The sequence below is a fragment of the Pseudophryne corroboree genome, chromosome 3 (assembly GCF_028390025.1).
Source record: "Pseudophryne corroboree isolate aPseCor3 chromosome 3, aPseCor3.hap2, whole genome shotgun sequence".
Taxonomy (NCBI): Eukaryota; Metazoa; Chordata; class Amphibia; order Anura; family Myobatrachidae; genus Pseudophryne; species Pseudophryne corroboree.
In genome coordinates, this window is record NC_086446.1 from 641,542,942 (window position 1) to 641,687,120 (window position 144,179).

Consider the following 144,179-nt stretch of genomic DNA (forward strand, 5'->3'; position numbering starts at 1 on the left):
AACCAGACTTAGTCACCTCCAGCTTCTGACCCATGTCTCTCCAGCCTCCTCCCCATCACTCCAGCATCCAGTATTTCCTGCTAGTTTCCCCGTCACTCCAGCCTCCTGTCTTCCAGCCACCATCCCCTGTTTCACTTCTTCCCGACTTATCAGACTCTTGCCCCCTGTCACTCCAACCCCATCTCTCTGGCCTCGTGCCCCCTGTGTCTTTTCAGCCTCCTGTCTCTCTAGCATCCTGCCCCTTATCAATCCAGCCTCCTGCCCCATTTACCCAGCATCCTGCCTCTCCAGCCTCCTGCCCCATGTCAATCCAACTGTCAGACCCCTATAAATCTAGCCCTAAGCCTCCTGTCAATCCAGCTTTTTGCCACCCATCAAACCAGCCCCAAGCCTCATTTCACTCCATCCTTCATTGTCACCGCAAGAGCTAACCCCTTCCTGACTCCCTCTGACTTTCCTTCTCTTCACCCTGCTGCATGCTTCTCTTCCTACTCCCCATCTTTCAGTGGTTCGTCCTGGCTTCTTTCCATACATCTGATGTCGTATGCTTGTACGCGTGGCATCATGATGTCTCATGCTCTATGCAGCAGTAACAGGAAGCAGCTGCCTGTGTCCCTGTAGCTGGCTCCTGGTAGGCTGTCAGGTGCCAGCAGGGGCAAACGCAGGATTTGCGATGTTCCCCTCGTGTGTCTATCTCTCACTATATATATATATATATATATATATATAGTCACAAGGTTCTTATAAATAAGAATTCAGGGCGGCACTCCAGTTTTTCGTATGAATAAATTTTTAGTGAAAATTCATAGAAAAGTCGTCAACGTTTCAAGGCCTCCCGGCCTTTTCGTCAGGACGCAATCACAAACAGTGTAAAGTGATAAACATACAGCATTGTGAACAGATGCATTATTACATACCTTATATAAGATGCAGGTAACCCTCAGGTGTCGGCGTCCATCGTCCTTCCGTTCAGCCCGCCTGACGTCCTCCTGGATATGACGTCATCTGTGCGCCCGTCCGGCTGGTTACCAGAATCTCCATAGTAACCAGACGCGGCTCTCAGAGCCTCCCGGGAGTCCGGTGTGCGCCCCCCTGTGGTCACTGCAATAAAGTGAAGATTCTTTTAAGCAGTAGAACATATATAAATACAGGTCATATAAAAGTATTAAAATCCAAACAAAAATCGGTGCTATTATGTGAAAAAATAAATATGTGGGATTACACACGTGTTGACATGTCAATATATACTCCTAAACTAAAAAAACAAACAGGTTTAAAAACAATGCTAGAGATATATTCCGTGTTGTATTTATAATCATCTACATCTTTAATATATGTTTTTCTATATATCTATTATGCAAGCATGAACGTTAACAAAAATCTTAGTATGGTCGTCCCTAAGGCTCTCTTCCTTACACTCTCCCTCACAGGGAGCTCTAGAACCACTTAGTTGGGGGATTTGCAGCCAGATTTATCTCTGCCGTTATGGTTTATAGAAATATACCCCAAGAGATCTTCTCATTAAGGCCCCTCGGAGCTATGGTATCAAGGATGTGTATCCATTTGGATTCACATTGACTTAACCGTCTCTTCCTGTCGCCCCCTCGCACATCGAGGGGTACATGATCGATAATCTTGTACTTCAGAGAGGTCAGTGAGTGGTGCGCATTTTTAAAGTGGCGTGCCACCGGTTGGTCACAATCTTTGTTCTCCAATGCGGCCTTAATGGCCGATCGATGTAGGGCCATTCGTTCCCGGAAAGTCCGCGTTGTCTGTCCCACATAATAAAGCCCACAGGGGCATATTATGATGTACACTACGTATTGGGTTGTACATGTCAATATGTGGTTGATCTTATATTTATGCCCTGTGTGTGGGTGTTTGAAGTATGGCCCCGGTTCTAGATAATTGCATGTCGTGCATGATATGCACTTGTAGCACCCCATTTTTTTCTTCTGGACTAGAAAAGATGTTCTACCGGTGTTTGGAGTATATTCTACTCTGGATTTAACTAATAAATCTCTTAAGTTTTTGCCTCTTTTATAGCAGGGCATCAATTGTTTACCCTTAAAAACAGGTAACTCACTATCACCACTCACTATCGGCCACAATGCTTTCATTGCCCGAGGCATCACTTGACTAGCTAGGGTATACTCCGATATCAATGGAATTTTGTCCACTTTCGTCTTAGGAGTACCAGAATTCAAAAGTGCCTCCCTCGGGGTATCAAGCACCTTTCGTTTGGACTCCTCGAGAAGTGTTTTTGGGTACCCTCTCTGTGCAAACTTATCCTGGACCAAATCTAGAACTGGTTCTAATTCGCTAGCTTCACTTGTGATTCTGGCTGCTCTCAACATCTGTGTTCTGGGGAGGGCTTTTTTCAAAGGCGGTGGATGGCAACTGCTATAATGTAATAGCGTGTTCCGATCTGTATTCTTATGGAACAACTCCGTGGTAACCCTACCATCTACAACCTTTACCTTCACGTCTAAATAATTAATCACTTCACAACTGTATTGAAATGTAAATTTTACAGGGTGATCAAGAGCGTTGATCTGTGAGATCAATGAGATCAATTCGCTCTCTGATCCCGTCCAGATCATGAAGAGATCATCAATGTATCTCGTATACATCATGATCTTTTGGTGGATGTTCTGATCTGAAAAGAAAAAATTCCGCTCCTGTTCAAACATAAATATATTGGCGTACGATGGGGAAACATTTGTCCCCATCGCACATATATATATGTTAAAAAGTCAAAAAGTATAAGCGCATAAACAGTATTCAAAGTTCCCTAATGGGATTACAAGTCCAGTCGGATGATCTACTGTATTCGTCAGTTTACATGCCGGGAGCTTCCAGCTGTCATCCCCAAAACACCTGATTCCGGACGGATAATAATCAGCTGAAATAATGAAATAATAGGGGCACCAATTGTGCATTAAAGGTGTAACACATTTATTCAAACTTCCACATAAATGCAAGCAAGTAAAAGCCCGTGCCATAAAAGGCGGTTAGACCACTGCTTGTATAACAGATATTAGAAGTTACCAAAAGGTAAATAATCCAGCGTCTTCAAATCGGGATCTGGTTCCTTGTGTCAGACCACGCCCACACGACATCATGCGCAACGTACTGATGTTTGGTACTTTGCACATTCGTAGGACTTGTTCTGCAGGTACGCGTACGGGTCCTGCGATGTAGGAAGCAGGATGGCAGCAGACTGTCCACATGGGTGGCGCAAGCCGCCTGATGGTGAGTGATCCGATGACTGTGTCCTAGGATGCAGGCTGGATCACTACTGCAGCAGGAGGCATCTACTTGTAATAAATGCCTCCTGCTGCATTACCATACAAAGCTAGGAAGCAGAAGTGATAGCAACTCCAACCACATCTGAATTAACCCCATTGTTGTTCAGCACCTGGTGCTTAGAAGAAGTGGTTATAATTAGAAGTTGTGGAAGACTGGACTGTGGGGGTCACTCCGAGTTGATCGTAGCTGTGCTAAATTTAGCACAGCTATGATCAGGCACTCAGACATGCGGGGGGACGCCCAGCACAGGGCTAGTGTGCCCCGCATATCAGTGCCGCCCCCCCCCCCCCCCACACAGAAATGCAAAAGCATCGCACAGCGGCAATGTTTTTGCATTTAAGGAGTAACTCCCGGCCAGCGCAGCTCCTGCGGCTGTGGCCGGGAGAATCTCCTCGCTGCCCGGCTCACAGCGGCTGGGTGTGATGTCACGCAGCTGCCGCGGCCCGCCCCCTTAACTGTTCGGCCATGCCTGTGTTGGCCGGACCGCGCCCCCTACACGTCAGCTTAATGCCGCCGTCCAGCCCCCTCCCACCCAGCGACCGCCTCTGCCTGTCAATCAGGCAGAGGCAATCGCTACAATTCAACGGCCTTTGGCCGCCCAGCATGCACCGGCTCATGCACAGATCCAACCCGATCGCTGTGCTGCGATACACCTCAGCGAGCGATCATGTCGGAATGACCCCCTATGTCACGGAAGATGTTTTTAAGTACTAAAAAAGGTTTACCAACTATTTCATAAAATGTTGTTGATTAAGAGTAGCAGAAGCTGCGTGTAACGTCACACAGCAGCTGCGACCTGCCCCAGCAACAGTCCTGACACGCCTTCGTTGTCCAGACTGTGCACCTTAAATGGAGCATCGACGCCCAGAAAACATGGTGTTGACGACCCATTCCCACCCCCCTCCAGGTCTTAAACTGCGTTCTGAAGAGATTTTTGCACATCAGCGACAGGATCTAAATTAGGCCCTATATATCTAACATATGGCCTATATAACGACATGTGGCCACAAGGGACACCTGTCATTACCAAAAGTGAAAAACTCCAAATGCTCTGTTTATCTATTATTATTATTTTATCAATTCTGTTTTTCCTGTACAGCTACACTTAGGACTCCTAGCATTATTTTGTGCAAATTTTGATAACTGTCACTCAGTCTTTAGATAAAAGCACATTATTACATTCCTAGTGGTTACTATTGCCAAAATGTAATTCTGCCTCCTTGGCAGGTACTAATACTAATAGGAGACCAACAGATTTGGAAAGCAGGCTATTTTATGTATACAGATTTACTGTATATAAAAAAAATTCTGGTTTTGGTTAAGGTTGGTCATCGACCATTGATGTTAGATAAACTGATTTTTCAGCTTTGATGGTACAGAGCTGCACAATGTTTTTAAAAAAAAATTATTCCTACTTGATGCTGGGTTATGGAGCATAGCTCCGTCCACTGACGCACCCACAAAGCCCTGTTTCCACTTCTGATTGCTCTTCAGCTCATCGACTTAATACAGCAGAAATGACTATTGGTGGGTGAACCTATTGATGGTTCTACTACAGATAGTTTTATCATGGCCGCAACCAGGTTTTTTTGGGGGGGTTAGCGGGGCATGTGACCCAGATGCTGGATCCAAGGCATCGCCAGGACAGTCACTTCAACCTCCCTAACACCCCCACACACCCCTCCGCTGCTGTTCAAGGAGCTGGACGCATGGCAATGAATAAACTGAAAGTAAACTACATCCCTTGTAAGGGCTGCTGGGAACTGTAGTTTGTGCTCAGTTTCTTCACTTCAATGCGCCCAAATCTTTGCAGTGAAGAAAATGAAAATAAACTACAGAATATGTCCAGTGGTACTGCTGAATAAATCCAGTGATGCTGTTGTATAATTCCAGTGGTACTGCCGTATAAATCCAGTGGTACTGGCATAGAAGTCCAGTGATACTGGCATATAAATCCAGTCCAGTGGTACTGCCGTATAAATCCAGTCCAGTGATACTGCCGTATATGTCCAGTGGTACTGCCGTATAATTCCAGTGGTACTGGCGTAGAAGTCCAGTGATACTGGCATATAAATCCAGTCCAGTGGTACTGCCGTATAAATCCAGTGGTACTACTACCGTATATGTCCAGTGCTACTGTTGTATATGTCCGGTGATACTGCCATATATGTACAGTGGTACTGCCGTATATGTTCAGTGGTACTGCCATACTGTATAATTCCAGTGGTATTGGTTTAAAAATCCAGTCCAGTGATACTGCTGTATATGACCAGGGATACTGCCGTATATGTCCAGTTGTACTGCCATATAATTCCTGTGGTACTGCCATATAAATCCAGCAGTACTGGTGTATAAATCCAGTCCAGTGATACTGCCATACATGTCCAGTGGTACTGCCGTATAATTCCAGTGGTACTGCCATTTAAATCCAGTGTTACTGCCATATACAGTATGTCCAGTGGTCATGCTGTATAAATCCAGTGGTACTAGCATATATATCCAGTCCATTAAAACTGCCATATATGTCCAGTGGTACTGCTGTATAAATCCAGAGATTCTGCAGTATATAACCAGTGATACTGCGAAACACATGTGGCGCCTTATAAATAAAATGTATATACAGTATGTCCAGTGGTCATGCTGTATAAATCCAGTGGTACTAGCATATAAATCCAGTCCATTAAGATTGCCGTATATGTCCAGTGGTACTGCCGTATAAATCCAGAGATACTGCCGTATATAACCAGTGATACTGTCATATGTCCAGTGGGACTGCCGTATAATTCCAGTGATACTGATCTATAATTCTAGTGGTACTGGCGTATAAGTCCAGTTGAACTGGCGTATAAATCCAGTAAAGTGATACTGCCGAATATGTCCAGTAATACTGCCATATAATTCCAGTGATACTGCCGGATATGTCCAGTGGTACTGCCGTATATGTCCAGTGGTACTGGCATATACATCCTGTCCAGTGATACTGCCGTATATGTCCAGTGATACTGCCGTATATATCCAGCAGTACTGCCGTATTAATCCAGTGATACTGCAGTTTATGTCCAGAGATATTGCCGTATATGTCCAGATATACTGCTGTGTACGTCCAATGGTATTGCCGTATAAATCCAGTGGTACTGTCGTATAAATCTAGTCCACTGATATTTCTGTATATGTCCAGTGGCACTGCCATACAAATCCAGTGGTACTGGCGTAAGTATTGAGTCCAGTGATACTGCTGTATATGTCCAGTGGTACTGCCATATAAATACAGCAATACTGCTGTATATGTCCAGTGGTACTGCCATAAAATTCCAGGGATACTGTCGTATATGTCCAGTTGTACGCCGTATATGTCCAATGGTCCTGCCATATAATTCCAGTGGTATTGGCGTATAAATCAAGTAGTACTGGCGTATAAATCCAGTCAAGTGATACTGCCGAATATTTCCAGTGGTACTGCCATATAATTCCAATGATACTTACATCTAATTCCATTGGTACTACCATATAAGTCCAGTGGTACTGGCGTATAAATCCAGTACAGTGATACTGCCGTATATGTCCATTGATACTTCCCCTATATGTCCAGTGGTACTGCTGTATAAATCCAGCAATACTGCCATATATGTCCAGTGTTACTGCTGTATATGTCCACTGTTACTGGTGTATAAATCCAGTCCAGTGAAACTGCCACATATGTCTAGTGGTAGTGCCGTATAAATCCAGTGGTACTACCGTATAAATCCAGTAGTACTGGCGTATAAATCCAGTTCTGTGATACTGCCGTATATGTCCAGTGGTACAGCTGAATAAATCCAGTGATGCTGTCGTATAATTCCAGTGGTACTGCTGTATAAATCCAGTGGTGCTGCCGTACAAATCCAGTCCAGTGATACTGCTGAATATGTCCAGTGGTACTGCCGTATAATTCCTGTGGTACTGGCCTAGAAGTCCAGTGACACTGGCATATAAATCCAGTCCAGTGGTACTGCCGTATAAATCCAGTGGTACTACCGTATATATCCAGTGCTACTGCTGTATATGTCCAGTGATACTGCCATATATGTACAGTGGTACAGCTGTATAAATACAGTGATACTGCCGTGTATGTTCAGTGGTACTGCCATACTGTATAATTCCAGTGGTATTGGTTTATAAATCCAGTCTACCGTATAAATCCAGTTGTACTGACGTATAATCCCAGTGGTACTGGTGTAAAAATCCAGTCCAGTGATACTGCCATACATGTCCAGTAGTACTGCCGTATAATTCCAGTGGTACTGCCATTTAAATCCAGTGATACTGCCATAGACAGTATGTCCAGTGGTCATGCTGTATAAATCCAGTGGTACTAGCATATATATCCAGTCCATTAAAACTGCCATATATGTCCAGTGGTACTGCTGTATAAATCCAGAGATTCTGCAGTATATAACCAGTGATACTGCGAAACACATGTGGCGCCTTATAAATAAAATGTAATAATAATAATAATAATATTGTCATATATGTCCAGTGGTACTGCCGTATTATTCCAGTGATACTGACCTATAATTCTAGTGGTACTGGCATATAAATCCAGTGGTACTGGTGTATAAATCCAGTAAAGTGATACTGCCAAATATGTCCAGTAATACTGCCATATAATTCCAGTGATACTGCCGGATATGTCCAGTGGTACTGCCGTATATGTCCAGTGGTACTGGCATAAAAATCCTGTCCAGTGATACTGCCGTATATGTCCAGTGATACTGCCGTATATATCCAGAGATACTGCCGTATATGTCCAGATATACTGCTGTATATATGTCCAATGGTATTGGCGTATAAATCCAGTCCAGTGATACTTCCATATATGTCCAGTGGTACTGCCGTAAAAACCCAGTGGTGCTGCTGTACAAATCTAGTCCAGTGATACTGCCATATATGTCCCGTGATACTGCTGTATATTTACAGTGATACTGTCGTATAATTCCAGTGATACTGGCGTATAAGTCCAGTGATACTGCCGTATAAATCCAGTCCAGTGGTATTGCCATAAAAGTCCAGTGGTACTGCCATATAATTCCAGTGATACTGAGGTATAATTCCAGTGGTACTGGGATAGAAGTCCAGTGATACCGGTGTATTAATCCAGTCAAGTGGTACAGCCGTATAAATCCAGTGATACTGATGTATATGTCCAGAGATACTGCCATATATGTCCAGTGATACTGCCGTATATGCCCAGCGGTACTGTCGTATAAATCCAGTGATACTGCTGTATATATCTAATGGTACTGCCATGTAATTCCTTTGGTATTGGTGTAGTAATCCAGTCCAATGATACTGCCTTATATGTCCAGTGATACTGCCGTATATGTCAACTGGTACTGCCGTATAATTCCAGAGGTACTGCCATATAATTCCAGTGATTCTGCCATATAATTGCAGCAGTACTGACATATAAATCCAGTTCAGTGATACTGAAGTATATGTCCAGTAGTACTGCCGTATAATTCCAATGGTACTGCTGTATAATATTAGTGATACTGCCGTATAATACCAGTGATACTGCCGTATATGTCCAGTGGTACTGTCATGTAATTCCAGTGACACTGCCATATATGTCCAGTGGTCATGCCGCATAAATCCAGTGGTAAAGGCAAATAAATCCAGCCCAGTGAAACTGCCGTAAATGTCCAATGGTAATGCTATATAAATCCAGTGATACTGCCATATATGTCCAGTGGTACTGCCGTATAATTCCAGTAGTACTGCTGTATAATTCCAGTGATACTACCGTATAATTCCAGCGGTATTAGTGTATACATCAAGTCCAGTGATACTGCTGTATATGTCCAGTGGTACTGCCGTATAATTCGGGTGGTCTTCAGTATGCCGGCGGTTGGCTCCCGGCGACCAGCATACCGGCACCGGGAGCCCGACAGCCGGCATACCGACACTTATTCTCCCTCGTGGGGGTCCACGACCCCCCTGGAGGGAGAATAAAATAGTGTGGCGCGTGTAGCGCGCCACCGTGCCCGTAGCGTGGCGAGCGCAGCGAGCCCACAAGGGGCTTATTTGCGCTCACCACACTGTCGGTAAGCCGGCGGTCAGGCTCCCGGCGCCGGTATGCTGGTCGCCGGGAGCCCAACCGCCGGCATATCGTAGTGAACCCGTATATTCCACTGGTACTGCCGTAAAATTCCAGTGATACTGCCGTATATGTCCAGTGGTACTGCCATGTAATTACAGTGATACTGCCATATATGTCCAGCAGTCATGTCATATAAATCCAGTGGTACTGGCATATAAATCAAGTCCAGTGAAACTGTTGTATATGTCCAGTGGTACTGCCGTATAAATCCAGTAATACTGCCCTATATAACCAGTGGTACTGCCGTAAAAATCCAGTGGTACTGTCATATAAATCCAGTACAGTGATACTGCCGTATATGTCCAGTGGTACTGCCATATAATTCTAGTGATACTGACCTATAATTCCAGTGGTACTGGCATATAAATCTAGTGATACTGGCGTATAAATCCAGTAAAGTGATACTGCCATATACAGGTTGAGTCTCCCTTATCCAAAATGCTTGGGACCAGAGGTATTTTGGATATGGGATTTTTCCGCATTTTGGAATAATTGCATACCATAATGGGATATTATGGTGATGGGACCTAAATCTAAGTACAGAATGCATTTGTGTTACATATACACCTTATACACACAGCCTGAAGGTAATTTTAGCCAACATTTTTTATAACTTTGTGCATAAAACAAAGTGTGTCTACATTCACACAATTCATTTATGTTTCATATACGCCTTATACACACAGCCTGAAGGTCATTTAATACAATATTTTTAATAACTTTGTGTATTAAACAAAGTTTGTGTACATTGAGCCATCAAAAAACAAAGGTTTCACTATCTCACTCTCACTCAAAAAAGTCTATTTCGGAATATTCCGTATTTCTGAATATTTGGATATGGGATACTCAACCTGTATCTCCAGTGGTACTGCCATATAATTCCAGTGATACTACCAGATATATCCAATGGTACTGCCATATATGTCCAGTGATAATACGGTATATGTCCAGCGGTACTGCTGTATAAATCCAGAGATACTGCTGTGTATGTCCAGTGATACTGCTGTATATGTCCAATGGTACGGCTGTATAAAACCAGTGGTACTGATGTATAAATCCAGTCCAGTGATACTGCCATATACGTCCAGTGGTACTGCCATGTAATTACAATGATACTGCCATATATGTCCAGTGGTCATGCAATATAAATCCAGTGGTACTGGCAAATAAATCCAGTCCAGTGAAACTGTCATATATGTCCAGTGGTACTGCCGTATAAATCCAGTAATACTGCCGTATATAACCAGTGGTACTGCCATAAAAATCCAGTGGTACTGTCATATAAATCCAGTCGAGTGATACTGCAGTATATGTCCAGTGGTACTGCCATATAATTCCAGTCATATTGACCTATATTTCCAGTTGTACTGGAGTATAAGTATAGTGATAATGGCATATAAATCCAGTAAAGTGATACTGCCATATGTCCAGTGGTACTCCGGTATATGTCCAGTGCAACTGCTGTATAAATCCAGCGATACAGCGGTATATGTCCAGTGATACTGCTGTATATGTCCAATGGTACTGCCGAATAAATACAGTGGTACTGGTGTATAAATCCAGTCCAGTGAAACTGCCGTATATGTCCAGTGGTACTGCCATATAAATCCAGTAATACTGTCGTATATATATCCAGTGGTACTGTCGTAGAATCCAGTGATAATGGCGTATAAATCCTGTCCAGTGATACTGCCGTGTATATACAGTGGTACTGCCGTATAAATCCAGTGATGCTGAAGTATATTTCCAGTGGTACTTCCGTATAAATCCAGTGGTGCTGCCATACAAATCCAGTCCAGTGATACTGCCGTATTTGTACCATGGTACTGCTGTATAATTCCAGTGATACTGGCGTAAAAGTCCAGTGATACTGCCATATAAATCCAGTGCAGTGGCACTGCCATAAAAGTCCAGTGGTACTGCCGTAAAATTCCAGTGATACTGCCGTATAATTCCAGTGGTACTGGCATAGAAGTCAATTGATACTGGCGCATAAATCCAGTCCAATGGTACTGCCATATAAATCCAATGGTACTGCCGTATATGTCCAGTGATACTGCCGTATATGCCCAGCGGTACTGCCGTATAAATCCTGTGATATTGCCGTACATGTCCAGTGAAAATGCCATATAATTCCAGTGGTATTGGTGTATAAATCCAGTCCAGTGATACTGATGTATATGTCCAGTAGTACTGCCATATAATTCCATTGATACTGACCTATAATCCCAGTGGTACTGGTGTATAAATCCAGTGGTACTGGCGTATAAATCCTGAAAAGTCATACTGCCATACATGTCCAGTGGTACTGCCATATAATTCCAGTGATACTGCTGGATATGTACAGTGGTACTGGCATATAAATCCTGTCCAATGATACTGCTGTATATGTCCAGTGATACTGCCGTTTATGTCTAGCGGTACTGACGTATAAATCCAGTGATACTGCCGTATATGTCCAGTGAAACTGCCTTATATGTCCAGTGATACTGCTGTATATTTCCATTGGTACTGCCCTATAAATCCACTGGTACTGGCGTATAAATCTAGTCCACTGATACTGCAGTATAAATCCAGTGGTACTGGTGTATAAATCTATTTCACTGATACTGCTGTATTTGTCCAGTGGTACTGCCATATAAATCCAGTTATACTGCCTTATATTTCCAGTGGTACTGCCGTATAAATCCAGTGGTGCTCTTGTACAAATCCAGTTCACTGATACTGCCGTATATGTCCCGTGGTACTGCCATATAATTCCAGTGATACTACCATATAATTTCAGTGATACTGGCATATAAATCCAGAGATACTGCCATATAAATTCAGTCCAGCGGTACTGCCATAAAAGTCTAGTGGTACTGCCGTATAATTCCAGTGGTACTGGCATAGAGGTCCAGTGATATTGGCATATAAATTCAGTCCAGTTGCACTGCTTTATAAATCCAGTGGTACTGCCGTCTATGTCCAGTGATGCTGCCATATATGTCCAGTGATACTGCTGTAAATGTCCAGCGGTACTGCCGTATAAATCCAGTGATACTGCCGTAAATGTCCAGTGGTACTGCCATATAAATCCAGTGGTACTGGTGTATAAATCCAGTTCAGTGATACTGCAGTATATGTCTATTGATACTGCCGTATATGTCCATTGGTACTGCAGTATAATTCCAGTGGTACTGCCGTATAATTCCAGTGATACTGGCGTATAATTCCAGCGGTATTGTTGTATAAATTCAGTCCAGTGGTACTGCCATATAATTCCAGTGATACTGCCGTATATGTCCAATGGTAATGGCATGTAATTACAGTGATACTGCCATATATGTCCTGTGGTCATGCCGTATTAATCCAGTGGTACTGGCATATAAATCCAGTCCAATGAAACTGCCATATATGTCCAGTGGTACTGTCATATAAATCCAGTGATACTTCCATATATGTCCATTGTTACTGCCGTATAAATCCAGTAGCAATGTCATATAAATCCAGTCCAGTGATACTGCATTTATGTCCAGTGGTACTACCGTATAATTCCAGTGATCCTGACCTATAATTCCAGTGATACTGCCGTATAATTCCAGCAGTACTGGCGTATAAATCCAGTCCAGTGATACTGCCGTATATATACAGTGGTACTACCGTATAATTCCAGTTTTACTGCCGTATAATTCCAGTGATACTGGCATATAATTCCAGCGGTACTGGTGTAAAATCTATTCCAGTGGTACTGTCATATAATTCTAGTGGTACTGCCATATAATTCCAGTGATACTGCCGTATATGTCCAATGGTAATGGCATGTAATTCCAGTGATACTGACATATATGTCCAGTGGTCATGCTATATAAATCCAGTGGTACTGGAATATAAATCCAGTCCAATGAAACTGCCGTATTTGTCCAGTGGTACTGGCATATAAATCCAGTTTTACTGCTGTATATGTCCAGTGTTACTGCCGTATAAATCCAGTAGTAATGTCATATAAATCCTGTCCAGTGATACTGCCATATTTGTCCAGTGGTACTACCGTATAATTCCAGTGATATTGATTCATAATTCCAGTAATACTGCCGTATAATTCCAGCGGTACTGGCGTATAAATCCAGTCCATTGATACTGCCATATATGTACAGTGGTACTGCCGTATAATTCCAGTGGTACTGCCGTAAAATTCCAGTTAAACTGCTGTTTATGTCCAGTGGTACTGCCATGTAATTCCAGTGATACTGCCATATATGTCCAGTGACCACTGCCGTACAAATCCAGTGGTACTGGCATATAAATCCGGTCCAATGAAACTGTTGTATATGTCCAGTGGTACTGCCATATAATTCCATTGATACTGACCTATATTCCCAGTGGTACTGGTGTATAAGTCCAGTGGTACTGGCGTATAAATCCAGAAAAGTGATACTGCCATACATGTCCAGTGGTACTGCCATATAATTCCAGTGATATTGCTGGATATGTACAATGATACTGGCATATAAATCCTGTCCAATGATACTGCCGTATATGTCCAGTGATACTGCCATTTATGTCCAGCGGTACTGACGTATAAATCCAGTGATACTGCCGTATATGTCCAGTGAAACTGCCTTATATTTCCAGTGATACTGCTGTATATTTCCATTGGTACTGCCATATAAATCCACTGGTACTGGCGTATAAATCTAGTCCACTGATACTGCAGTATAAATCCAGTGGTACTGGTGTATAAATCTATTCCACTGATACTGCTGTATTTGTCCAGTGGTACTGCCGTATAAATCCAGTTATACTGTCATATATGTCCAGTGGTACTGCTGTATAAATCCAGTGGAACTGGTGTATAAATCCAGTTCAGTGATACGTCCGTATATGTCAGTGGTACAGCCGTATAAATCCAGTGATTCTGCCGTATATTTCCAGTGGTACTGCCGTATAAATCCAGTGGTGCTGCCGTACAAATCCAGTTCACTGATACTGCCGTATATGTCCCATGGTACTGCCATATAATTCCAGTGATACTACCATATAATTTCAGTGATACTGGCATATAACTCCAGTGATACTGCCGTATAAATCCAGTCCAGTGGTACTGCCATAAAAGTCTAGTGGTACTGCCGTATAATTCCAATGGTACTGGCATAGAGGTCCAGTGATACTGGCATATAAATTCAGTCCAGTTGTACTGCTTTATAAATCCATTAGTACTGCCATATATGTCCAGTGATGCTGCCATATATGTCCAGTGATACTGCTGTAAATGTCCAGCGGTACTGCCGTATAAATCCAGTGATACTGCCGTAAATGTCCAGTGGTACTGCCATATAAATCCAGTGGTATCGGTGTATAAATCCAGTCCAGTGATACTGCCGTATATGTCTTTTGATACTGCCGTATGTGTCCATTGGTATTGCAGTATAATTCCAGTGGTACTGCCGTATAATTCCAGTGATACTGGCGTATAATTCCAGTGGTACTGTTGTATAAATCCAGTCCAGTGGTACTGCCATATAATTCCACTGATACTGCCGTATATGTCCAATGGTAATGGCATATAATTACAGTGATACTGCCATATATGTCCAGTAGTCATGCCGTATAAATCCAGTAGTACTGGCATATAAATCCAGTCCAATGAAACTGCCATATATGTCCAGTGGTACTGGCATATAAATCCAATGATACTGCCATATATGTCCATTGTTACTGCCGTATAAATTCAGTAGTAATGTCATATAAATCCAGTCCAGTGATACTGCCATTTATGTCCAGTGGTACTACCGTATAATTCCAGTGATACTGACCTATAATTCCAGTGATACTGCCGTATAATTCCAGCAGTACTGGCGTATAAATCCAGTCCAGTGACACTGCCGTATAAGTACAGTGGTACGCCGTATAATTCCAGTGGTACTGCCGTATAATTCCAGTGATACTGGCGTATAATTCCAGCTGTACTGGTGTAAAATCCATTCCAGTGGTACTGTCATATAATTCCAGTGGTACTGCCATATAATTCCAGTGATACTGCTGTATATGTCCAATGGTAATGGCATGTAATTCCAGTGAAACTGCCATATATGTCCAGTGGTCATGCAGTATAAATCCAGTGGTACTGGCATATAAATCCAGTCCAATGAAACTGCCGTATATGTCCAGTGGTACTGCTGTATAAATCCAGTGGAACTGGTGTATAAATCCAGTTCAGTGATACTTCCGTATATGTCAGTGGTACAGCCGTATAAATCCAGTGATTCTGCCGTATATTTCCAGTGGTACTGCCGTATAAATCCAGTGGTGCTGCCGTACAAATCCAGTTCACTGATACTGCCGTATATGTCCCGTGGTACTGCCATATAATTCCCAGTGATACTACCATATAATTTCAGTGATACTGGCATATAACTCCAGTGATACTGCCGTATAAATCCAGTCCAGTGGTACTGCCATAAAAGTCTAGTGGTACTGCCGTATAATTCCAATGGTACTGGCATAGAGGTCCAGTGATACTGGCATATAAATTCAGTCCAGTTGTACTGCTGTATAAATCCATTAGTACTGCCATATATGTCCAGTGATGCTGCCATATATGTCCAGTGATACTGCTGTAAATGTCCAGCGGTACTGCCGTATAAATCCAGTGATACTGCCGTAAATGTCCAGTGGTACTGCCATATAAATCCAGTGGTATCGGTGTATAAATCCAGTCCAGTGATACTGCCGTATATGTCTTTTGATACTGCCGTATGTGTCCATTGGTACTGCAGTATAATTCCAGTGGTACTGCCGTATAATTCCAGTGATACTGGCGTATAATTCCAGTGGTACTGTTGTATAAATCCAGTCCAGTGGTACTGCCATATAATTCCACTGATACTGCCGTATATGTCCAATGGTAATGGCATATAATTACAGTGATACTGCCATATATGTCCAGTAGTCATGCCGTATAAATCCAGTGGTACTGGCATATAAATCCAGTTCAATGAAACTGCCATATATGTCCAGTGGTACTGGCATATAAATCCAATGATACTGCCATATATGTCCATTGTTACTGCCGTATAAATTCAGTAGTAATGTCATATAAATCCAGTCCAGTGATACTGCCATTTATGTCCAGTGGTACTACCGTATAATTCCAGTGATACTGACCTATAATTCCAGTGATACTGCCGTATAATTCCAGCAGTACTGGCGTATAAATCCAGTCCAGTGACACTGCCATATATGTACAGTGGTACTGCCGTATAATTCCAGTGGTACTGCAGTATAATTCCAGTGATACTGGCGTATAATTCCAGCTGTACTGGTGTAAAATCCATTCCAGTGGTACTGTCATATAATTCCAGTGGTACTGCCATATAATTCCAGTGATACTGCTGTATATGTCCAATGGTAATGGCATGTAATTCCAGTGAAACTGCCATATATGTCCAGTGGTCATGCAGTATAAATCCAGTGGTACTGGCATATAAATCCAGTCCAATGAAACTGCCGTATTTGTCCAGTGGTACTGGCATATAAATCCAGTGATACTGCTGTATATGTCCAGTGTTACTGCCGTATAAATCCAGTGGTACTGGCATATAAATCCGGTCCAATGAAACTGTTGTGTATGTCCAGTGGTACTGCCATATAAATCCAGTGATACTGTCGTATATGTCCAGTATTACTGTCATATAAATCCAGTGGTACTGTCATATAAATCCAGTCCAGTGATACTGCCGTATATGTCCAGTTGTACTGCCATATAATTCCAGTGATACTGACCTATAATTCCAGTGGTACTGGCATATAAATCCGTAGTACTGGCGTATAAATCCAGTAAAGTGATACTTTCATATATGTCCAGTGGTACTGCCATATAATTACAGTGATACTGCTTGATAAGTCCAGTGCTACTGCCATGTAATTCCAGTGATACTGCCATATATGTCCAGTGGTCATGCCGTATAAATCCAGTGGTACTGGCATATAAATCCAATCCAGTGAAACTGCGGTATATTTCAATTGGTACTGCCGTATAAATCGTAATGCAGCGATCAAGTGTAAAAACTGCAAAAATGTGCATGCACATGGAACGCAGCGCGCTTGCGCTAATTACTTTCACATAAAACTTTGTAGATTTACACAAGCTTGAGCGATGTTTTTTCATCACTCGAGTGATCGTAGTATGATTGACAGGAAGTGGGTGTTTCTGGGCGTTAACTGGCCGTTTTCAGGGAGTGTGCTAAAAAACGCAGGCGTGCCAGGTAAAAAGGCAGGAGTGGCTGGAGAAATGGGGGAGTGGCTGGCCGAACGTTTGTGAAGTCAAACCAGGAACTGAACGGACTGAGGTGATCGCAGTCTAGGAATAGGTCTGGAGCTGCTCAGAAACTGCAGGGAAATATTTAGTAGCAGTTCTGCTAATCTTTCGTTCGCTAATCTGCTAAGATAACATACACTCCCAGAGGGCAGCGGCCTAGCGTTTGCAATGCTGCTAAAAGCAGCTAGCGAGCCAACAACTCAGAATGAGGGCCACTGCTGTATATGTCCAGTGGTACTGCTATATAAATCTAGTGTTACTGTCATATAAATCCAGTCCAGTGATACTGTCGTATATGACCAGTGGTACTGACATACAATTCCAGTGATACTGACCTATAATTCCAGTGGTACTGGCATAAAAGTCCAGTGTTACTGTTGTATAAATCCAGTAAAGAGATACTGATGTATATGTCCAGAGGTACTGCCATATAATTCCAGTGGTTCTGTATTATATGTCCAGTGGTACTTGCATATAAATCCTGTCCAGTGATTCTGCTGTATTTGTCCAGTGATACTGCCATATATGTCCAGCGGTACTGCCGTATAAATCCAGCGATACTGCCTTATATGTCAAGTGATACTGCTGTATATGTCTAGTGATACTGCCGTATATTCCAGTGATACTGCTGTATATGTCCACTGGTACTGCCGTATAAATCCAGTGGTACTGACATATAAATCTAGTCCACTGATACTGCTGTATATGTCCAGTGTCACTGCCATATAATTTCAGTGATACTGTCACATATGTCCAGTTGTACGCCATATATGTCCAGTGGTACTGCCGCATAAATCCAGTCCAGTGATAATGCCATATATGTCCAGTGGTACTGCCATATAATTCCAGTGATACTACTGTAGAAATCCAGTCCAGTGATACTGCCGTATACGTCCAGTGGTACTGTCATATAAATCCAGTGATACTGCCGTATATGTCCAGTGGTACTGACGTATAAATCCAGTGGTTCTGGCATATAAATCCAGTCCAGTGATACTGCCGTATATGTCCAGTGGTACTGCTGTATAAATCCAGTGATACTGCTTTTATATGTGCAGTGGTACTGCCGTATAAATCAAGTCCAGTGATACTGCCGTATATGTCCAGTGGTACTGCCGTATAAATTCAGTGATGCTGCCGTATATGTCCAGTGGTACTGCCGTATAAAACCAGTGGTACTGAAGTATAAATCCAGTCCAGTGATACTGCTGTATATGTCCCATGGTACTGCCGTATAATTCCAATGATACTCCCGTATAATTCCAGTAGTACTGGCGTATAAGTCCAGTCCAGTGGTTCTGTCTTTTGCCGCATCAGTACAGTGTCGGTGTCTTGTGCTGCCATAAGTCCAGTGGTGGTGTCCTGTGCTGTATATTATTTACTCCAAATAAAAGGCTTATATAAATTACTTATTTTATTATCCAAATAATTTTTACAGGGTTTGCCATATGTGGTGTAGGGGTACGCTCGCCTGTGCTGCATATTATTATAATAGCTCCAAATAAAAGGGTTAAATCCAAATAAATTTTACAGGCTTTGCCATGTATGTTTGTGGTTTAGGGGTACGCTCTCCTGTGCCACCAATATTATGCGTGTATTACATCTGGGCAAATTCCAGCATGTCCCATGTTGTGTGTGCTGCACACTTTTGTTGCTTAGCTTAGTCATCCAGCTACCTCATTGCACCTCTTTTTCTTCTTTACATGATGTGCTGTTTCTGACCTAGTTTTTTTAAGTGCCAGCCTGTCTGCCATTGCAATGCTACTCCTAAATGGGGTAGGTGTTTGTGCCGCACACTTGTGTCGCTTAGCTTAGTCATATAGCTACCTCACTGCACCTCTTTTTCTTCTTTGCATCATGGGCTGTTTGGGGTCTATTTTTTAAATCTGCCATCCTGTCTGATACTGCAGTGCCACTCCTAGATGGGCCAGGTGTTTGTACCATCCACTTTTGTCTCTTCGCAAAGTCATCCAGCCACCTCTGTGCAACTTTTGGCCTAAAAACAATATTGTGAGGTATTAGGTAATCAGAATAGACTGGAAATGAGTGGAAATGAATGTTATTCAGATTGATAATACCATAGGATCAAAATTACCCCCAAATTCTGTGATTTTAGCTGTTTTTGTGTTTTTTTCAAAAATCACCCAGATGCAAAACCAAAACACGAAAGGGTGGTTTTGGCAAAACCAATCCAGATCCAAAAGACGAGCATGAACTAGAACCAAAACCAACACACAAAGAGTGCCCACCACACATCTCCAGTAGCCCTTGCAATAGCTTTAGTTTACTTTCAGTTTATTCATTGCAGTGCACCTGGCTTCTTTCAACCGCAGCCACAGAAGGAGGGGATGTCAATGGGAGCCAGATTAAGAGAGGTCACTGGGGGGCAAATTACCTCAGCCTTTCATTAGTCACAGGGGATCATTCTGACCTGATCACATGCTGCTGTTTTTCGCAGCGATCAGGTCAGTACTGGGCATGCATATGCACTGCAATGCGCAGGCGCGTCGTACGGATACAAAGCGGAACGTTGCTCTGCGATGTATTTAACGAAGAATCCATTCTCATAGCCGATCGCAAGGAGATTGACAGGAAGAAGGTGTTTCTGGGTGTCAACTGACCGTTTTCTGGGAGTGGTTGGAAAAACGCAGGCTTGTCCAAGCTTTTGCAGAGTTGGTGTCTGACGTCAATTCCAGGACCGGACAGGCTGAAGTGATCGCAAGTTCTGACTAAGTTCTGTGCTACTTAGAAACTGCACAAACTATTTTTATACCACTTGGCTGCACATGCGATTGCACCCTTGCACAGCAAATATACACTCCCCAGTGGGCGGCGACTATACGTTTGCACATCTGCAAAAAGTAGCTAGCGAGCTATCAACTCGGACTGACCCCCACAGTGCAGCCAAAGGTGCAGTCAAAAAGTGGGCAGGGCTACAAGGCCCTGCACTGTCAGTGCAAGCCCAGCCAGCCAGCATGGGAGAGAGGAGGGGAGGAGAGTGAAGACCTCACTATCCAGCATCATACTGAACCTGCTAAAATGGTGAGTGTGACTCTGGAAAAAGTCACTGTATGTACTTATGTGTGTGATTACTCTCCCTCACCACTCTCTCCCATCACTCTCTCTCCCCCCGTGGGGCAGTGTACTACCGTGTGCGTGGTAATTAGAATAAGTTTGCACTACTGCATGGTGCAGTTGTAATTTTTTTGTTTTTTTGTCATTAGTATTTTTCTTATTTTATTTTTTGATTTATGTATTTATTTTTGTATTTTTATTTACTTATTATATATTTTTTTTATTTATTTTTTATTTGGGGGAGCAAATTAGTGCCTTAATCCAGGTGCCGAAAATCCTAGTCTCTCTCCACTCCACACATAATCTGACTGCAGGCCACCCTGTTCCTCCCCCTCACACATATACACACTGGACTGCAGACTGCACCCGTCCCCCCATCCCTCCCCTTCCACACACACACACACACACACACACACTGGGACTACAGACTGCCACCCACACCACATATAAAAACAGGGTCTGCAGACTGTTCAAACAGCCCCACCCCCACACATACTGGGACTGCAGATTGTCACACACAAACTTTGATTGTAGCATACATTGCATGCAGATTCCACTCTTCCCCAATACACTTGGGAGTCAGGGTTGGACTGGCCCACAGGGGTATAGGGGAAACCACCAGTGGGCCCTACTGGGTGGGGGCACCCCCTCCTCTAGGGATCAGATTCCAGACTGTACAGTTACTAATCTAGTGCATTATCATGCATGAACTACATTATTTACTGTATATATTTATCTAGGGGACGAAAACTTGCAAAATCATTAGGCAAACCAATGTGGCGGCTGGGCACACCCCCTCTAGAGACTTGCCACACCCCTAAACATGGGCCCCTACCACTGTATGCCCCCCCGGTGGGCCCTAATTGCCCAGTCCGACACTGTTGGAGGTATATTTACTGAGCTCCCGATTTTGGCTGATTTTGTGTTTTTTGTTCAAAGTGTAGACTTGGGAATTTACTAAACTCAAATCTCGGCAGTGATGAGGGCATTCGTATTTTTTTTGAAGGCAGAGAAAAAAAATACGAATGAATACACCATCGGTCAAACACGCCTGTTATTTTATACAACTCGGTAATTTACAAAAAATTCGTATTCACAATCACTGCCAGCAATAGCCAAACACTGCCATCAAAAAGTACAAATCGTAAAAAAAAAAGCAGTTTTCAAATAGACCTGCTTTTTTTCCCCGTATTCTGATAGGCATGCACGGATCAGTGTGATCCATGCATGTTTATCTGTGGGAAGGGGTGTGAAAGAGTTAAAAATCATAAAAAAAAATTGTGTGGGGTCCCCCCTCCTAAGCATAACCAGCCTCGGGCTCTTTGAGACGTTCCTGGTTGTAAAAATACAGGGGAAAAATTGACTGGGGTCCCCCCCATATTTAAACAACCAGCACTGGGCTCTGCGCCTGGACCTGGTGCAAAAAATACGGGGGACAAAAAACTTAGGGGTCCCCATATTTTTAACACCAGCACTGGGCTCCACTAGTCAGAGAGATAATCCACAGCCGGGGGACACTTTTATATAGGTCCCTGTGGCCCTGGCAATAATGCCCCAACTAGTCACCCCTGGCCGGGGTACCCTAGAGGAGTGGAGACCCCTTAAATCAAGCAGTCCCCCCCTCCAGGCACCCAAGGGCCAGGGGTGGAGCCCAAGGCTGTCCCCCCCCCCATACGTGGGTGGTGGATGGGAGGCTGATAGCCTTTTGTGTAAAAAGAAAGAATATTGGCCCTCATTCCGAGTTGTTCGCTCGGTATTTTTCATCGCATCGAAGAGAAAATCGGCTTAGTAAGCATGCGCAATGTTCGCACTGCGACTGCGCCAAGTAACTTTACTATGAAGAAAGTATTTTTACTCACGGCTTTTTCTTCGCTCCGGCGATCGTAATGTGATTGACAGGAAATGGGTGTTACTGGGCGGAAACACGGCGTTTCAGGGGCGTGTGGATGAAAACGCTACCGTTTCCGGAAAAAATGCAGGAGTGGCCGGAGAAACGGTGGGAGTGCCTGGGCGAACGCTGGGTGTGTTTGTGACGTCAACCAGGAACGACAAGCACTGAAATGATCGCACAGGCAGAGTAAGTCTGGAGCTACTCTGAAACTGCTAAGTAGTTAGTAATCGCAATATTGCGAATACATCGGTCGCAATTTTAAGAAGCTAAGATTCACTCCCAGTAGGCGGCGGCTTAGCGTGTGTAACTCTGCTAAATTCGCCTTGCGACCGATCAACTCGGAATGAGGGCCATTGTTTTTTGTAGCAGAACTACAAGTCCCAGCAAGCCTCCCCGCAAGCTAGTACTTAAAGAACCACAAGTACCAGCATGCAGGGAAAAATGGGCCCGCTGGTACCTGTAGTTCTACTACAAAAAAATACCCAAATAAAAACACAACACAGGCACCGTGACAGTACAACTTTAATGTACATACATGCACACTTACATACACACATACTTATCTATGTTGACCCAAAGCACTCGGTCCCCTTGTCCAGTAGAATCCAGGAGTACCTGTTAAAAAATTATACCTACAAAGAATCCGGTGTAGATCGGTCCTCTTCTTAAAAGTTATAATCCAGGGACTTGGTAAAAAAACAAACCGCTCACCCGAACCACCCACAAGAGTGACCCCACTTAACCTCGCGGTCTACCGCAGACTGTAAAGTTCCCACCATTGGATATAATGTAGCTGCGCTAAGCTACATTGTATCCATAGTGCTCCGCCTGACTGACAGTGCAGGTGCACACAGCCAATCAGGAGAGTGCCATGACGTTGCGCTCCCTGATTGGAAGAAGGGACCCTCTTTGAGAGGAGTCACGGGGGTCCCGACATTCGGGTAAAGGGGATCCTTGTGTAAACATGGATCCCCTTTCAGTTCGTGGTTCGGGTGAGCAGTTTGTTTTTTTACCAAATCCCTGGATTATAACTTTTAAGAAGAGGACCGATCTACACCGGATTCTTTGTAAGTATAATTTTTTTTAGCAGGTACCCCTGGATTCTACTGGACAAGGGGACCGAATGCTTCAGGTCAACATAAGTAAGTATGTATGTGTGTAAGTGTGCATGTATATACATTAAAGTTGTACTGTCACGGTGTCTGTGTTGTGTTTTTATTTGGGTATTTTTTTGTAGTAGAACTACAGGTACCAGTGGGCCCATTTCCCACCCGCATGCTGGTACTTGTGGTTCTCCAAGTACCAGCTTGCGGGGAGGCTTGCTGAGACTTGTAGTTCTGCTACAAAAAACAATATTCTTTCTTTTTACTAGTGACTAGTTGGGGATTTAATGCCAGGGCCGCAGGGACCTATATAAAAGTGTCCCCCAGCTGTGGCATTATCTCTCTGACTAGTGGAGCCCGGTGCTGGTGTTAAAAATACAGGGGACCCTACGTCTTTTGTCCCCCGTATTTCTTGCATCAGGACCAGGCGCAGAGCCTGGTGCTGGTTGTTTAAATATGGGGGGGACCCCAGTCATTTTCCCCTCTGTATTTTTACAACCAGGACCGGATCAAAGAGCCCGAGGCTGGTTATGCTTAGGAGGGGAGACCCCATGAAATTTTTTTATGATTTTTAACTCTTTCTTCACTTCTCATAATATACACATTGAAGCCCTGCACGGATCTCACAGATCCGGTTGGGATTCATTGTGTTTTCTCAGGCAGTGTTTTACTAATCACTCCCATAAAACACTGCCTGACATTACGAATGACATCGACATCGGAAAAAACGAAAATACAGATTACGACAGCATAGTAAATGAGACGTATAAAAAACTAAAAGTTGCAAATTTACACTACCGATGTCATTCGTGTTTAATCTCCCACCAAATCACGACAATTACGAATCTTAGTAAATATACCCCCTGGAGTGCAGATCACACACACAAATACACTGCCCTTTGTATTAGTGGGTGGCACTGGCAGTTGTGGACTGTAGCTGAAGTGAAGTGCCTGTAAAGGAGGAACTAAGAGGCAGCAACAAGCTCACGCAGCTGTACAGATCACAGTGAGAGCACTTTCATGTTGACAGAGCAGTGCCTTCTAACATTTTCGGCACCTGGAGCTCACTGCCCACTGGAACTGCCCACCATACATCCCTGGATTGCCCCATGCATCTTCAATGTTCAAATTTGAAAATCTGGCTTGGTGGGAAGAAATTCTCGTTAAATGAGGAAGTCATTGTCACGAAACTGGGTTTTGATGTTCCCAGAGTTTCTTCAGAAAAAGGGATGGAACTGGAGTATAGCATTAGAATACTTGTCTGAAGTCTGAGGTGACTGAAAGTTAGGATGAAACTGGATTAATAATAGATCAAACTCCTTGAGGAAGAATTGAGTAATACTGTATCAGATGGTACTGGAGAAGGCAGAATTGGTACATAGGAACTAAAAACTGTACTAATGTGCTGACCGGACTGAAATTGGAATAATGACACTTATTGCATAGACTGGAGCTGAGCTGATGTAGAACCAGACTGGAACCAGACTGGAGTGCTGACCGGGCAGGACCCGGAATGATGACACTTTGTGCAAGAACTAGTACTGAAATGGCGTAAAACTGGACTGGAACTGGACTGGAGTGCTGACAGGGCTTGAACCGGACTGGGATGCAAGGAGCCGGGCTTGGAACTGGATGGAAATGCAGTGGAGGCAGGTTTGGAATAATGCTGACCTAGCTGGTACTGGGAGTTTCATTTGACTAGCTGGCACCAAGAGTATCGCTGGACCGGCTGAAACCGGAGTATTGCTGTATCAGCTGGGACTGGGAGCCTGGGCCAGCTTGAACAGGTAACTGGACTGGCTGGGACCAGGAGACTGGACCGGCTAGGACAGGGAATATGTCAAACAGCTCCACTTGTAGTTGGTTGTTCTGGAGCTGCTTACAATGCATAACCGAGACCTGGAAGCAGGAAGCGACATTGGGGGTGATTCCGAGTTGTTCGCTCGCTAGCTGCTTTTAGCAGCATTGCACACGCTAAGCCACCGCCCTCTGGGAGTGTATCTTAGCTTAGCACAAGTGCGAACAAAAGGTTAGCAGAATTGCGAATAGAAATTTCTTAGCAGTTTCTGAGTAGCTCCAGACTTACTCAGCTATTGCGACCAGCTCAGTCCTTTTCGTTCCTGGTTTGACGTCCCAAACACACCCAGCGTTTGCCCAACCACTCCCCCGTTTCTCAAGCCACTCCTGCGTTTTGCAACTAGAACGCCTGCGTTTTTCCGCACACTCCCATAAAACGTACAGTTTCCGACCAGAAACACCCACTTCATGTCAATCACACTACGATCAGCACAGCGATGAAAAAGCTTTGTTATGCCGTGAGTAAAATACCTAACTTTTGTGTAAAATAACTAAGCGCATGCGCTCTGCAAACCTTGTGCATGCGCAGTAGGCGACTAATCGCAGTATAGCGAAAATCGGTAACGAGCGATCAACTCGGAATGACCCCCATTGTTCAGTCAATCTGCTAGTACTAGTGAAGATCCTTTTTTGACCTTCCTATACAGTGTTAGGTCAGCTGACTGGACTGAGGTCTGCAGTTGGAGATATACATGCTTGAGATCATGGGATGCAGCAATGACAGAGAATAGCACAGTACTGCACACAGGAGCGTGCATAAACCTCAGGCACACAAATAGTTACTGCTGTAGCTGCTACAGTATGAGATCACTGCTGCAATCTGCAGACTGCACAGGTGCAGAATTAGCCTGGGGAAAGTGCTGCAGTAATAACAGTCTTATACAGAAGGTATGGCAGCTTGAAAATTAGAATGCTCAGCAGATACTGTTGTCAGAGAATGAAACAAAAAGTCAATAAGGAATTCTGGAGCAAGGCTGAGTGAACTCTGGGATACTACAGGAAATCCTGGCCTGTAGGACAGGAGGCTGAGGTATGTCACAGGGCTGGTTACTACAACATAGGAGATATAAGTCAGGTTCATGAGAGTCATTGCCACCGCCAATTAGTATTTTACAGACTTTGAGACACCCTACTTTTCAGATGGTATTAAAAAAATTGGAAACTCGCTGGACCAAGTGTATTGCCCTCCAGTGAGACTTCTACATGTCTAGAAATAAACGTGATTGTTTTCCAACAAAAAATGTGTTTTACTTGCTTTTTAACCACACTTATTACACAACCCTCATATGTCTGTTGTCTTTACTTAGGAATGTGTGTATACTAATAAATATGGGGATAGTTATAGACGGCGCAGGGTGTGCCATTGCTATGGTGCCCAGAGGCTTAGGGAGCATACTTCTGGGACCTGACCCAACTGCACTCAGGTCATAAAACTGTCTACCAGGTTCACGGAATAGTACTGTGTGGCATACTATGATCTGGGGGAACAGCGATACATATGTATTGGAGGCAGTTCAATGTTGCATATTGTTGATTTAGGGCACTAGAATGTAACAATTAATTAACTGTTAGATGATGTCATCTTCAAGTGAAGGCCTTAAAGACACTGCACCTGTGTGCATTGTGAACGGGGTAAATCCTGCGTCCAACCCAGATTGGAACCATGTTCCAAAGTCTGGGTTGGAGCTGGAATTTTGGTGTAAAAGTGGTATTAGTCTCTGAATTTCAAAGGTTGTATAGTATGAATGAAAATGAAAAAAAGTACTAATTGTTTATTATATAAATATGCAGAAGTGAAATCTTATTGTAGCCCTTTATTGCATCAGATCTTTCTTCTTTGTGGTTACTACTTATTTGCCCTGCAAGTAGATTATACAATTCCCTTTTGTTTTCATCATTGCACAAAAAGTTCTTCCAGTTTCTTGGAAATGTTCTTTTAATAAAAACTATTTTCTTATGACGGCACCTCTGAACATTCTGATTTCAAACTGTCAGATCTATAGTCATCCCAGACAGTGTTAAACTGGTCTACATCCTCCCATTGAAGAAACACTTTGTTGACAAATGTATCTTCATAGTCATCAAATGTCTTGGAATCTCCAGGAGGCATCATGCGTACTATAACTGTGCCATCCAATACTGCAGATAATGTTCAAGGGTTTTTCATTGAGATAGTCAGACACATTTATAAAGCAGGGAAGATCAGATTTGTTTGTTTTTCTTATGTGCCCATAGTCTTATTAAGAAGGCAGAATTGCTTGATTCTCATGGTTGAAGAATTTGTCCAGATCAGAATTTCACAGTTGAAAATAGAGATGAGCGGGTTCGGTTCCCTGAGAATAGAACCCTACCGGACTTCACTACCCAAGCACCGATCCAAGCCTGGTTCGGTTTTTCCTGCCTGACTCGGAAACCAGAACGAGGCAAAACGTCATAATCCCACTGTCGGATTATTGCGAGGTTTGTATTCCATACATAGGCGTGCGCAGCACATTTTGTTAGAGGGTGCACCGTTGGAAAGGCATGTCTAGCACCACCAACTGGGCATGTCCAGCACTGCCTATTGACATTCCTTTCTATTACATATGCACCTTACCTATATGGTGGTTTGTCACAACGGGGAACCTCTGAAGAAATGTATTCCCCCTGAGCAGAGAGCATCTTCAGTCAGTTTTCACTATTCATGTAGGATATGACATGGTCCGGAAGATGCCTGTTTGTGTTGGAATATAACCAATGCCATCATCATACAATAGAGGTTCAACCAGACTCGTGTCACCTCCTTCTCTCTGCATCTCTCAGCCACATTGTCATCTCCCACCTGTGTCTCTTAGCCACACCATCATCTCCCCCCTGCATCATCTCTCAGCCACGCCATCATCTCCCATCTATATCTCTCGCAATCCCCTTCACTTTGTCTCTCATCCTCCCCCCTTCACTCTGTCTCTGAGCATCCCACCCTTTTCTCTGTGCCACCCCCCTTCACTCTGCCTCTCAGCATTCCACCCTTCACTCTGTGCAACTTAATAGTAGTGTGGAGCAAGGGGGCAGGATAGGAGGAGTAGTGTGGAGCAAGGGGTCAGGATAGGAGGAGGAGTAGTGCAGAGCAGGGGGGGCAGTATAGGAGGAGGAGGAGCGTAAAGCATGGGGACAAAATTGGAGGAGGAGTAGTGCAGAACAAGGGGGTAAGATAGGAGAAGGAGTAGAGCAGAGCAAGGGGGCAGGATAGGAGGAGTAGTGCGGAGCAGGGGGGCAGGAAAAAAGGAGGAGGAATAGTGCATAGCAGGGGGCAGAATAGGAGGAGGAGTAGTGTGGAGCAGGGGGTAGGATAGGAAGAGTAGTGATGCGGAGAAGGATAGTAGTGGTGCAGAGCATAAGGGGTATAGTTGGAGTAGTGGTGCAGTGTCACAACTGAGGGCTGGTGCTGACCAGAAGCCTCAGTTGTAGGGGCTGCGGTATATATGAACCTGGGAGGCAGTATAGGGTTCTTGGACATGCAGGGAACCTTTACCAAGAAAGTTTAAGATGTTTATTAAACACAGTTCATTTGCACATTGACAGTTCAAGGAAGACAGTGGTGCTCAGCAATATGAAGTTGAAGCATGATATAGCAATACAGTTCCTTAGCTACAGGAATAACAGGATGCTGTTGAGAATGGTATCACACTATACCATCTAAGAAGACCTGGAGATGATAAGTCCAGAACAAACAGCTATCCGCTGTATAGATGATATGCATAGGAAATGACCATCAGATGACACACTGGAAGCTGGAGATGCTAATAGAATGCTGAATGAGGTGAGCACTTGAGAACTGCCAGGAATGCCGGATGGAACCGACACAGGTGGTGAGGGTGCTACTGAACTCACGGATGAGAGTTCACAGGAGGGAATACCAATGTACTGTAACTTGAAGTTAAAACACCAATGTAGCAGGAGATTAGAAGAAGAACACTGGTGATGCTGGCGATAGATGACAAAGCACCTATGGTGACTGGAGATCAATGATGGAACACCGATGGTGACTGGAGATCGATGATGGAACATCAATGATGACTGGAGATCGATGATGGATCACCGATAATGACTGGAGATTGATGATGGAACACCGATGGTGACTGGCATGGTGAAACACCGCTGGAAGCTGGAAGCTGGTACTGGATCACTGCCAATAACTGGATGCAATGCTGGAACAATGCCAGATGGTAGCTGGTGCGAGTCTCTAGTGGAGCTGAACACAGGAGCTGGAAAACCTGGAACAAAGCTGAATCACCACAAACAGGAGAGACTTGTATCACTGGATATGACAACCAAAGCACTGACATCTTTCCAGCCCAGGAACAGGATATTTATACCTGCTGGGAAGCAGGTATTGGCTGGCTGATTAAGCAGAGTCCAGAGCGCAGCGGATAGGATGAATCAACAACATGTGACTGGGAAAACATGGCTGCGCCCATGTTAGTTTTTGGAGGGAAAGTGTGTTTGTGATTCCATGTGAGAACAGTAGTAATGGCAGCGGAGGCCGCGGAGGGCAGGAGTTGCCATCTTTGAATATTCCACATAAGAAACAGTAGCAATGGCAGCGGGGACTGCGGAGGGCAGGAGGCGCCATTCTTGGAATCTAAACTTATGAGGCTGCGTGACAGCGCTGCGGGATCACAGGGAGGAGATGTGAAGTGAAGACATCAGCGTTCCACATGCTGACAACGCAGACATGATCCCGCCTTGGAACGCTGGGCCAGCCTCAGGAGACACTTGAAAGGTAAATACTGGTGTCCAGTTACTTGGATCGTGACAGAACCCCCCCTTCTTTAGGAGTGGCCCCAGGACACTTCTTAGGCTTGAGAGGAAATTTGACGTGGAAATCCCGGACCAATTTAGGAGCATGTACGTCCGATGCATTAGTCCAGGAACATTCCTCAGGGCCATAGCCCTTCCAATCAATCAGGTACTGGAGATGACCATACCGGAAACGTGAATCCAGAATCTTGGAGACCTCGTACTCAACACCACATTGAGTCTGAACTTTAGGTGCAGTGGGAAGTGCAGAATGAAAACGATTCAGGATTACTGGTTTAAGGAGAGAAATATGAAATGTCCTGGGAACCTTCAGGAATAGAGGTAACTTGAGTTTATAGGCAACTGGATTGACGACTTAACTTCCAGATTGACTCAATCTGGAAAGGACCGATATAACGAAGAGCAAACTTCATACTTGAGACTTTCAGTCTTAGATTACTGGTGGACAGCCAGACACGATCACCAGGCTTGAGAGCAGGAATTGCTCTACGCTTTTTATCCGCAAACTTCTTGTACCTTGAGGACGCTTTTAGGAGAGCTGCCCGGACATTCTTCCAGTTTTTGGAAAACTGGTGAAGTGTGATATCATCTGCAGGCACAGATGTTGCAGGAAGCGGTTGAAATTCTGGAACCTTTGGGTGGAACCCATAGTTGGTGAAGAATGGCGTTGAAGAAGATGAAGCATGGCACTGATTGTTGTGACAAAATTCGGCCCATGGAAGAAGTTGAACCCAGTCGTCCTGAGAATAGCATACATAGAGCTGGAGGAATGCCTCCAAGTCCTGATTCACCCTCTCCATTTGACCATTACTTTGGGAGTGGTAAGCAGTAGAGAATTTTAACTTGACTTGGAGTGCCGAACATAAACTTCGCCAGAATTTGGCTACAAAATGGACACCTTGGTTGGAAATTATCTCTTCAGGGAGACCATGTAGTCTGAAGATCTCATGGATGAAACTTGGAAGCTGACGGAAGACCGGTGAGAGGAATAAAGTGAGCCATCTTGGTGAACTGGTCAACTACCACCCAGATGGTATTATACTTCTTACACACAGGAAGATCTGTAATAAAGTCCATTGATAAATGGGTCCATGGATGATGAGGTACAGACAGAGGAACCAGTTGCCCAGCGGCGACTGGCGAGGTACCTTGTGCTGGGCATATTTAGGGCAGGATGCAATAAATTCTGTAATGTCCTTTTTTAGGGTCGGCCACCAGTATGTTCTGGAAATGAATTCTAAGGTCTTCTGAATACCCGTGTGTCCGGCAAAGCAAGAGGAATGTGCCCATTGCAAGAGCTTCCTTCTGAGATACGGTTTTACAAGGCTTTTCCCTGGCGGGGGCATAGAGTCCATCCTCACTGCGGAGAATGCCACTGGATCAATAATAAAATGCTTGTCAGTAGATTCAGACTAATTTTCTTGCTCCCAGGAGCGGGAAAGAGCATCAGCCTTGTGATTCTGTGACCCTGAACAAAACTGAGGTTTAAAGTCAAACCTGGAAAAGAAGAGTGCCCATCTGGCTTGATGAGGATTGAGGCATTGGGCGCCTTTTAGATACAGGAGGCTCTTGTGGTTTGTCAGAATGGTGATAGTATGAGAAGCTCCCTCCAGCAAATATCTCCACTCTTCTAGAGCGAGTTTGATAGCCAAAAGTTCTTGATCGCCAACGGCGTAATTGCGCTCAGCAGGAGAGAACTTTCGTGAGAAGATGCCACAAGGATGTAAGTGGCCGTCGTCCGCTCTTTGAGACAGGACTGCACCCACTCCATCGGAAGAGGCATCCACCTCAAGGGTGAAGGGTGAGCTGGTATCTGGCTGTTTCAAAACTGGAGCAGAGAAACTTTTGTTTCAGAAGATAGAAAGCTTGAGTAGCTTCTTCTGACCACTGGGAAGGATTGGCACCCTTTTTGGTAAGGGAAGTGACAGATGCCACAATAGTAGAAAATTCTCGAATAAACTTCCTGTAGTAATTGGCAAATCCCAGGAATCTCTGAACACCCTTGAGTGTTGTGGGTATCGGCCAATCACGGATAGCTTGGAGTTTCTCAGGATCCATCTCTAGTCCGGAACCGGACACAATGTAACCTAGAAACGCAATGGATTTGTCCTCGAAGACACATTTCTCCAACTTACAATAAAGATGGTTGGCACGGAGATGAGACAGGACTTCCTTAACCCAGAAACGATGTTCCTCTAGATCATTAGCGAAGAAGAGATTATCATCGAGGTAGACGACAACATGTCGGTAGAGGATATCTCAGAGATCTCATTCACAAAGTGTTGAAATACAGCTGGAGCATTATGGAGTCCGAAAGGCATGACGAGGTACTCATAATGTCCGTCATGGGTGTTAAATGCGGTCTTCCACTTGTCACCCTTCCGGATCCGGATGAGGTTGTATGCACCTCTCAGATCTAGCTTAGAAAAGATAGTGGCTCCACTGACTCAGTCAAACAACTCGGTGATAAGTGGCAGAGGGTACCGGTTTTTCACAGTGATGTCATTCAACCCACGGTAGTCGATACAGGGTCGCTGGCCACCATCTTTCTTCTTTATGTAGAAGAAGCCTACACCAGCTGGAGAGGAGGAAGGTCGAATAAACCCTTTGGTGAGGTTCTCTTTGATGTATTATTCCATAGAGTGGGTTTCTGGTAATGACAAGGGATACATGTGTCCCCGAGGCGGAGTCTTCCCTAGGATGAGATCAATAGGACAATCCCACTCCCTATGAGGGGGAATAATATCTGCGGAGGACTTACTAAAAACATCTGTGAAATCTTGGTAAGGAGGAGGCGGAACATCAGAAGACTTGGAAGAAGATGTACACACTGGAAGTACTTTGGAAAGACAGGTCCCTGAGCAGGAGGGACCCCTTGCCAGGATATGTGTAGTTCTCCAATCATCTTGAGGGTTATGGAGATGAAGCCATGGAAGGCCTAGAACCACAGGATGTGTGGCCTTTGGAATCACCAGGAAAGAAATCAATTCGGAGTGAAGAGCTCTTACATTCAGACGGATAGGCAGGGTCTTGGAGACTATGACTGCATTGGAAATCCTGCTGCCATCCACGGCAGTCAAGAATATGGAAGACGAAAGTCTTTTAGTGGGTAGGGACTACCGCTTAATGTATTCCACAGTCATGAAGTTCCCAGCTGCTCCGGAATCTAACAAAGCAATGAGGTTCCAGAAGCGCTGAGCAACTTGAAGCGAAACTGGAAGATTACAATCACATGAAGATGGAGAGGAAGTCATTACTCCTAGCCAGCCCTCTCCTTGGCGGGCTAGGATTTGGAGTTTCCCGGACGCTTTGGGCAAGCATTTATGAAATGAGAAGGAGCAGCACAATACAGTCACAGATGTTCGGATAGACGTCTTCTACACTCTGCAGGCGACAGACGAGAGGGACCCAACTGCATGGGTTCATCCTTAGGCGGAGATGGCTGACGAGGAGGAGGAGCAGTAGAAGTCTTAGGAAAAGTAGACCTTCCTCGCTCAATCGCCCTTTCACGGAGGCAAAGATCGACTTTGGTGCAGAGAAATATGAGCTTGTTCAATTTTGGAGGTAAGTCTCTAGTAGTGAGCTCATCCTTGATTTGTTCAGATAACCCATGCCAGAAGGCTGCATAAAGAGCGTCATCGTTCCAGGAAAGTTCAGACGCTAGGATCTGGAACTGTATCCGATATTGACTGACTGTTCATGTACCCTGGCGTAGCCGGAGGATATCAGAGGAGGCTGAGGTCACATGACCTGGTTCGTCAAAGATGCGCCTAAAGGTTGCCACGAAATCTGCATATGAAGAGAGCAGGGCATCTGACTTCTCCCATAGAGGTGATGCCCAATCGAGGGCGGAGCCACTGAGGAGGGAGATGATGTAAGCAACCTTGGTGCCGTCAGTAGGGGAATTGCCAGGCTGTAACTTGAAATGTATCTCTCACTGATTTAGGAAACCCGACAGGGGGAACCATGAAACTTGGTAGTTGTCGGCAAATGGAGATGAGGAGCCGAAACGGGAATTATGGGCGGGGATACCACCGAAGGTACTGCAGTCGGTACACTGGACGCCCCTAAACCACAGAGGGTCGTTTGTATCCCATCCAGACGAGAGAAGAGGTCCTGGAGACAGCGAATCACATGGCACTGTGCAGCCTCCTGATGTTCAAGGCGGGCTGCGAGTTCTTGTATCGGCCTGGTCGCTTGGACCTGGTATCAGGCCGGATCCATTAGGTCAGTGCTTACTGTCACAACTGAGGGCTGGTGCTGACCAGAGGAAGCCTCAATTGTAGGGGCTGCGGTATATATGAACCTGGGAGGCAGTATAGGGTTCTTGGACATGCAGGGAACCTTTACCATAGATGCCCGAAGGCGTGACCAAGACAACGTAGTAAAAGTTTAAGATGTTTATTAAACACAGTTCACTTGCACATTGACAGTTCAAGGAAGACAGTGGTGCTCAGCAATATGAAGTTGAAGCATGATATAGCAATACAGTTCCTTAGCTACAGGAATAACAGGATGCTGTTGAGAATGGTATCACACTGTACCGTCTTAGGAGACCTGGAGATAAATCCAGAACAAACAACTATCCACTGTATAGATGATATGCATAGGAAATGACCATCAGATGACACACTGGAAGCTGGAGATGCTAATAGAATGCTGAATGAGGTGAGAACTTGAGAACTGCCAGGAATGCCTGATGGAACCGACACAGGTGGTGAGGGTGCTACTGAACTCACGGATGAGAGTTCGCAGGAGGGAGCACCAATAGAGAACTGTAACTTGAAGTTAAAACACCAATGTAGCAGGAGATTAGTTGAAGAACACTGGTGATGCTGGGGATCGATGACAGAGCACCGATGGTGACTGGAGAATGATGATGGAACACCGATGATGACTGGAGATCGATGATGGATCACCAATAATGACTGGAGATCGATGATGGAACACCGATGGTGACTGGCAAGGTGAAACACCGCTGGAAGCTGGAAGCCGGTACTGGATCACTGCAAATAGCTGGATGCAATGCTGGAACTCTTGCAGAGTAAGGCTGCACCACCAGATGGTAGCTGGTGCAGGTCTGTAGTGGAGCTGAACAAAGGAGCTGGAAAACATGGAACAAAGCTGAATCACCACAAACAGGAGAGACTTATATCACTGGATATGACAACCAAAGCACTGACATCTTTCCAGCCCAGGAACAGGATATTTATACCTGCTGGGAAGCAGGCATTGGCTGGCTGATTAAGCAGAGTATAGAGCACAGCGGATAGGATGAATCAACAACATGTGACTGGGAAAACATGGCTGCACCCATGTTAGCTTTTGGAGGGAAAGTGTGTTTGTGATTCCATGTGAGAACAGTAGTAATGGCGGTGGAGGCCACGGAGGACGGGAGACGCCATCTTTGAATATTCCACATAAGAAACAGTAGCAATGGCTGCGGAGGCCGCGGAGGGCAGGAGGCACCATTCTTGGTGTCCAGTTACCCGGATCGTGACATGCAGAGCAGAGTGGCAGGATTGGAGTTGAGGTGCGATGTGGGGGGGAGGGACAGGATGGGAGTAGTGGTGTGGAGCATGGGGGGCAGGATGGGAGTAGTGGTGCGGAGCAGGATGGAAGTAGTGGTGTGGAGCAAGGAGGGTAGGAGTGGAGCAGTGGTGTGAAGCGGGGGGGGCAGTATGGGAGTAGTGGTGTGGAGCGAGTGGTGGTGGGCAGAATGGGAGCAGTGGGGGTAGGATGGGAGTAGTGCTGGGAAGAGAGCAGAATGGTTCTGAAAGGGACTCGCTCACTAAGTTAAACAACAATGTCACCTGCTCCCAGGTCCAGGCCATGTCACTTCCTCTGTGGACAGTACTCCTCGTTGTTCACAGGTCCCGGCCGCCATCACTTCCTCTGTGGACTATGGCACCAGCCTCACATGTGAGCCAGGACAGGCAGCCAGAGAGAGTGTGTCTAGTTGAAAGCTCCATGCCATGTCCTGCTTCTCTGGCTCCTACTCATGACTCACGAGTACCATCAGTAGAGCTTTTCCTCTGCTCCAGCAGCTTCATACATGTAGAGGCTGAGGAAAGAGAGACACTGCACAGCACACGTACACGCTGGTTCTGGAGATGACTGACGTGACTTGCGTTCCAAAGAGGCACGCAATACCAGAACCGGCAAAGAGAAACGTGAGGCAGGTGCAGTGTCAGCGGTCCAGCAAAGGCATGTATGGAAGCCGCCAGCTGGGCATAATGCAGTCCTGACTCGGCGCCACAGTTGGGGGACAGTAGTCGACAGCAGGCATGTGTGAGAGGGGGGTGCCGGATATTTGGGGGTGCCTGTGCACACCAGGCACCCCCTGCTCACGACTGTGATTCCATATAAGGAGTCACGCATCACCGCCATTTTCACTCCGGCATTGGAGAGTGTAGCGAGAGGACGTGTCTTCATCCTCAGTGTCCTGCATCAGTACAGTGGTAGTGTCTTGTGCTGCATCAGTCCAGTCACAGTGGTGGTGTCCTCTGCTGCCGTATGTCCAGTGCTGCTGTATAAATTCAATCCAGTGGTGCTGTGTTATGCTGCACCAGTTCAGTGGTGGTGTATTGTGCTGCATCAGTCCAGTCATAGTAGTGGTGTCCCTCTGTGCTGCTCTATATGTCCAGTGATACTGCCGTATAAATACAGCGATACTGCCGTATATGTCCTGTGGTACTGCCATATAATTCCAGTGATACTGCCGTATATGTCCAGTGGTAATGCCGTATAAATCCAGTGGTACTGGCGTATATATTAAGTCTAGTGATACTGCCGTATATGTCCAGTGGTACTGCCATATAATTCCAGTGATACTGCCGTTGAAATCCAGTCCAGTGATACTGCCGTATACGTCCAGTGGTACTGTCGTATAAATCCAGTGATACTGCCGTATATGTCCAATGGTACTGGCGTATAAATCCAGTGGTACTGGCGTATAAATCCAGTCCAGTGATACTGCCATTTATGTCCAGTGTTACTGCCATATAAATCTAGTGATACTGCTGTATATGTCCAGTGGTACTGCTGTATAAATTTAGTGGTACTGGCATATAAATCCAGTCCAGTGATGCTGCCGTATATGTCCAGTGATACTGCCGTATATGTCCAGCAGTACTGCCGTAAAAATCCAGCAATACTGCTGTATATGTCTAGTTGTACTGTCATATAATTCCAGTGATACTGCCGTATATGTCCAGTGGTACACCGTATATGTCCAGTGGTACTGCAGTATAAATCCAGTAGTACTGGCGTATAAATCGAGTCCAGAGATACTGCCATATATGTCCAGTGATACTGCCGTATAAATCCAGTGGTACTGCCGTATAAATCCAGTCCAGTGATACTGACGTATATGTTCAGCGGTACTGCTGCATAACTCCAGCGATACTGCCGGATATGTCCAGTGGTACTGTCATATAATTCCAGTGATACTGCCGTATATGTCCAGTGGTACTGCCGTATATGTTAAGTGGTACTGCTGTACAAACCCAGTAGTACTGGCATATAAATCCAGTCCAGTGATACTGCCATATAATTCCAGAGATACTGCCATATATGTCCAGTGGTACTGTTGTATAAATCCAGTGGTACTGGTATATAAATCCAGTCCGGTGATACTGCCGTATATTTCCAATGGTACTGCTGTATAAATCCAGTGATACTGGCGTAAAAATTCAGTCCAGTGAAACAGCTGTATATGTCCAGTGATGCTGCCGTATATGTCCAGTGATACTGCCATATAAATTCTGAGGAACTGCTGTATAATTCCAGTAGTACTGCTGTATGATTCCAGTGATACTGCCGTATAATTCCAGTGATACTGCCATATAATTCCAGTGATACTGCCATATATTTCCAGTGGTAATGCCATATAAATCCAGTCCAGTGATACTGCAGTATAAATCCAGTCCAGTGATACTGCAGTATAAATCCAGTCCAGTGGTTCTGCTGTATAATTCCAGTGGTACTGCCGTATAATTCTAGTGATACTACCGTATAATTCTAGTGATACTGCCGTATACTTCAAGTGGTACTGGTGTATAAGTCTAGTGATACTGCCGTATAAATCCAGTCCATTACTACTGCTGTATAATTCCAGTGGTTCTGGCGTATAAATCCAGTGATACGTCCGTATAAATCCAGTCCAGTGGTACTGCTGTATAATTCCAGTGGTACTGCTGTATAATTCCAGTGGTACTGCCGTATAATTCCAGTAGTACTGGCATATAAATCCAGTGATACTGCCATATAAATTCAGTCCAGTGGTACTGCCATATAATTCCAGTGATACTGCCATATAAATCCAGTGGGACTGACATGTGCTGTATATTATTTATTCCATTTAAAGGGGTAAATTAATATTTAATCCAAATAATTTTGCAGGGTTTGCCTTGTGTGGTGTAGGGATACGCTGTCCTGTGCAGCATATTTATTATATAACTCCAGAAAAATAATAAAGAACAAAAATTTGGAGGATAAAATAGGGAAAGATCAAGAACCACTTCCTCCTAGTGCTGAAGCTGATGCCACTAGTAATGACATAGATGATGAAATGCTATCAATTTTGTATGCCAAGGCTGATTCCCAATGTGATAGTAGAGGGCATGTATAATCCAAAAAGCCAAAGTTCAGTAAAAAGACCCCCAACAAATTTAAATGGTATGAGGAGAAACATAATCTTGCCAATATGCCATTTAAGACATGGGGCAAATTTTACTAATATTCGTGTTTGAGTCGGTTTGTGTAGCGTTTAAACTCGTTTTGTATCGGGTGCATTTTCATGCAACTTTTTGAATCCATATACGCAAAGTTACGAAGCAGTCGACTTTATGGTTGTTGTGTTTTCCGATGTTGATGCTAGTCATTTTTTTTGGCACATTTACGGCCGTCATTGTCGTTTGCGTACGTGTTTTTGTTGTATTTGCTGTTTTTTTTTCCTAAGTTAAACGCGGAAGGTTTTTTTTTTGCCGCGGCCGCATTTTCACTTTCAGTTTCGATTTTCATCCCCGTTCGTGATTGGTTGTGTTTCAGATGGTAGGAGTGTCTGTGCGCAACCATATAAATACGCCCCAAACCGTCCGCACCTCGTGGGTTTAGTTAGTGGTGAGGAGGAGGGAGGTTGTGCTGTGGAGGTAAGTGAATTTGTGGTTTGGTGAGGAGTGTTGGTAGCGATTTCTGAGTGTGGTATTGTGTTTGAAAGTCGTCTTGTCATTCTTGTTGTCTTGTATTTTGTGGTTTTGTCTAATTTTTAGTCCAAGTTATTTTTCTTTATAGTCCCTTGTCAGTGTGTGTGTGTGTGTGTGTGTGTGTGTGTGTGTGTGTGTGTGAGTTGTGTAGTGGTAGTGGAGGAGTGTGTTGTTTGTGTTTTTTTTTCTGTGTTAACTGTTTAGACACACAATTATGTGTGACTCAGAGGTGGGTGAGGTGGAGGGTGTGAGTGAGGGGGAGGAGGTCGGTCAGGTGGAGGAGGTGAGTGTTAGTGAGGTTAGTGAGGTGGAGAAGGTGGGTGAGGTTGCTGCAGCAGCCTCAAGTGATAGTGACAGTCAGAGTGCTCCGCAGCCATGCACCACTACTAAGACTGGGCGGAATGTAAAGTTTAGTTTTGCAGAAAATGTGGCATTGGTGCATGAGCTGATGAAGTATCAGAGGCAGCTATTTGGCCCTGAGTCCGCCAAGGTGCCAACACGGAGGAAGACGGTGTTGTGGGCGAAAGTTGTTGCTGCTGTCAATAGTGAGGGGGTGGTCAAGCGGACGGAGGACACGTGCCGCAAACGGTACTATGACATAAAGCGACGTGTCAAGTCCAAAATGGCCAAAGAGGCCAAGTCGGCTCGGAAAACCAGTGTTGGGCAGCCCTATATTGCAAGATATCTGGAGTATGAGGAGCCCATGCGGAGTGTAATCCCTCCAGAAGTTGTCTCTGCAACCCATGTCCGGGATTCAGATAGGCCCAGGAAGAATGGTGAGCATGTGTATTTGCATTTACATTCTATGGTTTGTTTTTGTTTTTAAATGTGTGTCATGTGACGTTGCATATTACTCCCATCTTCAAGTGTGTGTCAGCAAATACATTGTTTTGGTTAATGTTTTATACAATAGCCAATGTAACATCTTACTTTATTGTATGTCATGTGTTTTTCTGACAGATATTTTGTATGTGTAGTTTGGACTTGGTGTGTCTCTGAATTGTCCTGCAATAATGTTTTCCTTTTGGCCGTTTTTTCAATTAAAATTGTGACTATGTTTTATATTTAAGTGATCCATGTGCAATGTTTTAAAAACAGTGTTTGTCATGTTAGAGGCTGGAGTACTGGAAAGTGGTTTGGAATCCACTTACATGTGTAGTGTCATTATTAGATAATGTTAATTATTTCATTAAATTAACAATATTTTTTTCTTTTTTTGTGCTTTATTTTTGTACCGTGACACCACACTGCAGTGTAATTTTTGTGAAAAATTGTTAAAATTTACTATGTTTGTTTGAACAAAGCTATAAGGTAACACATTATGTATTCCAATGTGTTTTTATGGTGGAGTATGTGTGAGCTACAATAAAACTAAAGTGTTTGATTTCACAATTAAGTAACCAGACACATTTGCCACAAACAGGCATATGTATGTATTTAAGCTATGAGTGATGATGTTGCTAGGCAGAATAGTTGTAAGCAACAGTGAATCACATGTGTTCAATGTGTAGTGATTTGTTTACATTTCTCAAACATATGGATAGCTAACGGAGATTTGTTTAACATTTCAGCTTCTAGTCAAGGGAACAGCATCCCTCCGCAACAACACCAACACAGTGACATGGAGGAGACAAACATCTTAGAAATGCAGCAATTAATGCAAGGAATGAGCCCCCCAGCACCTGTGAGTACACCACCACAGCAAAGCACAACACAGCCCAACAACACCAGGAACACAAGGCCCTGATCAGGTGTTTTGGACCATTTGGGCTAGACAGCAGGCCACTAATGAAGATTGCCTGTGTAAGCAGACACAAATGTTTGCAAGCCTACCATCTCACCTCAGAAGAATATCAAGAAATCTGAGTATACAAAATGAACAAACAACCAGAATAGGCAATACCATGGAACTCATGCGTACAGACAATACACAGGTCATGGGCAACTTACAGCGCATAATGGAAGAACAGCACAGACAACAGCAAAGTTATATGAGCATTTTTCAAAACAATCAAAAGATTAATGAAAGTTTATTCCAAATAGTAGACAATCAAAATGCTGCTACATGTGAACTCAATGCCACCCTCACTAAACTGAATGAAACACTCAGATGCATGCACCAACAGCAAACAAGCAGCAGTTCTGGTACGACTACTCCAAATATCACGCCAGTCTCATCACCACCAAGACGCTCCACCAGAGCACGACAACATGACAGTGCTAAAGGCAAAGGGCAGGACAAGCAGCCACCAAAAAAAAACGTGAAAAAAATACAAGTTAGACATTTGGGATTAGTAACTCAAAATAGTTAGTAAGTGTATTTTTGGCGAAAAATATATAACACTTAGCTCCTTGACACTTTTTTCAACATCATTAATTATAAGTGCTACAAACAAAAGCAAAAAATTTGTACACACATTTATTCTTTACCATCTTTTTTTTGGTATTGGAGGAGGGAAATGTTGATGGAGCCACACATACATGTTAGCAGGTAAAGTAAACTGACCACTTGATTTTTTTCTAATTATTACTCTTTCTAGATTCCAATCTTTCTATTTTCCTGCAGACACAATAATTGGAAGCCAGGCAGAATGTCTTTAGCTGGAAGTAAACTGACCACTTGATTTTTTTCTAATCATTACTCTTTCTAGATTCCAATCATTCTCTTTTCCTGCAGACACAATAATTGGCAGCCAGGCAGAATGTCTTTAGCAGGAAGTAAACTGACCACTTGATTTTTTTCTAATCATTACTCTTTCTAGATTCCAATCATTCTCTTTTCCTGCAGACAATCCAAATTACAATGTTATTGATACATATTTTAGCTTTCTTCTCTATACAACATTACAAGAAGACACAATTGAGTTGCGTAAAAAACTTGTAATATGTTGCCTTTGTTTAGTTTTAAAACATTGTCAAAATGAATGTCAGTATTGTTGGGCCATGTTTGTGTGTGTTAAAAATTAGTAAGAATGTTTTTACACATGATGCTGAAACAAACAAATATGTACTTTTACATCAAAAATCAAAGAATGTGTATAATAATGTATATGTGTGGCAAACTGTGTATTTACTTACACATCATCAAGTTTACAGCATCAAACATTAGGAAATAAATTATTCCTGATTACAGTAAGTTTGTGTGTCTTAAATATGATGGTGCATCACACATAGGGACACATGTATTCCTCAAGGCTAACATATTATATGTTGAGGAGTGTTTTTTGGGAACACAGGTTATCAAAATCGGCCCTCAGGAACCCACACAGTGCATGTTTTGCAGGTCTCCTCACAGAATCAAAAGTGACATAATTAGCTCCACCTGTGAACCTTTTAACATATGTCTGTGAGTAATTCATACACCTGTGCTTCTACTGGGTTACGTGAAAAACATGCACTGTGTGTGGTCCTGAGGGCCAAGTTTGGGAACCTGTGCATTAGGACGTTACACACAATGATAAAGTGAAATACTAAATCGATTATGTGGGCTTGTAAGAAATTAGCACTGCAAGTTTACGATCACTTATCCAGACTTGATGCATGCCACTCATAATCTGTTGTTTTGAGAATAAAAATACACACAATACACATGCGACATTTGTTTTTCATAAAGCGAGGGTATGTTTGTATGTGTCAAGGAGACACACACATTCTGAGTAATGGTTTTGGGAAAAAAAGGCAAAACATCTATTTATGATTACACAACAAATGAAATAAGCAAACCAAGCTTACCTTAGAAATAGCGATTGATGATCTCTTGCCTAACCTGCCTCCCTACATCTGTACTCCAAGTATCACCAGATGTCTCTAATTCCTCTGCTTGCTGGCTGCTTTCTTCCTCCTCCTCCTCCTCCTCCTCCTCCTCAACATGTGGCAGATGTTGTTGCAAACACATGTTATGAAGAAAGCAGCAGCAGAACACAATTTGAGTCACCTTGGAGGCACTATACAACAAAAGGCCACCAGATTTATCCAGACACCGAAACCTAGATTTCAGCACACCAAAACATCTTTCTATCACATTCCGCGTGGACTTATGTGCATGATTGTAATTGTGTTCAGCAGGGGTATCAGGTCGGGACAATGGAGTTAGAAGTCAAGAGAAACAGCCATATCCTCCATCACCTAAAAGACAGATATAGTAACGTGATTCATGTTAACATACAGCAACACATAAGTAACACACTGTGGGGCAGATGTATTAACCTGTAGAAGGCATAAGGAAGTGAAAAACCAGTGATATGTGCAAGGTAATAAAGGCAGCAGACAATCTGTTCCTAAATGTTCATTTACATATTGGAGCTGATTGGCTGGTGCCTTTCTCACCTTGCACAGATCACTGGTTTCTCACTTCCTTATGCCTTCTACAGGTTAATACATCTGCACCTGTATTTGGACAAAGTATACGCAGGCCTACACATATCAAATTACATACCCAGCAGCCATCCATCTGGCATTTGTCCGTCCTCAAACTTATCCAAGAGGGATGACTGACTGAGGATGAAGGAGTCATGGCAGCCCCCAGGGTAACCAGCAACAACACTCATTTTGAGATTTGCATCACAAACCACCTGCACAGAGGACTCCTTTCCTCCAGCGGTAATTATTGTGGTAACTATCACCAACAGAACTGTGCCACCAGTTCCAATGTTTATTCTGATCCAATCATCTGACGTCCACACTAATTAAGGAACGGACATACACAAAATAGCTCCCCAGTGATCTGTATATTGATTTTATTATCATTTACCAATTTTATATTGCTTCGGCAATGCTGTGCACTTTTAATCATCCATGTTAATAAATAATTTGGTACCTTTTCTTTTCAGTCCATTCATCTCCATTTGTTCCTAGTGATATATATCGTTGTGTTGAATTCACATCTAATTTTTTGATTCTAGCGCTGCTATTTTGTTTGTTATTTGTTGTTTCTTTAATCGCAGGATTGACTAGTCTTGCTTGTGTGGCAGCTGCTCAAAATTAGCACAGCAGCCCTTCTTGCGCCTGATTTAACCCCGGTTAAACTCCCCCTTTTGCATAACCAGCAACAACACTCATTTTGAGATTTGCATCACAAACCACCTGCACATTTGTGGAGTGTTCAAAATGGCGGTTTGTATATATGTGCCCCTAGGTGGTCTCAGCTGAATGTGTGCGCAATCTATGGCTCCAAGCACATTGGGCATGCCAGCCAGCTCATAGAAATCTACCCTGATGGCATGCCACTGAGACTCCTGGGTAGGGAAGCAGATTAAGGCCTCGATGTGGGGCTGCAAAACACCCAACACCTGTGTGTATATTTAAAAGAACAATAAACATGATATTTTAGTACAGAACTGGCTACTGAGAAATTAAAACAAACACAAAACAGAAGAGGTAGTTAGGTATACATCACCTGTGTTAAGATTCTGGAAAATGAGGGCTGTGAGATTCCTATGACATCCCCAGACACAGCCTGAAAGCTGCCAGTAGCCAGAAAGTGCAATACAGCCAGGAGTTTGTGCAGGCCTGAGACAGAGCGAGAGCGTGCTGTCTCAGGGTCTAGGCCCAGTTTGACAAGGTCATAAAGACGGAAAATGTTGTTACGATTTAGACGGAACATCTGTATGACCTTATCATCGGACAATGCGTTCAAGTTTAAACACCCCCTAAAAAAACGAGGCCTGCGCAGCCTCCGCGGAACCTGTACAACCTGCTTACCATGTTCAGTTTCTTGGCCCTGGTTACTTACAGGCTGATGTCTGAGTCTGAGGAATCCCACAGCACACAAAAGATCACTGGCCCACAGTCCTACTGCCATTTCTGAGGGTAGGTGTATTGAAATGGGCCTAACATCCTTTTATAGGCATCCTAATTCAGGTGTGAGTGATTTTTTATTTGCAACACATGTAAACACGACTGAAAAAAGCAGGTCTATTTTTTTGTCGCTTTTTTTAACGAATTGCAAAAAAATACGACCGCATTTGAGCACTCAGAGACTAACACCCAAATACGAATGAATAGTGAATTCCCGTATTCTATGTAATAACAGCCGCGTTTGACCGATGGTCTATTCATTCGTATTTGTGAACGTTGTCATTCAAACCATTACGAATAGTCCAAACACTGTCGAGATTGGTGCTTAGTGAATTCCCGGATTGGGACTTAGAAAAAAAAAACACAAATCGGACAAACTCGATTTTTTAGTAAATATTGGCCATGGAGTGGCAAGGAACGGCTAGGGCCCTAGCCTATGTTCATGACTACTGGTTCAGCTTCACATGACGATGGAAGCCCTCATCGTCCTGCTAGAAAAATGATAAGAGTTAAACTGGCAAAAGCACAGCAAAGAACTGTGTGTTCTAAGATGGCATCACAAATCCCCAAGGAGAGTCCAAGTGTGTCACCGGTTGCGATGCCTGACCTTCCCAACATTGGATGGAAAGAGGTGGCTTCTTCCACCATTTGCACGCCCTCTGCAAGTGCTGGAAGTAGCACCCACAGTTCAGTTTCTGATATTCAAATTGAAGATGTCACTGTTGAAGTACACCAGGATGAGGATATGGGTGTTGCTGGCACTGAGGAGGAAGTTGACAATGAGGATTCTGATGGTGATGTGGTATGTTTAAATCAGGCACCAGGGGAGACAGTTGTTGTCCTTGGGATGAATAAACCCATTGTCATGCCTGGGCAAAATATCAAAAAAGCCACCTCTTCGGTGTGGAATTATTTCTCCACAAATCCGGACAACAGGTGTCAAGCCGTGTGTTGCCTCTGTCAATCCGTAATAAGTAGGGGTAAGGATGTAAAACACCTAGGAACATTATCCTTTATAAATCACCTACTGCGCATTCATCAGAAGTCAGTGTTAAGTTCTGAAACTTTGGGTAAGAGTGTAAGCAGTCCACTGACACCTAAATCCATTCTTCCTCTTGCACCCAAGCTCCTGCAAGCCACACCACCAACTGCCTCAACGTCAACTTCCTCCTCAGTCTGGAACGTCAGTAGACCTGCAGGACATGTCACTGGCAAGACTGAGGAGTCCTCTCCGAAGTCGTATTTCGCTGGAGGATCCTTGAGTGGTACGCCTACTGCTGCTGCTGTTGTTGTCACTGCTGTTGCTGCTGAGAGTTGATCGTCATCCCAGAGGGGAAGTCAGAAGACCACTTGTACTACTTCAAGTAAGCAATTAACTGTACAACAGTCCTTTGTGAGGAAGATGAGATATGAAAGCAGTCATCCTGTTGCAAAGCGGATAACTGAGGCCTTGACAGCTATGTTGGTGTTAGACTGGCGTCCAGTATCCGCCATTAGTTCAGTGGATGGAGGTAGTGTGTCCTCGGTACCAAATCCCTTCTAGGTTCCACTTCACTAGGCAGGCAATACCGAGAATGTACAGAGACGTCAGAAAAAATGTCCTCAGTGTACTAAAAAATGCAGTTGTACCCACTGTCCACTTAACCACGGACATGTGGATAAGTGGAAAAGGGCAGACTAAGCACTATATGACTGTGACAGCCCACTGGGTAGATGTATTGCCCCCAGCAGCAGCAACAGCAGCGGCACCAGTAGCAGCATTTTGCAAACGCCAGCTCGTTCCTAGGCAGGCTACGCTATGTATCACCGCTTTCTGTAAGAGGCACACCGCTGACAACCTCTTACGGAAACTGAGGGACATCATCGCACAATGGCTTACCCCAGTTATACTCTCCTGGGGATTTGTGATTTCGGACAACACCACCAATATTGTGCATGCATTACATCTGGCAAATTCCAGCACGTACCATGTTTTGCACATACAAATAATTTGGTGGTGCAATATGTTTTGAAAATGACATGGGCATGCAGGAGATGCTGTCGGTGGCCCGAAAAATTGTGGGCCACTTTCGACATTCATCCACCGTGTGCTGAAGACTGGAGTGCAAGCAAACACTCCTGAACCTGCCCTGCCATCACCTGAAGCAAGAGGTGGTAACGAGGTGGAATTCAACACTCTATATGCTTCAGAGGATGGAGGAGCAGCAAAAGGCCATTCAAGCCTATACATCCACATATAATATAGGCAAAGGAGGGGGAATGCACCTGACTCAAGTGTAGTGGAGAATGATTTCCATCTTGTGCAAAGTTCTCCAACCCTTCGAACTTGCCACACATGTAGTCAGTTCAGACACTGCCATCTTGAGTCAGGTCATTCCCCTCATCAGGCTTTTGCAGAAGCAGCTGGAGAAATTGAAGCAGGAGCTAAGACGGAGTGATTCCGCTAAGTATGTGGGACTTGTGGATGGAGCCCTTCATTCGCTTTGCCAGGATTCAAGGGTGGTCAACCTGTTGAAATCAGAGCACTACATTTTGTCCATCGTGCTCGATCCTAGGTTTAAAGCCTGCGTTGCAGCTCTCTTTCAAGCAGATACAAGTCTGCAGAAGTTCAAAGACCTGCTGGTGAGAAAATTGTCAACTGAAGCGGAACGTGACCTGACAACAGCTCCTCCTTCATTTTCTTCTGCAACTGGGGCTGCAAGGAAAAGGATAAGATTTCCTAGCCCACCCGCTGGCGGTGATGCAGGGCAGTCAGGAGCGAGTGCTGACATCTAGAGCCAGTTTGTGAAAGAAGAGATTGATTGCTTCTTTTTTAGTGGGGGCCCAAACAAACCAGTCATTTCAGCCACAGTCGTGTGACCCTGTTGCTGAAATTATTGGTTTGTTAAAGTGTGCATGTCCTGTTTATACAACATAAGGGTGGGTGGGAGGGCCCAAGGACAATTCCATCTTGCACCTCTTTTTCTTCTTTGCATCATGTGCTGTTTGGGGACTAGTTTTTTAAAGTGCCATCCTGTCTGACACTGCCGTACAACTCCAGTGGCACTGCCGTATAAGTCCAGGGGTACTGCCGTATAAGTCCAGTCCAGTGGTCTTGTTTTGTGCTGCATTAATCCAGTGGTGGTGTCTTGTGCTGCCATAAGTCCAGTGGCGGTGTACTGTGCTGTATATTATTTACTCCAAATAAAAGGCTTATATACATTACTTATATTATTATCCAAATAATTTTTACAGGATTTGCCCTGTGTGGCATAGGGGTACGCTCGCCTGTGCTGCATATTCTTATAATAGCTCCAAATAAAAGAGTTATTATTATCCAAATTAATTTTACAGGCTTTGCCATGTGTGTGTGTTTTTTAGGGGTATGCTCTCCTTTGCCACCAACCTTGTGCGTGTATTACATCTGGGCAAATTCCAGCACGTCCCATGTTGTTTGTGCTGCACACTTGTGTCACTTAGCTTAGTCATCAAGCTACCTCATTGCACCTTTTTTCTTCTCTGCATGATGTGCTGTTTGGGGCCTATTTTTTTAAGTGCCATCCTGTCTGCCTTTGCAATGTCACTCCTAGATGCACCAGGTGTTTGTGCCGCACACTTGTGTCGCTTAGCTTAGCCATCCAGCTATCTCATTGCACCTCTTTTTCTTCTTTGCATCATGTGCTGTTTGGGGCCTATTTTTTAAATCTGCCTTCCTGTCTGACACTGCAGTGCCACTCCTAGAAGGGCTAGGTGTTTGTGCCGCCCACTTGTGTCGCTTAACTTAGTCATCCAGCCACCTCGGTGCAACTTTTTGGCCTAAAAACAATATTGCGAGGTGTTAGGTGTTCAGAATAGACTGGAAATGAGTGGAAATTAATGTTATTGAGGTTAATAATACCGTAGGATCAAAATTACCCCCAAATTCTGTGCTTTTAGCTGTTTTTGCGTTTTTTTCAAAAATCATCTAGATCCAAAACCAAAACACGAAAGGGTGGTTTTGGCAAAAAAAATCCAGATCCATAACATGAGAATGGAACCAGAACCAAAACCAAAGCACAACACACGAAAAGTGCCCGCCGCACATCTCTAGTTGACAACCAATGTACAGTTTTGAGAAAATGCTGACATCATTTCTCATGACTTTCTTTGCCAATTGGGCATTGTTTTGTACATAAGTTTTTGTCTTAAACAATTTATCTTGTTTTTGTTTGAGTGGAGTATCATCTATTAAATTTGGTCTTCAAGTCTATTTCAAACGAATGCCGTAAGGAGCTTTTGGTTTCCTTAAATTATAAATCCTTGTTTGAGAAATAATGATATTATCATGTAGGCTATGGAGATTTTGGCTGCTGTCTTGAATATAAATTCCTTAATTCTGCAATTTATTTTTTAAATCCTTCATACGGATGTAGTCACACTCATCGTGGCTACATCGGCGCTATATGGGTACTCTCGGCGCAGCTGTATGTGTAAAAAATTAAGTTTGAGTGCTGCATTCTTGGTGTTGGTTTGAATACATGTTGCATTTTTTATAACCATTCTTTAAATTCCTGTATTACACTTGTTAGTCTGGGCCCAGCAATCATCCATCATCTCAATGTGTCAGAGTTCTCCATCACTCTGATTGCTCCTACATATCCCTCTATTTGTGCATTGCACTTCTCATGTGCCTGGCCCAATGCCATTGCAGAAAACTTTTCCCCACTAATGTTAGCAGCTAACTTGTCTGCTGTAAATTTATGAATAAGCTCAGGATATACCATAAATCTGTTAGATTTTTCATATCTCGCAAATGCACTGGAAGCCACCTGGCATAGTTATGGTGGATGAATGAAAAAAAACAAAAAAACGAGTAAATCTTTTCAGAGGCTTCACATACAGCTCTGACTGATGTTATGGATTCAATAAGCAAGTCTTCCACTTCCATAACAGTACTCCAATATGCAATCTGTGGGATTGTTTAGTACATTTTTGGAATCCTTCTCAACTGAAAGAGGTTTATGATCAGTATCGTCTTTTCTATCATCCTCATTAAAATAATAAGTATATGCTTGTTTTCTCAAGCAGAACAAAGCACACAATTTATTTATTTATTTATTTATTTATTACCAGTTACTCATATAGTGCACACATATCCCGCAGCACTTGACTTAGAGAATATTTGCCAAATCACATCTGTCCCTGCCCCACTAAAGCTTACAATCTATGTTCCATACCACATGTACATGCACACATTCATGCTTAGATTAATTTTGTTCAGATATATTTAAGGATTGTGGGAGGAAACCGGAGTACACGGAGGAAACCCATGCATGTACAGGGAGTATATACAAAGTCCACACAGTTAGGCCTATGGTGGGAATCAAACCCATGACCTCAGTACTATGAGGCAGTAATGCTAACTATTACACCATACGTACTTCACAATGTCATCTGGTGTAAATACTGTATCTGGTCCTCTTTATATGACACATTTGTGAATGTATGACTGAGCTCTACCAGAAACTATTATCTCAGCTTAAGTCACACTTTTGACTGAGCTCTACCAGAAACTGTAAATCCCAGATTCAGTCAGACTTGCCAACCATGAAATACTCCCATGAGGCTATTCACTTTCTACATGTTTGTACATGTTGAAGATATGTTTCTGTCTGTTCCAAACAAACATTAATTATTTGACATATCGCTTTGGACATTGGACTGGCATATCATAGTTGGGCATAGTGTATTGCTAACAATATGTTCTAACTTTCAAAAATAAACCAAAAAAGGAACACAAAATTGAGCAAGTGACTAGACTTTTTAAAATGAAAAGAACTCACCGTTTATTTTTAAAAGATGGTGGTCTTTTTCCAATAAGGTGGCCAAAGTGTTTTAGCTCTACCTCACAATGTATTCATTCATGTGTATTCATGTATCCTTGAAAGTTTCAACTTTTCTTCCAAAAGTGAACAGTTTTGTGCTAACTTTCCAACTACAATGTTAAACAAAACATATCACTTTCAGCAAAAATATGATTGCAACATTAGAAGTTGTACATATAAGATAGAAAGAAAACTAGAAATAACATATAGACATCTACTATAAAAGTTGTATGACTAATTGGTTAAATTGGGCATACGCTATACAATTATTTGGCAGACCATCTATCAATCTAGCTGGATTGAAAATCTGGTAATGTATGGGAGCAAATAACAATCATCCATTTGCTCCCAAATACTGGAAAATGGACAAAAACTGTCATTCAAACTAATTGGTTAAATCATGGATTTAACCAATTTGTCTGAAGGATTGCTTTGGAGGTATGCTAACACCACCTTCCCGGCACTCTGTTGGTTAATAATATTATAACCCAGCTGCAAGTGCTTAGAGACTGGTCTAAGGTCTCCAGCAAATTAAATAGAGTTTTGGAAAACAGCACCGGACTTTGGGTATTTATCTATCAAATAGGCAGTAAAAATATGAGTGGCTGCACATTTACTAGAATAACTTACTAGGAGACTTTTGCTTCAGACAAAAACACAGTTATTTTAATTAAAATATATACATAAAACATACATTACCCTAACAAATCATAACATGAGATATATTCAATCTTCCAAATATATTAAAGTCCTTAAATTGTTCCAATAATCCCACTAAAATAATGGACTGGGAAAGATATATAGACACTTTGTGTTTAATAGCTCGGGGTGGTATTGTTACACTAACAAATTTCAAATAAGTAACATACCACAATGTATCCACAGGCTGTTTTCATGCTAACACTGTTTCCACTTCCTTGATTAAAAGGAGCCAGCGTCCCGGCTATATTTAATACTACTGTCTGAATCAGAAGCGTGACCATTAATATAATTACCCGTATATGGGTGATGTTATGCTTCCCTTTGTAGGACACTTTATCCTCTTCCCGGGGATGAAGTTGTTACCATCCCGGGTAGCGTGACGTTGCTTGTGCTGTCTCACCCACTCTGTTCAGCGGTGAGCATAGCGCTGCTGGTGCTGTCTCTCCTGTTCTAATCAAACGGGAATCAGTGAGGTCCCTCCTCTCTCCTCCTGCTGGTGATGCTGTCACAGCCCAGGGAAGAATTGAACAATGGCCAGAGTGGGCAGTTGATGTCACACTGCTGTGGATGGGTCCTGGGAGCCAAACGAGATTTGGTCACTGAAGCAGTATAGTGTCTGCAGCCCTTGGCATTGATCAGGTGCAGGTGAATAGATTGCCTGTAAACGCGTTTCGTCACACAATGCACCGGGACTTCCTCAATTTGTCTGAAGGATATTTTTTTGTCAAACCAGCCAGATTGCACACATGGTCTAACAGATAATTGTATAGAATATGCCCTGCTTTAGCTGTGTATCAAAGCAGATATATAAATAATCTTCAAACATAATTTAAATATACATGTTGGCGTTGTACACATTTTGCTGACATTAATCAATAAAAAAATAACATTAATAAAGATACTAATTTTTACTAGAAGTAGTAGCTAATATGACCATGATAAAACTCCAAGGCTACCCAGCAAAATACAACAAATGTCAACCTAAGTAACTCATATCACGTTTACAAGTATCTACTGTATAATGCTAACTACTTGACAGTGCATGAAAGCTGCAACAAATAGAAGACTGATATTAAGTAATTCTCTGCAACTGTCTTACTATAAAAGACAAAAAAGCAAAACAAATAACAACACATCTTAAATAACGTGAAATATGATTCTACTGTATGAAAAAACATGTATAAAAAGAGCAAATAGAGAAATGTATTAACTTAAATTGTATCTTTTAAATTCAAGGCTTTATTGAGAACTGATTGGCATAAAGAATTAAATTGGTCAATCCAAAAGCTCTTTTATCTGTATAACCTCTCATGTCTCTCACTCTCATCTTGTCAGTATGATGTATTCATCTCCTGTTAATTTCAAATACCTTGGATCACAATTATAATGTACAGTGTACTGCCAGGATACACTGTGTGTCATTACTTTGCTCAGAATGTTGCCAATGGTCATTAAATCTAATTTCAATGGGGTCTGGTGGTTTAACTTAAAGTAAATTGCAGCTGCATTGCAACAAAGATATCAGAAAATGAGTGCTGCAATTAATGAAGCTTTTGATTCAATTTAGTCTTTCTCATTGATTTTCCCAGCTTGACTAATAAATATCTTTAAAACTTTCTTCATAATAAACTTAGAGACAGGGTTATTTTTCAGCCAGAATGCTTCAAAACGCTGTACCTGAAGGTGTCCTGAAAAATTATGTCACCAGGGATGGCATTCAGGAACATCCTAGCCACAGGCAAAGTTTTTCTTTTTGGGAAAGAAGGAGCGGGCATCAGTAACAATAGCCCCCACAGTCCCCGCATTGGTTTGAGAGTGCCACCGGCTTTGGGGGCTTAGTTTATACAAAAACACTAAAAATGGCTGCTGCCGAGGAGGAGGCAGACACTTGAGGCCATGTAGAACCTCTAGTCTATGTCTCCACATTGACGGTGGCCATTTTTAGTTTTTTTTTCAAACTGCTACTGGCGCGAGGACCCCAGCAGCCCCCGGTGCTCTCAAACCACTGCAGGGGTTGTGGGGACTATCATTATGATTACTCATGCCTACACCCACCCTTATCCCTGGCAACAAGCAGGAGACCACAGGCAATGAGCAGGAAACCCCTGGAAATAAGCATGAAACCCCTGGCAACAAGCATGAGACCCCTGACACAAGCATGAAACCCCTGGCAACAAGAATGAGACCCTTTGCTATAAGCAGGAAACCACTGGCAATGAGCATGAAACCCCTGACACAAGCATGAAACACCATGGCAACAAGCAGGAAACCCCTGGCAATGACCATGAAACCCAGAGCATGAAAACCCTGAGAACGAGCATGAGACCCCTGAGAGTGAGCAGGTAATTAAAAAAAAAAGAAAAGAAAAAAAGAAAAACAATTATTTCCAGCGCCTCCTAGCCACCTAACTATTAAAATTGGTCGTTTATATCAAGATAGCAGCTCTCAACTGGACAGTACTGACCTGTCCACCAACAAAATAGCAAAAAAAGGATAATATATTATCAGAGAGCGCATATAGTTATATATCCAATTTATTATATGCAAAAATAAAAATAAAAATACATACACATATATAAAAGTGATAAAAGACTCCCCCTACTGCAGCAGGTAAAAACCTTATTTGGGTAGACACTTCTATTCCATCCAAATTAATAATTCATAATAAGGAATATTCCTATTAAAGTCCGGATCAAGGTGTCAGTCCCGAAATGAAAGAACAACTGATTGATTTAAACGTGTTGTTACAGCTGTGAGCATTTACACATGTTCTCCGAGATCCCCGTGTATAGAAGCCGGCTTCTATACACGGGGATCTCGGAGAGCATGTGTAAATGCTCACAGCTGTAACAACACGTTTAAATCAATCAGTTGTTCTTTAATTTCGGGACTGACACCTTGATCCGGACTTTAATAGTAATATTCCTTATTATGAATTATTAATTTGGATGGAATAGAAGTGTCTACCCAAATAAGGTTTTTACCTGCTGCAGTAGGGGGAGTCTTTTATCACTTTTATATATGTGTATGTATTTTTGCTAGGTAATTTAAAAGTAATCAGAGGCCTTACAGTGTGTCAGAATTTGAAAGAGGCATTATTTTGTGTGGAACATAAAAGGGTGTCAGAGCTATAACTTTGTCTGGCATAATGTGTAATGGGCATTATAGTGTGTGGAATATTGAGTAAGGGGCTTTACTATAGCGAGGAAAAAAGACAAATAATGTAAGGGGCATGAATTAGGATTTTTTTTCCTGTGGTTGGCAATGTCTGGGCATGCAGGTTGCAAAACTGGGGTATAAGGTAGTCTTTTCCTGCAAGGTCACGCCCCTTGCAGCAATGCCATGCCCCTTACAGGGAGGCCATACACCCTTTATTCTTGCAAAGGATAACTCTTTATGTTTACAAAGGTGCCACCTCCACTTTAGCTCATTCCACATTACCCACAGCTCCACCCACCGCTGCCCACCACAGAGTGTTTTGGAACCTATTTTCTCTTACGTCCTAGAGGATGCTGGGGACTCTGTAAGGACCATGGGGTATAGACGGGGCTCCGCAGGAGATAGGGCACCTAAAAAGAACTTTGACTATGGGTGTGCACTGGCTCCTCCCTCTATGCCCCTCCTCCAGTTAGATCTTGTGCCCAGAGGAGAATGGGTGCACTGCAGAGAGCTCTCCAGAGTTTTCTGTGGAAAAATAATTTTGTTAGGTTTTCTATTTTCAGGGCGTCCTGTTGGCAACAGGCTCCCTGCATCGTGGGACCGAGGAGAGAGAAGCAGAGCTGGCTTGTAAAGTTGGGCACTGCTTCTAGGCTACTGGACACCATTAGCTCCAGAGGGAGTCGGAACACAGGTCTCACCTGGGGTTCGTCCCGGAGCCGCTCCGCCGTCCTCCTCACAGATGCCGAAGATAGAAGCCGGGTGAGTATTGAGGAAAAGACTTCAGGCGGCAGAAGACATCAGATCTTCATGAGGTAAGCGCGCAGCGGTAATCTGCGCGCCATTGCTCCCAGTCACACACACACAAGCAGGCACTGAAGGGTGCAGGGCGCAGGGGGGGGGGGGGGCGCCCTGGGCAGCAATAACCCTCAATTTGGCCATAAATACGATGGATTAGGCTGTGGGACAGTAAATCCACGGACCCCCGCCATTTTATTAGTATATGATGATGGGACCGAAGCCCGCCGTCGGGTGGGCAGGGCTTGATCCTCAGCACTAACCAGCGCCATTTTCTCCACAGAGGCTGCATGAGAAAACGCTGGCTCCCTGTTCTTTCCCCTGCTGAGCTTCACAGGTTGGAAAAAGGATGGAGGGGGGCACTTTGGCGACGCAGTGAGTGGAGATTACAATTATAAACATATAACAGCGCTATCTGGTCATATATTCCAGTGGTTTAAGCGCTGGGTGTGAGCTGGCATACTCTATCTCTCTGTCTCTCCTAAGGGCCTGGTTGGGGTTTTTGTCCCCTTATAGGTAACTCCCTGTGTGTGGGGGGTGTCGGTACGTGTGTGTCGACATGTCTGAGGCGGAAGGCTTCTCCAAGGAGGAGGTGGAGCAAATGAGTGGTGTGTCCCCGTCGGTTGTGCCGACTCCAGATTGGATGGACATGTGGCATACATTGCATGCAAGTGTGGCATCTTTACATAAAAGGCTTGATAAGGCTGGTTTAGGGGGGACATCAGGTGGTCAATCCTCAGATTGGACCGACTCACAGGGCCCGTCGGGGTCTCAAAAGCGTCCCTTAACACAAGACACTACTACCGACACGGATTCTGATTCCAGTGTCGACTATGACGAAGTAAAATTGCTCCCTAGGGTGACTAAAACTATTCAGTGTATGATTGTGGCAATAAGGGATGTGTTGCATATTATGGATGAACCCTCGGTCCCCGATACAAGGGTACACATGTTTAAGGAAAAGAAACAGATTATTAATTTTCCCACATCTCATGAATTAAATGAGTTCTTTGGAAAAGCTTGGGAGACTCCGGATAAGAGACCGCAGATCCCCAAAATAATTTTTATGGCATACCCTTTCCCTTAGCAGGACAGGGAGATTTTGGAATTACCCCCCACTGTGGACAAGGCCCTGACGCGCTTGTCCAAGAAAGTGGCGCTACCGTCTCCTGACACAGCGGCCCTTAAGGACCCTACAGATCGCAGGCAAGAAACTACCTTAAAGGGTATTTATTCTCATACGGGTGCTGTGCTAAGACCGACGATTGCGTTGGCATGGGTGTGTAGCGCAATTGCAGCTTGGACAGATGAGCTGACAGATCAATTTGATACTATGGATAAGGATACTATATTCCTAACTCTAGCCCATATAAAAGACGCAGTCTTATTTATGAGGGATGCTCAAAGGGACATTGGATTGCTAGCTTCTAGGGCCAATGCCATGTCTATCTCAGCGAGAAGATCCTTATGGACTCGCCAATGGACGGGTGATGCGGATTCCAAGAAACATATGGAAGTACTACCCTATAAGGGGGATGTATTGTTTGGGGATGGGCTGACGGACCTGGTTTCCACAGCTACAGCAGGTAAATCAAATTTTTTACCATATATTCCCCAACAGCAAAAGAAAGTAACACCCTATCAGATGCAGTCCTTTCGGTCGCACAAGTCCAAAAGAGGTCGGGGATCCTCTTTCCTCGCCAGAGGTAAGGGCAGAGGCAAGAGAGCACCTGCTTCGGCAGGCACCCAGGAACAAAAGTCCTCCTTGGCTGCTCCAAAACCCACAGCATGACACTGGGGCTCCCCTGTGGGAGTCCGCACCGGTGGGGGCACGTCTTCGACTTTTCAGTCAGGCCTGGGTCAGTTCGGACCTGAATCCCTGGGTGTTGGAAATAGTTTCCCAGGGTTACAAATTGGAATTCGAGGAGGTGCCCCCGCGCCGATTTTTCAAATCGGCCCTACCAGCTTCCACATCGGAAAGGGATGTAGTGTTAGCTGCAATTCTAACGCTGTGTATACAGCAAGTGATAATTAAGGTTCCCCTGCACCAGCAGGGAAGAGGTTACTACTCAACCCTATTTGTGGTCCCGAAACCGGACGGTTCGGTCAGACCGATTTTGAATCTGAAATCCCTAAACCTGTACATAAAAAGATTCAAATTCAAAATGGAATCACTCAGAGCCATAATAGCCAACATGGAGGAGGGGGAGTTTATGGTGTCTCTGGACATAAAGGATGCGTACCTTCATGTCCCCATATATGCCCCCCATCATGAATACCTGAGATTCGCTGTACAGGATTGTCATTACCAATTTCAGACGTTGCCGTTTGGACTCTCCACGGCCCCGAGGATTTTCACCAAGATTATGGCGGAAATGATGGTGGTCCTGCGCAAGCATGGAGTCACAATTATCCCATACTTGGACGATCTCCTGATAAAAGCGAGATCAAGAGAGAAATTGCTGAGCAGTGTGGCGCTCTCTCTGAGAGTGCTCCAGCAACACGGTTGGATTCTAAATCTACTGAAGTCACAGTTGACTCCGACAACTCGTCTACCGTTCCTAGGTATGATACTGGATACGGAACAAATGAAGGTCTTCCTCCCAATAGAGAAAGCCCAAGACATCCAGAACATGGTCAGAGACCTGCTAAAACCGAAATGGGTGTCAGTTCACCAATGCACTCGATTTCTGGGGAAAATGGTGGCGGCCTACAAGGCCATTCCCTTCGGAAGGTTCCATGCAAGGACTTTTCAATGGGACCTTCTGGACAAGTGGTCGGGGTCCCATCTGCATTTACATCGGAAAATAACTCTGTCCCCAGGAACCAGATTGTCCCTCCTGTGGTGGTTGCAGAGTGCTCACCTGCTGGAGGGTCACCGGTTCGGGATTCAGGACTGGATCCTGGTTACCACGGACGCGAGCCTCCGAGGATGGGGAGCAGTCACACAGGGAAAGACTTTTCAGGGTCTTTGGTCAGACCAGGAGTCCTGTCTACACAGCAATGTGTTGGAACTCAGGGCCATTTACAACGGCCTTCGACAAGCGGAGAGTTTTCTACGAAACCTTCCGGTTCTGATTCAATCAGACAATGTCACAGCAGTGGCTCATGTAAACCTCCAAGGCGGGACAAGAAGCAGAGTCGCAATGGCGGAAGCCACAAGGATCCTTCGCTGGGCGGAAAATCATGTAATCGCTCTGTCGGCTGTCTTCATTCCGGGAGTGGACAACTGGGAAGCAGACTTCCTCAGCAGACACGATCTCCATCCAGGAGAGTGGGGACTTCATCAAGAAGTCTTTGCAGAAGTAACACGTCTTTGGGGAACGCCTCAAATAGACATGATGGCGTCACGCCTCAACAAAAAACTTTGGAGATATTGCGCCAGGTCTCGGGACCCTCAGGCAGTAGCAGTAGACGCACTGGTAACACCATGGGTGTTCGACTCGGTCTACGTGTTCCCTCCTCTTCCTCTCATCACGAAAGTGTTGAGGATCATAAGACGAAGAAGAGTACAGACGATACTCGTTGTCCCAGAATGGCCTCGAAGGGCTTGGTACTCGGATCTACAAGAGATGCTCACAGGAGACCCCTGGCCTCTTCCCCTGAGGGAAGAGCTGTTGCAGCAGGGGCCCTGTGTATTTCAAGACTTACCGCGGTTACGTTTGACGGCATGGCGGTTGAATGCCGAATCCTAGCAAAAAAGGGGATTCCGGAAGAGGTCATCCCTACTTTAATAAAGGCTAGGAAGGAGGTGACAATAAAACATTATCGCCGTATCTGGCGAAAGTATGTGTCTTGGTGTGAGACCAAGAATGCACCTACGGACGATTTTCATTTGGGTCGTCTTCTCCACTTCCTACAGACAGGAGTGGATATGGGCCTGAAATTAGGCTCGGTTAAGGTACAGATTTCGGCCCTCTCGATTTTCTTTCAGAAGGAATTGGATTCTCTTCCAGAAGTCCAGACGTTTGTAAAGGGAGTGCTGCACATCCAACCCCCTTTTGTGCCTCCAGTGGCACCATGGGACCTGAACGTGGTGTTGCAGTTCCTAAAATCACACTGGTTTGAACCGCTTAACAAGGTTGAATTGAAATTTCTTACCTGGAAGGTGGTAATGTTGTTGGCCTTAGCATTAGCAAGGCGAGTGTCAGAATTGGCGGGTCTATCACACAAGAGCCCCTACTTGATTTTTCATGTGGATCCAGCTGAATTGAGGACACGTCCGCAATTTTTGCCTAAAGTGGTTTTGTCGTTCCATATGAATTAACCTATTGTGGTGCCTGTGGCTACTGGTGACCTGGAGGATTCCAGATCCCTGGACGTAGTCAGGGCCTTAAAAATGTATGTAGCCAGGACGGCTAAAATTAGGAAAACAGAGGCTCTGTTTGTCCTGTATGCGGCCAATAAGATTGGCACTCCTGCTTCAAAGCAGACTATTGCTCGCTGGATCTGTAATACGATTCAGCAGGCTCACTCTACAGCTGAATTGCCGGTATCAAATTCGGTTAAGGCCCATTCCACTAGGAAGGTGGGCTCTTCTTGGGCGGCTGCCCGAGGCGTCTCGGCTTTACAACTTTGCCGAGCGGCGACGTGGTCGGGGTCAAACACTTTTGCTAAATTCTACAAGTTTGATACCCTGGCTGATGAAGACCTAGCGTTTGCTCAGTCGGTGCTGCAGAGTCATCCGCACTCTCCCGCCCGATTGGATGCTTTGGTATAAACCCCATGGTCCTTACGGAGTCCCCAGCATCCTCTAGGACGTAAGAGAAAATAAGATTTTAAACCTACCGGTAAATCTATTTCTCCTAGTCCGCAGAGGATGCTGGGCGCCCGTCCCTGTGCGGAAACTCTGCAAGACTTGTATATAGTTGTTGCTTACATAAGAGTTATGTTACAGTTGACATTGGTCTTGGACCATTACTGTCGTTTGTTCATACTGTTAACTGGTTATGTATGTTCCAGGTTACATGGTATGATTGGTGTGGGCTGGTATGAATCTTGCCCTTGGATTGCTAAATCCTGCCTTGTATTGTCCATCTCCTCTGGGCACAGTTCTCTAACTGAGGTCTGGAGGAGGGGCATAGAGGGAGGAGCCAGTGCACACCCATAGTCAAAGTTCTTTTTAGGTGCCCTATCTCCTGCGGAGCCCCGTCTATACCCCATGGTCCTTATGGAGTCCCCAGCATCCTCTACGGACTAGGAGAAATAGATTTACCGGTAGGTTTAAAATCTTATTTTTCTACAAAAATAGCACTGGTTACAGATAATACAGTGTGCCTGCCCACCTCTATAGCAGCCAATTATTATTATTATTATTATTATTATTAATAATTATTATAAACTAATTATTAATTCAAGAGATGTTAGTCAGCATGCCACTTGTCTTGGTTGTTTGAAATTGTTGCCAACGTGTATTTATGTTAGTACCTTTTTTAAAAATATATAATGTGGGTTAGAGAGCAAAAGAGCTGTCATTTTGGAATTCTGTTTTATGTTTAATAAAACATTTAGGGCCAGCAGTATATATTGGCTATCACTCATCTGTGGCTTTATGCAAATGGTGCTAGAAACCCCTTTCTTTGTGTACTGTACATCAATAAGACTGAATGTGCAAGTACTGAGATGCCCATTTTAAGTGTCTGTAGATGCAGTAATACCGACTGGTGCATCCTTATACCAAGGGGTTAAAGTGAGCTGGAAAGGGGTGGAACTGCGTTCCATCAGTTCCACTTGGAGACGGAACGCAGTTCTGCCTCCTCCGGCTTACCTCACCCGATGTGTACCGGCGCCGCACAGGGAGATGCTGGGCGCCCGCTGAGATTGTGTTACCAGCAGTGCCCAGCTCTCCTTGCACAGCTGAAGCTGGCGGCAGGAGCTCACTACTGAGCTCCGGCCTCCGGCTCTGTCAGTGCACGCTATGAGAGAGATGTCATGGTCTAAAACTGGGGTCTAAACTACAAGGTGTCTAAACTATTGGGGGCATTACCACTTGGGGCAAACTACAGGGGGCAAGCTACATGGGGCTAACCACTGGTGGCAATCTACTTGGGGAAACTACTGTGAGGAAGCGTCAGGGAGCTAACCACTGGGGGCAAACTACTGGGGGCTAAACTACAAGGGGGCAAACTACAAGGGGGCTAAACTACTGGGGGCATTACTACTGGGGCAAACTACACTGGGCTAAACTACAGGGGCTAACTACTGGGGGCAAACTATGGGGGCGCATTACTACAGGGGGCATAACTACTGGGGGCTCAAGTACTGGGGGCTAAACTATTGGGGGCATTACTACAGGGGGGCTAAACTATGAGGGGGAAACTACAGGGGGGCATTACTACTGGGGGCATAACTACAGGGGCTAAACTACTGGGGCATTACTACTTGGGGCAAACTACATGTGCTAAACGACTGGGGTCATTACTACAGACAACATTACTACTAGGGGCAATACTACACAGGGGCATTACTAATGGGGAACAACTAATGAGGGCATTGTAAAGGGGGCACTTCATAAGGGGCATCACTCCTGGGGACATAAGGGGCACTACTACTGGGGGAATTGCATAAGGGGCACCACTACTGTGGGCTCTATATAAGGGACACTACCACTGTGGCCACTACCAGTACAGTGGACATTGCATAAGGAGCACTATTAATGTGGGCATGGTAAAAGGGGTGCTACTGCTGTGGGCATTGTGTATTAGGGGTGCTACTACTGTGGCCATTATTACTATTGTGTGTCCACGCCCCTTTCTTTTTGAGACCATGCCCCTTTTGGGGCGCGCGCCTGCGGCACGCGCAATACCTTTGTTTCATGGGCGCCGGAGGGAGGAGGGGGTGAGTTCCACCACCTCTCTAGGACCACTTTAAGCACGGCTTATACCCATAATTTTCACGATCAAAACTTGCACCTGCCACATGGGAGGTACACTTTCTCCTTCTGACTATGGCCTCCTAAGTCTTTAGCTGTCCATCTGTTTATGCAGCAACTTTCAGTGACACACCTGTGACATGCTCATAATATACCCGCTGTACGGACCATTTTTGTGTGCACAACTAGCCACCTTCCAGTCTTCGTCCAGGAATTCACATCACTTTTCTACAACATTTTTGATACCATGGCCAAAATGTACTAAAAAATCGAGTTTGTCCGATTTGTGGGTTTTTTTTCTAAGTCCCAACACGGGAATTCACTAAGCACCAATCTCGGCAGTGTTTGGACTATTCATAATGGTTTGAATGACAAAGTTCAGAAATACGAAGGAATAGACCATCGGTCAAACGCGGCTGTTATTTCCTATAACACGGGTATTCACTATTCATTCGTATTTGGGTGTTAGTCTCTGAGTGCTCAAGTGCGGGTGTATTTTTTTGCGAATCGTTAAAAAAAGCAGCAAAAAAATAGACCTGCTTTTTCCAGTCGAGTTTGGATAACTATGCACGGATCAGTGAGATCTGTGCATGGTTATCTATGGGAAAGGGTCTGTTTAATGTTAAAACTGAAAAAAAAAATTGCGTGGGGTCCCCCCTACTAAGCATAACCAGCCTCGGGCTCTTTGAGCCGGTCCTGGTTAAAAAAATATGGGGAAATATGGTGTCCATGTTGACTTATGTCGACATACGCACAAAAAACCAACAAAAACAGCATGTCGGTATTTTGACCTGTCGGCATTTTACATGTCAGTATTTTTACCTTGTCTGTATTTTAAATGTCTGTATTGGTCAAAATCCCGACAAGGTCAAAATCCCGACATGGACAAAATACCAACATTTAAAATACCGACAAGGTCAAATTACCGACATGCTGTTTTTGTTGGTTTTTTGTGTGTATGTCGACATAAGTCAACATGGACACCATATAAAGTGTACCGCGTCCCCTTGCATGGCTCGCTGCGCTTGCCATGCTTCGGGCACGGTGCCTCGCTGCACTCGGCACACTATTATATTCCCCCTCCAGGTCCACTGGGATGGTTAAGTATGAACAAGTCGATTTCAATGAAAAAAATCACGAAAAACTCATGTCGGTATTTTGACCTGTCGGCATTTTACATGTCGGTATTTTGACCTTGTCGGTATTTTAAATGTCGGTATTTTGTCCATGTCGGGATTTTGACCTTGTCGGGATTTTGACCATCGGTCAATTGGTGTCGGGATTTTGAACGTCGGGATTTTGATTGGAGGTATTTCATACCGATCCCCCGTAGTTAAGTGGACATTGGGTACAACTGCATTTCTTAGGACACTGGTGACTCTTTTTCTGACGTCTGTGTACATTTTCGGTACCGCCTGCCTAGAGAAAAGGAACCTAGATGGTATTTGGTACCGGGGACACAGTACCTCAAACAAGTCTCTAGTTGCCACTGAATTAACGGTGGATACCGGAACCACGTTTCTCACCACCCAGGCTGACAAGACCTGAGTTATCTGCTCTGCAGCAGGATGACTGCTGTGATATTTCATCTTCCTCGCAAAGGACTGTTGGACAGTCAATTGCTTACTGGAAGTGGGATGACGATCGACTCCCAGCAGCAACAACAGCAGTGCCAGCAGCAGTAGGCGTTACACTCAAGGATGCATCGGAGGATTCCCAGGCAGGAGAGGACTCATCAGACTTGCCAGTGACATGGCCTGCAGGACTATTGGCTTTCCTGTGTAAGGTGGAAATTGACACTGAGGGAGTTGGTGGTGTGGTTTGCAGGAGCTTGGTTACAAGAGGAAGGGATTTAGTGGTCAGTGGACTGCTTCCGCTGTCATCCAAAGTTTTTGAACTTGTCACTTCTGATGAATGCGGACCAGGTGACGTATAAGGGAGGATGTTCCTAGGTGGTTAACGTCCTTACCCCTACTTATTACAGCTTGACAAAGGCAACACACGGCTTGACACCTGTTGTCCGCATTTGTGTTGAAATAATTCCACACCGAAGAGGTGATTTTTTTTGTATTTTGACCAGGCATGTCAATGGCCATATTCGTCCCACAGACAACAGGTGTCTCCCCGGGTGCCTGACTTAAACAAACCACCTCACCATCAGAATCCTCCTTGTCAATTTTCTCCCCAGCGCCAGCAACACCCATATCCTCATCCTGGTGTACTTCAACAGTGACATCTTCAATTTGACTATCAGGAACTGGACTGCGGGTGCTCCTTACAGCACTTGCAGGGGGCGTGCAAATAGTGGAAGGCGCAAGCTCTTCCCGTCCAGTGTTGGGAAGGTCGGCATCGCAACCGACACAATTGGACTCTCCTTGGGGATTTGTGATTTAGAAGAACGCACAGTTCTTTGCTGTGCTTTTGCCAGCTTAAGTCTTTTCATTTTGCTAGCGAGAGGATGAGTGCTTCCATCCTCATGTGAATCTGAACCACTAGCCATGAACATAGGCCAGGGCCTCAGCCTTTCCTTGCCACTCTGTGTCATAAATGGCATATTGGCAAGTTTACGCTTCTCATCAGACACTTTCAATTTTGATTTTTGGGTCATTTTACTGAACTTTTGTTTTTTGGATTTTACATGCTCTCTACTATGACATGGGGCATCGGCCTTGGCAGATGACGTTGATGGCATTTCATTGTCTCGGCCATGACTAGTGGCAGCAACTTCAGCATGAGGTGGAAGTGGATCTTGATCTTTCCCTATTTTAACCTCCACATTTTTGTTCTCCATTTTTTAATGTGTGGAATTATATGCCAGTATCAATAGCAATGGCCTACTACTATACATACTGCGCACAACTGAAATGCACCACAGGTATGGATGGATAGTATACTTGGCGACACAGAGGTAGGCAGAGCAGTGGCCTTCCGTACCGTACTGCTATAAATACTGGTGGTCACTGTCAGCAAACTGCAAAACTAAAATGCACCACAGGTATAGAATCTAGATGGATAGTATACTTGACGACACAGAGGTAGGTAGAGCAGTGGCCTTCCGTACCGTACTGCTATATATACTGGTGGTCACTGTCAGCAAACTGCAAAACTAAAATGCACCACAGGTATAGAATCTAGATGGATAGTATACTTGATGACACAGAGGTAGGTAGAGCAGTGGCCTTCCGTACCGTACTGCTATATATACTGGTGGTCACTGTCAGCAAACTGCAAAACTAAAATGCACCACAGGTATAGAATCTAGATGGATAGTATACTTGACGACACAGAGGTAGGTAGAGCAGTGGCCTTCCGTACCGTACTGCTATATATACTGGTGGTCACTGTCAGCAAACTGCAAAACTAAAATGCACCACAGGTATAGAATCTAGATGGATAGTATACTTGATGACGCAAAGGTAGGTAGAGCAGTGGCCTTCCGTACCGTACTGCTATATATAATGGTGGTCACTGTCAGCAAACTGCAAAACTAAAATGCTCCACAGGTATAGAATCTAGATGGATATTATACTTGACGACACAGAGGTAGGTAGAGCAGTGGCCTTCCGTACCGTACTGCTATATATACTGGTGGTCACTGTCAGCAAACTGCAAAACTAAAATGCACCACAGGTATAGAATCTAGATGGATAGTATACTTGACGACACAGAGGTAGGTAGAGCAGTGGCCTTCCGTACCATACTGCTATATATACTGGTGGTCACTGTCAGCAAACTGCAAAACTAAAATGCACCACAGGTATAGAATCTAGATGGATAGTATACTTGACGACACAGAGGTAGGTAGAGCAGTGGCCTTCCGTACCATACTGCTATATATACTGGTGGTCACTGTCAGCAAACTGCAAAACTAAAATGCACCACAGGTATAGAATCTAGATGGATAGTATACTTGACGACACAGAGGTAGGTAGAGCAGTGGCCTTCCATACCGTACTGCTATATATACTGGTGGTCACTGTCAGCAAACTGCAAAACTAAAATGCACCACAGGTATAGAATCTAGATGGATAGTATACTTGACGACACAGAGGTAGGTAGAGCAGTGGCCCTACATACCGTACTGCTATATATACTGGTGGTCACTGTCAGCAAACTGCAAAACTAAAATGCACCACAGGTATAGAATCTAGATGGATAGTATACTTGATGACACAGAGGAAGGTAGAGCAGTGGCCTTCCGTACCGTACTGCTATATATACTGGTGGTCACTGTCAGCAAACTGCAAAACTAAAATGCACCACAGGTATAGAATCTAGATGGATAGTATACTTGATGACGCAGAGGTAGGTAGAGCAGTGGCCTTCCGTACCGTACTGCTATATATAATGGTGGTCACTGTCAGCAAACTGCAAAACTAAAATGCACCACAGGTATAGAATCTAGATGGATAGTATACTTGACGACACAGAGGTAGGTAGAGCAGTGGCCTTCCGTACCGTACTGCTATATATATTGGTGGTCACTGTCAGCAAACTGCAAAACTAAAATGCACCACAGGTATAGAATCTAGATGGATAGTATACTTGACGACACAGAGGTAGGTAGAGCAGTGGCCTTCCGTACCATACTGCTATATATACTGGTGGTCACTGTCAGCAAACTGCAAAACTAAAATGCACCACAGGTATAGAATCTAGATGGATAGTATACTTGACGACACAGAGGTAGGTAGAGCAGTGGCCTTCCATACCGTACTGCTATATATACTGGTGGTCACTGTCAGCAAACTGCAAAACTAAAATGCACCACAGGTATAGAATCTAGATGGATAGTATACTTGACAACACAGAGGTAGGTAGAGCAGTGGCCTTCCGTACCGTACTGCTATATATACTGGTGGTCACTGTCAGCAAACTGCAAAACTAAAATGCACCACAGGTATAGAATTTAGATGGATAGTATACTTGATGACACAGAGGTAGGTTGAGCAGTGGCCTTCCGTACCGTACTGCTATATATAATGGTGGTCACTGTCAGCAAACTGCAAAACTAAAATGCACCACAGGTATAGAATCTAGATGGATAGTATACTTGACGACACAGAGGTAGGTAGAGCAGTGGCCTTCCGTACCGTACTGCTATATATACTGGTGGTCACTGTCAGCAAACTGCAAAACTAAAATGCACCACAGGTATAGAATCTAGATGGATAGTATACTTGACGACACAGAGGTAGGTAGAGCAGTTGCCTTCCGTACCGTACTGCTATATATACTGGTGGTCACTGTCAGCAAACTGCAAAACTAAAATGCACCACAGGTATAGAATCTAGATGGATAGTATACTTGACGACACAGAGGTAGGTAGAGCAGTGGCCTTCCGTACCATACTGCTATATATACTGGTGGTCACTGTCAGCAAACTGCAAAACTAAAATGCACCACAGGTATAGAATCTAGATGGATAGTATACTTGACGACACAGAGGTAGGTAGAGCAGTGGCCTTCCGTACCGTACTGCTATATATACTGGTGGTCACTGTCAGCAAACTGCAAAACTAAAATGCACCACAGGTATAGAATCTAGATGGATAGTATACTTGACGACACAGAGGTAGGTAGAGCAGTGGCCTTCCGTACCGTACTGCTATATATACTGGTGGTCACTGTCAGCAAACTGCAAAACTAAAATGCACCACAGGTATAGAATCTAAATGGATAGTATACTTGATGACACAGAGGTAGGTAGAGCTTGGGCCTTCCGTACCGTACTGCTATATATACTGGTGGTCACTGTCAGCAAACTGCGATACTAAAATGCACCACAGGTATAGAATCTAGATGGATAGTATACTTGACAACACAGAGGTAGGTAGAGCAGTGGCCTTCCGTACCGTACTGCTATATATACTGGTGGTCACTGTCAGCAAACTGCAAAACTAAAATGCACCACAGGTATAGAATCTAGATGTATAGTATACTTGACGACAAAGAGGTAGGTAGAGCAGTGGCCTTCCGTACCGTACTGCTATATATACTGGTGGTCACTGTCAGCAAACTGCAAAACTAAAATGCACCACAGGTATAGAATCTAGATGATAGTATACTTGACGACACAGACGTAGGTAGAGCAGTGGCCTTCCGTACCGTACTGCTATATATACTGGTGGTCACTGTCAGCAAACTGCAAAACTTAAATGCACCACAGGTATAGAATCTAGGTGGATAGTATACTTGACGACACAGAGGTAGGTAGAGCAGTGGCCTTCCTTACCGTACTGCTATATATACTGGTGGTCACTGTCAGCAAAACTCTGCACTGTACTCCTCCTATATAATACTGCTGGTCCCCAGTCCCCACAATAAAGCAGTGTGAGCACAGATATATGTAGCACACTGAGCAAAGATGTGGAGCGTTTTTCAGGCAGACAACGTATAATACTGGTGGTCACTGATCAGCAAAACTCTGCACTGTACTCCTCCTATATAATACTGCTGGTCCCCAGTCCCCACAATAAAGCAGTGTGAGCACAGATATATGCAGCACACTGAGTACAGATATGGAGCGTTTTTCAGGCAGACAACGTATAATACTGGTGGTCACTGGTCAGCAAAACTCTGCACTGTACTCCTCCTATATAATACTGCTGGTCCCCAGTCCCCACAATAAAGCAGTGTGAGCACAGATATATGCAGCACACTGAGTACAGATATGCAGTGGCGTAAGTTCGTCCCAGATGCCCGGAGGCAAGATAAATATTGGTGCCCCCCTCCCCAATATATATCTTGCCGACTCCCGTCATTCTTCACAATCATAACACCGTTTGCTTGAAGAAAATTCCAAAGGACATTTCTTGTGGTGAGAGCTGTTCTTTGCAATAATAGGACTTCTGGGTTTATGACCCGGAAGCCTATCTGCGCATGCGTGGGCTGACGTGCGCTGCTTGAGGGTGCAGGGATGGATCCAATTGGATCCCTTTCAGTGGGGAAATGCAATAGAAGCCCATAAACTTCTATAGGGCAGCACTATCTAAAGATGATGTTTCCCACTGCATCCTAGCCCTGGAATCTAGGCTTGGTGCATATGTGGTGCATATGTGGTAAACGGTCAACCCGCATTTTTGGAGGTTTGCCCGCATTTTTAACCTTGAGCTGATGATACAATGGAGGCGCAGCAGACCAGTGCCATCTTAAGGCTGAAAGTGATGTAGGGCCTATTATGTGACCAGTACTACCACAGAACAAGCAATTATGGGAGCTGAGGGGGGATGGGACGGACACTGAAGGACTTGGTAAAGGGGGGCAGATAGAGAAACGGTGGTCAGAACAGCAGGGGGGAGCGGGGGGGGGGGGGGGGCAGACCAGAGTGAAGGATGGGATAAGGCAGAATGGGGGTGATTGGTGACTACTATAAATATATATATATATATATTTTATATAGAGGTTGATTCTGGCAGCACTCCCAACACATGTATTACAGTCCCGATGCCTTCCTAGACCCGTATAGCCACGGATCAACCTGCTGGTATTTGCATTTATTACCGAAGTGCCACCGGCATTGTGGTGTATATATATATATATATATATATATATATAATATCCACACACATATTTTATATATATATATATATATATATATATAAATATATATAAAGACTCAAATTAGTTGGCACTCCGTGATGAGAAAATCAACTGCCCCGGTGCCCTCCTAAAACAAATTATACAGTCACTGTGGTCCCTAGGGAGGGTTAGCACACTCCCAAGTAATGGAAGAATGGAAGACAAACTATTCGAACTTTTCGTGAAAGGATGGCCCTTCATCGATCAGCAATTAAGGCAGCGTTGGAGGGGAAATCGAACGACCAGCCGGTCGCCCGGCATTTCAAGAACGCACAACATCGGCTACAACAGTTACGGTATATGATTGTTGACCACATTCCCCCACATAATCGAGGAGGGGATCGGTCCAGGATGCTATCACAAAGAGAGATTGAATGGATCCACCGTTTATCAGCATTAGCACCTGATGGACTTAATGAACACATTGCTTGGAGTGTGTTCTTATAACATCATCAGTATTTGTTGTCTTACTCTTTGTTCCCTGATAGGGCCACGTGGTCTTTAATATCACGCAGTAGCTCCTTTCTATAGCGGACACCATGTGCACTGGCTATACCTTGTTAGGCCAGAGTCAGTCAATTGTGTTTGTCTATTTATTATCACGGGCATGTATTTTGCTTACTATATCATGCCCTTGTTATTTATTTCTTTGCCTTAGCTGTCTTGTCTGCATGATTGTCTACAACCGCACATACTTTTTATCTTCTTTTAATGTTTTTTAATGTTTTTCACTTCATTTCAGCATAAGTGCTCTGGCCATATCACTGCAGGCACATCACGTATAAGGGGTGTTTAATATTACACATCTGGGTGGAATCACTCACGATATTAGTATTATCATGATTAGTGTGCACATGCTACACGCAACAATTATGATGTTTATTTATGGCCAGCTACACTTCGGCACATGCTATTTGATTATCACTTTTTTGCACTGCTTTTCCGTCAGCTCCAGCGGGTTACCAGGGGCGGCCGGGACGCTCGAGATGATGTAATTTCCTGGCAACCGCAATCAGGAACTTACCGGAAGCCCGGTCCCACGCCTGCTCCTGCTGTCCGATGCTGCGGTCGTAATGGTGGTTGTACACATAGAGGTAAGGTGTGTTGCACTGTGTGGGTTTGTTCTTCTTTTTCACAGCATACAGCCTTGACAAAAGCGCCCTGCGCGGCGCTGAAACGTTGGCAAAGCTATGCCTTTTTGATATGTGATTTCTCACTAAACTCTGTTATTTTTTGCATCAAGTCCCCAGAGTGCCGCCTGGTTCTTCCATTACTTGGGAGTGTGCTAACTACCCCTCCCTAGGGACCACAGTGACTGTATATATATATATATATATATGTGAGTGTGTGTGTATATATATATATATATGCTTGTATGTATATACATATATACAAACATACCTTTTTTATAGGCACTGTACTGTAGTGTTCTGAACAAAGTCAAATTGTTCCTAGTCAGCAGCAGCAGGAGCCAGTCCCAGATCAGTATCAGCTGGATGGCTCACTCATGGTCTGAGCAGACACATTTGGCACAGGGGAGAGCCTCAGCTCCGGGTGCATCTTCTAGTCGCGGTACGAACGCAACACTGGCTCGCACGTGTGTCCAACAATACCCCGCCGGCCCGCCTGCAGCAGCAGCGGCAGCGGCAGTGCCTCTACAAATTCAGACAGCCACTGTGACTGCAGCCGCGCATATCATGTGCCGCGCTTTCCCGGGAGTGAGCTCTGGAGGGTCATCGTTACAGCCCGCGGCTGGCTGGTTTACAGGAAGGAGTCAGTTTGACTCATTGAAGCCGGCACAGAAATGGAGGCGAACTGCCCCCTTCAAGGCAGGAGCCCGGCGGCAGCAGACTCCGCTGCCTCCCGGAGTTCCGCCTCTGCAGATATGGAGCGTTTTTCAGGCAGAGAACGGATAAAACTGGTGGTCACTGATCAGCAAAACTCTGCACTGTACTCCTCCTATATAATACAGCTGCTCCCCAGTCCCCACAATTAAGCAATAAGCACAAATATTTGCATCAACATTAATAAACGGAGAGGACGCCAGCCACGTCCTCTCCCTAACATTTCCAATGCACGAGTGAAAATGGTGGCGACGCGTGGCTGCTTATATAGAATCCGAATCTCGCGAGAATCCAACAGCGGGATGATGACGTTCGGGCGCGCTTGGGTTAACCGAGCCATACGGGAGAATCCAAGTATGCCTCGGACCCGTGTAAAATGGTTGAAGTTCGGGGGTGTTCGGTTTCCGAGGAACCGAACCCGCTCATCACTGCATTCAACTCACCATTAGGCCAATGGTGTTTTTCTTCACATCTTTCTTTATTCTGGTGAACAAAAGAGAATCTCTCTATGCAATTTTAAAATCATCACAGGCTATTTTATTTCATTATTATTAAATACTCATTTTGAGGTTCAAATTCTCACTTTGGTATTTTTTCCCACACTTTATGTGGTCACTACCATAATGTATATAATAATCAGCATCAAATACTTCCTATACAGAAAAATATTTAATGAGTAATCATCAACCACTAGGTAGGTGAAGGTCATTTTCTGATACTTGTAAGCACATTTAAAGATCTATAAGTTACCATTAAGTGACCACAAAATTAAGTGAAAAATATTAATCAAATCATCAATAGAACAGCCATAGAGGACCATATCTTCCCAAAAATCACTGCCACACATGGAGGGGGGAGGGGGTAAGGGGTCTCCCCATGTAGAGGTTGGCATTAACTAGGGCAAATAAGTCTTTATTGGCCATCCAATTTACCTCAAAATAAATGATTGCTGTCAAAAATAAAATAATTATGTTATAAAATGAAAATGAATTGAATCTAGTTTAAATGCCTCAAATCTCTCTGAGATCCTTTCCTCCCTCTGCAAGTCACTTTTAAAAGTCTTGGGGGTGGGGGGGGGGGGTAGTAATCAAATCTTGGAGAGAGATAAAATTGTGAAAGATAAAATACCAACCAAATATCAAAATAAAATGATTGGACTATATGTTTAACCTCTTTTTTTAATTTCTTAATATTCATGAAGTCATTTTTGTGGCAAAGCAACCTAACTGATGTAGTTGTGTAATTGATCACTTTACTTAACAGTGGGAATTGGGCATTTCTCAATCTTTACCTGCTAAATATATATATATTTTGCTTCTTATTTAATTTTCTCATGGCATAATTTGTTTCCTCCTCTTTGTACTATAGTTGTTCCCTTGGTCACCTCTGTGAAATGTTGAAATGGATTGTTGTGAAAAAAATATTTTGCTCTTAAGCTTACTCAGCCTGCCATCACAGATTACCATTGCTACAGATGGTCACGGTCATCACAGATGCGATTGCATCGCAAATGCAAGGAGGCAGTAGTATGCACTTCCTCCTGCATTTGTATTGCTACGGACTGCAAATGCAAAGCTGCTGCGAACAGCTTTGAATTTGCAATACTTAATGAATCAGGCCCATAGACAATTACCTCTCTGGCTATTGACCAGTGGAGTTGCTATTAACTGAGTCCCCAGACTCCTCATCTGTACTTAAAGTTATAGTACACCTTTTCCAACTAAGGCGGTCATTCTGACCAATTCGCAAGCTGAAATTCTCGCAGCCGTGCAAATGGGTCTGAACTGTGCATGCGCGCGGGGACGGCAATGCGCATGCGCATCGGTTGCCGGTGATTGCCATCACCACAAAGCGACAGACCTTACGAAGAAGCCGTTCACAGCGGTGAACTCAAGATGATTGACAGGCAGAAGACGGACCTGGACGGCAACTACCATTTTCGAGGAGTGTCCGGAAAAACGCAGGCGTGCCCAGCCGTTGAAGAGGAGGGTTCGTGACGTCAGCTACAAGCCGGATCATCGCAGCGGGTGAGTAAGTCCTGAGCTGTGCAGAGACTGCCCTGTAGGCGGCAATTACCTGGTCGCAGCAGTGCAAAAAATAGCTTGCGTGCGACCAGGTCGGAATGACCCCCTAAGGGCCTAATTCAGATCTGATGAAAGCAGCAAATTTGTTAGCTAATGGGCAAAACCATGTGCACTGCAGGGGGTGCAGATATAACATGCAGGGAGAGTTAGATTTGGATGGGGTGTGTTCAAACTGAAATCGAAATTGCAGTGTAAAAATAAAGCAGCCAGTAGTTACCCTGCACAGAAACAATATAACCCACCCAAATCTAACTTTCTCTGCACATGTTATATCGGCACCCCCTGCAGTGCATATGGACCCTCATTCCGAGTTGATCGCTCGCTAGCTGCTTTTAGCAGCAGTGCAAACGCTAAGCCGCCGCACTCTGGGAGTGTATCTTAGCTTAGCAGAATAGTGAACGAAAAGTTAGCAGAACAGTGCTGATTTTTTTCAAGCAGTTTCAGAGTAGATGCAGACCTACTCCTTCCTTGCAATCACTTCAGTCTGTTTAGTGCCTGCTTTGACATCACAAACACGCCCTGCGTTCGATCAGCCACTCCCCCATTTCCCCAGGCACGCTTGCGTTTTCACCTGACACGCCTGCGTTTTTTAGCACACTCCCGGAAAACGGACAGTTACCACCCAGAAACACCCACTTCCTGTCAATCACTCACCAATCAACAGAGCGACGGAAAAGAGTCGCTCGACATGTGTTAAACTGCATAGTTTTTTGTGAAAGTACGTCACGCGTGCGCACTGCGACCCATACGCATGCACAGAAATGCAGATTTTTAGCCTGATCGCTGCACTGCGAAAATCGGCAGCGAGCGATCAACTCGGAATGACCCCCATGGTTTTTCCCATCTGCTAAAAAATTTGCTGTGAGTAAGCTTTTCCTGGTATGTCAAACATTTATAAGTTGTGCTAGTATGTTTTTAAAGTGCTTTTTATGATCTTTTGATACTTTTCAGCAGGACTGTGTTCCTGTGAAAAACACGTTAAAAATGCATGTGAATTTTTAATGTGCTTTTGGAAATTCATCTATTAGAATTTTATGAAATCCTTTAGATTCCTGAATTCACCTTACTTTGCTTAATACATGAACTTCTCTGTATATAGTAACAAGTTGGTAGCACTCATCCATGTTAGGCAACGTTCTCACGTTCACATTATTATTAAATAAATTCTGAAACAAGGACAAAGGGGTTTACTTATTAACAGGTGGTTTGTCAAGGCTGCAGATCTTCAGCGGCTTAAGCAGAGTACACACAATACAATATATTTGACGATGATGTAATCACAACAGCCATCATATATTGTGTACTCCAAACGCCACCCAATTTATTGTTTAATGAATTTGGTGGTCGCATTGTTCCATGTGAGGAGCAGCACGTCAGATGGTAGGATTTCACGTACAGTATGATGTTGTGTTGATACATGACAGCGTCTGGTCTGCATCGTCATTCAGGTGTTTACCCAACTTTAGACCTATAGCTGTAAAATGGCAACAATGATAAATGCTGAACCAGGTGCATTGATTCCTGTTGCCATTTTAAAAAGTACAGTACAGGTCACGTCTGCCGATTTGACAAACCACCCGTACTGTAAATAAATATACCTACTTATCTCATTCATGTTGCCTGTTAAATTGCATTGCATTACCATGCACAGTATAAACAAGCTCTGCAAACCCTCTGCAAAGTTCAGGTGCATCTATAGAATGTTCAATATGCTCATTTAGTTATCAGGTTAACAAATACGCACAGCACTACCCACTTGAAGTCTGCACTGGCATTTCCAGAAAAGTTCACAGTCTTACTTTTTACAGTTCTTACCCAGAGGCCCACTCCTTAAATGCATAAACATATCTGTAAAACCCTATACACCAATAAACAGTCTGTTATTTCACTTTTACTTCTGACAAAAGAAATGCAATTCAAATAAACATTTTATACTAATCAAGTGTAATAACAAAGATCAGTAAATAAATATATTTTGTATAGTTATTAAACTATTAAGGGCTTACTTCCAGTATCTCCTAGAGATGAGCTGGTTCGGTTTCTCTGAATCCGAACCCGCACGAACTTCATGTTTTTTTCACGGGTCCGAGCAGACTCGGATCCTCCCGCCTTGCACGGTTAACCCGAGCGCGCCCGAACGTCATCATGACGCTGTCGGATTCTCGCGAGACTCGGATTCTATATAAGGAGCCGCGCGTCGCCGCCATTTTCACACGTGCATTGAGATTGATAGGGAGAGGACGTGGCTGGCGTCCTCTCCATTTAGATTAGGGTTGAGAGAGAGAGAGAGAGAGAGATTGACCTGAGGCTGTGATACTGTAGAAGAGAGTGCAGAGTTTAGTGACTGACGACCACAGTGACCACCAGACAGTGCAGTTGTTTGTTTTATTTAATATATCCGTTCTCTGCCTGAAAAAAACGATACACACAGTGACTCAGTCACATACCATATCTGTGTGCACTGCTCAGCCCAGTGTGCTGCATCAATGTATATATATATCTGACTGTGCTCAGCTCACACAGCTTATAATTGTGGGGGAGACTGGGGAGCACTGCAGTGCCAGTTATAGGTTATAGCAGGAGCCAGGAGTACATAATATTATATTAAAATTAAACAGTGCACACTTTTGCTGCAGGAGTGCCACTGCCAGTGTGACTAGTGACCAGTGACCTGACCACCAGTATATATAATATTAGTAGTATACTATCTCTTTATCAACCAGTCTATATTAGCAGCAGACACAGTACAGTGCGGTAGTTCACGGCTGTGGCTACCTCTGTGTCGGCACTCGGCAGCCCGTCCATAATTGTATATACCACCTAACCGTGGTTTTTTTTTCTTTCTTTATACATACATACTAGTTACGAGTATACTATCTCTTTATCAACCAGTCTATATTAGCAGCAGACACAGTACAGTGCGGTAGTTCACGGCTGTGGCTACCTCTGTGTCGGCACTCGGCAGCCCGTCCATAATTGTATATACCACCTAACCGTGGTTTTTTTTTCTTTCTTTATACATACATACTAGTTACGAGTATACTATCTCTTTATCAACCAGTCTATATTAGCAGCAGACACAGTACAGTGCGGTAGTTCACGGCTGTGGCTACCTCTGTGTCGGCACTCGGCAGCCCGTCCATAATTGTATATACCACCTAACCGTGGTTTTTTTTTCTTTCTTTATACATACATACTAGTTACGAGTATACTATCTCTTTATCAACCAGTCTATATTAGCAGCAGACACAGTACAGTGCGGTAGTTCACGGCTGTGGCTACCTCTGTGTCGGCACTCGGCAGCCCGTCCATAATTGTATATACCACCTAACCGTGGTTTTTCTTTCTTTCTTTATACATACATACTAGTTACGAGTATACTATCTCTTTATCAACCAGTCTATATATTAGCAGCAGACACAGTACAGTGCGGTAGTTCACGGCTGTGGCTACCTCTGTGTCGGCACTCGGCAGCCCGTCCATAATTGTATATACCACCTAACCGTGGTTTTTTTTTCTTTCTTTATACATACATACTAGTTACGAGTATACTATCTCTTTATCAACCAGTCTATATATTAGCAGCAGACACAGTACAGTGCGGTAGTTCACGGCTGTGGCTACCTCTGTGTCGGCACTCGGCAGCCCGTCCATAATTGTATATACCACCTAACCGTGGTTTTTTTTTTTTTCTTTATACATACATACTAGTTATGAGTATACTATCTATTTATCAACCAGTCTATATTAGCAGCAGACATAGTACAGTGCGGTAGTTCACGGCTGTGGCTACCTCTGTGTCGGCACTCGGCAGCCCGTCCATAATTGTATATACCACCTAACCGTGGTTTTTTTTTCTTTCTTTATACATACATACTAGTTACGAGTATACTATCTCTTTATCAACCAGTCTATATATTAGCAGCAGACACAGTACAGTGCGGTAGTTCACGGCTGTGGCTACCTCTGTGTCGGCACTCGGCAGCCCGTCCATAATTGTATATACCACCTAACCGTGGTTTTTTTTTCTTTCTTTATACATACATACTAGTTACGAGTATACTATCTCTTTATCAACCAGTCTATATTAGCAGCAGACACAGTACAGTGCGGTAGATCACGGCTGTGGCTACCTCTGTGTCGGCACTCGGCAGCCCGTCCATAATTGTATATACCACCTAACCGTGGTTTTTTTTTCTTTCTTTATACATACATACTAGTTACGAGTATACTATCTCTTTATCAACCAGTCTATATTAGCAGCAGACACAGTACAGTGCGGTAGTTCACGGCTGTGGCTACCTCTGTGTCGGCACTCGGCAGCTCGTCCATAATTGTATATACCACCTAACCGTGGTTTTTTTTTCTTTCTTTATACATACATACTAGTTACGAGTATACTATCTCTTTATCAACCAGTCTATATATTAGCAGCAGACACAGTACAGTGCGGTAGTTCACGGCTGTGGCTACCTCTGTGTCGGCACTCGGCAGCCCGTCCATAATTGTATATACCACCTAACCGTGGTTTTTTTTTCTTTCTTTATAGTCATACTAGTTACGAGTATACTATCTCTTTATCAACCAGTCTATATTAGCAGCAGACACAGTACAGTGCGGTAGTTCACGGCTGTGGCTACCTCTGTGTCGGCACTCGGCAGCCCGTCCATAATTGTATATACCACCTAACCGTGGTTTTTTTTTCTTTCTTTATACATACATACTAGTTACGAGTATACTATCTCTTTATCAACCAGTTTATATTAGCAGCAGACACAGTACAGTGCGGTAGTTCACGGCTGTGGCTACCTCTGTGTCGGCACTCGGCAGCCCGTCCATAATTGTATATACCACCTAACCGTGGTTTTTTTTTCTTTCTTTATACATACATACTAGTTACGAGTATACTATCTCTTTATCAACCAGTCTATATATTAGCAGCAGACACAGTACAGTGCGGTAGTTCACGGCTGTGGCTACCTCTGTGTCGGCACTCGGCAGCCCGTCCATAATTGTATATACCACCTAACCGTGGTTTTTTTTTCTTTCTTTATACATACATACTAGTTACGAGTATACTATCTCTTTATCAACCAGTCTATATATTAGCAGCAGACACAGTACAGTGCGGTAGTTCACGGCTGTGGCTACCTCTGTGTCGGCACTCGGCAGCCCGTCCATAATTGTATATACCACCTAACCGTGGTTTTTTTTTCTTTCTTTATTCATACATACTAGTTACGAGTATACTATCTCTTTATCAACCAGTCTATATTAGCAGCAGACACAGTACAGTGCGGTAGTTCACGGCTGTGGCTACCTCTGTGTCGGCACTCGGCAGCCCGTCCATAATTGTATATACCACCTAACCGTGGTTTTTTTTTCTTTCTTTATACATACATACTAGTTACGAGTATACTATCTCTTTATCAACCAGTCTATATATTAGCAGCAGACACAGTACAGTGCGGTAGTTCACGGCTGTGGCTACCTCTGTGTCGGCACTCGGCAGCCCGTCCATAATTGTATATACCACCTAACCGTGGTTTTTCTTTCTTTCTTTATACATACATACTAGTTACGAGTATACTATCTCTTTATCAACCAGTCTATATTAGCAGCAGACACAGTACAGTACGGTAGTTCACGGCTGTGGCTACCTCTGTGTCTGCACTCGGCAGGCAGTCCATAATTGTATACTAGTATCCATCTCCATTGTTTACCTGAGGTGCCTTTTAGTTGTGCCTATTAAAATATGGAGAACAAAAATGTTGAGGTTCCAAAATTAGGGAAAGATCAAGATCCACTTCCACCTCGTGCTGAAGCTGCTGCCACTAGTCATGGCCGAGACGATGAAATGCCAGCAACGTCGTCTGCCAAGGCCGATGCCCAATGTCATAGTACAGAGCATGTCAAATCCAAAACACCAAATATCAGAAAAAAAAGGACTCCAAAACCTAAAATAAAATTGTTGGAGGAGAAGCGTAAACTTGCCAATATGCCATTTACGACACGGAGTGGCAAGGAACGGCTGAGGCCCTGGCCTATGTTCATGGCTAGTGGTTCAGCTTCACATGAGGATGGAAGCACTCAGCCTCTCGCTAGAAAAATGAAAAGACTCAAGCTGGCAAAAGCAGCACAGCAAAGAACTGTGCATTCTTCGAAATCCCAAATCCACAAGGAGAGTCCAATTGTGTCGGTTGCGATGCCTGACCTTCCCAACACTGGACGTGAAGAGCATGCGCCTTCCACCATTTGCACGCCCCCTGCAAGTGCTGGAAGGAGCACCCGCAGTCCAGTTCCTGATAGTCAGATTGAAGATGTCAGTGTTGAAGTACACCAGGATGAGGTGGATATGGGTGTTGCTGGCGCTGGGGAGGAAATTGACCAGGAGGATTCTGATGGTGAGGTGGTTTGTTTAAGTCAGGCACCCGGGGAGACACCTGTTGTCCGTGGGAGGAATATGGCCGTTGACATGCCAGGTGAAAATACCAAAAAAATCAGCTCTTCGGTGTGGAGGTATTTCACCAGAAATGCGGACAACAGGTGTCAAGCCATGTGTTCCCTTTGTCAAGCTGTAATAAGTAGGGGTAAGGACGTTAACCACCTCGGAACATCCTCCCTTATACGTCACCTGCAGCGCATTCATAATAAGTCAGTGACAAGTTCAAAAACTTTGGGTGACAGCGGAAGCAGTCCACTGACCAGTAAATCCCTTCCTCTTGTAACCAAGCTCACGCAAACCACCCCACCAACTCCCTCAGTGTCAATTTCCTCCTTCCCCAGGAATGCCAATAGTCCTGCAGGCCATGTCACTGGCAATTCTGACGAGTCCTCTCCTGCCTGGGATTCCTCCGATGCATCCTTGCGTGTAACGCCTACTGCTGCTGGCGCTGCTGTTGTTGCCGCTGGGAGTCGATGGTCATCCCAGAGGGGAAGTCGTAAGCCCACTTGTACTACTTCCAGTAAGCAATTGACTGTTCAACAGTCCTTTGCGAGGAAGATGAAATATCACAGCAGTCATCCTACTGCAAAGCAGATAACTGAGGCCTTGACAACTATGTTGGTGTTAGACGTGCGTCCGGTATCCGCCGTTAGTTCACAGGGAACTAGACAATTTATTGAGGCAGTGTGCCCCCGTTACCAAATACCATCTAGGTTCCACTTCTCTAGGCAGGCGATACCGAGAATGTACACGGACGTCAGAAAAAGACTCACCAGTGTCCTAAAAAATGCAGTTGTACCCAATGTCCACTTAACCACGGACATGTGGACAAGTGGAGCAGGGCAGGGTCAGGACTATATGACTGTGACAGCCCACTGGGTAGATGTATGGACTCCCGCCGCAAGAACAGCAGCGGCGGCACCAGTAGCAGCATCTCGCAAACGCCAACTCTTTCCTAGGCAGGCTACGCTTTGTATCACCGCTTTCCAGAATACGCACACAGCTGAAAACCTCTTACGGCAACTGAGGAAGATCATCGCGGAATGGCTTACCCCAATTGGACTCTCCTGTGGATTTGTGGCATCGGACAACGCCAGCAATATTGTGTGTGCATTAAATATGGGCAAATTCCAGCACGTCCCATGTTTTGCACATACCTTGAATTTGGTGGTGCAGAATTTTTTAAAAAACGACAGGGGCGTGCAAGAGATGCTGTCGGTGGCCAGAAGAATTGCGGGACACTTTCGGCGTACAGGCACCACGTACAGAAGACTGGAGCACCACCAAAAACTACTGAACCTGCCCTGCCATCATCTGAAGCAAGAAGTGGTAACGAGGTGGAATTCAACCCTCTATATGCTTCAGAGGTTGGAGGAGCAGCAAAAGGCCATTCAAGCCTATACAATTGAGCACGATATAGTAGGTGGAATGCACCTGTCTCAAGCGCAGTGGAGAATGATTTCAACGTTGTGCAAGGTTCTGATGCCCTTTGAACTTGCCACACGTGAAGTCAGTTCAGACACTGCCAGCCTGAGTCAGGTCATTCCCCTCATCAGGCTTTTGCAGAAGAAGCTGGAGACATTGAAGGAGGAGCTAACACGGAGCGATTCCGCTAGGCATGTGGGACTTGTGGATGGAGCCCTTAATTCGCTTAACAAGGATTCACGGGTGGTCAATCTGTTGAAATCAGAGCACTACATTTTGGCCACCGTGCTCGATCCTAGATTTAAAGCCTACCTTGGATCTCTCTTTCCGGCAGACACAAGTCTGCTGGGGTTGAAAGACCTGCTGGTGACAAAATTGTCAAGTCAAGCGGAACGCGACCTGTCAACATCTCCTCCTTCACATTCTCCCGCAACTGGGGGTGCGAGGAAAAGGCTCAGAATTCCGAGCCCACCCGCTGGCGGTGATGCAGGGCAGTCTGGAGCGACTGCTGATGCTGACATCTGGTCCGGACTGAAGGACCTGACAACGATTACGGACATGTCGTCTACTGTCACTGCATATGATTCTCTCAACATTGATAGAATGGTGGAGGATTATATGAGTGACCGCATCCAAGTAGGCACGTCACACAGTCCGTACTTATACTGGCAGGAAAAAGAGGCAATTTGGAGGCCCTTGCACAAATTGGCTTTATTCTACCTAAGTTGCCCTCCCACAAGTGTGTACTCCGAAAGAGTGTTTAGTGCCGCCGCTCACCTTGTCAGCAATCGGCGTACGAGGTTACATCCAGAAAATGTGGAGAAGATGATGTTCATTAAAATGAATTATAATCAATTCCTCCGCGGAGACATTGACCAGCAGCAATTGCCTCCACAAAGTACACAGGGAGCTGAGATGGTGGATTCCAGTGGGGACGAATTGATAATCTGTGAGGAGGGGGATGTACACGGTGATATATCGGAGGGTGATGATGAGGTGGACATCTTGCCTCTGTAGAGCCAGTTTGTGCAAGGAGAGATTAATTGCTTCTTTTTTGGGGGGGTCCAAACCAACCCGTCATATCAGTCACAGTCGTGTGGCAGACCCTGTCACTGAAATGATGGGTTGGTTAAAGTGTGCATGTCCTGTTTTGTTTATACAACATAAGGGTGGGTGGGAGGGCCCAAGGACAATTCCATCTTGCACCTCTTTTTTCTTTTTTTTTTCTTTGCATCATGTGCTGATTGGGGAGGGTTTTTTGGAAGGGACATCCTGCGTGACACTGCAGTGCCACTCCTAAATGGGCCCGGTGTTTGTGTCGGCCACTAGGGTCGCTAATCTTACTCACACAGTCAGCTACCTCATTGCGCCTCTTTTTTTCTTTGCGTCATGTGCTGTTTGGGGAGGGTTTTTTGGAAGGGACATCCTGCGTGACACTGCAGTGCCACTCCTAGATGGGCCCGGTGTTTGTGTCGGCCACTAGGGTCGCTAATCTTACTCACACAGCTACCTCATTGCGCCTCTTTTTTTCTTTGCGTCATGTGCTGTTTGGGGAGGGTTTTTTGGAAGGGACATCCTGCGTGACACTGCAGTGCCACTCCTAGATGGGCCCGGTGTTTGTGTCGGCCACTAGGGTCGCTAATCTTACTCACACAGCTACCTCATTGCGCCTCTTTTTTTCTTTGCGTCATGTGCTGTTTGGGGAGGGTTTTTTGGAAGGGCCATCCTGCGTGACACTGCAGTGCCACTCCTAGATGGGCCCGGTGTTTGTGTCGGCCACTAGGGTCGCTAATCTTACTCACACAGCTACCTCATTGCGCCTCTTTTTTTCTTTGCGTCATGTGCTGTTTGGGGAGGGTTTTTTGGAAGGGACATCCTGCGTGACACTGCAGTGCCACTCCTAGATGGGCCCGGTGTTTGTGTCGGCCACTAGGGTCGCTTATCTTACTCACACAGCGACCTCGGTGCAAATTTTAGGACTAAAAATAATATTGTGAGGTGTGAGGTATTCAGAATAGACTGAAAATGAGTGGAAATTATGGTTTTTGAGGTTAATAATACTTTGGGATCAAAATGACCCCCAAATTCTATGATTTAAGCTGTTTTTTAGTGTTTTTTGAAAAAAACACCCGAATCCAAAACACACCCGAATCCGACAAAAAAAATTCGGTGAGGTTTTGCCAAAACGCGTTCGAACCCAAAACACGGCCGCGGAACCGAACCCAAAACCAAAACACAAAACCCGAAAAATTTCAGGCGCTCATCTCTAGTATCTCCTTGAGAGGGCAAAAAAGGTAAACATATTATAGTCAATTGTTCAAGTCCGTAGTTGGTTATAAATGTACATATAATGCTTCAGCATAATTTATGGGCTCATAACATCAGATGTTTTTTCATTAAGCCAATTGGTGGTATAAAGAAACCATTTGTGCCTCTTTGATTTGTATTGTATGGTCTCTCTTCATTACTTTAATGTATTGCTTGCTCCAGGTCGATTTGTGCTCATTTGTGCTGCGACATTCCTTCTTCCAATTGTATTATTTTTCTTTTAGAATGATTGTGGTATGCTGTCCTATAGCACTGATTGATCCTGTCAGAGAGAGCACTGAAGAAGGGGCAAAAATTGATTGTGATCCACAGCGATTTATTATGTCACACTGAGCATTAGGAAAAACAGAATTACAAATCTATTATTATATTGTGAAACTTATTGACTATATACAAGGGTGACATTTTGTCCAATTGATTTTACAAAGGAATGCTTGTTAGGCTTGAAGCATGCTGAGATTTCCACCTTTTTCTGCTCACATGTAAGGTGCCAGAGGCCTAATTACATGGTGTGGAAAACAGGATTTCCCTGTCATAACAAGGAAGGTAAGCTATGTCAGACATAATGATGATATTTTCTTTACTATAAATCAATGCAATGGAACCCTACTTGCTGCTGACATACCCATTAGAGTTAAATGATTTTCAGGCTTAAACATGGCAACATGATGATTCGTATGATAATAAAAATGCTAAGAAATGTAATTCTAAAAAGAAGAAACGGACTTCAGACTCCGTGCGCACTAGATTGAAGTGCAGCTACACAATACACAGGTGTGTGTATCCACCAACCACACAAAAGACAAACAATGGTAGAAAAATGTGCATTAACAGTAGCGCTCTCCAAACACCATATTTAGACCTTGACCACCATAGTGAAACAAGAGCAATACAAATGATTCACCAAGGAAATGTAGGAAGTCTTTGCCCTCCCTTAGCTTGAATCGGGACAGGTGGTTCCACCTGGTCCTCTCTTGGGTCACAGAACAAATGAAGAGTACTCCAATAACCGGGAGGGAATCCGCAATGGAATAAGGGTTTTAATTCTCACTGGACACCCTAAAAGAGATGTACATAGTGTAGCAATCCTTAAAATTGACACAATTTATTCCATAGATTGCACTTACAAGACATAAAGTTAAAAAGGCATTAAAAGATCAACTCCACTGGACATATCACCAAGATGGCATCTCTCCTCCTGGGGAATTCCTGGAACACTAGATGGACACGGTGGGTGGAAATACCGGGCTCTGGATCCACAGCTCTAAATAGCCAGAAAATCCCACAGAACAGATGGAGAAAGTCCAGGAGAACAAAGAGACCAAGCAGCGCTCAACGCGTATCGGACATTCAGTCCTTCATCAGGAGCATACATCCGCTTGCTCGGTCAAAAGTACTTATACCCTCAAAACCCTATACACAGCTGGATTCCATTACCGCTAACCGGCAATCTCCAGTAACTTCATTTCCACTTTGGTCACCAGACCGGAAGCGGAAGTTCTATCTGCGGGTCATATGCGTTCCAGAAGACGATCCTCGTCAGTGTCGCATTCCACTTCACATCCTTTGCATTCCACGGGCATCCGGGCTCTTAATACCCTAATGGGGCAGTCCCTTGTAGTCCATACCCACAAGTCCATAAGTCCCACAGTCCCCAATAAAGACAGAACCATCATAAAAAAGAAGAAATAAATAATTACCATAAAAAACATCCTGATAAATGGATAAAACATAAATAAATAAACATGGTGCAATAGGAAAGAGGGAAAAAAGGAGGACAGAGGAGAAGAATTATTCCAAAAAACATTTCAATTCGAATTCATCTTGGTGATATGTCCAGTGGAGTTGATCTTTTAATGCCTTTTTAACTTTATGTCTTGTAAGTGCAATCTATGGAATAAATTGTGTCAATTTTAAGGATTGCTACACTATGTACATCTCTTTTTAAGTGTTGTTTATGGTGTCCAGTGAGAAGTAAAACCCTTATTCCATTTCGGATTCCCTCCGTGTTATTGGAGTACTTTTCATTTGTTCTGTGACCCAAGAGAGGACCAGGTGAAACCACCTGTCCCGATTCAAGCTAAGGGAGGGCAAAGACTTCCTACATTTCCATGGTGAATCATTTGTATTGCTCTTGTTTCACTATGGTGGTCAAGGTCTAAATATGGTGTTTGGAGAGCGCTACAGTTAATGCACATTTTTCTACCAAGAAATGTAATTCTGTAGAAACCAATACGCACTTAAGGGGCACATACATCACGGAACTTTCGGGACAATAAACGGTTCTCCCAATGCCTTAACTGGGGATTGGCAAAATCACATGCTGGAAATCCTCAAAATTCCAACTACAAAATGATCCCAATTGGTGAGTCAGGTATTTTTAACATGAGGTATTCTGCTGATCTCCCCAAAAATCACCAATCGTTAGTGTCCAATGATCAGAGGTTCGCTGATCATTGGATTGACATCAGAGAAATGGCCTGTAAATGTATGGCCTGCATCAGCCCCATAAAGTACCAAAAAAATAAATTTTGAATTGAGTGGAACTACATCCCCAAAGGGGTTCAGTATGGAATACCGGCAGCCCGGAATCCGGGACGTCAGTATACCGATAGCGGCATCCTTGCCACCAATATGCCGGCAGCAGGGCGGACACAAGAAAGTCCCTTGTGGGCTTACTGCATTCACAATGCTGTGGGCACGGTGGTTCGCTGCGGTTGCTACAGGTTATATTCTCCTTCTAGGGTTGTCGTGGACACCCATAGAGGGAGAACAGACTGTGGCGCTGGTATTCCAGTGCCAGCAATTAACCTCTAGTCAGAATTCTGGCTTCGGAATTGTGAACATCGGGATCCTGACTAGCTGTATTTTAACTGCTTCCCTGCAAAAATATAAAAAGAAAAATATAAATAAAACAAATCCAGAAACCTTAAGGCTTCGATCAGTAATAACTAGAGATGAGTGGGCTCAGTTTTCTTAAAATTGAGCCGACCTGAACTTCCTGGATCGGAGATAATCCAAGCCCTGGCTAAGGTTTTCCCGCTAGCCTCAGATTCCAAATCAAGGCAAAGTAGCAGCATCCTAGCATCGAATCTCATGGGTCTTAGATTCGATATAAGGCCCCGCAGTGGTGATTTAGGCACCATTTTACAGCATACGCTTAAGAGCTGTGTGATGCTGATGGTCTGTGCTGGCTCAACTCCAGTGCTGAGCTGACCTATCTGTCCATCCACTCCACTGCTGAGCTGACTTATCTGTCCACCCCAGTCCCCGTAGTGTAAATATTGGCTGTGCTAGAAAGAGTACAGGCAGTTAGCAAGTTGTTTATTTTTTTTGCATAGTGCAGGAACTTGTAATTCACATCTATTGTTTAAGTGTGTCACACTGGTCCTGCTGAGTAACCCTAAGTTTCAAACTGGTGTTGTATTTTGTTGTTGACTACCTTCTGAGGCTAAGCACTAAATAAGGTGGGTAAATGACTAAAAGACGCTCTAGGTAGACTGCTGCTACCAATACTGGTTTATTGTTCAAAAACATCACCGGTTAAGGACATTCCTATCGGGGATTCTGGACAAGGCTGCATAAGCTTGGACTGCACCAGCAGCTGGTAGACACAGGAATAGCCCAGGTGAAAAATAGTTAATTGCCACTACTTAATATATATAGCCGATAATGCAGTATAAAGTTTTTGGCCAGGAATAAGGACATGCACAGATAATATTACCTCTCACCTATTTATATTGGGTGCAATAATTAACAAACTAACAATCTAACTAGAATTGTGCGAACTTTGCTTGGTCTAAACTAATCAGGATAATGCTTACTATCTCTATGTCTGGATTATAATCAGCTACTAGCACTCTAATTATTGTTGGGACTCTATAATATACTAATTACTAACCCACTGTTTGAACTAATTGGTGGCATCTAGCAGACAATTTTAGAAGGTGGATGTTTTGAATATATACCAGCTGGTAAATATATATGTATCTTTTATGAAGATTGTATTTTTTCTGACCTATTTTTGATCTCAATGTAAATTCAAATGAATTCTACTGTCTTTCTTCTTTTTTTATTATTTATATCTTCTATTTTTGGGTTTTGGGTGTGTGGGATTTGACAGGTGCAGGTGTATCAGTATTTTGGAGAATTAAGAATCAAGTGCTGAATATTTTTTGTTTAGCATTTTTTGTCACTGCCTTCAGTGCAGCCCAGATCTAATATTTTTTGTACAACTGGTGTGTGTTGTAGGTGCTGTACCCCACTGTGTTCACACACACACACGCACACACACACACACACACACACACACACACGTGTGTGTGTGTGTGTGTGTGTGTGTGTGTGTGTGTGTGTGTGAACACATTGGGGTACAGCACCTACAACACACACCAGTTGTACAACAAATATTAGATCTGGGCTGCACTGCAGACAGTGACAAAAAATGCTAAACAAAAATATTCAGCACTTGATTCTTAATTCTCCAAAATACTGATACACCTGCATTCACATAAATATAAGCACTGTGAGTCCACATCGTGAGTTGTCATTTGCATTAAAAGTTCATTTTTTAATAATTTTTTTGTACAACTTGTGTGTGCTGTAGGTTCTCCTACCCCACTACCTTCACATAAATATAATCACTGAGTCAATATGGCTCATGAATAGTTGATAGAAGAGCAGGAAAAACAAGCAAGTACTAGTGCCATGGCTGCTGCCAATCATGATAGTACTGCAACATCTTTTAAAGGTAGTCCGAGTTTAGAAATGGGTACCTGAAAACAAAATCTTTCACACTATTTTAAAAGGGTAGAGATGTCACATTAAAAAGCAACAAACTAGTGCCCCCCCAAATAGAACATTAAGGCTGAAGAACAAATTGTGGTTTAAGAAATCCCTGAGAAGAGTCTAATGGTGTCCAAATTAGCTATTTATACTTCACCTCCTTCCATCACTTCTGTACCATCTGCAAATGTGGGCATGAGAAATTCAGGTAAAGATGGTGTTAATGAAGTCATAACAGAAATTGTGGATGCTACTGTAGAAGTGTAACAGGATGAGAGGTATATTTGTGTACTGTCTAATACTACTGAGGATGAGGATGTTGATAATGTTGTTTGTGTAAGCAGCCACCAGTGGCAACAGTTCTTGCTTGCAATAAAAAGAGAGCCATTTTGATGACTGGGATTAACACCGATAATGCCACCTTTTGCATGTGAGATTTTTTTTATCCAAATCCTTATAACATTTGTGAAGGCATCTACTTAATTTGTGAGGTCAAAGTTAGTAGAGGTAGGGACATTAGACATTAACCAACTAGGCACCTTCGCCATATTACATCATTTGTGGTGAGTTCATTAAATATATTTCACAAAATTAGAATAATTTGTTCTAATTAACACCCTCATCATCAATCTCTCCATTAGTGATCAAAGGTAGCCCTTTCCAAAAATTTTTTGTTGGGGCTCCAACAAACCAAGCACTTCAGCCACAAAAGTGTCAGTCCCTGTTGCCTAAGTGCTTGGTTGGTTAAACTGTACATGCCCTTTTTATTTTTATTTTTTCAAATTACTATTTTGCAGCAACTGAGGAGCGAAAAGGACATAACAGAAGACCAGAATGATCGATTTATTGATAAAAATGTTTTATATGTGTAAGGCTTTTGAGAGCGGTAGCATTTTACAGCAACTGAGGAAAGAAAAGAAGTCTCCAATATCCCCATTGACTTTTCGAATCAAATAATTAAATTAACTTACAAATCAATCCTTCCTTCCTACTGATCTAGTTCGTTATTAAAGAAAACATTCTTGTTTACTTTCTATGAGGATGTATAGTTTTTAAGCTACCATCCTATTACTGCAGTGCCACTCTTTCCAAGATGAGCCATGTTTGCAGTTAAACAGCTGGTCATTTTTATTGTTTACCAAAAAAGGGGGTTTAGAGGACTCCTATCCTATTGGCACCTACAGAAGCTGCTATGGATTGTATTCCCTCCTAAAGTGTCACCACACTTTCAAAATAGAACATACATACAGATTGGTTGAAAGGAGTAAAACCCTGGCACTATAAATTATACAGGTATGTGAACCGTGAATGTGAAAAAACATGAATATGCAAAATTGTTATTAAAATAAATACGATACGTCCCTTCTGATGAAGTTCCGGTGGTGTTTTTTTTACTCTATTTTCATCCAATGTTGTTCTCATATGCCATCAGGATATTGTGAAGAATATAAAAACAAAAAAAAAGTGCCCATGTGTAGAACAGTCTTAAATGTAAAAACAGCAAGTATTCATTTTTCTGATCCTTCCTAATTGAAATGCCAGGAATACGATAAAAGCATACCCCAACTCATACTCCAATATGTGAAGATGTGTATATAAAGGTTTCTTTTTTTTTTTAGTTCTGCCACCCCAAGAATGTTGTCATATAGTCAGGAGGGAGCTGCTGTCATCCCCAGAGCAAGATTTTGGAACGCAACCATTTGTTGGAATCAAGTTAAAGAGGAGAAAGATCACCTATAGGAGAAACAATGGAAAAGAAACCTTGACTCCAATATTGTGAGTGGGGTATGCACCTTTCTGCCCTTTAGAAGATAAAGATACCTTTATGGGCTTTTTCCACTCTACAAATTCAATGAGTTGGGTACGCTGATCTAATTGTGTTTAATACCATAGTATCTAGCACTATATGACAACATTCTTTGGGTGGCGGAACTAAAAAAAGAAACCTTTATGTACACATCTTCATATATTGGAGTGTGAGTTGGGGTATGCTTTTATCGTGTTCCTGGCATTTCGATCAGGAAGGATCAGAAAAGGGAATACTTGCTGTTGTTAAATTTAAGACTGTTCTACACATGTGCACTATTTTTTGGTTTTTATATCCTTCACAATATCCTGATGGCATATGAGAACAACATCGGATGAAAATAGAGTAAAAAGAACACCACTGGAACTTCATCAGAAGGGACGTATCGTAGTTATTGTAATAACAATTTTGCACATTCATGTTTTTTCACATTCACGGTTCACATACCGGTATAATTAATAGTGCCAGGGTTGTACTCCTTTCAACCAATCTTTTATTTTTATTGCTTAGCTTAGTCAGCTCGCTTTGTGTAATTTTTTTGGGATAAACCGGATGAAAACAATATTGTGAGCTGTGAGGTGGTCAAAATTTAGTGGAAATGACTGGATATGAATGCTATTGAGGATAGTAATATTGTAGGAACAAAAAAAAGGCCCAAATTATCTGATTTTAGCTGTTTATATCAATTTAAAAGAAAATAACAATCCAAAACCAAAACCAGTGAGGGCGGTTTTGGCAAAACCAAAACCCAATGATGAAGAACATTTTTATTAATATTCTTTAGCAGAAGACATATTCTTAGACATAAATGCCAATACACAATACTCTCTAGTCATATGTCTTCTCACAACTGAATCAGCAAATTTGAAAAAATAATCCTTAGATACAAATAAAATAGGCTGCAGAACCACTGTGCAGTTGACAACAAAAATGTATGACCTTATCCACCCATGCTTATCTATTGCTATAAGTTCCATCCAGGGCTGTTTCTCAGCTTGAACATTAAAAAAAAAGTGCCCCCCTTCCATAGTCATGGAGCGGGGAAAGGGGGGGTGCTCCCCAGAAAAAGGGACTTGCTGTAATGGGTCTTGCAGGAAAATACAGGGAGTGTTTCATGCTGCTGCTAACCTACTCCCTCCACTGCTGCTGCCGCCACCACTGCCACATTCCCGGCACTGCTATGTCATTTCCTGCCTCCTCCCTCTGGGCTCCATCTACATGTCCCTCTCAAAATGGGAATTCATGCAGTCCAGCCATCCCATCTCCATCCAAGAGGCCAGGAACTCTTCACTCAAAAAGAAAGAACCTGGCCTTGGCACCCTCGCAAAACCAGAAATCCCTACTTTGTGTGATTTTCTTTTTTTGCATCGGGAACTTAATGAGGTCCAAGAAGCATAGATCCAGACAGTCGTAAATTCAATAAATTGGGATAACCTTTATATAAACAAACCTCCATTATTATTGCTGTGTTCAGGATAGTTTAAACATATAAAGTATAGGAACATAAATGAATAGCTGGCATCCAGAATAGAGTCTACAGGATCTTAGTGTATCAGAACACTCTAGCAATAGGAAGGCTGGCTGCTGTAAGCAAAGCAGTCAATATCTGTCAAGGTATTGGAGGGAATGTATAGTAGAGATGAGCGGGTTCGGTTTCTCTGAATCCGAACCCGCACGAACTTCATGTTTTTTTCACGGGTCCGAGCAGACTCGGATCCTCCCGCCTTGCTCGGTTAACCCGAGCGCGCCCGAACGTCATCATGACGCTGTCGGATTCTCGCGAGACTCGGATTCTATATAAGGAGCCGCGCGTCGCCGCCATTTTCACACGTGCATTGAGATTGATAGGGAGAGGACGTGGCTGGCGTCCTCTCCATTTAGATTAGGGTTGAGAGAGAGAGAGAGAGATTGACCTGAGGCTGTGATACTGTAGAAGAGAGTGCAGAGTTTAGTGACTGACGACCACAGTGACCACCAGACAGTGCAGTTGTTTGTTTTATTTAATATATCCGTTCTCTGCCTGAAAAAAACGATACACACAGTGACTCAGTCACATACCATATCTGTGTGCACTGCTCAGCCCAGTGTGCTGCATCAATGTATATATATATATCTGACTGTGCTCAGCTCACACGGCTTATAATTGTGGGGGAGACTGGGGAGCACTGCAGTGCCAGTTATAGGTTATAGCAGGAGCCAGGAGTACATAATATTATATTAAAATTAAACAGTGCACACTTTTGCTGCAGGAGTGCCACTGCCAGTGTGACTAGTGACCAGTGACCTGACCACCAGTATATATAATATTAGTAGTATACTATCTCTTTATCAACCAGTCTATATTAGCAGCAGACACAGTACAGTGCGGTAGTTCACGGCTGTGGCTACCTCTGTGTCGGCACTCGGCAGCCCGTCCATAATTGTATATACCACCTAACCGTGGTTTTTTTTTCTTTCTTTATAGTCATACTAGTTACGAGTATACTATCTCTTTATCAACCAGTCTATATTAGCAGCAGACACAGTACAGTGCGGTAGTTCATGGCTGTGGCTACCTCTGTGTCGGCACTCGGCAGCCCGTCCATAATTGTATATACCACCTAACCGTGGTTTTTTTTTCTTTCTTTATACATACATACTAGTTACGAGTATACTATCTCTTTATCAACCAGTCTATATTAGCAGCAGACACAGTACAGTGCGGTAGTTCACGGCTGTGGCTACCTCTGTGTCGGCACTCGGCAGCCCGTCCATAATTGTATATACCACCTAACCGTGGTTTTTTTTTCTTTCTTTATACATACATACTAGTTACGAGTATACTATCTCTTTATCAACCAGTCTATATATTAGCAGCAGACACAGTACAGTGCGGTAGTTCACGGCTGTGGCTACCTCTGTGTCGGCACTCGGCAGCCCGTCCATAATTGTATATACCACCTAACCGTGGTTTTTTTTTCTTTCTTTATACATACATACTAGTTACGAGTATACTATCTCTTTATCAACCAGTCTATATATTAGCAGCAGACACAGTACAGTGCGGTAGTTAACGGCTGTGGCTACCTCTGTGTCGGCACTCGGCAGCCCGTCCATAATTGTATATACCACCTAACCGTGGTTTTTTTTTCTTTCTTTATACATACATACTAGTTACGAGTATACTATCTCTTTATCAACCAGTCTATATTAGCAGCAGACACAGTACAGTGCGGTAGTTCACGGCTGTGGCTACCTCTGTGTCGGCACTCGGCAGCCCGTCCATAATTGTATATACCACCTAACCGTGGTTTTTTTTTCTTTCTTTATACATACATACTAGTTACGAGTATACTATCTCTTTATCAACCAGTCTATATATTAGCAGCAGACACAGTACAGTGCGGTAGTTCACGGCTGTGGCTACCTCTGTGTCGGCACTCGGCAGCCCGTCCATAATTGTATATACCACCTAACCGTGGTTTTTTTTCTTTCTTTATAGTCATACTAGTTACGAGTATACTATCTCTTTATCAACCAGTCTATATTAGCAGCAGACACAGTACAGTGCGGTAGTTCACGGCTGTGGCTACCTCTGTGTCGGCACTCGGCAGCCCGTCCATAATTGTATATACCACCTAACCGTGGTTTTTTTTTCTTTCTTTATACATACATACTAGTTACGAGTATACTATCTCTTTATCAACCAGTCTATATTAGCAGCAGACACAGTACAGTGCGGTAGTTCACGGCTGTGGCTACCTCTGTGTCGGCACTCGGCAGCCCGTCCATAATTGTATATACCACCTAACCGTGGTTTTTTTTACTTTCTTTATACATACATACTAGTTACGAGTATACTATCTCTTTATCAACCAGTCTATATATTAGCAGCAGACACAGTACAGTGCGGTAGTTCACGGCTGTGGCTACCTCTGTGTCGGCACTCGGCAGCCCGTCCATAATTGTATATACCACCTAACCGTGGTTTTTTTTTCTTTCTTTAAACATACATACTAGTTACGAGTATACTATCTCTTTATCAACCAGTCTATATTAGCAGCAGACACAGTACAGTGCGGTAGTTCACGGCTGTGGCTACCTCTGTGTCGGCACTCGGCAGCCCGTCCATAATTGTATATACCACCTAACCGTGGTTTTTTTTTCTTTCTTTATACATACATACTAGTTACGAGTATACTATCTCTTTATCAACCAGTCTATATATTAGCAGCAGACACAGTACAGTGCGGTAGTTCACGGCTGTGGCTACCTCTGTGTCGGCACTCGGCAGCCCGTCCATAATTGTATATACCACCTAACCGTGGTTTTTTTTTCTTTCTTTATACATACATACTAGTTACGAGTATACTATCTCTTTATCAACCAGTCTATATATTAGCAGCAGACACAGTACAGTGCGGTAGTTCACGGCTGTGGCTACCTCTGTGTCGGCACTCGGCAGCCCGTCCATAATTGTATATACCACCTAACCGTGGTTTTTTTTTCTTTCTTTATACATACATACTAGTTACGAGTATACTATCTCTTTATCAACCAGTCTATATATTAGCAGCAGACACAGTACAGTGCGGTAGTTCACGGCTGTGGCTACCTCTGTGTCGGCACTCGGCAGCCCGTCCATAATTGTATATACCACCTAACCGTGGTTTTTTTTTCTTTCTTTATACATACATACTAGTTACGAGTATACTATCTCTTTATCAACCAGTCTATATATTAGCAGCAGACACAGTACAGTGCGGTAGTTCACGGCTGTGGCTACCTCTGTGTCGGCACTCGGCAGCCCGTCCATAATTGTATATACCACCTAACCGTGGTTTTTTTTTTCTTTCTTTATACATACATACTAGTTACGAGTATACTATCTCTTTATCAACCAGTCTATATTAGCAGCAGACACAGTACAGTGCGGTAGTTCACGGCTGTGGCTACCTCTGTGTCGGCACTCGGCAGCCCGTCCATAATTGTATATACCACCTAACCGTGGTTTTTTTTTCTTTCTTTATACATACATACTAGTTACGAGTATACTATCTCTTTATCAACCAGTCTATATATTAGCAGCAGACACAGTACAGTGCGGTAGTTCACGGCTGTGGCTACCTCTGTGTCGGCACTCGGCAGCCCGTCCATAATTGTATACTAGTATCCAATCCATCCATCTCCATTGTTTACCTGAGGTGCCTTTTAGTTGTGCCTATTAAAATATGGAGAACAAAAATGTTGAGGTTCCAAAATTAGGGAAAGATCAAGATCCACTTCCACCTCGTGCTGAAGCTGCTGCCACTAGTCATGGCCGAGACGATGAAATGCCAGCAACGTCGTCTGCCAAGGCCGATGCCCAATGTCATAGTACAGAGCATGTCAAATCCAAAACACCAAATATCAGTAAAAAAAGGACTCCAAAACCTAAAATAAAATTGTCGGAGGAGAAGCGTAAACTTGCCAATATGCCATTTACCACACGGAGTGGCAAGGAACGGCTGAGGCCCTGGCCTATGTTCATGGCTAGTGGTTCAGCTTCACATGAGGATGGAAGCACTCAGCCTCTCGCTAGAAAAATGAAAAGACTAAAGCTGGCAAAAGCAGTAGCACCGCAAAGAACTGTGCGTTCTTCGAAATCCCAAATCCACAAGGAGAGTCCGACTCCAATTGTGTCGGTTGCAATGCCTGACCTTCCCAACACTGGACGTGAAGAGCATGCGCCTTCCACCATTTGCACGCCCCCTGCAAGTGATGGAAGGAGCACCCGCAGTCCAGTTCCTGATAGTCAGATTGAAGATGTCAGTGTTGAAGTACACCAGGATGAGGAGGATATGGGTGTTGCTGGCGCTGGGGAGGAAATTGACCAGGAGGATTCTGATGGTGAGGTGGTTTGTTTAAGTCAGGCACCCGGGGAGACACCTGTTGTCCGTGGTAGGAATATGGCCGTTGACATGCCTGGTGAAAATACCAAAAAAATCAGCTCTTCGGTGTGGAAGTATTTCACCAGAAATGCGGACAACAGGTGTCAAGCCGTGTGTTCCCTTTGTCAAGCTGTAATAAGTAGGGGTAAGGACGTTAACCACCTCGGAACATCCTCCCTTATACGTCACCTGCAGCGCATTCATAATAAGTCAGTGACAAGTTCAAAAACTTGGGCCGACAGCGGAAGCAGTCCACTGACCAGTAAATCCATTCCTCTTGTAACCAAGCTCACGCAAACCACCCCACCAACTCCCTCAGTGTCAATTTCCTCCTTCCCCAGGAATGCCAATAGTCCTGCAGGCCATGTCACTGGCAATTCTGACGAGTCCTCTCCTGCCTGGGATTCCTCCGATGCATCCTTGCGTGTAACGCCTACTGCTGCTGGCGCTGCTGTTGTTGCTGCTGGGAGTCGATGGTCATCCCAGAGGGGAAGTCGTAAGACCACTTTTACTACTTCCACCAAGCAATTGACTGTCCAACAGTCCTTTGCGAGGAAGATGAAATATCACAGCAGTCATCCTACTGCAAAGCGGATAACTGAGGCCTTGACATCCTGGGTGGTGAGAAACGTGGTTCCGGTATCCATCATTACTGCAGAGCCAACTAGAGACTTGTTGGAGGTACTGTGTCCCCGGTACCAAATACCATCTAGGTTCCATTTCTCTAGGCAGGCGATACCGAAAATGTACACAGACCTCAGAAAAAGAGTCACCAGTGTCCTAAAAAATGCAGCTGTACCCAATGTCCACTTAACCACGGACATGTGGACAAGTGGAGCAGGGCAGGGTCAGGACTATATGACTGTGACAGCCCACTGGGTAGATGTATGGACTCCCGCCGCAAGAACAGCAGCGGCGGCACCAGTAGCAGCATCTCGCAAACGCCAACTCTTTCCTAGGCAGGCTACGCTTTGTATCACCGGTTTCCAGAATACGCACACAGCTGAAAACCTCTTACGGCAACTGAGGAAGATCATCGCGGAATGGCTTACCCCAATTGGACTCTCCTGTGGATTTGTGGCATCGGACAACGCCAGCAATATTGTGTGTGCATTAAATCTGGGCCAATTCCAGCACGTCCCATGTTTTGCACATACCTTGAATTTGGTGGTGCAGAATTTTTTAAAAAACGACAGGGGCGTGCAAGAGATGCTGTCGGTGGCCAGAAGAATTGCGGGACACTTTCGGCGTACAGGCACCACGTACAGAAAACTGGAGCACCACCAAAAACTACTGAACCTGCCCTGCCATCATCTGAAGCAAGAAGTGGTAACGAGGTGGAATTCAACCCTGTATATGCTTCAGAGGTTGGAGGAGCAGCAAAAGGCCATTCAAGCCTATACAATTGAGCACGATATAGGAGGTGGGATGCACCTGTCTCAAGCGCAGTGGAGAATGATTTCAACGTTGTGCAAGGTTCTGATGCCCTTTGAACTTGCCACACGTGAAGTCAGTTCAGACACTGCCAGCCTGAGTCAGGTCATTCCCCTCATCAGGCTTTTGCAGAAGAAGCTGGAGACATTGAAGGAGGAGCTAACACGGAGCGATTCCGCTAGGCATGTGGGACTTGTGGATGGAGCCCTTAATTCGCTTAGCAAGGATTCACGGGTGGTCAATCTGTTGAAATCAGAGCACTACATTTTGGCCACCGTGCTCGATCCTAGATTTAAAGCCTACCTTGGATCTCTCTTTCCGGCAGACACAAGTCTGCTGGGGTTCAAACACCTGCTGGTGAGTAAATTGTCAAGTCAAGCGGAACGCGACCTGTCAACAACATCTCCTCCTTCACATTCTCCCGCAACTGGGGGTGCGAGGAAAAGGCTCAGAATTCCGAGCCCACCCGCTGGCGGTGATGCAGGGCAGTCTGGAGCGACTGCTGATGCTGACATCTGGTCCGGACTGAAGGACCTGACAACGATTACGGACATGTCGTCTACTGTCACTGCATATGATTCTCTCCCCATTGAAAGAATGGTGGAGGATTATATGAGTGACCGCATCCAAGTAGGCACGTCACACAGTCCGTACTTATACTGGCAGGAAAAAGAGGCAATTTGGAGGCCCTTGCACAAACTGGCTTTATTCTACCTAAGTTGCCCTCCCACAAGTGTGTACTCCGAAAGAGTGTTTAGTGCCGCCGCTCACCTTGTCAGCAATCGGCGTACGAGGTTACATCCAGAAAATGTGGAGAAGATGATGTTCATTAAAATGAATTATAATCAATTCCTCCGTGGAGACATTGACCAGCAGCAATTGCCTCCACAAAGTACACAGGGAGCTGAGATGGTGGATTCCAGTGGGGACGAATTGATAATCTGTGAGGAGGGGGATGTACACGGTGATATATCGGAGGATGATGATGAGGTGGACATCTTGCCTCTGTAGAGCCAGTTTGTGCAAGGAGAGATTAATTGCTTCTTTTTTGGTGGGGGTCCAAACCAACCCGTCATATCAGTCACAGTCGTGTGGCAGACCCTGTCACTGAAATGATGGGTTGGTTAAAGTGTGCATGTCCTGTTTATACAACATAAGGGTGGGTGGGAGGGCCCAAGGACAATTCCATCTTGCACCTCTTTTTTCTTTTCTTTTTCTTTGCGTCATGTGCTGTTTGGGGAGGGTTTTTTGGAAGGGACATCCTGCGTGACACTGCAGTGCCACTCCTAGATGGGCCCGGTGTTTGTGTCGGCCACTAGGGTCGCTTATCTTACTCACACAGCTACCTCATTGCGCCTCTTTTTTTCTTTGCGTCATGTGCTGTTTGGGGAGGGTTTTTTGGAAGGGACATCCTGCGTGACACTGCAGTGACACTCCTAGATGGGCCCGGTGTTTGTGTCGGCCACTAGGGTCGCTTATCTTACTCACACAGCTACCTCATTGCGCCTCTTTTTTTCTTTGCGTCATGTGCTGTTTGGGGAGGGTTTTTTGGAAGGGACATCCTGCGTGACACTGCAGTGCCACTCCTAGATGGGCCCGGTGTTTGTGTCGGCCACTAGGGTCGCTAATCTTACTCACACAGCTACCTCATTGCGCCTCTTTTTTTCTTTGCGTCATGTGCTGTTTGGGGAGGGTTTTTTGGAAGGGCCATCCTGCGTGACACTGCAGTGCCACTCCTAGATGGGCCCGGTGTTTGTGTCGGCCACTAGGGTCGCTTATCTTACTCACACAGCGACCTCGGTGCAAATTTTAGGACTAAAAATAATATTGTGAGGTGTGAGGTATTCAGAATAGACTGAAAATGAGTGGAAATTATGGTTTTTGAGGTTAATAATACTTTGGGATCAAAATGACCGCCAAATTCTATGATTTAAGCTGTTTTTTAGGTTTTTTGGAAAAAAACACCCGAATCCAAAACACACCCGAATCCGACAAAAAAAATTCGGTGAGGTTTTGCCAAAACGCGTTCGAACCCAAAACACGGCCGCGGAACCGAACCCAAAACCAAAACACAAAACCCGAAAAATTTTCGGCGCTCATCTCTAATGTATAGTAGATCTTTAAATGGGACATTTGTAAATGTATGTACTAGATTTTAGATAGGTGCAATTTATTGGTATTTTCATTTCAAGTTAAAAAGATCAATGTTACTGTATCTATTTAGAATGTCTAGAATCATTGCAATTAATAAGTGTGCAAAACTGCATTTAGCAAAGCTACTATAAATGAATAAAACATTTTCAAGAATAGTGCACTCTGCTTATTGTATACACGATGACATGAAAGTACCAGATATGTAGGACTTTAAAATAACATATATTCCTTATAAGGATAACACTGCAACAAGCATTAACCCCACTCTCTGAAATGAGTCTCCGTAGGCTTTAAGAGAAGGCTTCTTCCTGCATGTAGCATATTTCCATGCTATCAAGAGCATGGTGAATTGGCAAACAAGCATAGAATTCTTTGAGTAAATTATAAGTCATATTTCCTATAGTGACATTTACACATTTACGTTTCCTACTCCTACTGTCGTCAACATTGGCTAACATGCTAAATTAGATATTTTTTAACTAATCGAAAGTCCCCACCTTCTAAATTTAAGCACATAAAATTTTAGTTACACAGATTTTGCAGTGAATCAAATTTCATAGAGGAGAGTTTATTAAATGTGAACAACTTTCTATCAGATGATCTTGTGATAAATATGTTGATGTTGATTGATGAGGGTCTAGTGATTTTGAGACCATAAAGATCTAGGCGCAAGGGAATAGTGAATGTGCCAAAAAGGCTTTTTCCAAGATATATGAGACAACTCTTAAACTATCAAGTGTCCTATAAAATCCCATAAATCAGTTGTGGAAGTAAAACCATTCCTCAATACCACATTATCTCATACATATTTAAAGCACTGAGTTCCTGGTTCCACTCTTTATCCTGAGTGAGGTATAGATATTAATTGCATATAAAATGGTAACATAATGGACATAAAATACATTTGTGGATGTATTTTATATTTTATTCCATGGAGACTCATGCAATGTTGGATTTATGGACGGTCAATGCACCTTTTACTGGACGTGAAATCTGTAAACAAAAACACAGACAAATAATTAAAGCTTAAGAACTAGTAACAGCATGACATGCAAATCAAATAACAATGCAATATAAAAAGAGGTTGTTGTGAGTTTAAAGTCACTAATGGTTGAAATTTATGTGGTAATACTGCTTAAAGTTATAAAATAACAACTTATAAAGAAAAACACATGACAACAGAAGTTAGACGTAAAATTAGGTCAAATTTTATTTGTATATAAATATATTTATTTTATTTGTTTAGTAGGGTGGAGGAAAACATATAAATGAACAACATAAAACAATACCAGCTAAATTATTGCAGTAGAATTTACCAAGGTTAGATACACCCAGACGGGCAGTGTCAAATGCCCTGTGTTGCCATATGGGTAATTGTCTGCACTTAGTATAATATTAGGCTAATAGATGTTGTCTGAATCAAAATATAATTCATTATAAATAGGCGATGTTACCATAGTGGACAGTATACTGGATATATATATTGTAAGGTATAACTTAAATAGGTTTGAATGTATTAGTCTTATGTTTTGAGAATTTAGTAGCATGTATTTCTGTGTGTTTTACTGCAAGATTATGGGTCATTATGTAAGTGACAGGTTTTCTCTGTGTAAGCCATATAGCCAGAATACACAATACATTGAGCATTACACAAATTCATCCCTTCCATGCCATTATTCATATCTGTATTAATCAAAGGATTAATGTCTGATCTGCGCTATACCAAGTACAATTAAATCAAAGTTTACATGATATGTAGATATATGTATACTGTATACTTGATTCACACACAGCAAATAAATAATTATAACTTGGTGGATAAAGTCAATAGGTCACCTAGCTCAGGTCTCATAATATGCAAACAGTTACTGGTAAGAACAGGGTGCATTGGAATTCACAATCAAAGATCTTCATACCTTTAGAAAGTATATCAACCAGCTGGCCTATTGTCCAGTTATACTGCTGGCCAGAGGCAATGATAATATAGGTTCAAACCTACTATAAACAGGTCACAATCATTTATGCTAACACCCTAGGGCCTAGGCGAAATAGATCGTTTACACATCCATACAAAGGTAGATCTCTGATGGATAAAGAAATACCAAATTTTATGTTCCCAAATTCCCTACATGCTCACCACCGTGGGACGGAGTTAGCAGAGAACGTTTTATTACACTTTGGAATCTGTCAAAACCTATAATTATGTACTTCATTGGAAACTGTGGGGATATACTAGTTTTGAATTGGTAGAATGTAGGATAAAAAGCAGCAGACTTTTTAGTTAGGAGTTAGAGGAAAAAAGGAGGAAGGAGAAGGAGAAGGAAGGAAGTCAGTCAGGAGGAGAAGTCATGGAGAACATGCAGAAGGAATGATTCTTGGGATGGCAATCTTTAACTTGCAAGTATAAATATGATAGTAATTGAAACTGTTTGTGAAACTTATGTCATGTTGTTTTATGTTATGTAACGAAGGAAGCATAGCATAGCTTAATATAATAATTAGTATATATATCACTACTGTGTATATCTTATTCTGTACGATTTGATCTGCCTGTAAATAAAGAATCATATAAAAAGAGCGGTAATATTCAAGCTTGAACTCTCTTTAAGGAATCTTAACTTCATAAATTAATAAGTCATATGTATAAGGACTGCATATATGTATCAGCCAATTAGTTTGTAGGCCTGACATAATATATTTGCAGATATATGTGATAAACACATATTAATTAAAATATATCCATATATTAAATACCATATATGATATATTAAATATTAATATTCATAAATATGATTCCATAAATCAATATTGGCGACCACGAATTGGACTTGTTATTACTGAATCTGATTATCTGATTTATAATATTTATGAGGAGTAGCAAATGCTATAAGCTGGCTACCAAATCTGCAGAATCACGGTGGGGATGTATCTATGAAAATTTATTACCATTGTGTAATGTCAATTTTGTATTCTGTATAACCTAGGATAAATGTGTTAGTGCAATGTACGTTATTTTAACTAACATAATATCTATTAGGAAGCAGCACCAATGGCTGTAAGCCTGCTGGCAAAGTACAAGATCACAGTGGAATAGGTTACAAATGAGAATAAAGAATTTAAAGGCCTAGAATAGAAAATGTGCACAGTGGAAATGAGTATTTCCAAATAAATGTATAAATGTACCAGGTATTAGAGTTTAACCTTAAGACACCGGTCAATCTTAAGGAGAGGATACCTTCAGTACTAAAAACAAAGAATATATAAATTTAGCATTGTAATGTTAAATATGCAAAAAGTTGCAGCAGCATTAGGAAAAATGCGCAGAACTGCGGCTTTAGAAGCCAAACAGAAATGTAAAGAAGGATCAGGTTCACGTCTTCGTAAGGCGTGCCTGACCATTAATGCAAAAATGCATTCATTATTTAAGTCCCTTAAACAGAAAAATAAACAGAAAAAGTTTGGGGCAGAAGCAAAAAGCCTGGCAGATTGTAAGCAAACTGTCATGACCTCTCAGGAGGAGATAAAAGAAAGTACAAGGGAGAACATTGTAGATGTAGGTGAGACCCAGGACAGCATTGTCCATGTGCAGCACACAGAGTCTGCTATGGTCACACAGACCACCAGCAGAACAGCCTCTTTGGTAAATGAAGAAAGTAGCAATGTGCAGGATGTGTCTATCATCAGACAGCACATTAATGTAAAGGAGGTAGCAGCAATAGGAGATGTCCCCTATACTGTTTCTAGTAAGGGGGAAGATCATTGTAACTCAGATTATGAGTATTCTGCTGAATACACTCTCAGAGTTCCCAATGTAAATGAAGAATTTGTTATGCCCTTAGGCAAAGGTGAATTGTCAGCAGATTTAAACACTGATAGCTGCAGTACAGTGCACACAGGGGTGGAGAAGTTCCCCATGGTGAAAACTCCCATGGCAACCAGAGTTGCAAACCTTGAAATGTATTCACCTGGGAACATGTTTAAAGGGAAAATCCATGAAATTAATTCAGGAATGCATGTTTACAAACAAAGTTCCCAAACTTTTGTAACCCCCACACAACACTCAGAGACATCTAGTGATGGTGCAAATGTTTGCAGGCTCTCAGAGAGACCACATGCAGAATGTCATTCTACAAACCACACACCAATTAACAATGACAAAAAGGATCACCAGGATGAAAATGTTTTTATGCACTGGTGCCATAACCATTTTATTAAAGGTGTGGACAAACAGAAGGCCCTGGAACCTACAAAACATATTTGGCAAAGTCTAACAAGTTTCTCTCCCCACAAGAATATTTTTCAGGAAATACAAGATGCTTCAAGACCAAGAAGCCATGCCAAGCAGCAAACGCTATGGTTGGAGACAGTCTGGGACCAGGCTGCATCACAAGGGAGTATGGTCACAAGTGAATACGGTAGTATCATTCCTTTACTTGTTAGATCCAATGTAGCCATTGTTTGCTTTGATGTTCCAACAGCCACAGTTTCCAAATTAAACCTGCATCATATCTGCAGCGACAATTGTGCTGCCATTGACACACAAGGTGACAGGAAAGATTGGCACAGGCCAGAAACAATTGTTTGTTTGTTATTCAATCTTTAAAGACACATTTGTAAATTCTGTACCTGATAACATGCAGCAGATAGGACAGAATGCATAGCACGGTATGTTAAATCACTGTATAAATATCTGTGATATTCATTGTATGTCTTTTTGTTTGATTCATAGTAATCCTGGCAACCTGTATACAGAATGGTGCAAGACTCCAAAAAGACTCCAATTTACAAGGGAAAAGGTCTTCATTAACCCTTTCATCGCTGCTATCCAGCAAAATCTACATAGCATCCCTAAAGACTGATATATGGACAAATCCTCAAGGAGTTTTCCAGTTTCACAAGAAAGGGGAAGGTTTTCATTAACCCTTTCATCACAAGTAATCATTACTTGTCTTTCAAACTACATGTACACCCCCACAACAGTGTACAGCACATCTCATCACTGTGATTATACAGAACTGTCTCATCCCTTCATATACCTTAATCAAATATATATGTAAACATTTGTCTGATATATATATATATATATATATATATTATATCATTGTATTATATACCTTGTAAATATTTTATGTTTTTTTTATATTACACAGTAGATACTACCTATGCTTCCTTCGTAAAAGCTTCAAAAGTAATTAAATATCTAATACTCGATGGAATTAGATTTAGTCAAAGCCATTCCTAAATGATATTTAATATCTGTTTGAAGCAAAATTGTATTAATTTATTGTATTGATAGGATGTTACTATATACACATCAAAAGCATTTTAAATAATTATTAGCCAAAATATAGGTAGGATAGAAAACGCCTTTATATGGGTTAAACTGGTATAGGGTTATTTAAGATTGAGATGTATAAATAGGTTCAAGGTAGAATAAGGAGACTTAAGACTGCATGGTAATTTATTCAGTGAGGAAATACAGAACAGAGTAGGTGTACTACTCACAGCCATTTGTGGTACTATTGCCCGAAGACAATTAAGACCTACTATTAACAAGCAAGGAAAGAAAGAAAGAAAGAAAGAAAGAAAGAAAGAAAGAAAGAAAGAAAGAAAGAAAGAAAGAAAGAAAGAAAGAAAGAGAAAAAAAAAGACTGTTTCATATATGCCTGTTCTATTCAAAATCACAACCTGTTTGTGCAAAAGCAATATGGACACTTGTCACAACTGCGGCATTGGAAAAACATTTAAAGGACGCACAAGGCTAAAGACCATTACTGAGGGTCGTCACAAGTACTGAATGTTCAAGACACAGCACTCGACGTACACAGCCCTCTGCCTCAAACAGCGAAATGGCAAGCAAAGGAGCAGCTGCTATGAAGAATTCTACTTCAACTGCCTCCATAATGCAAACGCAAGGCGTCTCCAATTGCAAGCAAACCACGCAGATGACAGTCTTATCCCAGTAAATTGCTACAGACAAGAACAGCAAAAATGTCCAAACGTACTGATCCAGATACAGAAAAAAGGTCTACAATTGGGCTATGGTATTCCAAATGTCTGTAGAAATTAGTTTTCCTCATGAATACTGAATAAAACCTCAGTCTTGGTCTGCTTTAGTTAAAAGTAAAAGTAGAATAAGGTTAGGTAAGCTAAGAATTTTTAGAGATTTTTAAAATCATAATGGTTATTATTATTACACTTATGGTTTATATTAGGGTTACAACAAAAGTTATGTTTTGAAGAAATATTTTGAAATGTATTTGGAAGCAATTACGCTAGTTTAATGTGTGGCCAATCAAAATAATTTCTCATGGCCACAAGGGGGCGACTGTTGCCATATGGGTAATTGTCTGCACTTAGTATAATATTAGGCTAATAGATGTTGTCTGAATCAAAATATAATTCATTATAAATAGGCGATGTTACCATAGTGGACAGTATACTGGATATATATATTGTAAGGTATAACTTAAATAGGTTTGAATGTATTAGTCTTATGTTTTGAGAATTTAGTAGCATGTATTTCTGTGTGTTTTACTGCAAGATTATGGGTCATTATGTAAGAGACAGGTTTTCTCTGTGTAAGCCATATAGCCAGAATACACAATACATTGAGCATTACACAAATTCATCCCTTCCATGCCATTATTCATATCTGTATTAATCAAAGGATTAATGTCTGATCTGCGCTATACCAAGTACAATTAAATCAAAGTTTACATGATATGTAGATATATGTATACTGTATACTTGATTCACACACAGCAAATAAATAATTATAACTTGGTGGATAAAGTTAATAGGTCACCTAGCTCAGGTCTCATAATATGCAAACAGTTACTGGTATGAACAGGGTGCATTGGAATTCACAATCAAAGATCTTCATACCTTTAGAAAGTATATCAACCAGCTGGCCTATTGTCCAGTTATACTGCTGGCCAGAGGCAATGATAATATAGGATCAAACCCACTATAAACAGGTCACAATCATTTATGCTAACACCCTAGGGCCTAGGCGAAATAGATCGTTTACACATCCATACAAAGGTAGATCTCTGATGGATAAAGAAATACCAAATTTTATGATCCCAAATTCCCTACATGCTCACCACCGCGGGACGGAGTTAGCAGAGAACGTTTTATTACACTTTGGAATCTGTCAAGACCTATAATTATGTACTTCATTGGAAACTGTGGGGATATACTAGTTTTGAATTGGTAGAATATAGGATAAAAAGCAGCAGACTTTTTAGTTAGGAGTTAGAGGAAAAAAGGAGGAAGGAGAAGGAGAAGGAAGGAAGTCAGGAGGAGAAGTCATGGAGAACATGCAGAAGGAATGATTCTTGGGATGGCAATCTTTAACTTGCAAGTATAAATATGATAGTAATTGAAACTGTTTGTGAAACTTATGTCATGTTGTTTTATGTTATGTAACGAAGGAAGCATAGCATAGCTTAATATAATAATTAGTATATATATCACTACTGTGTATATCTTATTCTGTACGATTTGATCTGCCTGTAAATAAAGAATCATATAAAAAGAGCGGTAATATTCAAGCTTGAACTCTCTTTAAGGAATCTTAACTTCATAAATTAATAAGTCATATGTATAAGGACTGCATATATGTATCAGCCAATTAGTTTGTAGGCCTGACATAATATATTTGCAGATATATATGATAAACACATATTAATTAAAATATATCCATATATTAAATACCATATATGATATATTAAATATTAATATTCATAAATATGATTCCATAAATCAATACCTGTCAGGACAAATAGCCTATATAATTAATTAAGGAGCGCATACAAAACTAAGGAATAATTGCAAATCACCTAAACAGCCATTCTTGCGGCCAAGTCTAGTCAACTACACATGTAGCCATACCGCCATACTTAATAGCCACTACACCATCTCCTTAATACCTCTAAAAATGCCTTCAACAAACAAAAAGAGATTGTAAAATACACACCATCCAGCATGAATACATGTACGCAACCTATTTTTTAAAACTACCGTAGAAACAAGAAAGAAGACTGTCCCGGCGCAACTACCAGCTGCCACCATGGAGTCTGTGGATCTCCTTACAGATCAAAAACTATTCACAAAAAAGGTAGTGCTTGACGTTTTCATGATAGAATAAATATATATGTACTGCGGCTCATTAAAACAGTTTACCATTTATTCATAAAATTAACATACAGAATACGCAAAACTAAATGATAGACAAAAAACTGCCACATAGGTAGTCTTTCTAATGGCAGTCTTTAAAACATTTATTACCAGTCAAAATATCTCTCATATGCTCCTGACGAAGGTGTGGGGTGTTCCACATGGAAACGCATTGAGCCAGCATTGTAACCCAGAAATCACTTTGGACATCATCTGAATTTAGCACTTCTGTCTGGATTCGCTTCAAGAATCTTTGAGAAAACTATCCCAATCCCATGTCACAACAGGTTACCTGTACACAGTGAGACAACTCTGCAAACAGATTGTACGGACTGCATACCTCTGACTGCGTAAAATATCTCCAACTTGCTGGGTATTATTCCGGATATCAAACTCTGCTAATACTACAATTTATTTGAATGTGCCTTGATGTCTCAAAGGACTGAGAAACATAACTATTATGTTAGGACTGTGTTTTGCATATTTTGACCGGTCATTAATGTTTTAAAAACTGCCATTAGAAAGACTTCCTATGTAGCCGTTTTAGTCTATCATTGAGTTTTGCGTATTCTGTATGTTAATTTTATGAATAAATGGTAAACTGTTTTAAATGAGCTGCAGTACATATATATTTATTCTATCGTGAGAACCTCAAGCGCTAATTTTTTTTGTGTGACTAATTTCTAAAACTACTCCTTAAGTCTGAATCAATTGATGTTCCTGAAACATTCTAAAATGTAAGGAAAAAAACACAGAATTGACTTTCCACCTACCTTCATAAATGACAGTGCCAGGTTTTTCAGACTCCCACTTGGTTAAGGGTACAATGACTGACCAAATAAATATACAGAAGAGCCCTGAGTGAAACTGTAACTCAAGATCATTTAGGATGGCCAATCATAAATCTAAAGCCCAAGTCATCACAACCAAAGTGTCACTGGCCTAGAATGAGGGTGTTGTGAACTCGGGGATTCTTCCGATGGTTAGGAAGAGGAACCACAACTGAGCCGGAAAAGGGGAGGCCTAATATAGGATTTCCTCATACAGGACGCTGACAGTGGAGTTTGATGAAATATTGAAGAGTTTTATTGCAGGGAAAACAACTTAAAGTCAAATGACAAAGGAATAAATGTGGGAAATGTCCAGACCCCCTGAGGGGTTTTATGAGCAGGGTTAGAGATGCTGGTAACTGAGGAAACTGTGGGTGATGTTTAAAAGTCACTGATAACTTATAAATAATGATAAAGGCACAGATGGATAAAGAACTTGTGAGCGGTGACAGAGACGCTGATGATGTGAAGAACTGAAGTGCAGGGGTTTTAGATGCTGTTATTTTGTAGAACTTGAGAACGGTGACTGAGATGCTGATGATATGAGGAACTGAAGTGCAGGGGTTTTAGACGCTGTTATTTTGTAGAACTTGAGAACGGTGACTGAGACGCTGATGATATGAGGAACTGAGGTGCAGGGGTTTTAGACGCTGTTAATTTGTAGAACTTGAGAACGGTGACTGAGACGCTGATGATATGAGGAACTGAAGTGCAGGGGTTTTAGACGCTGTTATTTTGTAGAACTTGAGAATGGTGACTGAGACGCTGATGATATGAGGAACTGAAGTGCAGGGGTTTTTGACGCTGTTAATTTGTAGAACTTGAGAACGGTGATTTAGGCCCGCAGCCATGCTGATTCCTAAGAGCACTGGTGACTGGACCGCAGAGAGATATACCGGCCGCTGAGTACACTGGAACTGGTGCAGCGAACTGGCAGACTGGAAATGCCGGAGACACTGGAGTACAACTGCAGAGATCCTTGCCGGGAACAAGAGCGCTGGCATCTACGTCAGGGAAAGACGATACTCAGGCACTGAGGCTCCGTCCGCCGTCAGAATTTGAATTCCCCGCCACCGCTGGATTGGTGGAGCAGTCAGATGACGTCATCCGCCCCCCCGTCCACGTGAAGCCGGGTGTCATGGTGGCGCCCATGCCCCGGAGAACCGCCGGGAGCCGCGCCAGCCAGACGCCGGAGCCCGTGGCCCACCGAAGGCAGAGGCCGCAACACCGACCAGCAGACACGCAGGGGTAAGCGCAGCGAACGCCGCCTCTGGTGTGTGACAGTACCCCCTCCTCCAGGAGTGGCCCCTGGACACTTTCCAGGTTTTGTTGGATGTCTGGAATGGAACATCCGCACCAGTTGGGGAGCCGTAACTTCAGTAGCTTTGACCCAGCTCCTTTCCTCGGGGCCAAAGCCTTTCCATTCCTCCAAATACTGTAGATTCTTGTGAAGATAGCGAGAATCAAGAATAGCTTTGATCTCAAAGTCCGTACCCTCTTCAGCCTCTGCAGAGATTGGCCTTGGGAACTTGGAATGAAACCGGTTCAAAACAAGAGGGCGAAGAAGAGAGACATGGAAGGAATTTGGTATCCGGAGATGGGAAGGCAATCCCAATTTGCAGGCAACCGGATTCAAAACTTGTAACAAGGGTTAAGGACCAATGAACCTTAGAGCGAACTTCATAGTGGGCACCTTTAAACGAAGATTACGGGTAGAGAGCCATACCCTGTCACCAACCTTGTATTGAGGAGCTGCCCGTCGCTTCCTATCCGCAAAGAACTTGTAGCGACCGGAAACTCTCTTGAGATTGGCATGGACTCGACTCAAGATTTGACTAAAATGCCGGAGAGTAGAGGCTGCAGCAGGAACTTCTTCTGGAGGACAAATGGGTAATTCTGTAACTTGGGGATGAAATTAATGATTAGGGACGCAGATACTATACTAAAATTTTGTTATGCTGAATTCAATGTTCTTTTAAACTTTTAAACTAAGCGTCACTACTTAAAATGAACTTATCAAATCATGTCTATTGTGAACTGATAAATGAAAGAGCCAACAGGAGCCCAATCACGGGGGGGACAGGGAGAATAAGGGGGGGAGCGGTCAGGATACAAGCGCACAATAGGGGGGGGGGAGCGGGTGACAAGAAGAGGGTGCCAAATCGCGGGAGGGGGGAGCAATTAACATTATTCGGCACGCGGGAGCCCAATAACGGAGAGGGGACCAGGTAACATACGGGAAGCCGGGAGCCCATTCGCGCGGGGGGGGGGGGGGGGCAACATTTTGTGGCACGCAGGAGCCCAATAAAGGAAGGGGGTGCAGGTAACATACGGGAAGCCGGGAGCCCAGTCGCGGGGGGGGGGGGAGAGAAGGGGGGAGCGGGTAACATTATGTGGCACGCAGGAGCCCAATAAAGGAAGGGGGAGCAGGTAACATACGGGAAGCCGGGAGCCCAATCGCGGGGGGGGGGAGGGAGAGAAGGGGGGAGCGGGTAACATAACATTATGCGGCACGCAGGAGCCCAATAAAGGAAGGGGGAGCAGGTAACATACGGGAAGCCGGGAGCCCAATCGCGGGGGGGAAGGGGGGAAGAGAAGGGGGGTGCGGGTAACATTATGCGACACGCAGGAGCCCAATAAAGGAAGGGGGAGCAGGTAACATACGGGAAGCAGTGCCAGATAAAGGTCCACGTGGGCCTGGAGCTGAAATTTATGAAAGGCCTATTATGTGCTACCACAGAGGGTGTGACTAGTGATGTGGGATGTGTGACCAGTGTTGTTTGGGTGTGGTCTGCATGGGGGGGTATAATAGTGTATTGTGAGATTCTATAGAGGGAAACAACTGTTGTTAATGTGACTGTAATCTAACAAATAAAATAAAAATGGCACTTAGTGATGATGTTAATCAGCTAAGGTGTGTCCTGTCTCCGGCATGCATGCATATAGGGAGACAGGACAAACCTAGCCTAGGAGGAGGACCTGGCCAGCTGACGGAAATGTGGTAAATATGGGAGAGGGTGGGGTGTAGGCCAATGCATGGGTGAGGACAGGATAGGAGCAGCAGATAGAGGGGCTGGGGTAGAGCCGATTTGAAGTGGGGGTATGGAAAAGTGAAGGCTGTAACTATGCGCGCGCATCTTGAAAAGGGGGTGCGGCCACTCAAAAGGGGGCATGTCCTTAAGTGTATATACCCCTTATACACATTATGCACCACAATAGCAGGAGCCCTTATACTATCTAGTACTGGTGCTGTGGATGAGGAAGCCCTCGGCCGCGGCAGCGTAGAGGCGACTGTGGGCGTCTGCGGCGCAGAGAAGACTGTCGGCGGTGGCTCAGGTGAGGAGGCTGTGGGTGGCGGCCTTCGGTGCGGCTACTATGACCAGCACTATTTTAAAATCTGCCGTGGACTGGCTGCACGGCCGCTCCTGATTGGCTGCTGGTTCGAGAGCTCCAACTGGCGCGTGAATAGCGCCGAACTGGAAAAGATGATGCAAAAGAAAAATGGGATTCAATTGAATTGCCTGATAGCAGCATAGGGCAGGCATTCCCAACCATGGTCCTCAAGGCACACCAACAGTGCAGGTTTTAGTGATATCCAGGCTGCAGCACAGATGGTTAAATCAAAATAACTGAGCTACTAATTAAGTCATCTGTGCTGAAGCCTGGATATCACTAAAACCTTCACTGTTAGTGTGCGTTGAGGACCATGTTTGGGAATGCCTGGCAATGGCATAGGGCAATAAATCGAAGTAAAGTCCCATTTTTTTCATTTGAATTTGTTTTGTGATCAATTGAATTCCCCCCTACGTATTGAAAATCAAATGTTAAAGTAAATGTGCATTGGTGGTATATTGGGGTCATTCCGACCCGTTCACTCGCTGCGTTTTCACGCAGCAGAGCAAACGGGTCCCTGCTGCACATGACAGGCAGAGGCGATCGATGGGCGGGAGGGGGCGAAACGGCAGCGTTTGGCCTCCGTTTCGTAGGCGTGGTCCGGCCAACACAGGCGTGGCCAGACCGAACGGGGGGCGGACCGCAGCGGCTGCATGATGTCATACGCAGCCGCTGCAGGCCAGGGAGCGAGGAGTAGCTCCCGGCCAGCATGCTAAAGCTGCGCTGGCCGGGAGTTACTCCTGAAGTGCAAAGGCATTGCCGCTGTGCGATGCCTTTGCACTTCTGCAAGGGGGGGGCCAGACTGACATGCGGGGCGGGCTAGCCCTGTGCTGGGCGTCCCCCCACATGTCAGGAAAGTTGATCGTAGCTGTGCAAAATTTTGCACAGCTACGATCAACTCGGAATGACCCCCATAATTGGCTGCAAATAGATGCAGACTAGTGGGATGGAATAGATGCAGTAAGAGACAGCAGACATTAAGTATGTGAGAAAGTGGAGTGACATTACATTAGCAGTGCAACATGGTAAAACCATGTTGCACTGCAGGTGGGGCAGATGTGACATGCACAGAGAGAGTTAGATTTGGGTGGGTTATTTTGTTTTTGTTCATGGTAAATACTGGCTGCTTAATTTTTACACTGCAATTTAGATTTCAGTTTGAACACACCCCACCCAAATCTAACTTTCTCTGCACATGCTACATCTGTCCCACTTGCAGTGCAGCATGGTTTTACTAAGTTGTATGCTTTTTTGGTTTGCTAACAAACCTGAATAAGGCCCTACATTAAGAAGTGAGATATGATGAGAAGTAAAAGTGGTCAGTGCACAGTATATGACTGATTAGGTGCAGGGCTGGTACAAGGTTTCTTAACACCCTAGGCAAATCTTTGGTGTAGCCCCCCCACCACCCCCACCACCCCTTCACACCCTGACATACTCAGCCCATCAGGTGAAAAATTGCAGTGGAGGCTTCTTATTAGTTTCACAGCCACCGCTTGATAAATGTGAGTTAGTGCCACACCAATAGAATTTGATGGCAGATAATAGCCACATGGTCCTTTCAGTCTGCCCGTTAGGGTTAAGGGCCAAAGTATTAGGTTTAGGTTTGAATTAGGGGTTATGGTATTATGGTTAGTTTATTGGATTGGGTTAGGATATTAGGGATAGAGTATTAGGGTTGTTTTAGAGGTTTGGGTTAGGGTATTAGGGTTAGTTTGGGAGATGGCGCTAGGGTATTAGGGTTGGTTTATAAATTTGGGATTATTTCTCAAAAGTGACACAGTCAAGCTGACATTTCGGTCCCTTAAAGGACCTTAATTATGGCACAACCTCCATCTTCAAAGGCAAGTAGAAAATAAACTGTCTCCATACTTTTTGCCTGAAATAGAGAAGCCCACAATAATTATTAATAAAACTTGAGGTTGTTCCCCGCAGCTACCGCAATCTTTTGATTGTAGTAGCCCATTGTAGCGAATGTACTATGGATCACAGAAAGAAGTTCTGGCTGGGTTCCCTGGAACTCTCCGCTGGAAATGGTATCAGTGCATCGCGGTCACGTGTGACCGTGCATGCACAGGACCCCTGGCAGCCCGCAGAGCACATCGCAGAAATGGGATCCTTTCGGAGCCCCTGTCTCTGCAGGTGGCGGGTGATACATTAACCCGATAGGATCGAACATTGCATTGCGATCCTGGGCAGTAAGATCCTGCCCAGATCACATTCACTAAGCAATCCATGATAAATGGGCCACTTGAAACATAGAATTTGATGGCAGGTAAGAACCATTTGGCCCATCTAGTCTGCCCCTTAGGGCCCCTACCCACTTAGGGCTGTCACACGCGCGCCGGATTCTCCCGGATGGCAAAAGCCGGACAAACTTTGTCCGGCTTTTTGCCATCCGGGAGAAACCGGCAGAATCTCTCACACACAACGGCTTTGAGCCGTGTGTGATGCTGTGCGCATGCGCAGCATTAGACACGGCTTGGAAAAAAAATGTTGTGTGTGAAAGCTCCCCTTCACACACACGGTTCACTGGCTGCAAAGACGGCCCGGCAGCCGGACCTTCCAGTGGATAGTTCCGGCTGCAACCCGGCAGCCGGGGCGGGGACGTGCAGTGTGTAAGGACACTACACCTCACACGGGGGGGTCATTCCGAGTTGTTCGCTCGTTATTTTTTTTCCCGCTACGGAGCAATTAGTCACAAACTGCACATGCGCAATGTTCACAGTGCGCCTGCGCCAAGTAAATTTGCACAAAAGTTTGGTATTTTACTCACGGCGTAACGTAGATTTTTCATCGGTCTGCTTATTGTAGTGTGATTGACATGAAGTGGGTGTTTCTGGGCGGAAACTGACCGTTTTCTGGGAGTGTGCGGAAAAACGCAGGCGTGTCAGGGAAAAACGCGGGTGTGCCTGGAGAAACGGGGGAGTGGCTGGACGAACGCTGGGCGTGTGTGTGACGTCAAACCAGGAACGAAACTGACTGAACTGATTGCAGTGTAGGAGTAAGTCTCGAGCTACTCAGAAACTGCTAAGAAATTTCTATTCGCAATTCTGCTAATCTTTCGTTCGCAATTCTGCTATGCTAAGATACACTCCCAGAGGGCGGCGGCCTAGCGTGTGCAATGCTGCTAAAAGCAGCTAGCGAGCAAATAACTCGGAATGAGGGCCACTGTTCATTACAATGCCAGCACCGGGAAAAAGCCATCCGGCTTTTTCCCGCCCGGCAAAAGCCGGCTCGTGTGTTTTAGCCCTCATAGATCTAACTGAACGATATGAACATTCTCGTTCATTAATGAACGAGAACTCGTTCATATCTTTCAGTGTGTAGGCACTAAGATGAACGATGCACGGCCCCGCGCTCGTTCATCGTTGATGCCGGCTCGTTTACACATGCATGCCAATGTGGACAATCTCGTCCATATTAGCATGCAGGGCTATGGGGCCGGGTGACGGGGGAGTGAAGAAACTTTAGTCCCCCTGTCACCCCCTTTCCTGCTGCCGGGTCGTCTGTAATGGCCGTCGGGCACCTCGGCTGCCAATCGCCTAGTGTGTAGGGCCTATAAACTCCTTTAGCATATATGTACCCTGTTTATTAAATAGTGTTTACAAACAATGAAAATAAGAATTTACTTACCGATAATTCTATTTCTCATAGTCCGTAGTGGATGCTGGGGACTCCGAAAGGACCATGGGGAATAGCGGCTCCGCAGGAGACTGGGCACAAAAGTAAAAAGCTTTAGGACTACCTGGTGTGCACTGGCTCCTCCCCTTATGACCCTCCTCCAAGCCTCAGTTAGGATACTGTGCCCGGACGAGCGTACACAATAAGGAAGGATTTTGAATCCCGGGTAAGGCTCATACCAGCCACACCAATCACACCGTACAACTGAACCCAGTTAACAGCATGATAACAGAAGGAGCCTCCGAAAAGATGGCTCACAATAACAATAACCCGATTTTTGTAACAATAACTATGTACAAGTAATGCAGACAATCCGCACTTGGGATGGGCGCCCAGCATCCACTACGGACTATGAGAAATAGAATTATCGGTAAGTAAATTCTTATTTTCTCTAACGTCCTAGTGGATGCTGGGGACTCTGAAAGGACCATGGGGATTATACCAAAGCTCCCAAACGGGCGGGAGAGTGCGGATGACTCTGCAGCACCGAATGAGAGAACTCCAGGTCCTCCTCAGCCAGGGTATCAAATTTGTAGAATTTAGCAAACGTGTTTGCCCCTGACCAAGTCGCTGCTCGGCAAAGTTGTAAAGCCGAGACCCCTCGGGCAGCCGCCCAAGATGAGCCCACTTTCCGTGTGGAATGGGCTTTTACAGATTTTGGCTGTGGCAGGCCTGCCACAGAATGTGCAAGCTGAATTGTACTACAAATCCAACGAGCAATCGTCTGCTCAGAAGCAGGAGCACCCAGCTTGTTGGGTGCATACAGGATAAACAGCGAATCAGATTTTCTGACTCCTGCCGTCCTGGAAACATATATTTTCAGGGCCCTGACTACGTCCAGCAACTTGGAATCCTCCAAGTCCCTAGTAGCCGCAGGCACCACAATAGGCTGGTTTAAGTGAAAAGCTGAAACCACCTTAGGGAGAAATTGAGGACGAGTCCTCAATTCTGCCCTGTCCGTATGAAAAATTAGGTAAGGGCTTTTATAGGATAAAGCCGCCAACTCTGAGACACGCCTGGCTGAAGCCAGGGCTAACCGCATTACCACTTTCCATGTGAGATATTTTAAGTCCACAGTGGTGAGTGGTTCAAACCAATGTGATTTTAGGAATCCCAAAACTACATTGAGATCCCAAGGTGCCACTGGCGGCACAAAAGGAGGCTGTATATGCAGTACTCCCTTGACAAACGTCTGGACTTCAGGAACAGAAGCCAGTTCTTTTTGGAAGAATATTGACAGGGCCGAAATTTGAACCTTAATGGACCCTAATTTGAGGCCCATAGACAGTCCTGTTTGCAGGAAATGCAGGAAACGACCCAGTTGAAATTCCTCTGTAGGGGCCTTCCTGGCCTCGCACCACGCAACATATTTACGCCAAATACGGTGATAATGTTGTACGGTTACATCCTTCCTGGCTTTGATCAGGGTAGGGATGACTTCATCCGGAATGCCTTTTTCCTTCAGGATCCGGCGTTCAACCGCCATGCCGTCAAACGCAGCCGCGGTAAGTCTTGGAACAGACATGGTCCCTGCTGGAGCAGGTCCTTTCTTAGAGGTAGAGGCCACGGGTCTTCCGTGAGCATCTCTTGAATTTCCGGGTACCAAGTCCTTCTTGGCCAATCCGGAGCCACGAGTATAGTCTTTACTCCTCTCCTTCTTATGATTCTCAGTACTTTTGGTATGAGAGGAAGAGGAGGGAACACATACACTGACTGGTACACCCACGGTGTTACCAGAGCGTCCACAGCTATTGCCTGAGGGTCCCTTGACCTGGCGCAATATCTGTCCAGTTTTTTGTTGAGGCGGGACGCCATCATGTCCACCTTTGGTTTTTCCCAACGGTTCACAATCATGTGGAAGACTTCTGGGTGAAGTCCCCACTCCCCCGGGTGAAGATCGTGTCTGCTGAGGAAGTCTGCTTCCCAGTTGTCCACTCCCGGAATGAACACTGCTGACAGTGCTATCACATGATTCTCCGCCCAGCGAAGAATCCTTGCCACTTCCATCATTGCCCTCCTGCTTCTTGTGCCGCCCTGTCTGTTTACGTGGGCGACTGCCGTGATGTTGTCTGACTGGATCAACACCGGCTGACCCTGAAGCAGAGGTCTTGCCTGACTTAGGGCATTGTAAATGGCCCTTAGTTCCAGGATATTTATGTGAAGTGACGTTTCCATGCTTGACCACAAGCCCTGGAAATTTCTTCCCTGTGTGACTGCTCCCCAGCCTCTCAGGCTGGCATCCGTGGTCACCAGGACCCAATCCTGAATGCCGAATCTGCGGCCCTCTAGGAGATGAGCACTCTGTAACCACCACAGGAAAGACACCCTTGTCCTTGGAGACAGGATTATCCGCTGATGCATTTGAAGATGCAATCCGGACCATTTGTCCAGCAGATCCCACTGAAAAGTTCTTGCGTGGAATCTGCCGAATGGAATCGCTTCGTAAGAAGCCACCATCTTTCCCAGGACCCTTGTGCATTGATGTACTGACACTTGGCCTGGTCTTAGGAGGTTCCTGACTAGGTCGGATAACTCCTTGGCCTTCTCCTCCGGGAGAAACACCTTTTTCTGTACTTGTCTAGAATCATCCCTAGGAACAGCAGACGTGTCGTCGGAATCAGCTGCGATTTTGGAATATTTAGAATCCATCCGTGCTGTCGTAGTACTACTTGAGATAGTGCTACTCCGACCTCTAACTGTTCTCTGGACCTTGCCCTTATCAGGAGATCGTCCAAGTAAGGGATAATTAAGACACCTTTTCTTCGAAGAAGAATCATCATTTCGGCCATTACCTTGGTAAAGACCCGGGGTGCCGTGGACAATCCGAACGGCAGTGTCTGAAACTGATAGTGACAGTTCTGTACCACAAACCTGAGGTACCCTTGGTGAGAAGGGCAAATTGGGACATGGAGGTAAGCATCCTTGATGTCCAGAGACACCATATAGTCCCCTTCTTCCAGGTTCGCTATCACTGCTCTGAGTGACTCCATCTTGAACTTGAACCTTTTTATGTAAGTGTTCAAGGATTTCAGATTTAAAATGGGTCTCACCGAGCCGTCCGGCTTCGGTACCACAAACAGCGTGGAATAATACCCCTTTCCCTGTTGTAGGAGGGGTACCTTGATTATCACCTGCTAGGAATACAGCTTGTGAATGGATTCCAATACCGCCTCCCTGTCGGGGGGAGACGTTGGTAAAGCAGACTCAGGAACCGGCGAGGGGGAGACGTCTCGAATTCCAATTTGTACCCCTGAGATACTACCTGCAGGATCCAGGGGTCCACTTGCGAGTGAGCCCACTGCGCGCTGAAATTCTTGAGACGGGCCCCCACCGTGCCTGAGTCCGCTTGTAAGGCCCCAGCGTCATGCTGAGGACTTGGCAGAAGCGGGGGAGGGCTTCTGTTCGTGGGAAGAGGCTGTCTGCTGCAGTCTTTTTCCCCTTCCTCTGCCCCGGGGCAGATATGAGTGGCCTTTTGCCCCCTTATGGGGACGAAAGGACTGAGCCTGAAAAGACGGTATCTTTTTCTGCTGCGAGGTGACTTGGGGTAAAAAGGTGGATTTTCCAGCCGTTGCCGTGGCCACCAGGTCCGATAGACCGACCCCAAATAACTCCTCCCCTTTATACGGCAATACTTCCATATGCCGTTTGGAATCCGCATCCCCTGACCACTGTCGCGTCCATAATCCTCTTCTGGCAGAAATGGACATCGCACTTACTCTTGATGCCAGAGTGCAAATATCCCTCTGTGCATCTCGCATATATAGAAATGCATCCTTTAAATGCTCTATAGTCAATAATATATTGTCCCTGTCCAGGGTATCAATATTTTCAGTCAGGGAATCTGACCAAGCCACCCCAGCACTGCACATCCAGGCTGAGGCGATTGCTGGTCGCAATATAATACCAGTATGTGTGTATATACTTTTAAGGATATTTTCCAGCTTCCTATCAGCTGGTTCCTTGAGGGCGGCCGTATCAGGGGACGGTAACGCCACTTGTTTTGATAAGCGTGTGAGCGCCTTATCTACGCTAGGGGGTGTTTCCCAACGCGCCCTAACCTCTGGCGGGAAAGGGCATAATGCCAATAACTTTTTAGAAATTAGCAGTTTTTTATCGGGGGAAACCCACGCTTCATCACACACCTCATTTAATTCATCTGATTCGGGAAAAACTACGGGTAGTTTTTTTCACACCCCACATAATACCCTTTTTTGTGGTACTTGTAGTATCAGAAATGTTCAAAACCTCCTTCATTGCCGTGATCATGTAACGTGTGGCCCTACTGGAAAATACGTTTGTTTCCTCACCGTCGACACTGGAGTCAGTGTCCGTGTCTGTGTCTGTATCGACCTGAGGTAACGGGCGCTTTAGAGCCCCTGACGGTGTTTGAGACGCCTGTACAGGTATTAACTGATTTGCCGGCTGTCTCATGTCGTCAACAGTCTTTTGTAAAGTGCTGACACTATCACGTAATTCTTTCCATAAGACCATCCAGTCAGGTGTCGACTCCCTAGGGGGTGACATCACTAACACAGGCAATTGCTCCGCCTCCACACCATTTTCCTCCTCATACATGTCGACACAACGTACCGACACACAGCACACACACAGGGAATGCTCTGATAGAGGACAGGACCCCACTAGCCCTTTGGGGAGACAGAGGGAGAGTTTGCCAGCACACACCAGAGCGCTATATATATACAGGGATAACCTTATATAAGTGTTTTTCCCTAATATAGCTGCTGTATATATTTATATGCCAATTTAGTGCCCCCCCTCTCTTGTTTAACCCTGTTTCTGTAGTGCAGGACTGCAGGGGAGAGTCAGGGAGCCTTCCTCCAACGGAGCTGTGAGGAAAAAATGGCGCCAGTGTGCTGAGGAGATAGGCTCCGCCCCTTTTTCGGCGGCCTTTCTCCCGCTTTTTTATGTAAAAATAGGCAGGGGTTAAATACATCCATATAGCCCAGGAGCTATATGTGATGTATTTTTTGCCAAAAAAGGTGTTTTTATTGCGTCTCAGGGCGCCCCCCAGCGCCCTGCACCCTCAGTGACCGGAGTGTGAAGTGTGCTGAGAGCAATGGCGCACAGCTGCGGTGCTGTGCGCTACCTTAGTGAAGACAGGACGTCTTCTGCCGCCGATTTTCCGGACCTCTTCAGTCTTCAGGCTCTGTAAGGGGGACGGCGGCGCGGTTCCGGGACCCATCCATGGCTGGGCCTGTGATCGTCCCTCTGGAGCTAATGTCCAGTAGCCTAAGAAGCCCAATCCACTCTGCACGCAGGTGAGTTCGCTTCTTCTCCCCTTAGTCCCTCGATGCAGTGAGCCTGTTGCCAGCAGGTCTCACTGAAAATAAAAAAACCTATTTAAACTTTTACTCTAAGCAGCTCAGGAGAGCCACCTAGATTGCACCCTTCTCGTTCGGGCACAAAATCTTAACTGAGGCTTGGAGGAGGGTCATAGGGGGAGGAGCCAGTGCACACCAGGTAGTCCTAAAGCTTTTTACTTTTGTGCCCAGTCTCCCGCGGAGCCGCTATTCCCCATGGTCCTTTCGGAGTCCCCAGCATCCACTAGGACGTTAGAGAAATCAGTGTCAAAGATTAAGGACGCAGATACTATACTAAAATTTTGTTATGTTGAATTCAATGTTCTTTTAAACTTTTAAACTAAGCGTCACTACTTAAAATGAACTTATCAAATCATGTCTATTGTGAACTGATAAATGAAAGAGCCAACAGGAGCCCAATCACGGGGGGGACGGGGAGAATAAGGGGAGGAGCGGTCAAGATACAAGCGCACAATAGGCGGGGGAGCGGGTGACAAGAAGAGGGTGCCAAATCGCGGGAGGGGGGAGCAATTAACATTATTCGGCACGCGGGAGCCCAATAATGGAGAGGGGACCAGGTAACATACGGGAAGCCGGGAGCCCATTCGCGCGCGGGGGGGGGGGTAACATTTTGCGGCACGCAGGAACCCAATAAAGGAAGGGGGTGCAGGTAACATACGGGAAGCCGGGAGCCCAGTCGCGCGGGGGGGGAGAGAAGGGGGGAGCGGGTAATATTATGTGGCATGCAGGAGCCCAATAAAGGAAGGGGGAGCAGGTAACATACGGGAAGCCGGGAGCCCAATCGCGGGGGGGGGGGGGGGGGAGGGAGAGAATGGGGGAGCGGGTAACATTATGCGGCACGCAGGAGCCCAATAAAGGAAGGGGGAGCAGGCAACATACGGGAAGCCGGGAGCCCAGTCGCGAGGGGGGGGGGGAGAAGGGGGGAGCGGGTAACATTATGCGGCACGCAGGAGCCCAATAAAGGAAGGGGGAGCAGGTAACATACGGGTAGCCTGGAGCCCAATCGCGGGGGGGGGGGGAGAGAAGGGGGGAGCGGGTAACATTATGCGGCACGCAGGAGCCCAATAAAGGAAGGGGGAGCAGGTAACATACGGGAAGCAGTGCCAGATAAAGGTCCACGTGGGCCTGGAGCTGAAATTTATGAAAGGCCTATTATGTGCTACCGCAGAGGGTGTGACTAGTGATGTGGGATGTGTGATCAGTGTTGTTTGGGTGTGGTCTGCATGGGGGGGTATAATAGTGTATTGTGAGAGTCTATAAAGGGAAACAAGTGTTGTTAATGTGACTGTAATCTAACAAATAAAATAAAAATGGCACTTAGTGATGATGTTAATCAGCTAAGGTGTGTCCTGTCTCCGGCATGCATGCATATAGGGAGACAGGACAAACCTAGCCTAGGAGGAGGACCTGGCCAGCTGACGGAAATGTGGTAAATATGGGAGAGGGTGGGGTGTAGGCCAATGCATGGGTGAGGAAAGGATAGGAGCAGCAGATAGAGGGGCTGGGGTAGAGCCGATTTGAAGTGGGGGTATGGAAAAGTGAAGGCTGTAACTATGCGCGCGCATCTTGAAAAGGGGGTGCGGCCACTCAAAAGGGGGCATGTCCTTAAGTGTATATACCCCTTATACACATTATGCACCACAATAGCAGGAGCCCTTATACTATCTAGTACTGGTGCTGTGGATGAGGAAGCCCTCGGCCGCGGCAGTGTAGAGGCGACTGTGGGCGTCTGCGGCGCAGAGAAGACTGTCGGCGGTGGCTCAGGTGAGGAGGCTGTTGGTGGCGGCCTTCGGTGTGGCTACTATGACCAGCACTATTTTCAAATCTGCCGTGGACTGGCTGCACGGCCGCTCCTGATTGGCTGCTGGTTCGAGAGCTCCAACTGGCGCGTGAATAGCGCCGAACTGGAAAAGATGTGGTTGCTGGGGTCTTGACTGTCAGTGCTCAAAGAGCCACTCTGAGCACTATATATATATATTAGTGATGTGCACCGGAAATTTTTCGCGTTTTGTGTTTTGGTTTTGGGTTCGGTTCCGCGGCCGTGTTTTGGATTCGGACGCGTTTTGGCAAAACCTCACCGGAAATTTTTTGTCTGATTCGGGTGTTTTTTTCAAAAAACCCTAAAAAACAGCATAAATCATAGAATTTGGGGGTCATTTTGATCCCATAGTATTATTAACCTCAATAACCATAATTTCCACTCATTTCCATTCTATTCTAAACACCTCACACCTCACAATATTATTTTTAGTCCTAAAATTTGCACCGAGGTCGCTGGATGGCTAAGCTAAGCGACACAAGTGGCCGACACAAACACCTGGCCCATATAGGAGTGGCACTGCAGTGTCAGGCAGGATGGCCCTTCAAAAAAATACTCCCCAAACAGCACATGATGCAAAGAAAAAAAGAGGCGCACCAAGGTGGCTGTGTGACTAAGCTAAGCGACACAAGTGGCCGACACAAACACCTGGCCCATCTAGGAGTGGCACTGCAGTGTCAAACAAGACAGGATGGCCCTTCCAAAAAATTGTCCCCAAACAGCACATGATGCAAAGAAAAAAAGAGGCGCACCAAGGTGGCTGTGTGACTAAGCTAAGCGACACATGTGGCCGACACAAACACCTGGCCCATCTAGGAGTGGCACTGCAGTGTCAATCAAGACAGGATGGCCCTTCCAAAAAATTGTCCATAAACAGCACATGATGCAAAGAAAAAAAGAGGCGCACCAAGGTGGCTGTGTGACTAAGCTAAACGACACAAGTGGCCGACACAAACACCTGGCCCATCTAGGAGTGGCACTGCAGTGTCAGGCAGGATGGCCCTTCCAAAAAATTGTCCCCAAACAGCACATGATGCAAAGAAAAATGAAAGAAAAAAGAGGTGCAAGATGGAATTGTCCTTGGGCCCTCCCACCCACCCTTATGTTGTATAAACAGGACATGCACACTTTAACGAACCCATCATTTCAGTGACAGGGTCTGCCACACGACTGTGACTAAAATGACTGGTTGGTTTGGGCCCCCACCAAAAAAGAAGCAATCAATCTCTCCTTGCACAAACTGGCTCTACAGAGGCAAGATGTCCACCTCATCATCATCCTCCGATTCCTCACCCCTTTCATTGTGTACATCCCCCTCCTCACAGATTATTAATTCGTCCCCACTGGAATCCACCATCTCAGGTCCCCGTGTACTTTCTGGAGGCAATTGCTGCTGGTGAATGTCTCCACGGAGGAATTGATTATAATTCATTTTAATGAACATCATCTTCTCCACATTTTCTGGAAGTAACCTCGTACGCCGATTGCTGACAGGGTGAGCGGCTGCACTAAACACTCTTTCGGAGTACACACTGGAGGGAGGGCAACTTAGGTAGAATAAAGCCAGTTTCTGCAAGAGCCTCCAAATTGCCTCTTTTTCCTGCCAGTATACGTACGGACTGTCTGATGTGCCTACTTGGATGTGGTCACTCATATAATCCTCCACCATTCTTTAAATGGTGAGAGAATCATATGCAGTGACAGTAGACGACATGTCAGTAATCGTTGCCAGGTCCTTCAGTCCGGACCAGATGTCAGCACTCGCTCCAGACTGCCCTGCATCACCGCCAGCGGGTGGGCTCGGAATTCTTAGCCTTTTCCTCGCACCCCCAGTTGCGGGAGAATGTGAAGGAGGAGATGGTGACGGGTCACGTTCCGCTTGACTTGACAATTTTCTCACCAGCAGGTCTTTGAACCTCTGCAGACTTGTGTCTGCCGGAAAGAGAGATACAACGTAGGTTTTAAATCTAGGATTGAGCACGGTGGCCAAAATGTAGTGCTCTGATTTCAACAGATTGACCACCCGTGAATCCTGGTTAAGCGAATTAAGGGCTCCATCCTCAAGTCCCACATGCCTAGCGGAATCGCTCTGTTTTAGCTCCTCCTTCAAAGTCTCCAGCTTCTTCTGCAAAAGCCTGATGAGGGGAATGACCTGACTCAGGCTGGCAGTGCCTGAACTGACTTCACGTGTGGCAAGTTCAAAGGGTTGCAGAACCTTGCACAACGTTGAAATCATTCTCCACTGCGCTTGAGTCAGGTGCATTCCACCTCCTTTGCCTATATCGTGGCCAGATGTATAGGCTTGAATGGCCTTTTGCTGCTCCTCCATCCTCTGAAGCATATAGAGGGTTGAATTCCACCTCGTTACCACCTCTTGCTTCAGAGGATGGCAGGGCAGGTTCAGGAATGTTTGGTGGTGCTCCAGTCTTCTGTACGCGGTGCCTGAATGCCGAAAGTGGCCCGCAATTCTTCGGGCCACCGACAGCATCTCTTGCATGCCCCTGTCGTTTTTTAAATAATTCTGCACCACCAAATTCAAGGTATGTGCAAAACATGGGACGTGATGGAATTTGCCCAGATGTAATGCACGCACAATATTGCTGGTGTTGTCCGATGTCACAAATCCCTAGGAGAGTCCAATTGGGGTAAGCCATTCTGCGATGATCTTCCTCAGTTGCCGTAAGTGGTTTTCAGCTGTGTGCCTATTCTGGAAAGAGGTGATACAAAGCGTAGCCTGCCTAGGAACGAGTTGGCGTTTGTCTTTTTCTGAGGTCTGTGTACATTTTCGGTATCGCCTGCCTAGAGAAATGGAACCTAGATGGTATTTGGTACCGGGGACACAGTACCTCAATCAAGTCTCTAGTTGGCTCTGAATTAACGATGGATACCGGAACCACGTTTCTCACCGCCCAGGCTGCCAAGGCCTCAGTTATCCGCTTTGCAGCAGGATGACTGCTGTGATATTTCATCTTCCTCGCAAAGGACTGTTGGACAGTCAATTGCTTACTGGAAGTAGTACAAGTGGTCTTCCGACTTCCCCTCTGGGATGACGATCGACTCCCAGCAGCAACAACAGCAGCGCCAGCAGCAGTAGGCGTTACACTCAAGGATGCATCGGAGGAATCCCAAGCAGGAGAGGACTCGTCAGACTTGCCAGTGACATGGCCTGCAGGACTATTGGCTTTCCTGGGTAAGGAGGAAATTGACACTGAGGGAGTTGGTGGTGTGGTTTGCAGGAGCTTGGTTACAAGAGGAAGGGATTTAGTGGTCAGTGGACTGCTTCCGCTGTCACCCAAAGTTTTTTAACTTGTCACTGACTTATGATGAATGCTCTGCAGGTGACGTATAAGGGAGGATGTTCCGAGGTGGTTAACGTCCTTACCCCTACTTATTACAGCTTGACAAAGGCAACACACGGCTTGACACCTGTTGTCCGCATTTGTGTTGAAATATTTCCACACCGAAGAGCTGATTTTTTTTGTATTTTGACCAGGCATGTCAAGGGCCTTATTCCTCCCATGGACAACAGGTGTCTCCCCGGGTACCTGACTTAACCAAACCACCTCACCATCAGAATCCTCCTTGTCAATTTCCTCCCCAGAGCCAGCAACACCCATATCCTCATCCTGGTGTACTTCAACAGTGACATCTTCAATTTGACTATCAGGAACTGGACTGCGGGTGCTCCTTCCAGCACTTGCAGGGGGCGTGCAAATGGTGGAAGGCGCAAGCTCTTCCCATCCAGTGTTGGGAAGGTCAGGCATCGCAACCGACACAATTGGACTCTCCTTGGGGATTTGTGATTTTGAAGAACGCACAGTTCTTTGCTGTGCTTTTGCCAGCTTAAGTCTTTTCTTTTTTCTAGCGAGAGGATGAGTGCTTCCATCCTCATTTGAAGCTGAACCACTAGCCATGAACATAGGCCAGGGCCTCAGCCGTTCCTTGCCACTCCGTGTCGTAAATGGCATATTGGCAAGTTTACACTTCTCCTCAGACGCTTTTAATTTTGATTTTTGGGTCATTTTACTGAACTTTTGTGTTTTGGATTTTACATGCTCTCTACTATGACATTGGGCATCGGCCTTGGCAGACAACGTTGATGGCATTTCATCGTCTCGGCCATGACTAGTGGCAGCAGCTTTAGCACAAGGTGGAAGTGGATCTTGATCTTTCCCTTTAACCTCCACATTTTTGTTCTCCATTTTTCAATGTGTGGAATTATATGCCAGTATCAATAGCAATGGCCTACTACTATATTTACTGCGCAAAACTAAAATGCACCACAGGTATAGAATGTAGATGGATAGTATACTTAATGGATGACGAGTGACGACACAGAGGTAGGTACACAGCAGTGGCCTACCGTACTGCTATATATAGTATACTGGTGGACACTGTCAGCAAACTGCAAAACTGTCTAAAATGCACCACAGGTATATAATGTAGATGGATAGTATACTTAATGGATGACGAGTGACGACACAGAGGTAGGTACACAGCAGTGGCCTACCGTACTGCTATATATAGTATACTGGTGGACACTGTCAGCAAACTGCAAAACTGTCTAAAATGCACCACAGGTATAGAATGTAGATGGATAGTATACCTAATGGATGACGAGTGATGACACAGAGGTACACAGCAGTGGCTTACCGTACTGCTATATATAGTATACTGGTGGACACTGTCAGCAAACTGCAAAACTGTCTAAAATGCACCACAGGTATAGAATGTAGATGGATAGTATACTTAATGGATGACGAGTGACGACACAGAGGTAGGTACACAGCAGTGGCCTACCGTACTGCTATATATAGTATACTGGTGGACACTGTCAGCAAACTGCAAAACTGTCTAAAATGCACCACAGGTTTACAATGTAGATGGATAGTATACTTAATGGATAACGAGTGATGACACAGAGGTAGGTACACAGCAGTGGCCTACCGTACTGCTATATATAGTATACTGGTGGACACTGTCAGCAAACTGCAAAACTGTCTAAAATGCACCACAGGTATAGAATGTAGATGGATAGTATACTTAATGGATGACGAGTGATGACACAGAGGTAGGTACACAGCAGTGGCCTACCGTACTGCTATATATAGTATACTGGTGGATACTGTCAGCAAACTGCAAAACTGTCTAAAATGCACCACAGGTATAGAATGTAGATGGATAGTATACTTAATGGATGACGAGTGATGACACAGAGGTAGGTACACAGCAGTGGCCTACCGTACTGCTATATATAGTATACTGGTGGACACTGTCAGCAAACTGCAAAACTGTCTAAAATGCACCACAGGTATAGAATGTAAATTGATAGTATACTTAATGGATAACGAGTGACGACACAGAAGTAGGTACACAGCAGTGGCCTACCGTACTGCTATATATAGTATACTGGTGGACACTGGCAGCAAACTGCAAAACTGTCTAAAATGCACCACAGGTATAGAATGTAGATGGATAGTATACTTAATGGATGACGAGTGATGACACAGAGGTGGGTACACAGCAGTGGCCTACCGTACTGCTATATATAGTATACTGGTGGACACTGTCAGCAAACAGCAAAACTGTCTAAAATGCACCACAGGTATAGAATGTAGATGGATAGTATACTTAATGGATGACGAGTGACGAGACAGAGGTAGGTACACAGCAGTGGCCTACCGTACTACTATATATAGTATACTGGTGGACACTGTCAGCAAACTGCAAAACTGTCTAAAATGCACCACAGGTATAGAATGTAGATGGATAGTATACTTAATGGATGACGAGTGACGACACAGAGGTAGGTACACAGCAGTGGCCTACCGTACTGCTATATATAGTATACTGGTGGACACTGTCAGCAAACTGCAAAACTGTCTAAAATGCACCACAGGTATAGAATGTAGATGGATAGTATACTTAATGGATGACGAGTGACGACACAGAGGTAGGTACACAGCAGTGGCCTACCTTTCTGCTATATATAGTATACTGGTGGACACTGTCAGCAAACTGCAAAACTGTCTAAAATGCACCACAGGTATACAATGTAGATGGATAGTATACTTAATGGATGACGAGTGACGACACAGAGGTAGGTACACAGCAGTGGCCTACCGTACTGCTATATATAGTATACTGGTGGACACTGTCAGCAAACTGCAAAACTGTCTAAAATGCACCACAGGTTTACAATGTAGATGGATAGTATACTTAATGGATAACGAGTGATGACACAGAGGTAGGTACACAGCAGTGGCCTACCGTACTGCTATATATAGTATACTGGTGGACACTGTCAGCAAACTGCAAAACTGTCTAAAATGCACCACAGATATAGAATGTAGATGGATAGTATACTTAATGGATGACGAGTGAAAACACAGAGGTAGGTACACAGCAGTGGCCTACCGTACTGCTATATATAGTATACTGGTGGACACTGTCAGCAAACTGCAAAACTGTCTAAAATGCACCACAGGTATAGAATGTAGATGGATAGTATACTTAATGGATGACGAGTGATGACACAGAGGTAGGTACACAGCAGTGGCCTACCGTACTGCTATATATAGTATACTGGTGGACACTGTCAGCAAACTGCAAAACTGTCTAAAATGCACCACAGGTATAGAATGTAGATGGATAGTATACTTAATGGATGACGAGTGACGAGACAGAGGTAGGTACACAGCAGTGGCCTACCGTACTGCTATATATAGTATACTGGTGGACACTGTCAGCAAACTGCAAAACTGTCTAAAATGCACCACAGGTATAGAATGTAGATGGATAGTATACTTAATGGATGACGAGTGACGACACAGAGGTAGGTACACAGCAGTGGCCTACCGTACTGCTATATATAGTATACTGATGGACACTGTCAGCAAACTGCAAAACTGTCTAAAATGCACCACAGGTATAGAATGTAGATGGATAGTATACTTAATGGATGACGAGTGACGACACAGAGGTAGGTACAGCAGTGGCCTACCGTACTGCTATATATAGTATACTGGTGGACACTGTCAGCAAACAGCAAAACTGTCTAAAATGCACCACAGGTTTACAATGTAGATGGATAGTATACTTAATGGATGACGAGTGACGACACAGAGGTAGGTACACAGCAGTGGCCTACCGTACTGCTATATATAGTATACTGGAGGACACTGTCAGCAAACTGCAAAACTGTCTAAAATGCACCACAGGTATAGAATGTAGATGGATAGTATACTTAATGGATGACGAGTGACGACACAGAGGTAGGTACACAGCAGTGGCCTACCGTACTGCTATATATAGTATACTGGTGGACACTGTCAGCAAACTGCAAAACTGTCTAAAATGCACCACAGGTATAGAATGTAGATGGATAGTATACTTAATGGATGACGAGTGATGACACAGAGGTAGGTACACAGCAGTGGCCTACCGTACTGCTATATATAGTATACTGGTGGACACTGTCAGCAAACTGCAAAACTGTCTAAAATGCACCACAGGTATACAATGTAGATGGATAGTATACTTAATGGATGACGAGTGACGACACAGAGGTAGGTACACAGCAGTGGCCTACCGTACTGCTATATATAGTATACTGGTGGACACTGTCAGCAAACTGCAAAACTGTCTAAAATGCACCACAGGTATAGAATGTAGATGGATAGTATACTTAATGGATGACGAGTGACGACACAGAGGTAGGTACAGCAGTGGCCTACCGTACTGCTATATATAGTATACTGGTGGACACTGTCAGCAAACTGCAAAACTGTCTAAAATGCACCACAGGTATACAATGTAGATGGATAGTATACTTAATGGATGACGAGTGATGACACAGAGGTAGGTACACAGCAGTGGCCTACCGTACTGCTATATATAGTATACTGGTGGACACTGTCAGCAAACTGCAAAACTGTCTAAAATGCACCACAGGTTTACAATGTAGATGGATAGTATACTTAATGGATAACGAGTGATGACACAGAGGTAGGTACACAGCAGTGGCCTACCGTACTGCTATATATAGTATACTGGTGGACACTGTCAGCAAACTGCAAAACTGTCTAAAATGCACCACAGATATAGAATGTAGATGGATAGTATACTTAATGGATGACGAGTGAAAACACAGAGGTAGGTACACAGCAGTGGCCTACCGTACTGCTATACATAGTATACTGGTGGACACTGTCAGCAAACTGCAAAACTGTCTAAAATGCACCACAGGTATAGAATGTAGATGGATAGTATACTTAATGGATGACGAGTGATGACACAGAGGTAGGTACACAGCAGTGGCCTACCGTACTGCTATATATAGTATACTGGTGGACACTGTCAGCAAACTGCAAAACTGTCTAAAATGCACCACAGGTATAGAATGTAGATGGATAGTATACTTAATGGATGACGAGTGACGAGACAGAGGTAGGTACACAGCAGTGGCCTACCGTACTGCTATATATAGTATACTGGTGGACACTGTCAGCAAACTGCAAAACAGTCTAAAATGCACCACAGGTATAGAATGTAGATGGATAGTATACTTAATGGATGACGAGTGACGACACAGAGGTAGGTACACAGCAGTGGCCTACCGTACTGCTATATATAGTATACTGGTGGACACTGTCAGCAAACTGCAAAACTGTCTAAAATGCACCACAGGTATAGAATGTAGATGGATAGTATACTTAATGGATGACGAGTGACGACACAGAGGTACACAGCAGTGGCCTACCGTACTGCTATATATAGTATACTGGTGGACACTGTCAGCAAACTGCAAAACTGTCTAAAATGCACCACAGGTTTACAATGTAGATGGATAGTATACTTAATGGATAACGAGTGATGACACAGAGGTAGGTACACAGCAGTGGCCTACCGTACTGCTATATATAGTATACTGGTGGACACTGTCAGCAAACTGCAAAACTGTCTAAAATGCACCACAGGTATAGAATGTAGATGGATAGTATACTTAATGGATGACGAGTGAAAACACAGAGGTAGGTACACAGCAGTGGCCTACCGTACTGCTATATATAGTATACTGGTGGACACTGTCAGCAAACTGCAAAACTGTCTAAAATGCACCACAGGTATAGAATGTAGATGGATAGTATACTTAATGGATGACGAGTGATGACACAGAGGTAGGTACACAGCAGTGGCCTACCGTACTGCTATATATAGTATACTGGTGGACACTGTCAGCAAACTGCAAAACTGTCTAAAATGCACCACCGGTATAGAATGTAGATGGATAGTATACTTAATGGATGACGAGTGACGAGACAGAGGTAGGTACACAGCAGTGGCCTACCGTACTGCTATATATAGTATACTGGTGGACACTGTCAGCAAACTGCAAAACTGTCTAAAATGCACCACAGGTATAGAATGTAGATGGATAGTATACTTAATGGATGACGAGTGATGACACAGAGGTAGGTACACAGCAGTGGCCTACCGTACTGCTATATATAGTATACTGGTGGACACTGTCAGCAAACTGCAAAACTGTCTAAAATGCACCACAGGTATAGAATGTAGATGGATAGTATACTTAATGGATGACGAGTGACGACACAGAGGTAGGTACACAGCAGTGGCCTACCGTACTGCTATATATAGTATACTGGTGGACACTGTCAGCAAACTGCAAAACTGTCTAAAATGCACCACAGGTATAGAATGTAGATGGATAGTATACGTAATGGATGACGAGTGACGACACAGAGGTAGGTACAGCAGTGGCCTACCGTACTGCTATATATAGTATACTGGTGGACACTGTCAGCAAACTGCAAAACTGTCTAAAATGCACCACAGGTTTACAATGTAGATGGATAGTATACTTAATGGATGACGAGTGACGACACAGAGGTAGGTACACAGCAGTGGCCTACCGTACTGCTATATATAGTATACTGGTGGACACTGTCAGCAAACTGCAAAACTGTCTAAAATGCACCACAGGTATACAATGTAGATGGATAGTATACTTAATGGATGACGAGTGACGACACAGAGGTAGGTACACAGCAGTGGCCTACCGTACTGCTATATATAGTATACTGGTGGACACTGTCAGCAAACTGCAAAACTGTCTAAAATGCACCACAGGTATAGAATGTAGATGGATAGTATACTTAATGGATGACGAGTGATGACACAGAGGTAGGTACACAGCAGTGGCCTACCGTACTGCTATATATAGTATACTGGTGGACACTGTCAGCAAACTGCAAAACTGTCTAAAATGCACCACAGGTATAGAATGTAGATGGATAGTATACTTAATGGATGACGAGTGACGACACAGAGGTAGGTACACAGCAGTGGCCTACCGTACTGCTATATATAGTATACTGGTGGACACTGTCAGCAAACTGCAAAACTGTCTAAAATGCACCACAGGTTTACAATGTAGATGGATAGTATACTTAATGGATGACGAGTGACGACACAGAGGTAGGTACACAGCAGTGGCCTACCGTACTGCTATATATAGTATACTGGTGGACACTGTCAGCAAACTGCAAAACTGTCTAAAATGCACCACAGGTATACAATGTAGATGGATAGTATACTTAATGGATGACGAGTGACGACACAGAGGTAGGTACACAGCAGTGGCCTACCGTACTGCTATATATAGTATACTGGTGGACACTGTCAGCAAACTGCAAAACTGTCTAAAATGCACCACAGGTATAGAATGTAGATGGATAGTATACTTAATGGATGACGAGTGATGACACAGAGGTAGGTACACAGCAGTGGCCTACCGTACTGCTATATATAGTATACTGGTGGACACTGTCAGCAAACTGCAAAACTGTCTAAAATGCACCACAGGTATAGAATGTAGATGGATAGTATACTTAATGGATGACGAGTGACGACACAGAGGTAGGTACACAGCAGTGGCCTACCGTACTGCTATATATAGTATACTGGTGGACACTGTCAGCAAACTGCAAAACTGTCTAAAATGCACCACAGGTATAGAATGTAGATGGATAGTATACTTAATGGATGACGAGTGACGACACAGAGGTACACAGCAGTGGCCTACCGTACTGCTATATATAGTATACTGGTGGACACTGTCAGCAAACTGCAAAACTGTCTAAAATGCACCACAGGTATAGAATGTAGATGGATAGTATACTTAATGGATGACGAGTGACGACACAGAGGTAGGTACACAGCAGTGGCCTACCGTACTGCTATATATAGTATACTGGTGGACACTGTCAGCAAACTGCAAAACTGTCTAAAATGCACCACAGGTATAGAATGTAGATGGATAGTATACTTAATGGATGACGAGTGACGACACAGAGGTAGGTACACAGCAGTGGCCTACCGTACTGCTATATATAGTATACTGGTGGACACTGTCAGCAAACTGCAAAACTGTCTAAAATGCACCACAGGTATAGAATGTAGATGGATAGTATACTTAATGGATGACGAGTGACGACACAGAGGTACACAGCAGTGGCCTACCGTACTGCTATATATAGTATACTGGTGGACACTGTCAGCAAACTGCAAAACTGTCTAAAATGCACCACAGGTATAGAATGTAGATGGATAGTATACTTAATGGATGACGAGTGATGACACAGAGGTAGGTACACAGCAGTGGCCTTCCGTACTGCTATATATAGTATACTGGTGGACACTGTCAGCAAACTGCAAAACTGTCTAAAATGCACCACAGGTATAGAATGTAGATGGATAGTATACTTAATGGATGACGAGAGACGACACAGAGGTAGGAACAGCAGTGGCCTACCGTACTGCTATATATAGTATACTGATGGACACTGTCAGCAAACTGCAAAACTGTCTAAAATGCACCACAGGTATACAATGTAGATGGATAGTAATCTTAATGGATGACGAGTGATGACACAGAGGTAGGTACACAGCAGTGGCCTACCGTACTGCTATATATAGTATACTGGTGGACACTGTCAGCAAACTGCAAAACTGTCTAGAATGCACCACAGGTATAGAATGTAGATGGATAGTATACTTAATGGATGACGAGTGACGACACAGAGGTAGGTACACAGCAGTGGCCTACCGTACTGCTATATATAGTATACTGGTGGACACTGTCAGCAAACTGCAAAACTGTCTAAAATGCACCACAGGTATAGAATGTAGATGGATAGTATACTTAATGGATGACGAGTGATGACACAGAGGTAGGTACACAGCAGTGGCCTACCGTACTGCTATATATAGTATACTGGTGGACACTGTCAGCAAACTGCAAAACTGTCTAAAATGCACCACAGGTTTACAATGTAGATGGATAGTATACTTAATGGATAACGAGTGATGACACAGAGGTAGGTACACAGCAGTGGCCTACCGTACTGCTATATATAGTATACTGGTGGACACTGTCAGCAAACTGCAAAACTGTCTAAAATGCACCACAGGTATAGAATGTAGATGGATAGTATACTTAATGGATGACGAGTGAAAACACAGAGGTAGGTACACAGCAGTGGCCTACCGTACTGCTATATATAGTATACTGGTGGACACTGTCAGCAAACTGCAAAACTGTCTAAAATGCACCACAGGTATAGAATGTAGATGGATAGTATACTTAATGGATGACGAGTGATGACACAGAGGTAGGTACACAGCAGTGGCCTACCGTACTGCTATATATAGTATACTGGTGGACACTGTCAGCAAACTGCAAAACTGTCTAAAATGCACCACAGGTATAGAATGTAGATGGATAGTATACTTAATGGATGACGAGTGACGAGACAGAGGTAGGTACACAGCAGTGGCCTACCGTACTGCTATATATAGTATACTGGTGGACACTGTCAGCAAACTGCAAAACTGTCTAAAATGCACCACAGGTATAGAATGTAGATGGATAGTATACTTAATGGATGACGAGTGATGACACAGAGGTAGGTACACAGCAGTGGCCTACCGTACTGCTATATATAGTATACTGGTGGACACTGTCAGCAAACTGCAAAACTGTCTAAAATGCACCACAGGTATAGAATGTAGATGGATAGTATACTTAATGGATGACGAGTGATGACACAGAGGTAGGTACACAGCAGTGGCCTACCGTACTGCTATATATAGTATACTGGTGGACACTGTCAGCAAACAGCAAAACTGTCTAAAATGCACAACAGGTATAGAATGTAGATGGATAGTATACTTAATGGATGACGAGTGACGAGACAGAGGTAGGTACACAGCAGTGGCCTACCGTACTGCTATATATAGTATACTGGTGGACACTGTCAGCAAACTGCAAAACTGTCTAAAATGCACCACAGGTATAGAATGTAGATGGATAGTATACTTAATGGATGACGAGTGATGACACAGAGGTAGGTACACAGCAGTGGCCTACCGTACTGCTATATATAGTATACTGGTGGACACTGTCAGCAAACTGCAAAACTGTCTAAAATGCACCACAGGTATAGAATGTAGATGGATAGTATACTTAATGGATGACGAGTGACGAGACAGAGGTAGGTACACAGCAGTGGCCTACCGTACTGCTATATATAGTATACTGGTGGACACTGTCAGCAAACTGCAAAACTGTCTAAAATGCACCACAGGTATAGAATGTAGATGGATAGTATACTTAATGGATGACGAGTGATGACACAGAGGTAGGTACACAGCAGTGGCCTACCGTACTGCTATATATAGTATACTGGTGGACACTGTCAGCAAACTGCAAAACTGTCTAAAATGCACCACAGGTATAGAATGTAGATGGATAGTATACTTAATGGATGACGAGTGACGACACAGAGGTAGGTACACAGCAGTGGCCTACCGTACTGCTATATATAGTATACTGGTGGACACTGTCAGCAAACTGCAAAACTGTCTAAAATGCACCACAGGTATAGAATGTAGATGGATAGTATACGTAATGGATGACGAGTGACGACACAGAGGTAGGTACAGCAGTGGCCTACCGTACTGCTATATATAGTATACTGGTGGACACTGTCAGCAAACTGCAAAACTGTCTAAAATGCACCACAGGTTTACAATGTAGATGGATAGTATACTTAATGGATGACGAGTGACGACACAGAGGTAGGTACACAGCAGTGGCCTACCGTACTGCTATATATAGTATACTGGTGGACACTGTCAGCAAACTGCAAAACTGTCTAAAATGCACCACAGGTATAGAATGTAGATGGATAGTATACGTAATGGATGACGAGTGACGACACAGAGGTAGGTACAGCAGTGGCCTACCGTACTGCTATATATAGTATACTGGTGGACACTGTCAGCAAACTGCAAAACTGTCTAAAATGCACCACAGGTTTACAATGTAGATGGATAGTATACTTAATGGATGACGAGTGACGACACAGAGGTAGGTACACAGCAGTGGCCTACCGTACTGCTATATATAGTATACTGGTGGACACTGTCAGCAAACTGCAAAACTGTCTAAAATGCACCACAGGTATACAATGTAGATGGATAGTATACTTAATGGATGACGAGTGACGACACAGAGGTAGGTACACAGCAGTGGCCTACCGTACTGCTATATATAGTATACTGGTGGACACTGTCAGCAAACTGCAAAACTGTCTAAAATGCACCACAGGTATAGAATGTAGATGGATAGTATACTTAATGGATGACGAGTGATGACACAGAGGTAGGTACACAGCAGTGGCCTACCGTACTGCTATATATAGTATACTGGTGGACACTGTCAGCAAACTGCAAAACTGTCTAAAATGCACCACAGGTATACAATGTAGATGGATAGTATACTTAATGGATGACGAGTGACGACACAGAGGTAGGTACACAGCAGTGGCCTACCGTACTGCTATATATAGTATACTGGTGGACACTGTCAGCAAACTGCAAAACTGTCTAAAATGCACCACAGGTATAGAATGTAGATGGATAGTATACTTAATGGATGACGAGTGACGACACAGAGGTACACAGCAGTGGCCTACCGTACTGCTATATATAGTATACTGGTGGACACTGTCAGCAAACTGCAAAACTGTCTAAAATGCACCACAGGTATAGAATGTAGATGGATAGTATACTTAATGGATGACGAGTGACGACACAGAGGTAGGTACACAGCAGTGGCCTACCGTACTGCTATATATAGTATACTGGTGGACACTGTCAGCAAACTGCAAAACTGTCTAAAATGCACCACAGGTATAGAATGTAGATGGATAGTATACTTAATGGATGACGAGTGACGACACAGAGGTAGGTACACAGCAGTGGCCTACCGTACTGCTATATATAGTATACTGGTGGACACTGTCAGCAAACTGCAAAACTGTCTAAAATGCACCACAGGTATAGAATGTAGATGGATAGTATACTTAATGGATGACGAGTGACGACACAGAGGTACACAGCAGTGGCCTACCGTACTGCTATATATAGTATACTGGTGGACACTGTCAGCAAACTGCAAAACTGTCTAAAATGCACCACAGGTATAGAATGTAGATGGATAGTATACTTAATGGATGACGAGTGACGACACAGAGGTAGGTACACAGCAGTGGCCTACCGTACTGCTATATATAGTATACTGGTGGACACTGTCAGCAAACTGCAAAACTGTCTAAAATGCACCACAGGTATAGAATGTAGATGGATAGTATACTTAATGGATGACGAGTGATGACACAGAGGTAGGTACACAGCAGTGGCCTTCCGTACTGCTATATATAGTATACTGGTGGACACTGTCAGCAAACTGCAAAACTGTCTAAAATGCACCACAGGTATAGAATGTAGATGGATAGTATACTTAATGGATGACGAGAGACGACACAGAGGTAGGAACAGCAGTGGCCTACCGTACTGCTATATATAGTATACTGGTGGACACTGTCAGCAAACTGCAAAACTGTCTAAAATGCACCACAGGTATACAATGTAGATGGATAGTAATCTTAATGGATGACGAGTGATGACACAGAGGTAGGTACACAGCAGTGGCCTACCGTACTGCTATATATAGTATACTGGTGGACACTGTCAGCAAACTGCAAAACTGTCTAGAATGCACCACAGGTATAGAATGTAGATGGATAGTATACTTAATGGATGACGAGTGACGACACAGAGGTAGGTACACAGCAGTGGCCTACCGTACTGCTATATATAGTATACTGGTGGACACTGTCAGCAAACTGCAAAACTGTCTAAAATGCACCACAGGTATAGAATGTAAATGGATAGTATACTTAATGGATAACGAGTGACGACACAGAGGTAGGTACACAGCAGTGGCCTACCGTACTGCTATATATAGTATACTGGTGGACACTGTCAGCAAACTGCAAAACTGTCTAAAATGCACCACAGGTATAGAATGTAGATGGATAGTATACTTAATGGATGACGAGTGACGACACAGAGGTAGGTACACAGCAGTGGCCTACCGTACTGATATATATAGTATACTGGTGGACACTGTCAGCAAACAGCAAAACTGTCTAAAATGCACAACAGGTATAGAATGTAGATGGATAGTATACTTAATGGATGACGAGTGACGAGACAGAGGTAGGTACACAGCAGTGGCCTACCGTACTGCTATATATAGTATACTGGTGGACACTGTCAGCAAACTGCAAAACTGTCTAAAATGCACCACAGGTATAGAATGTAGATGGATAGTATACTTAATGGATGACGAGTGACGACACAGAGGTAGGTACACAGCAGTGGCCTACCGTACTGCTATATATAGTATACTGGTGGACACTGTCAGCAAACTGCAAAACTGTCTAAAATGCACCACAGGTATAGAATGTAGATGGATAGTATACTTAATGGATGACGAGTGACGACACAGAGGTAGGTACACAGCAGTGGCCTACCTTTCTGCTATATATAGTATACTGGTGGACACTGTCAGCAAACTGCAAAACTGTCTAAAATGCACCACAGGTATACAATGTAGATGGATAGTATACTTAATGGATGACGAGTGACGCCACAGAGGTAGGTACACAGCAGTGGCCTACCGTACTGCTATATATAGTATACTGGTGGACACTGTCAGCAAACTGCAAAACTGTCTAAAATGCACAACAGGTATAGAATGTAGATGGATAGTATACTTAATGGATGACGAGTGACGACACAGAGGTAGGTACACAGCAGTGGCCTACCTTTCTGCTATATATAGTATACTGGTGGACACTGTCAGCAAACTGCAAAACTGTCTAAAATGCACCACAGGTATACAATGTAGATGGATAGTATACTTAATGGATGACGAGTGACGCCACAGAGGTAGGTACACAGCAGTGGCCTACCGTACTGCTATATATAGTATACTGGTGGACACTGTCAGCAAACTGCAAAACTGTCTAAAATGCACCACAGGTATAGAATGTAGATGGATAGTATACTTAATGGATGACGAGTGACGACACAGAGGTAGGTACACAGCAGTGGCCTACCGTACTGCTATATATAGTATACTGGTGGACACTGTCAGCAAACTGCAAAACTGTCTAAAATGCACCACAGGTATAGAATGTAGATGGATAGTATACTTAATGGATGACGAGTGACGACACAGAGGTAGGTACACAGCAGTGGCCTACCGTACTGCTATATATAGTATACTGGTGGACACTGTCAGCAAACAGCAAAACTGTCTAAAATGCACCACAGGTATAGAATGTAGATGGATAGTATACTTAATGGATGACGAGTGACAACACAGAGGTAGGTACAGCAGTGGCCTACCGTACTGCTATATATAGTATACTGGTGGACACTGTCAGCAAACTGTTAAACTAGTCTAAAATGCACCACAGGTATACAATGCAGATGGATAGTATACTTAATGGATGACGAGTGACGACACAGAGGTAGGTACAGCAGTGCACTCTGCACTGTACTACTCCTATATAATATTAATTATACTGGTGGTCCCCATTCCTACAATAAAGCAGCACACTGTGAGCACAGATATGGAGTGTTTTTCAGGCAGACAATATATACTGGTGGTCACTGTCAGCAAAACTCTGCACTGTACTCCTGCTATAGCTGCTCCCCAGTACCCACAATTAAGCAGTGTGAGCACTCAGCATAGATATATCATGCAGCAGGGTGGTCTTCTGTATACCGGCGGTCGGGCTCCCGGCGCTCAGTATACCGGCGCCAGGAGCCCGACAGCCGGCATACCAACACTTATTTTCCCTCGTGGGGGTCCACGACCCCCATAGAGGGAGAATAAAATAGTGTGGCGCGCTTAGCGCGCCACCGTGCCCGTAGCGTGGCGAGCGCAGTGAGCCCGCAAGGGGCTCATTTGCGCTCGCCACACTCTCGGTAAGCCGGCGGTCGGGCTCCCGGCGCCGGTATGCTGGTCGCCGGGAGCCCGACCGACGGCCAGCCGTAGTGAACCCCATGCAGCACACTGAGCACAGATATGGTATGGAGCGTTTTTTTCAGGCAGAGAACGGATAAAAACTGGTGGTCACTTATCAGCAAAACTCTGCACTGTACTACTCCTAACAGCTGCTCCCCAATCCTCCCCACAAATAAGAAATGAAGTAAACCAATCAACTTCTACAATAAACGGAGAGGACGCCAGCCACGTCCTCTCCCTATCATCTCCAATGCACGAGTGAAAATGGCGGCGACGCGCGGCTGCTTATATAGTATCCGAATCTCGCGAGAATCCGACAGCGGGATGATGACGTTCGGGCGCGCTCGGGTTAGCCGAGCAAGGCGGGAAGGTTCGAACCTGCCTCGGACCCGTGTGAAAAAGGTGAAGTTCGGGGGGGTTCGGTTTCGGACCCGCTCATCACTAATATATATATATACATATACATACACACAGACACACACACACAGACGCTGCGATTGGCGCGCATTAGTGAGTGCTCCCCGGCACAGACGAAGCCGTGATTAGCGTGGCTCTATCTGTATGAAGGGCCGGGGATGGAAAGGGAGGACAGTATGGGTGGAGAGTGTGTGTGTGTGTGTGTGTGTGTGTGTGTGTGTGTGTGTGTGTGTGTTTGTGTGTTACAAACAGTAAAGAAGAGTAGTAATGCAGATAGAGATAGATAATGCCGTATGGAAATAAAATTACAATAACTTGTATGTTATGTACTTAACTTTATGTAGAAAACAGTATCTGTCATGACGCTTGGCCACTTCTTCCATTCTACAGCTGGAGTCTGGAGCTGTGAGTGTGTTTTGGTAGGGTGGGGTGAGGTTTAGGAGGGGGACGGGTTGCCGCGAGGGGGCGGGGCATTTGAAACTGTGAGGGGAGAGAGATGAAAGAAGAGCTGAGGAAGAGGGGAGGAAGCTGATGGGGAGAGGGGAGGAGCTGTAGGAAGGAGGAGGGCTGAGCAGCTGGCTAAAAGAACGAGATTGGTCAGAAGGGAGAGGGAGAGTGGCCTCGTTCTGACTGTGTGTGTTGCTGCTGGCTGAGCTGCGTGCAGGTGGAAGTGAGCCCTGGAGGAGCTTCTTTCACACAGTGCAACAGAATGCCCGTTGTTTGTCCAGTCAGGGGGTGATTGGTAGGACAGCCGCTGGCAGGCTACTGTAACAGGAATATATTTTCCTGTCTACAGCAGTACAGTAGATCCTCCTGTGGCCTATTTTGATGGGGGGCTCCATCCGCCCCATTGTTAATCCGGCCCTGACGGGAAGCCGGGAGCCCAATCGCGGGGGGGGGGGGGGGGGAGGGAGAGAAGGGGGGAGCGGATAACATTATGCGGCATGCAGGAGCCCAATAAAGGAAGGGGGAGCAGGTAACATACAGGAAGCCGGGAGCCCAATCGCGGGGGGGAGGGGGGAGCGGGTAACATTATGCGGCAAGCAGGAGCCCAATAAAGGAAGGGGGAGCAGGTAACATACAGGAAGCTGGGAGCGGCATGCAGGAGCCCAATAACAGAGAGGGGAGCAGGTAACTTATGGGAGGCCAGGAGCTGGCCGGGGAGCCCAATCGTGGGGAAATGCACATGTGGTAGTGTCTGACTAGTAGGTGGCAGGACAGGTGCTGTCATAACGTGGGACGGCAATATGCAGAGTGCTAGCGTGGAGTTGGGGGGGCGACAGGATTGCAGAGAGACGATAGGAATGAACAGTCAGTCAGTGTTTAGTATAACATTCACTCACGTTATACACAGACTCAGTCTCAGTGGTGGCTGGGCGGCGACGACATCCCTG